Source organism: Passer montanus, unplaced genomic scaffold (genome assembly GCF_014805655.1).
Source record: "Passer montanus isolate IOZ18808 unplaced genomic scaffold, ASM1480565v1 scaffold93, whole genome shotgun sequence".
NCBI classification, from domain to species: domain Eukaryota; kingdom Metazoa; phylum Chordata; class Aves; order Passeriformes; family Passeridae; genus Passer; species Passer montanus.
Genome location: NW_024374701.1, coordinates 447,389 through 582,008, shown reverse-complemented (window position 1 = coordinate 582,008; position 134,620 = coordinate 447,389). Strand labels below are relative to the sequence as shown.

The window sequence follows — 134,620 nt, the reverse complement described above, 5'->3', positions numbered from 1 at the left end:
GAAGTGGTGCCAGGAGCGAGGGGAAGGAGCCCGTGGTGTCCCCGGGGCTTGGGCACATGGAGAGGCCACTGTCCCCTCCCTGAGCAGTCCCCTGCTGCTGCTGCTCTGTGTGACAAGGTGACTGCTGGTGAAATAAACAGGGCAGGAGATCCTTCTCCTTTTTAACGCCTTTATTAAAGAGAATCAGCTCAGGTGGGGAGAAGCCGAGGGGTCCCGGAGGAGGAGGAGGAGGAGGAGGAGGAGGAGGAGGAGGGTGATGCAGCTTTGTCTGCAGCAGAACTGGGGATTCTGTCCTCACTAGAGATCAGGAAATTCCCCTTTTTCGGTCTAACATTCCAGGTCCTCTTTCTAGTTAAGATCTTTTAGGTTAGGGTGAGAAGTAAAAAGGATCTTAGCACATACTGGATTAAGTTTCTCACCTTTAGACATCACTTAGGTCTCTTAATTCCATGTTGGCTCGTTGTTTTTAGGGTTTTTTTTCCTGGAAAAGTGCAAAATCTGGTGAAATGCATTCTCATCTGCATACCAGCTCTGGTGTCACTCCCTTCCCCTGCTACCTGCAGGGTCTGGTGTCACTCCCTGGCAAGAATCAAGGGGGACAATGGCTGATCACCAACCATTGAAGAACTCCCCAAAATAGGTGACTGCAACACCAAGCTGACCTTCAATTCAACAGCAACTGCTCCAACCTGTTTTAAATCTGCAACCTTAAAAAAAGGATAACTTTTTCCTCATGAAGTGGCATCTCCTGTGGCCAGGGGACGTGTCCTGGCCTGGCTCAGAGCCCAATGTGCTCCGAGCTGCAGCCACAATTAGCAGGGACTCCTCACAAACCTCATCAAGGAGCTGCTCCTTCCTCCCCCACTCTCTTTTATTAGCTTTTTAATCTCCTAAAATCCTCGTTTCTCGCTCAGGAGTTGCCCACGGCTCCACGGCCCAGCAGCAGGCAGGGGGTTGGATGGTCCCTGTTAAATCAAGGACTGCCCAGGAGTTAAAAGGCATTTCTTGTGTTTGTTTTTTTTTTTTTTTTTTTTTTTTTTTTTTAATTTTTAATGGCTGTGCTTTGGGGATCTTTCAGAGCCAGGATTTTATTTTAGGCGTTACTTTGTCCCGGCTTGGACAGGCTGTAATTTAGAGATTCTGCATTAATAAGAGATCATCCCTCCTTCCTCTCTCACTTGTCCTTCCTTTGGTGGTAATCAAATAAATGGAGCGTGTCAGGAAGGGCCTGAGAGCTCCAGATCGTGCCTGGCACCCACCCTGGCACCGTGCCTGGCACCCACCCTGGCACCGTGCCTGGCACCCACCCTGGCACCGTGCCTGCCCTGTCTGGACCTGCATTCCCTTCTGCATCTTCAAAGCCCTTGGGTGTTTTTTTTTTCCCCCCAAAAATAAATTTTCCCTGCAGCATTCCCACTGCCCCAGGACAGAGATGGAGCGCTTGGCTTTGTGTTCTGCTCTGCCCCGCCTGGATTTTGGGGTTCATCCAGCGCGTTCCAAGCCCTGAGCGTGGGATGGGGATGATTTGGGGGCTGCGGAGTGGGGGAACAAACCTCGGGTGTCCTCGGGCTGCTGCGACCATCCCGAGCTGGCAAACCACCTCCCTTGGGAAGCCGAACTCACCCGAGCAGCTTCGGGGGGCTGGGGGAGAGCAGCGATTGACGCTGATTTTATTCGCATTTTAAATCACGCTCTCCTCTAAAGGAACGGACCCCCTATTTATAGCTGACTCCAGCCTAAAGTGACTGCTAATTACTACAATTAATACAGCGACGAGCCTCTGCAGCCAGCTCCACTGCCAAGCGAGTCGCCTACTCATTTTCAATTAAGGCGCATTGACAGCGAGAATACGCAGTCATTAACGGCGCGGGCCCGGGCTGTAATTACATTTTGCCAAGGTCATTAATCTCCTGCAGCCACCTGGCTGTGCCCCCGGAGTGGACAGGTGAATACAGGGCTGGGGTTTGCTGTTCCCTGGGGCTGGGGGGACCCCGCTGTACCTGTGCCCCGCATCCCCCTCCTCACCTTTCCCAGGATATTCCCCCTTCCCAGCCCAGCCTGGGTCCCAGCTCGTTTTTGGGGAGTTCCAGCTCAGTGCCTGGATTTTCTGCGGGGTGATTGTTTTTAAGGGTTAATCCTCTGTTAACCCGGACTTCTGTATCTCTTTGTCTTTATTGTCTCATATTGTCCTAATCTCAAATGTTCAAATTTTATTATTCTAATTATATTACTATTTTTATAACCATTTTATTACTATTAAATTTTACAATTTCAAAAACAAGTTATTGGCGTTTTTCACAGTGTGGGAAAGAGAAAAGAAGCAAACCCAGTCGCTGGCAGCAGATTTGTGGCTCTCTGGTGGTCCCCGAGGAGCCAGCACAGGCATCCAAGCAGCACAGGGATGAACCATGGATGGCTCCAAACGGCAGCTGAAATCCAAATTCTGGCGGTAATAAACTCATAAACTAGTTAGAAATGAATTGATTAGCCGAGGAGATCCTCTCAGAGCTCTTTAAACTCTAACATCTGCTTGCAATAAATTATTCAGCCGTGGGTATTAACGAGGGGAGGCTGGGCTGGGTGGGGAGGCTGCTTGGAGCTGGGGACTTCAGGAGTGTCCCCTGTCCCTCCCTGGGGACTTCTGGGGACTCCAGGTAAATTATTCAGCCGTGGGTATTAACGAGGGGAGGCTGGGCTGGGTGGGGAGGCTGCTCGGAGCTGGGGACTTCAGGAGTGTCCCTGTCCTTCCCTGGGGACTCCAGGAATCTCTCTGTCCTTCTCTGGGGACTCCAGGTGTGTCCATGTGCTCTTCTGGAGACTCTAGGAGTGTCCCTGTGCTCTTCTGGGGACTCCAGCAATGTCCCTGTGCTCCCTTGGGGACTCCAGGTGTGTCCATGTGCTCTTCTGGAGACTCCAGGAGTGTCCCTGTGCTCCCCTGGGGACTCCAGGAGTGTCCCTGTGCTCTTCTGGGGACTCCAGCAATGTCCCTGTGCTCCCTTGGGGACTCCAGGTGTGTCCCTGTGCTCTTCTGGAGACTCCAGGTGTGTCCCTGTGCCTCCCTGGGCTCTGTTGCAGTCACACGCGTGTCCAGGCGTGTCCCACCTGACAGAGACACGAGCACAAGGGTGGAGGAGCTGAGAGCCAGGCGCAGGCAGGGTGACACTCGTGTCCTCGGCGTGCCCCTGCTCCTGCCCTGTGGCACATCCAGCCAGGCCCATTTCCCTTTGGAATGTGGCTCTGTTTGATGGGATAAGAGGGAGAGAAGAGGACAGGAGGAAGGATGGAAGGATTTTAATCCCACCCATGAAGCCCTGGGGAGGACTCAGAGCGGGGAGATGGTCACAGGGACACTGTGGGCAGGCAGGACAGGGACCTTGTGAGTGGCTGTCACCTCCTGCCCGCTCTCAGTTCCCAGCCTGCCACCCCCACCCTCTGCCAAAATATCTCCCTGAGCTCCTGAGGCCACGGTGAGGTGCTGGGCTCATTAATCACCCCCTCCCATCGGCGTCTGCCCAGGAATTAAACTCATTTGTCACTGCTGCCCTGCTCCCAGCCCGCTCTCCTCGCAGGGCTCGTGGTGGCCCTGGGGCCGAAGTGTCCCCACGTTCTGGGGCACCATGGCCTTGCTCTGCCTCCACGTGCTGGGAAATGCCCTGGGGGCTGCCCAGAGCTGCTTTCTGTCCCCTCCCTGTGCCCCATCTCAGTCTGGGACCCCAGACCTGGCTGTGCTCAGAGGCAGCCCCGGGGGTTGATGCGCCAGGGCTGAACGAGGCTGGGGTGGCCCCAAAAACCCGGCTGGGAGACACCACCAAGCCTCTTCCCTGCTCCTTTCCCAGCCCCTTCCCTGCTCCTTTCCCAGCCTCTTCCCTGCTCCTTTCCCAGCCCCTTCCCTGCTCCTTTCCCAGTCCCTTCCCTGCTCCTTTCCCAGCCTCTTCCCTGCTCCTTTCCCAGCCTCTCCCCTGCTCCTTTCCCAGCCTCTTCCCTGCTCCTTTCCCAGCCCCTTCCCTGCTCCTTTTCCCAGCCTCTCCCCTGCTCCTTTTCCCAGGTTTTGGGTGCCATTTGTCCCCAGCCCATCCCCGTGCTGCTGCCTGCACACATCCCTGCATCCTGCACAGGCTGGGAATGCTCCTGGGAATGCTCCTGGAAATATTACTGGGAATGCCCCTGGGAATGTTCCTGGGAAAACTGGAATGTTCCTTGGAATGTTTCTGGGAATGTTCCTGGGAATATTCCCTGGGAATGCCCCTGGGAATGTTCCTGGGAAAATTGGAATGTTCCTTGGAATGTTCCTGGGAATGTTCCTGGGAATGTTCCTGGGAATGGTCCTGGGAATGTTACTGGGAATGCTCCTGGAATGCTCCTGGAATATTCCCAGGAATGGTCCCGGGAATGCCCCTGAGAATGTTCCTGGGAATGCCCACGGGAACATTCCCTGGGCTCCCGGCACCGCTGTGGGGCAGAGCTGTGCCGTGCCACCCCTGCCCGGGGCTCTGCAGCAGCTCAGAGGTGCCACTGTCCCCTCCTGTGGGCGGAGAGGGGGAAAGGAGCTGCTGGTGGGAGGAGAGAGCCAGGCAGGGATTGTTCCTAAAGCACCGAGGGGGGGTGAGGATGTAGATCACCAGAATTGGCGGGGGACAGGCCATAAAGCAAAAATAAAAAGGTATTATAATTTATGATGCACAGTAAAAATACCCTGGGAACTGGGTTATGAAGGAGAATTCATTCTCCCGCCGACTCCGCGTATCTTTAAAGATGACAAATGATGCTCTGCTTCTTCCCTGGATCCGAGAGCTGGGAAATGCTCTCCACCTCGGAGCTGCTGTCACAGCCCCTCTGTGCTGCTCCCCAAAACACGGGGTGAGCTCAGTCCTGCTGCTGGGGGCACAGGGAGGGTCCCTGGGCTGGGGACAGCAGTGCCTGGGGGCTGGGCACAGCCAGGGCCTGTCCCCTGTCCTTGCACGGAGCTGTGTGCGGGGCAGGGTGCAGCCAGCACCTCTGCCAGCACTTTTGGGGTGCTTTGTGTCCCCCATGGCCAGGCACAGCCCCTCCTGCCCATCCTGGCTGTCCCCAGCTGTCACAGCAGGGCCAGCAGAGGAACCCTGGGTCACATCTCGTGCACAGACGTGGAGGAGAGGGAGAGAAACTCCTTGATCCTTGATTCCTTATTCCTTCATTCCTTGATTCCTCCATTCCTTATTCCTCCATTCCTTATTCTTTCATTCCTTATTCCTTCATTCCTTAATTCCTTATTCCTCCATTCCTTATCCTCCATCCCTTATTCCTTCATTCCTTATCACTCAATTCCTTATTCCTCCATTCCTTATTCCTTCATTCCTTATTCCTCCCTTCCTTATCTTCCATTCCTTATTCCTTGATTCCTTATTCTTTCATTCCTTATTCCTCCATCTCTTATCCTCCATTCCTTATCCCCCATTCCTTATTCCTTCATCCCTTATTCCTCCATCCCTTATTCCTCTATTCCTTATTCCTCCATCCCTTATCCTCCATCCCTTATCCTCCATCCCTTGGCTCCGCGGGATCTCTGAGCCGGGATCCCGAGCCAGGGCAGGGCTGAGGATGAGGAGCAGAGCTGGGAATGGAGCTCAGCAGGGCTCAGCCCTGCCCAGCTCAGCCCCGGGGATTAGCTGCTCGCAGGGCGGGTGTGAGGGGCTGCGGGAGGAGGATGGAGCCCGAACTTTCTTGCAGGCAGCTTTGGCATCTCTCCCTCCCCTCTGCACGGAGCCGGCCCTGGCTTCTTTTGATAAGAGCTCCCGATGCCTCGGCGCCTCCAGGCAGGGAATAAAAGGTTTAATTACCCACTGCCAGCCCCGCAGCGCTGCTGACAGCCGGGAGAGGCCTCCTGCCCACACCTGGGGAGGAGAAACTTCCTCCAGCAAGAGCCAAGCCCAAATTCCCAATCCGTGAGCACCGGCTGGGGCTGGTGGGAGCCCGGCTCATCTCTCTGCTCCTCAGGCTCAGATCACCCTCCTGAGGGGTTCCTGGCCTTTCCTAAAGGACATGGCCATGGCCCAGAGGCTCCTGGCAGCCCCTGGCAGGGCTCTGCAGGGATCCTCATGGGGGATTCCAGCCCCATCCTCTAAAGGCATGGGGGCCCTGATGTCCCCAGCACGGTGACAGCCACGGCAGCTCTCCCAAGCTCTGCCCCTCTGGAGTGAGTTCAGCCCCTTTGGGGTGAGCTCAGCCCCTCTGGGGTGAGTTCAGCCCCTCTGGGGTGAGCTCACAGCCCCGGGATGGGTTCATCCCCCCAGGAGGAGCAGCCTGGGCCATCTGCCAGCAGAATCGGTGTTTCCCAAGCTGGATCAGAGATTCTGCTCCTTTCCCCGCAGTTCTCCTCTTTAAAAAAGTCTTTATTCCCAGGCCGGTGATGGATGTGACAGCCGGAATGGCCCCACCGCCTTCCCTGCCTCCAGCTCTTCCCGTGCCTTTGTCCATCTGCCACAACCAGGGGGCTGCGGCCGCTTTTCTGCCGGGAAAAGCTGAAAATTCTGATAATTCTGGGCAGTTCTGAGCCTTCTGACCAACAGGAATTGTGGCGGGGGGAGGGAGGACAGGAGATGTTTGGCAGCGAGCTCACACCCCTCTCCCACCTCCCACCAGCTTCTCAGGCACAAGATTGGAGGATTTGAGTTCATTTTGCTGCCACCAGTAAAACACACGTGGAGGGAGGAGACAGAGGGGTTTGGGAGCTGAGGATGAGGATGGGGAACAGCCCAAACCGCAACTAAAGAGGGAGTGAGCAATAAACAGGGGTGGGGATATTTGCCGAGATAAATGGCCCTCAGAAAATCTGCTCCTCGCAAACTTGGTGGGGATAAAAATGATTTAGGGAGACGCTGTCAAGATAAAAATCATATCTATTCAAGAACAACTCCTTACAAGTGTTATTAATAGCGCTGGGGGTGGTTAGGCTGGGAAGGACTTTAAAATATTGTGTTTGCTTTGGGCTGCCTGGTGTAATTCCTGCAGGGTGTAAAATTCCTGCAGGGTGTAAAATTCCTGCTGGACAGTGTGGGAGGTGGGAATAGCCGAGAGACAGAGGGGCCAGGAGAGCCCTGGGCTCCCTGAACCCGCCTCCTCAGCACCCGGGGATGGGGGTTTGGGGTGCAGGGGATCTCCCTGCCCCGTGTTCCACCCCAAACTGCCTCCGTGGGAATGCTGGGGCTGGGCAGAAGCAGCAGGGAATTGGGGAGTGGGGCAGGGAATTGGGGAGTGGAGAAAGAGAATTGGGGGGAGCGAGGCAGGGAATTTGAAAGTGGAGAGGGGAATTGGGGAGTGCAGAGAGGAATTGGGGAGTGGAGAGGGGAATTGGGGGGAGGCGCAGGGAATTGAGGAGTGGAGAGGGGAATTGGGGAGCAGGGCAGGGAATTGGGAGGAGGAGCTGCCCCAGCCCCACTTGGAGACCTTGTGCTCTGCCCCGGGGCCAGCTCAGGGCCAGCCAGACAGACGGACACACCACCGGAGCTCCCTGCTGCTCCTCCGAACAGGTTTCGGTGGAAATTCGGGAGCAGGGAGCCCCGGGCAGTGCCCAGCCCCTCCTGCTCCCCCAAGCTGGGGGGGAAGGGGTTGGCGAAGTCCCCAGCCCTGCTGGCAGGGACACGAAGCCTTTCCTGGGCACGGCAGCGGGCAGGGGGCCGGAGAGGGGAGGGATGCGATGAGGCTGAGCTTTGCCTGCTCCTCAAGCTGCCCTGTCTGCCCCCTCCCCTGCTGAACCCCCAGCCTGCCCGAGCCCCTCCATCCCTGACCCCAGGGACGGATTGTTCCTCTCCTCCCTCCCTCCAATCCCCCCCCTTTGCAGCCCCCGTCACTCCCGCCGCTCTCCCCGGGCTCATTCCCGGCACTTGACACCTCTCAGCTGGATGAAGATTCATTTTCCCTGCTGGGATGCCTGCGAAAGGAGGGGGAGGTCACTGCCGTGCTTGGGTTTGGAAGCTGTGAGAGCAGAGCTGAGGATTTAATGGCACCTTAAATATACGGCCGGTTGGTGGGTCCAATTCTGATTTGAAAGCAAATGCAGGCCTGGGAATTAAGGAGGAAGAAGAGTTTCACTAGAAGGTAAATAAAAATTAACTGCTGGTGATATAAACATACCTGGGTACAAATGCAAGCATGTGGGTTCTGAAATACACTCAATTAGAGAAACGAGAGTTTGGGGTTATTTTAAAGAAAAGGTTTCAAGGCAAAACTTCAAGGACTTACAGACAATAAAACCACCCCCAGCTCCACCATCCAGCTCGGGATGTTTATGGCTGTTTAGTGCTCTGAGCATAAATTAAAAGCAGCACCACAAATTAGCCGGTCGTTTGTCCCTGATCTCTGCAGGCGGCCCCAGACCCTGACTGGGAGTGAGGAGGGGACCAGGGCACCCCGGGATGTCCCTGGAGATGTGACAGGCTTGCTGCCCAAGCTGGGAAATGGGGGGGGAATGCAGTAATTAGAGTTATTAATTAGGCAGGGGCCCCTTGGCTGGCATTGCTGGGGTGTGGGAGAAATGAAGCATCACCCTGGCGATGCTCTCAAGGGTCTGTGGAATCCCGAGGGTGTCGGGGCAGCGCTGGGGCACGAATGTGGGAGGTGATAAATCGGGCTGAAGCAGTTTCGGAGCAGCTAAACTCGCATTTTGTGTGGGCAGCGCCGCTGGGAACCTGCTCTGCTTTGGAACCGAGCTGGGGTCAGTGAATCCCAGCACCCGGGGGCTCGTCCTGCAGCTCCCTTCAGCCAGAACATCCCCAAAATGAGGCGCGGGGAGAGAGAAAAGAGAAAACGGGGAAGGGAAAAGCTCCTGCTGGACGCCTGCGGTTGTTCCCAAACTTCTCGCAAACGGGGAACAACAAAGGAGTGAAACGCGGAGATAATTAAGGACATAATTGTACACACACAACTGCTTAATTAAGCTTCTCCTCTTTAAACCTGCCAGGATGTGCTTACAAGGTGCGAGCACGAGGGGAGGCTGCCCATATGCTGGGCCATCTGCACCGCAGGGGGAGGCGGAGAACCGGGAAAAGGAGGGAAAACAGGAAAAAAAACTGGAAAAGGAGGCTGTGGGCGAAAAAAGAGCATCACAGTCCTGCCCTGGCCGTGTGCCAGCGGCTCGTGGTGCCTCCCTGGATCTCTCCAGCCCCACTGCCCGGTGCTGGGAGCTGCCCCTGCTCGGGATCTCCAGGATTCAGGAGCCCCAGGACTCCCAGAGCTCAGGGCAGGGGCAGAATGAGACCCCTCCCTCACTTCTCTGCAGGTTTTTGGATGGGAATGAGGAAAAAAATCTCCTTTTTTTTGTTCCTTTAAACAAGCAGGGCTCAGTAAGGCTCAGGGGTTGTGCCCCAGCTCGGCCCCGAGGGTCTCTCTCCTCTCTGACACTTGGGTTTGGTTTGAACTAAACCCTGGGGAGTGTAAGAGCTCCAATCCAGCCCGAAATCCACGTGCCAGCCCCTCCTCAGCACAGCCTCGGCTCAGCCCCTGGGTCTGGGGTCCCTCCTGGTGCAGTCCCAGCTCCCCTTCCCCTGTGTTTCAGGACATTTTCAGTTATTTGATGTTCCCTGCCTCCTTTTTGAGGCTGGACAGCCGGGATCCATCCCAGCTCCAGCTCCTCTCCCTGGTTCACCCCCAGCCTCCATCACTGGTGTGTGGGGGACTGGGGCAAGGAGTGAGGATGAACAAAGGAGAGGAAGCAGGATGGGGGCACCTGGGCTGAGCTGCTCCTTCCTGAGATCCCAGCTAAAGCCCCAGAGCTGTTGGGCAGGGGATGTGGGGGTTATAAACATGGTTTTGATATCGATTCATCCCCACAGCCCTCCGGGCTTCTTGGAAATGATGAGGGGTGACATTGCCAGCGTTGGTATCATCCCATGGAAATCCTGTGTCCGTGCTGGAGCAAATTCCAGCACCCGGAGGCTGTCCCAGGATTGTGGCACCAGCAGGACACGTGGCCATGTCATGGGACATCTCTGAACCCGACCTGTGGCCCTGCTGTCCCCAGAGCCACTGGGGAGGGGTGTCCCAGAGCCTGCTGGACCCACCCTGGTCCATCCCACATTCCCACTGGGATGTGCAGCCTGTCCCTCTCACCTGACCCTGCCTGGCCCAGCAGCCTCGCTGCTCCTTTGCCGTGGAGCAGCTTCATTCCATTCATCCTCACACGGCTCCTGTGACAGCCAGGACCTGTCACATCCCGGCTGCCGCAAGGCTCTGCTGCCCTCTACCTCCGCCGGATCCGCGGGGCCGGGGGGGCTCTGGGGAGCCCAGAACATCCCGAGCCGGGGCTGGAAGGTGCTGGGAGCTCGCAGCAGGAGCGCTTGGACTCTCCAACTTCTGCTCCGTGCTCTCCCTCCAGCATCAGCCCAGGATTCCTCGCTGGGAATGCTGCCCTGATCGTGGGGAGGAGGTGGAAAATGCCCTTGGCACCACATTTCATGGAGGTTCTGCTGCCAAAGCTTTGTGTCCCTGCAGCCCGGCCCCCGAGGGCAGCATCAGCATCCTGAGGCCGTCCCTCCAGCATCAGCCCAGGATTCCTCGCTGGGAATGCTGCCCTGATCGTGGGGAGGAGGTGGAAAATGCCCTTGGCACCACATTTCATGGAGGTTCTGCTGCCAAAGCTTTGTGTCCCTGCAGCCCCCGAAGGCAGCATCAGCATCCTGAGGCCAGCCCGGGACACCTCCTGCTGGCACCTCCCTGCTTCCCTCCCTGCTCCGGGTCATCCTTCCCCTCGGAGGGGCGGGGCAGCCCTGCACATCTGCACGGCACAGCTGGCAGGGCACATCTGGACGGGATGTTCCCCCAAAACCGCTGGCTGTGCTGATCCCACGGCAGAAGGGCTGGCATGGCCTGGTCCTTCCCTCCTGGGACATCCCTGTCCTTCCTTCCTGGGACATCCCAGTCCTTCCCTTCCTGGGACATCCCTGTCCTTCCTTCCTGGGACATCCCAGTCCTTCTCTCTTGGGACATTCCTGTCCTTCCTTCCTGCCTCATCCCTGTCCATCCCTCCTGGGAAACCCTGTCCTTCCCTCCTGGGACATCCCTGTCCTTCCCTTCCCTTCCCAGGCCATCCCCTCCCACTTTTTGGGCTCAATTTGCAGTTTTGTGTCACTCCCCCTCCGAAATCCCCGCTCCCACTGATGTTCTCTAGCCCTTAGAGAATATTTAACCAGCTGGTGAATTATTTATCCCTCGGAGGTTCCGTGCGCTCGGGGCAGCTCGGGGCCCTCCTGGAGAATTAGCGAGAGCCATAAATCAAGGCGACTTCGGAGGAATTTCCCATTCCCGGGCCCCCAAATGCCCCTCGCCGGGAGGGAGCCGGGCGCTGCCACTTGCTGCTGCTGCTCGTTTAGGAGCTCCCTAAATGCAGAAGTTAAATCGACTCCAGGAAGAGGATGAGACACAGCAATCGCCGGCTAAGGGGGAAATTGGGTGGCTGCCACCTCCTAATGCTCCTTTTGAAGGTGTTTTGGTGTTTTTTTTTTCTTTTTTTTCCCCCCGGCTTTGCAAAGCACCGCATCAATCCGGCTCTTGGGGAGGAGGAGCCGAGGCTGCGGCGCTGTGCCCGGGGATGGGGACAGTGGCACTGGCAGGGCTGCATCAGGCTGTGCTGGGGTGCCAGAGGGGACACTGGTGCTCCAGGGGGTGTAAAAGGCCGGTGGCTTTTGCCTGTTGTCCTTCAGATGGGGTGGGCTGGGGATGGAGGGGGTCTCTCCATCCCACTGGGCTGGTCCTGCACTGCTCGGGGGTCTCCTGGCCAAGGGACAGTGACACGTCCTGTCCTGAGAGCCCCAGGCAGGGATTTGGATGAGAAGGAGGCCCAGGGAGGAGGAATCCAGCACAGATCCCAGCTGTGACAGCTTCTCCTCCACCACCAAACCCTTCTGCTCCCCCTGCACCCTCTGGCTGAGGTTTTAGCAGGGTTTGTCTTTCTTCCCACCCTTCAGGAACCCCCAGCTCACCCCGAGGTGTTTGGGACAAGCCCTGGGAATGGTGGGACCCCTCCTCCCCCTGGGACCAGGACAGGGTGTCCACAGAGGGGCCAGACAAACCCCAGCTCCCTTTTGGTCATAAATGAATTCATTTATCTCCCCGTGGGATGGTGTGAAGCTGCAGCCAGACCCCCGAGGTGGGAGCTTCACCCCTCCCATGCTGCTGCCAGCCTGCCTGAGCCCTGCTGCTGATTCCCCACAGAAATGTGAATTTTGGTTTATCACGTCTGCCTGGAGGGCAGCAGGAGCTGCACAGTGAGCCGGGGGAAAGCACAAGGTAATAGAGGCATTTATTAAAGCAGGGAGGAAATTTATATGCTATTCCTGCTTTTTCAGCTCTCAGTCATCGCCGAGGGGAGAGGAGGAGTGGGCAGCCTGTGCAGGAAATCACCAGGAGTCTGTTTTCTGCCCATTTGTCAGTCTGATGAACAAGAAAAATACGGGCAGGCTGGGTGAAGGAGAAATGGAGAGTGTGGAGCACGCTGCTGCACGGCCAGGAGCAGCCCCAGGCCTTGGGAAGCCCCCCTGGACCCCTCTGGAGCTGGGGGATTGTGGCACCAAGGGCCTGGGGGCCCTGAGGCTCCCTGGGTGGGGAGGGGGAGATGGGAGAGGGGGTGTGGGGAGGGGAAAAGGGCTCTGGAGAGGAGGGGATGGAGGGAAAAAGGGGGCTCAGGATGGGATGGGCTGGAGGGGAAAAGGGATTCTGGTCAGGACAGGCTGGAGGAGAAAAGGGGCTCTGGAAGGGAAAATCTGAGGAGAAAAGGGGTTCTGGAAGGGAAAGTCTGAGGAGAAAAGGGGTTCTGGAGAGGTTGGGATGGAGGAAAAAAGGAGTTCTGGTCAGGACAGGCTGGAGGAGAAAAGGGAAGGGAAAGTCTGAGGAGAAAAGGGGTTCTGGAGAAGATGGGATGGAGGAAAAAAGGAGTTCTGGAAAGGACAGGCTGGAGGAGAAAAGAGGGATGGGATGGGATGGAATGGAATGGAATGGAATGGAATGGAATGGAATGGAATGGAATGGAGGAGAAAAGGGCTCTGGAAGGGAAAGTCTGGAGGATAAAAGGGGTTCTGGAGAGGATGGATCAGAGGAGAAAGGGGCTGTGGAAAGGACAGGCTGGAGGAGACAAGGGGTTCTGGTGGGGCTGGGCTGGAGCAGGGCCCTGGCAGTGGGCTGAGGTCGATCCCAGTGCCCAAAGCCATCACCCCCATCCCTGCAGCCCCCCTTGGCAGGGCCCTCCCAGCTGCTGGAGCACTGGAGCATTTGGCATCTCCCGGAGAGGAGCACTGGGGAGTGCAAACCCACCGAGAATTAAGTGCTAATAATTCCCTCCTTTCATTTGCAGTTATCCACCTACATGTGAGAGGCTGGGATTTTGCTGACACTTTCTGGCTGGGAATTGAATGCTGCCTGAATCATCCAGCCAGGGCCATTTGTTCATAAAAGTAAGGAATTGCTGTTTGAATCCTTTTATTGCTGCTAACGTGACACAGGCAGCCGTGATGGATTCGGGCTGGCGATGTGACACAAAGTGACACAAACGTGGGGACTCCTGGAGCCTCCTGGGTGGGAGGCAAACACTGCCTGGGTCTGCCTGGGCTGCTGGGGCTGTGCAAGGTGCCCCTGGCGCTGTCAGGGGCAATTCTGGCTTCTCTCAAGGTCTAATTCCAGCAGTTTTTCCCTTAAGGAGCAGCTTTTCCCCCTGGTAGCAGGTCTGGGCACCCCAGAGAGGGATCTGGCCCCCCCAGCCCTGTGTGTGGTGGCACAGAGGGAAGGGGAGAGTGTTTGAGGGCTTTAATCTTCTTGTTCCCAGAGCTGCTGGAGTGGCTGGACAAGGAGATGTTGTTCCTTTGGCAGAGACAAATGAGCAGAGCCAGACCCTCTGGCATGGAGCTGCTCCTTCTGCACTGATGGGATAAAAACGTCCTGGGAGAAATCCAGGCAGTGCCATTCCCGCCTGGAGACATCAGCCCTGGGCAGGGTGAGGGTTGTGGGGAGCAGCACAGGGCCAGCAGCCTGGTTTGTCCCTTTTTTTGGGGTTCTGTCTGTGCCCAGAGCTGTGGGGCAAAGACCAAGAGCACCTCACTGAGATTCCCCCCTCATCCCTGTGGATGCTCCAAATCAGGACATTACTAACTCCACGCTGCTTTTCCCTGAGTGCTCCTTGCACAAACGAGAACTGATTTAAAATGAATTGAGCCAATTACTGCTGTTTTCCTAAACCAGCTGACAGCAGTGCTGGGATGAGGAGGAGCAGTCCCAGCTGCAGAAGGATGGGAGTCAGGCACTGAAATGCCCTTTGGGCCCGAGATTCCAGCTGTCTGCATTCCCTGGATGAGGCTGGCTGCTCTCCTCAGTTTGCATCTGAATTTAGGTGGCAGCAGTGCCAGGCCAGCAGCGCTGGAGCAGCTGGTGGTGCCTGCTCTGAGTGGGTGATGCCACGATGGTCCCTGCTGGTTGCAAATGCAGTGCCTGGATAAATCCATGTATTTATGGAAAAGTGGAAGGAGACAACTCCTGGGTGATTTTTCAAGGGGAACCTTTGAATGAGATGTTTTCTGCCAGGGAAGGGCTGGGTCTGTTGGGCTGGGTGAGGTTTGGGGTTTTGGTTGTCTGGTGCCTGCTCCTCCCCTGCCCTCATGGTTTGAAGAAATCAGTTCTGAGTTGGGTACGGGGCTTTGTAGGGAAGGAAAAAAAGGCTCCTGGGATGGGCAGAGTGGCCGTGAATCATTCAGCACAGCAGGAGTGCTGTGGGAGCTGCTCCAGGGCCACCCTGGCCAGGAGCCCCGAATTTGGGTGGGTGCAGAGACAGGAGGGTGCCTGGAGAGCTGGGGCTCATCCTTCCCCTCCCAGGCCTGGTGTTTTGGGGCAAAAAGTGCCTCCTACCCCTTCCTTCCCACGGCAGGGATGAGTCTGGGACTTCCTGCTGGTTTTGATGGCTTTGGACCCAAACAGGAGGAAAAACCAGAGAGGGGAGGTGTGAGCTGAGCAGGGAGGGGAGGAGGGCGAGGTTCTGCCCCTGGGATCGCTCTCCGGCCGCTCCTGAATGAATTCACTGACACAGGGAACAATTTTTCCCTGATTCTGCCAATTCTGGCACCACGCTGCCTGGAAGGGCCCCGCAGGAAGGGGAACTTGAACTCCGTGAGAAGCTCTCAGCTGAAGCTTTATTTAAGGCTACATGGGGAAATATTAAAGCACAAAAACCCTGGGGCTGGGCAGCGAGGGCTGTGCCCTGTGTGTCTCTTTTTGCCTCTAAACACCTTTGGTGCTCCAGCTAATGGGGCTGTCACCTCGTGGGGATGGTGTCACCCACAGATCTCCCTTCCCATGGCTTTTGGGACAGCTGCAGGCTTGTGTCTCCAAGAGCAGCATGGTGTTCCCCCAGCTGGCCACCAGCATCTTGTCCCCACAGCCCAAGAGAAAGGACAAGCACTGAGCATCTGTATTTTCTCTGTGCTGCTTCTGTTTATTTCTTATTTTTTTTAAATCCCTACTCCTTGACTGCAGACGTCCTTGTGCTGCCATGAGATTATTTATTTATAAAATATGTACAGGAAAGCACTCGGGTCCCGGCCCCACCCTCCAAGGGTGGCCGTGCCTGTCCAGCCAGAGCAGAGGTGGAAGGGGAATTTCCCTGCTTCAGAGTGGGGAAGAGGAGGAGAAAGGAAAGAGCCGAGAGGGATAGAGATTTCAAAGGACGTGAGCAAATATTTACAGGTTCCAAGACAAAAAAAAATGTATCTACAGTGTTGTCTTGGGGAGAGAGGGAGCTGGGCTGGAAGCGGAGCCCGCTCGTGGCTCCGTTTGTTATATTGATTTATAGAGGCTGCAGGAATCGATTCCTGGTGGGAATCCCAGTGGGAGCATGGCTCCAGAGAGCCCCAGGCTCAGGCCGTGGGGAGGGGCAGGTGGGGCCACCCCAGCCACGGGTCCTGCTCCTGGGGCTTTGCCAGAATATTTAGATTTTTGCAAATGAGCCTGGATGCTCCTGGATGCTCCCGGGAGCCCAGGGAAGGGCGATGCTGGCGGGGAGCGGGATTCAGGCAGGAAAAGGTTTGGGGTCCCCATCAACTGCAGCTGTTTGAACTCGATGGGGACAGGTGGGGACAGTCCCCCAGAGGTGACGTGCTCCTGGGAGCTGGGCCACAGCTCTGGGCTCCCCAGGCTCGGAGTGGCAGAGCTCAGAGCGCCACGTGTGGGTCCCCGTGGATGTGTGGGGTGGGGTCTGCACAGCTACAGCAGGACGGGCACAGCTAAATTCCCCTGCAGGGGAGGGGGCCGGGGCACGAGGGAACGGCTGTGGGGCGTCTGTCTGGGTCCCCGAGCTCGGCTGGTCACCCCAGTTCAAACTGTCCATGCTCTATGCAGGTGATACTTGGCTGGAGGAGACGGAGGAGACCTCGGTCTTGCTCTGGGATACGGTGGAGGAGGTTTCTTCATCCCCAAAGGGGTTCTTGCCGCAGCAGATTGTGGTGATCATGCAGTTACGGAACTGGGGAGGGGACAGAAATGACAATGGTGGCACTGGGGGATAGCAGGGACGTGCTACAGGATCAGGAGACCCTGGATGAACTGAGGTCCAACCCCTTCTGGGAAGGAGCAACGTGCCCGTGGAGCCCCCAGCCCCAGGGTGTCTCACCTGTTTGTTCATGAGCACGTAGATGATGGGGTTGTAGAGGGAGGAGCTCTTGGAGAAGAAGGCAGGCACTGCCATCAGCGTGGCCGTGAAGTCGGCGCCCTTGTTGGTGAAGATCCAGAACGCCACCACGGCGTAGGGCGTCCAGGCCAGCATGAAGCCCAGCACCATGAGGATCACCATCCGCGTCACCTCCTTCTCCGCCTTCTGCGTGGTGGCCGATTCCTGCTGCTGGGCAGCTGCCTGTGCACACAGAGGGTGGTGAGGGGCAGCTTTCCACCCCCAGCCCACGTCCCCCGTCCTGCCCAAGCCACCCCCTGTCCCCGTCAGTCCCCGCCGGCCGTTACCTCGCGGACTTTGCAAACGAGGCGCCCGTAGGAGAAGAAGATGATGACGACGGGGATGATGAAGTGGATGACGAACATGTAGAGCACGTAGGACTCGTTGTGGAAGTCGGGGTTGTGGGTGTAGTAGTCAGGCCCGCAGGAGCACTGCATCCCCTCTGGGATGTACCTGGCAGGGAGAAAGGTCGGAATCTGCTCCGGGACCCTCCTTGGGGGCAACAGGGATGGAATTCCCTGAGGATGGGGGATGCTGGAAGGGTGGTACACGTGGTTTGGGTGCACTCAAGCATGCAGTGTCACCTTATTGTGACACTCCCTCCCTCCCATGGGAACGAGACATTCATTTCCCTCCTCCGAGGCCAAGCACTTCCCTGCCGGGAGCCACCTGCTCTCCCTGCAGGGATGGAGGGATCCGGGGGCTGCTGGGGATCCCGGGGCTCACCTGGACCAGCCGAAGAGCGGCGGGGCGGCGCAGGAAATGGCCATGACCCAGGTGAAGGCGATGCCCATCATGGCGTGGCTGGCGGAGAAGCGGAAGTTGCCCATGGGCTTGCAGATGACGATGTAGCGCTCGATGGCCAGGACAACCAGGGACCACAGGGCGACCTGGCCTGCAGAGAGCAGAGGGAGAGCCCACGGAGTGGTCAGGGCCCCTCTGGGCTCCACCTTCCCTTGGTGCTTCCAGAGGAGAGCAGAGGGAGGTGGGGATCAGCGTGGGATAAGCAGCATCTTGCTAGAAAACTGGGAATCCTCCATCTGTAATGTGCAGAAGCTCTAGGAGCTGAGGGGATGCTGGGAGTGGAAGGGTTTAATAAATTAAAAACCAAGGGAGTGAATCCCACCTGGGCGTGGGGAAGCACAATTCCTGGCAGTGCTGCCAGATGCCTCCAAACCTGTTGATTCCTTTAAATGTGCATTTCACGAGCCTTCTGCTGGCGCTGGATCAGGGGAGCTGCGGGGAGGGGGGGACTGTGTGGGTGGGAAACGTGCACATGTATTTATGAGGGATAATTAAACTTCAGGGGATTTGGGAGCGTTTAGTCGGTGCTGTAAGCCTGCTAATGCCCCCAGCTGTGATAAGCTGCTGATAACGACACCCTGTGCTGGGATTCGCTGGGGACCTGCTGCTCACACAGCCGCTGCTTCCCAGCCAACTTCCTTCCCTGGGAACAGGAGCCTCCTCCTCCTCCTCTGGGAGGCACAAACATTGGAAAGGCAAAATAATGCTGCCCAAGGCTCACTGAGCAGACTTTGGGATCTTCTGACCCCAAAACCAAGCCTTTCCTCGTTCCTTGGCTTGGATCAGGGCATTCAGCTGTGCCTTTGGCAGAATATCCGTATTTTTAAAATGTGTATTTCCAGAGCAGCATCACTGTGGGAAACGGCACCGTTTAGGAGAAGGAAAGCAAAGCCCCTGTGGCGGCTCTGGGTCTCTCCAACAAGGCCTGGTGGCTGTCAGATCCATCACGAGGTGTGGCGTGGGCAGGGCTGGCTGTGTGGGCTCCGGCTGCTGTGTGAATTCTCCCTGTTTTTCTGCAGGGCAAAGTGTTGGCAGCACTCGTGTGTGTCCCTGAGAAATGCCTCAAGGAAAATCCCAAGGGCACCCAAATCTAGTGCAGCTGGGACAGAGCTGAGCCACCCTTGAGGAACCTGGGAAGCAGCCTAGGTCCTCCTCACCTTCCTTTTGCCCCTGGGTAAGCTCTGAGCCCTCTCATCTCTCCACACCTCTAGCTCTTCTGTGGAGTTCCCTTCCTGAGGGATTTCTCTTCCCCTTCTAAACCCTCAATTTCCCCAAAAAGGGAAGCCCTTGGGCAAAGGAATAATCATGGAATCGTGAAGGTTGGGAAAAGACCTCTATGGTGGTCAAGTCCAAGCCTGTTCTTGGTCCGAGCTGCTTGGCGTTGATTTGGGAACACGCTGTGGTCATCTCTGGTAACCACCTTGGCATCACACCCCCAGTGACCAGCAGGGCCAGGTGGCCCCAGCCTGGATCCTGCAAACAAGGATCCCTTCCCAGGCTTCCTTTCCCTCCCACCATGCCATGGAGGCTCCTTGCTATCGAAGTCAAACACGCAGAAATCTCTTTTCCTCCCCCAATTTAAGCACAGGTCAGGGGAACAAGGCTGCACACCCCAACAGTGCCATGAAGGGAAGGAACCGGACTCCCAAAGCCCTGGAGAAGGAAGCCCCAAGCCCCCACTGCCATCCCTTACCTCCCAGGGTGGCAAAGAATCCCTCCACGGCGCAGCCGATGGGGCCGAACACGAAGTAGCCGTTCCAGGCGGTGTAGAAGGTGACGGTGAAACCAAAGCAGGCCATGCACAGGTCAGCCACCGCCAGGTTGACCAGGATGTAGTTGAGGGGCTGCCGCAGCTTCTTGTGCTTGAAGGTGACCAGGAGGGTGAGGAAGTTGATGGGGAAGCCGGTGGAGATGAGGAAGAAGATGTAGCAGCACACGAGGCGGTATTTCCAGGGCTCGGCCAGGTAGTACTGCGGGTACTCGAAGGGGCTCCGCACCACCCCCGTCTTGTTGGACATAGGCACGTAAAAATTGATCCCCTCCGTCCCGTTCATGCTGCCCTCGCTACGGGAGCTGCTCTGCCGGAGGGGTTTTCTGCAAGGAATTGCGTTCCCACCCTGATAAATTAAAAAAAGGGAAGTCCCACCCCCTCCCAACGCGGAAAGTGCGCGGTGAGAGGGTTCCCCTCCAACCTAAAAGATGAATGAATTACAAGGAGCAGCAGAAGTTGAGGGGATGGAGGTGCTGCCCTGGCCTGCGCCGCGCCGGGGGCTGGCGGTGCCGCGCCCCGGGGTGGTTTTATACCCTCCGGCCTCCTCGAGGGAGGGGGGAGGCTGACGAGGGGCTCGGCTAACTTTGTGTGACAAGGGCAACGGGATTGAGAGGGGTTGATGGTTTAAGCACCCTCTAAGCAGCCAGTTGGCCCCAAAACCTGCATTAAAGCGTATTAATTGCCATTAAGTGTTTAATGTTGTTTAAGGTGTTGGGGGCAGGAAGGGATGGGGTGGGGAGCGCTTGGGAAGAGGGGCAAAGGTGGGAGGAGCAGGGGGAGTTTGGGAGTGGCCGATGTGAAAATGGGCTGTTCTGGGGTCCACAGTGTGTCACAGGTTTGGGGTGTCCCTGGGTGGCTGAAGGACCCCGTGAGACCACTTGGGGAGTGGGGAGTGGCCAGCTCTGCCCCACTGACCTTGGGGAGGTCACTGGGGGAAGACTGGGCTGAGCTTTGCGGGTCTGAGCTGTTGGCTGGGCTCTGTTTCAGGTGCTTGGCTCTGTGTGGGGACTGCTGGGGTCTGCATCCCAAATCCAGGCTCTGCTGGCACAGCCAAGGGCCTGGAGCTGGGCAAAGTAGGAGGGGAAGCCACTTCCTGTCCCAAAGGTAATGAAGTTGGTAATTTTTTGGTAAATGTAGCATTTTGGGGCAGGGCTCTTGGCTGCGTGACCCTGATCACACCCCTGGTTGTGCCACAGGGCAAAGGAGAGCAAAGATGTCCTGAATTCCCTGCAGAGAGTGTGGAGAGACCAGCACAGCCTGGAAAAGGGAAAAGCTCCCTTCCATCTCTCCCCCTCTCTCTATGGGAGAGCCAGAGGGATGGAAGGGAGCTTCTCCCAGGCTCCCAGCACGGAGTGTGGGATCTCCATCCCAGCACACACGAGCCTGGGAAACCATTCCCAGCAGGGCCAGTGCCGACGCTCCATCTCATCCAAGTTCTGCTTCCCCATTTCTTCCTTCTGGGTCATGGGTGCTCCTTCTCCAGGGGACCTGCCTAAGGCGCCTTAGGGAAGCTCTGCCATTAATCCTGGGGATGTGGGGCGTTAAGGGAGCTGATCGGATAACGAGGTAAGCTGGGCCTCCTCAAGGCAGGGCCCATGGAAAAATCACCGTTGTCCCGTGGGATGAATGAGGGCTCCTGCACGCCCGGAGCGTCCCGAGCTGGAGGCTGGGAGCGGAAGGCTAAAGGGGTGTTGGCATGGATGGTGTCCTAATTCCTGAGCCAGTGGGTGCAGAAGTAGGACGTGGTGCAGGGAAGTGGGTCAGGCCAGCCTCAGGTGCCCTGGGAGGAGGGCTCCCCACGGGAGGGATGTGCCTCTTGGAATTGTCACACCATGAAACCATCAGGCACCAAATTCCTGGTCCAGGTCTTGCTTGAGGGGATGAGGGGCAGGTGGAGGAGTCCCATGGCCCTGCTTCTCACAGAGCTTTCCCTGGAGGAATTTCCTGCCTCTCCTGGCCACAGTCAGGCTCCAGATATACAATTTGGCACATTGTTGCAGAGTGAGGTGAATATCAAAGGAGATCGCAGAAATTCTAATCCACAAAACCAGCTGTGCATCCATCTCAATTCCAGTGTGCACCTCCCAGCTCCCATGGGGGAAAGCAACTCCCTCCAGCTCCAGTATTTCACTGTGGTTGCCCACCTTCAAAAGAGAAAGCAAATCTTCAGCTCCAAGATTTCACTTCAAAAACATTCAGGCCTCGCTGCCAGTGCCAGCAGCATCCCAGAGTTCTGGTTCTTCTCCAAGGCTTTGCATGTGGACACAGGTACCCCAAGGGAAAGTTAATTGTCACCTCCCATCCCTTCCTGGCACCCCTCTGGAGTGTCCTGCCCTCTTCTAAAGCAAAGAGTGGTGCAAAGGAAGCTGTGAGGGAAGAGGGACACTGAGTCTGGGCGCTGGGGGAACACTCAGCTGCACTTTTTTGGGAGAGGGACCTTTCCTGGCGCAGCAGACCCTCTCCACTCACCCTGGCAGCTGAACGTGGAGATTTGGCTCCAGGGGTGGTCCCCAGACCCCTTTCAAAGGGACAACTGGACTGAGAGGGTTTCAATCGACCTGGACCAGGCCCTTCCCCTTTTTTTGGGAGCTGCCTGTGGAGCAGGTAAGCCTGAGCCACCTGTGCTTTGGAAGAGGGCTGTCCCCTCCCAGCTGTCCTCATGGACCTGTCCCCTGGGGTCACTGCCTCGGGGCTGGTGGATTTAGAGCTCTGGGCAGGTCAGCACAGCCGGAGCAATGGCCAAGGCCTCGAGTCAACCCAGAGCAGGGAAATGACACCGCTGAGGGTGGCTGGTCCCTCCAGGACGTGTCCTGAATGCAACCTCAGCTCCTGCTGCAGCCCTGTCACTGAGATGGCTTTCGTTTGCTGTCTCTTAGCAGGGAAAGTTTATGAGCTGCTCTCTCTCCAGGAGAGCTCCTGGTTGTTTTCTGTGCTGACTCTACAACAGCAGCAAATTCCAGACCCTGCCTAATGCGGGAGGAGAGCTTTGCTGCTCTGTGTTTGTCCCCAAGAAAAGGCTTTTCTTGCCCCTTGCAGGTTTTCCTGCTTTGAGCTGGGATTGTCTCTCGCTCATTGTTTGTTGGCGCGCGGCGTGACGGGGCCCTGAGCTGCTCTGGGCTTTCATGTCCTGTGTAAAGCAAGGGATGATAATTATAATCAAATAACCGGCTTGCACAGAGCCGACACGCCTGGTTCGCAGGGATCAGCGACAGGCAGAGCTCACACGGGGAGGGGGCTCCTGGAGCCCTTTGTGGTGCCCATCCCCTGCCCTGCTGGGCATAGAAACCACAGGCAAGGGGTACCCAGGGAACACCTGGCAGAGCAAGGTGGAGGGAAATGCAGGAGCACAACAAATCAGTCATGAAGGGAACATCTGTGCTGAGCTCCTGGTGCTGGGCTGACGCAGGGCCCCGTGAACCCCGGCTGTGAGCACAGCTCTGCACGGCTGAGCTCACTCCTGTGCCTCTGGCTGGTTTTATAACCAGTGCTGCCCTGAATCTCCCTCCCGTGGGGGCTCCTTCTTCCCCAGCGGGCAGGGAAAGAGGGAGGAATGTGATACAGGGTCTTCCTGGGTGCCCTGGGAAGACCCTGTATCACATAGCAGCCACCCAGGGCCGCGGCGCTGAGCCACTTAGGCCGGGCTTGTGAGCTCCCTCACCAGGAAAGGGGTTAAGGCAAGATAAAGCCACGGCGTTATAGAGACCATATGGAGGGGAAGAAAACCCTTTATCCTGTAATTGGATTCGCTCTGCGCTGGAGGTGAGGCTGAGTGGAGCTGACAGGCCGTGATGGGCGAGGCGCTGCCAGCCGCCCGTCCAAAGCAGGATGTGTGTGCACAAACTTGTAGATCAATCCATTAGAGTGGATCAAATAGATTTAAACGGGTGGCAGGGAGAAGGAGGACACTGATGTATTTACAATTGGGTTTGCTAGGCCGGTCCTCCCCCAGCAGGGATTACCTGGCCATGGCTGGTGGCTCTGTGGCTCTGTGGCCATGCCCTGGGCACCCACCCAGGGCAGGGGCTGGGGGTGCACGGGGAGGTGAGTTTGCTTTTGTCTCAAAAAATAAGAGTGCACAGCAGGCTGTCTTTTGTCTTTCATGAACAAAATTTGAGCAGGAGGGACCTCAGCTCCCATTTTCCAGGCAGGTTCTCCATCTCCATCCTGCTCAGGCTCTTCCCCCAAGCCATAAAGCAGCTGGGATGTGGGGAGAGCTCCCCCACATATCTTCCCCTGATATTTGCACGCTCTGTCAGCTCCCAGCCTTTTCCTCCCGCTGCTGATCCAGGTAACGTCTCTCCAAGCTCTGCAGGATTTCCTTGCAGAGACAGGCACTCTTTGGGCCCTGTCATTTCCCTGCCAAGGAGCTGAGCAATCCCGGCTCAGCTGCGAGCCTGCTCCGCTCCGTGTGGTGCTGTCAACGCTTCTCCCTCGGTGACAACCCGGGGCTGTGGCAGAGTGGGCAGGTGTGCAAGACATTCCCCCGGCCCCAGGCGAGGAGCAGCTGGCACAGCCAGCAGAACCCAGCAAAGCCAGCAGATCCCAAAAGCTCTGGCAGATCCCAGCACAGCCAGCAGATCTCATCAGCTCCATCAGATCCTGGCACAGCTGGCAGATCCCAACAGCTCTGGAAGATCGCGGCAGCTCCAGCAGATCCCAGCAAATCCAGCAGATCCCATCAGCTCCAGTAGATCCCATCAGCTCCAGAAGATCCTGGCAGCTCCAGCAGATCCCAGCAGCTCTGGCAGAGCTCCCATGGCTGTGCCCATAGCAAGTCGAGCTCTGCCAGGGGTGACAGCAAAAACACCACTCTGATCTCCCTGCCTGGCAAACTGGAACCAGTCAGGATTTTGGTCTGGTTTCTGGGCTCTCTGAGGGGCTGGACAGGAGTTACCACGGGAGTTACCAGGGATCTGTGTCCAGCTCTCCTCCTTTGCCTGACATGGGGCAGGTGCCTGACTGCAAACTCAGAGAGGCAAAGGAAAGGCTTTTCCCAAATTCCCGAGGGATGCACAGGCACAGCACCCCCCGCCCTGCAGTGTCCAGTGTCCACTTGGGGCTGGCTGAGCAGCCAGGAAAGGGGGTTCAGGCACTCAGAAATAATCCAGCTATTTTATTTTTAATTTGTAAATCTCATTTGAAGTGGAATCCTGTTACTCCCGAGGGCCTTGTTGTGACTGCTCATGGGCTTCCACAGCGATGCTGTGAACGTGCTGCTTCGTTTTGTCATAACTGGGTCAATTTATTTTATTTTTTTTTTCTTTCTAATACAAACCCTTAGTTTTCTCAGTGGAAGTCTGGAGCCTGCTGTGACACGGGCAGCTGGGTTATAATCTTATGGGAATCAGCACGGAGGAAATTTGGGGGTTGCGTGCTTGTTTCCTCTTTCCAGCAGGGCTGCTCCCTGCTGCCTGGCTGGGCTGGCTCCTCACTCCAACACCCCCAGGAGCAGCCAAGCTGGTGTCCCAGCTCCCAGAAGAGCCTCATCCTGGCAGTGTTTCTCCCTCAGCCAGGTGCAGAGCCCCATTCCTGCCTCCTGCCCCATTCCAAGGCCCCAGCTCCTCTCGGTGGTGGCCGCGTGTCCTGCACCATGATTCATTCTTGCTGTCCCTGCTTTAAAGCCTTTTAGGGATTTGCTCCAGACCAAATGTGCCCTTCATCCTGTAATTGGATTCATTTCCTCCATCCAGCCCAGGCCTGGCTGCTCCCCATCCCTTTATGTAACAGCTCTGGCTGTGCCACTCTGGGCTTGACCCACAGCCACTGACAGCAGTGCAGGGTTTGCTGCATCCCATGAATGTTGAATCCCATGCTGGCCCTTTTTTGGGCAATCTGCTCCCTTTTCCCTCTCCTATGGGATGTGGGCTCTGTGTGGCTGGTGCTGCAGCTCCATCCCAGCACGTGCAGCTCCTGCTCCAGGGAGCAAAAACCCAACAGCCCCGTGCAGGGGAGCAGGGTTGTCTGGAGAAATGATGCATTTCCCCACCCCTTTCATTAATATTTATTCTCCTTAATTCCCAGTCTTTACTGTTTAGCCCTCTAAAGCCTTTGTGGTTGAGAGGCTTTCGCTGAGGTTGCTGTTCCACGCCTAAGCAAAATATCCACGGATTAAACGGGCATTTTATCAAAAGTGAGCCCTGTGCTGGGATCAGGCCTGGCTGCACAGGCCCCGAGGCTCTGCAGATCTTTCTGCTGCTGTCACAATTTTCTGTTCTGTTTTTGCCATATCCCAGCTGGGATGGATGTGCTGCAGTTCCTGGGATTCCTCGCCCAGGAGCTCATTGACCTGCCACATGAGTCTCTTTTTCACCCTGAAGCCATCCAGCTCTGCCTCCTTGTTCCTCCCAGGATGAATTGGTGCCTTGAGAGCCAGAACCCTTCTCCTCTGTGGCAGATAAATGGCCACTGATTGCTGAGAGGTGCTGGGATGAACAGGGAGACTCCAGTGAGAGCACCAATAAATCCTGGGAATCTGGCATCATCCAGTCTTGGGAAATCTGCTGGCAGCTGGCACTGCTGAGCACAACGATGCTGGACCCCTTCTGTCTCCTTTCTTCTTTCTTTCCCTCCTTTTATTCTCCCCATAATTATTTTCCCTGCTCTTCTTTCCCTCTCTTTTTTTCCCTCCTCTTCTTCCTCCACAATTGTTTTCCCCGCCCTTCTTTCCCTGCTCTTTTCTTTCTTTTCTTCTTCCTTCTGCTTGTTTTCCCTGCTCTTCTTTCCTCCCTTCTTCTTTTTTCTTTCCCTCCTTTTATCCTCCCCCTACTTGTTTTCCCTGCCCTTCTTTCCCTCTCTTTTTTCCCCTCATTTTCTTTCCCCCCAGTTGTTTTTCCTGCCCTTCTTTGTGCTCCTCTTCTTTCTTTCCCTCCTTTTCTTCCCCTCCACTTGTTTTCCCTTCTCTTCTTCCCCTCCAATTATTTTTCCTGCCCTTATTTCCCTCCTTTTCTTCCCCTCCAATTATTTTTCCTGCCTTTCTTTCCCTCCTCTTCTTTTTTTCCCTCCTTTTCTCCCCCCAGCTGCTTTCCCTGCCCCTCTTTCCCTCGATGTGCCCAGGAGTGGCCGCTGTCCGTGGTGAGCACGGGCAGATCCCGGTGCTTGGATCTCTCTCCCTCCTCCCCTTTCCCACCTGCCTGCAGCGAGCCCGGCCTTACCTGAGCCCTCCACCTGCCCCAGGCTGGATTTTCATCCTGGGAGCAGGGCAGGGATGTCTTTAGCTGAAATCTGAGTGATTTCCCTGCCTCTGAGCTTGGCTGGGCTCTCCCATCCCCTGCCTGGGGTCACAGCACCCCAAAAGGACAGTGGGGTGCCCAGGGATGTCACCCAGCCCCACGGGACAAACCAGTCACCTCCCCTCCCTGGGTGTGAGGCTGCATTTTGTACCATTCCTAAAAATATTCCTGATCCCTCAAATGAAAACCGGGTGGCTCGGATTTGAAAAGCAAAATGGGAACAGCTGAGCTGCATCCCATCGTGTTTTCTCACCTCCTCTCCTTTCTCTCTTCGCTTCTTCCAGATCGGGGAGAGGGTGGCAAAGGAGTGACCAAAAATGTAGAGAAACCAGGCAATGAAACATTTTCCTCCTGTTTATTTCTTTCCTTATTTGAGAGAAGAGAAAGTTCTTATAAGCCCAGACATTTATTTTATTAGAAAAAGGGATTTTTAAAAATGTTTTGGTATTTTTTTAATCCCAGTGAAAGAGGATTGTTATGGGATAGGATGTTTTGGTCAGTGCCTGTCCTTGTAGAGAAGCCAAATCTATCCAGGCTCTGTCCAGAAAACCATTTTCCCTCTCTTTTATTCTTCATGGAAAACTGAGGCAACAGGCAGAATTTCCCCAGTTTTGGGGTGCACAGGTCACCTCAGAGCTGGTTTCCAGAGAGGCTCTGGTGTGCTGCTGGCACAGGCAGCTCATTCTGCCCCTTGTTCCTTGGCACTGCCAGGCCCAATGGACTGCACTCCACTGCCAGTTTCCTGGGAAAATGACTCCCAGTTATGCCAAACATTTCACTTTCAGAACAAGCAGAACTGCACTCAAACCTGTCTTGAACATTGTGTTTCTGTTGAGCCTCCAACCTCTGCTGCCACTTGGCACCGCAGCCCAAAGGGGAGTTCTGGGGGCTGCAGGTTGCAAACGGTGCCAGGGATGCAGCAGGATGGAATTTTGGAATTACAGCGCTGGCAGGGAGACCTCCAGCTGGGATTTTTTATTTTCATTTATCCTTGTTTTGCAGCCAGGATGTGCCAAAAGCTGCTTTTATGGACTGGGCCAAGCCAGAGGCAGGAGGTGCCTGTTGCTCCCACCTGCCCTGGCACTTCCAGACCTGGAGTCACATCCTTTATTTTCAGCTCCACGATTCCTTCCTGTCGGAGCAGTCTCGCATAATTAAGAGGTGAAGCTGGCAGGCTGCATGCAGCTAATACAGATATGATTAATTTTCATCCCTCTCTTTGATTTGGAAGGTTGTCCTTCCCCAGGCAGAAGGCTCCATCCCAGCTGGATGGAAAGCTGCCAGCCTGACGCGTCTTGGAGGGACAGTGGGACAAGACACGGGGAAGTTTAGTGCTTTGGAAAAGTGACCTTTCTTGGTAACTAATTTGTCACTTCCCAGCACCATCTGCTGACTCGTCAGCTGCATCCATCATAACCATGCGAAGAAAAGGACTGGAAAAGTCAATTAAAATGGCAATTGGATGGGGTTTGTGCTAATTGTTTAGGGAAGGGAGGGGTCACCCCACGCCGTGTGGGTGACATCCTTTCCATCACCCCCAGCCGCATTCCCAGGGAGGTTTCCAGGGAGCAAAGCTGTGCTGGAGTCTCTGGGAGCTTTCCACTGCCCAGGGGGTGATAAGCTGGGGAGGATGCCCAGGGATCCGGGAAACACCTGAGTGTTGGACACGAGGTTTTTCAGGAGGGCTCTGTCCCAAATCGAGCGTTATTGACAGCTGTGACAGCAGCAGGTCCCTGGTGACACTGCTGTGCCCGTGTCCTATTGACTGGCTGCGATGGGGCCAGGTGAAAACGGCATTCCCAGGTGACAAATGCCATTCCCAGGTGACAAATGCCATTCCCAGGTGACATTCCCAGGTGACAAATGGCATTCCAGGGCTGGGCAATCGCTGTTCCCGATATCCCTCCAGGGCAGGCAGGAATGCTCCCCTCTCTCCCAGCCCATGGAGCCCGTGGATGCAGGAGGGTTTCATGGATTCCCAGCTCGTTTTTGCCTCCTGCTCCTCGCCTGGCTGCTCCCAGACTCCCTCAGGAGCAGCACCAGGATGTGCCTGGCCTGATCCCAAATCCTCTGGCATCAGCTCCTGGCTGATGGTCCCGGGAGGGCACAGATGAGTTCTTGCACAATTCCCTCCCCTCTCAGCACCTCGTTTGTCTGGAGAGGGATGACAGTGCAGGGTTTGTGTTCCCAAGGGGATCAGTGCCAGGCTCAGTGAGGATGGGAGAAGGAGCCACTTGAAGACTCAAAGTGGCAATTTTGATATTATTGTGATTTGCAATTACAGTAGAAATAGAATTGACACAGGTGTCGTAGTGCTGGGACATTCACATCCTAAAAAACGAATTCTGCAGGCTCGGTGTCTAGAAACACAAGCCAGGAGGGAGGAATTTCTCTTAGATGGAGAAACTGAGGCAGCAACTGATCTGCCTCAGCTGTGGGACCAGCAGGAACAGCTGAAGGACCTGGGGAGGGAGCAGAGGGGATCTGCCTGGAAACGAGAAACTCGGAAAACTCCAGTGCAGACAACATTCCCTGCCTGGGAAAGCCGTTTCCATGCAGGCCAGGCAGCTGGACAGGGTCACAGGTGAGTGGCTGCCGTGCCTGGATGGGTTTATAAAGGGAGGAGAAGCAGCAGGAGCATCCAGGTGTGACAGGAGGGAGAAGAGCTCCGACCTCCAGCGTCCTGTGGCTGCACTCCCAGGTAGGTCTTGGCACAGCAGAGCCAGCTCAGAGGAAGAGGAGGGAACAAAATCGATGCTGAAACAAGGGGGAAGGTGCTTTTCCTTCATCCCCATCACAGGAACACCGATTCCAGCAGCTTCTGCCTCCTGTGGGCACCTGGCAGACACTGGGCACTGCCACAGAGCGGTGGGGAGCCCTGGTGCCCTCTGAGCCGGCAGAAAATGACCCTCAGACAGGTCCCAGTGCCAGGAATAGATTTTCCTGGATTGGAAAAGGATTTTCCTGTCCTGTCACTGTGCCAGCTGCCCACCCCTCTGCCCCCACGCTGGCACTTGACTGGGTTTTGGGGGGTGAGCAGAGCTGTCCCAGCCCTGTGTGCCCACAGTGCTGATGCTGAACTCGGGATCCTTCTGCTTTTTTTCTTTTCCCTTTGGAGCTGGGAAGCAAATCCACCAAGTGCTCTCTGCCTGGAGAGGTGCTGAGCTGGAGATCTGGGGGTCCTGCTTGCCAAGCAAGGGAGGCTTTCAGCAGGGCTGTTTCTGAGAGGAGAGGTCTGTGTGGGTGTTTTTCTGGGAGAAGAAGGAGAGAATCAATTCCCCAAAGGGATTAGCCAAGAAGAGATGAAGGAAGTGACTGGGTAAATTTTCTTTGTATTCAGCAGTATTTTATTTATTTATATATTTACTGCAGTGATAGAACAAATGAAAAAGCACCAAAGATTGATGCTGCTGAGGTTGCATTGCAAGGGCAGAGCCTGAGAATTCCTGCCTGGATCCCTGCAGGAAACAGGGCTGGGACACGCTGGGATGTCCCAGGGCAGGAGGTGGCTCTGGTGGCCCAGTCTGGGTGGGCAGGGGGAGATGGCACCAGTCCAGTGCCCAGGGAAGGGAGAGGGGAGGACGTGACTGACAGGTGCTATGGAAAGGGAATATTTATTAACTTCCACTGGCCCTCGGTTCAATACCAGCTAATATTTATGGGAAATCTAATTCAGGAGTCAAATCTAACTTAACAATGTCTTCTCAATAATGTCCAAACCAAGAGGTTGCTGAAACTAATTAAGGATCAGGCTCCAATCAGGTGGAGAAGTTAAGCTGTAGGACCAGACTTCATTAAGTCTGTCCAGAGAGAATATTTTAATATTTAAAGAGAACATTCAATGTTTACATAAGTCCTTTCCTGACGTGAAGTCACAGTTAGATCACTTCAGAGGTGGTTTTTAAAGCCCTTTATTGCAGGCTCAGACAGAGCTGGGCTGGAAAATGCTTTCCCCATTTCCCTTGGACTCAATGAGGCTTCTTAAGAGATCCACTCCACTCAGGAAGGTTTCCAGTGGTGAGGAAAATCAAAACAAAAATTAAAAAACCAGCTGTTTGAAGGGTTTTCTCTTTGCAGCATCTCTGTCTGCCGTGCTGGCACTGGGATTGATGGGTTTGCTCTGGATGTGTTCAGGTCTTAAACCAACACAGCTGCAGGGCTGAGGCTCGAGGACTCAGGGAGGCTTGAGCAGTCCTGAAGGGCTGGGCTTGAAATCCCTGGAGATGTTGCTCAAGAACAAATCTGTTTACACAAACAGCTTTGAGAAGAGAATTGTCAGTCAAGGCACTTCTATTCTCAGGCAAGGCACTTCTATTCTCAGCTCAGGAGCAACTGGAAGAGGAAATATCCCTCAGGTGGGCTGGGGCCGAGCTGGGCTGCAGCTGGTGCAGAGCCAAGAGCGTTTCTGGTCACACGTCCCCTCCATTGCTGCCCCGGTGTCTCCTTCCCTGTGTTGTGCAGGCTCTCAGGATGGTTTCGAGGAAGGTGGTGGCCACTTTGCTGCTGGTGTCCCTGCTGTCCGTGCTGGCTGAGCAGACCCAAGGCTTCATGCCCTTTTTCACCCAGAGTGACTTCCAGAAAATGCAGGTAACCCCTCTGGAATGAATAAACCAGGAAAGGTTTATTCCTGCCCTCACTCTCCAAACTGCAGGGCACGCCATCAACAGGAGACACCCTGATCTCCTTCTCCCAAAATCCACGGCGCTGGGGGGAGGCAGAGGGAATTTTTAAGTTGTGATTTAGAAAGGACGAGCCTGGACCCCCCTACCAAAGGTGTGCCACACCTGTGGGGGTGTCACCTGCAGTCCCTGCGGGTCCTTTCCCTTTCCTGGTGCTGGAATTCTTCCAGAGCAGCTGCAGCCTCCCATCAGCTCAGTGATGGCTCTTTTGTTGCAACAAATAATTAACCATCCCCCGGCTGGTTGTCACCTCTGGGACGTGCCGAGAGAACGTTTTTCCTTTTGAAGTGAAACAAATACCGTTGAAAGGTGTCAGGCAGGCTCAGAGACGGCAGCTTCTGAAACGCAGCCCCAGCGAGCTTCCCCCGCGCTGCCGAGCCCCTGGATTCCGGGAGAAATCCCATTTCCAACACCTACCCCTGGATAACAATTGCTTTTTGTGGGGAGCACAGACATTCTGCAAAGTCCTCGAGGAGGACGGGGACCCACATGGGCTGTGTTTGTACCCCACAGCCCTTGTAGCACCATGTCTGCCACAGCAGGGATTGGGAGTTTCTGGATGAACAAAGGGGAAATCTGTCCCTGTTCCTCACCTGCTGGACACTGAGCATGGCCGGTGACATATTTGATGTGTCCTGATGTGTCTGTCATATTCCAAAGCACCTTGGCTTTTTCCAGAGGGTCCTGAAGGCACCTAAATAAATGGGGATGGGCTGACATGACAAACCTGCAGAAAGGCTGGGAAAACGTGACCTCGGCTCAATTTCCTTGCGGTGCTCCAGCACCGACCCAGGCCAGGCTCTGTGGGACAGCTGGGGAAGGTCCCAGTGCTGTCAGCTCCTGTGGGAAGGTCCCAGTGCTGCCAGCTCCCGTGTCCTGACAGGGTTCCCCCACCACACGTGGCTCCTGTTTACTGCAGACCTTCACACCCTGCCCCGTAACCTGACCTCGCCCCCAGCACTGCTGGATTTCAGTCCCCAAAGGCCACCCAGGGCACAGCAGATGGGCCCTTCCCGGGAGGATTCCACCTCCTCACTGGTTCTGTGCCCAGCACCGTGGGTTCCTGGCTGTTGGGACAGCACGGAGTGGGTTTGCTGCTGATCCCAGCATCACCGACTGCCCCCTCTGCTCTCTGCCCCGAAGCTGCAGGAAAAGGAGAGGAACAAGGCAGGGCAGAAGAAATCCCTGAGCTCGCTGCAGCAGCTGGAGGAGGAAGGTTTCTCTGAGCAATCTGGTGTGGATGTCAATGCAGCCAAGACCCTCCAGGTATGTGGAGCCATTTGACTCTGAGGAGCCCAAGAGGACGTGCAGGGGACAAGGAGTCCAAGAGATGTCCTCTGCCAGCCTGCCTGCTTACATCAGAGAGAAGTTTTAGCTCCACTCAAAGTTATCTTGGTCGTTCAGCAGCCAGGTCACCCCTGAGACCCAACAGCTTTTCCCTGAGGAAGATGGGAACAGCCTGAGGTCTCTGCCAGGCAGTGAAGCCCAGCAAGGTGCAGGGCAGAACTCCCAGTTCTGCTTCAGCTCCTGCTCGGTGTCACCTCTGACCCCACAGTTCTCTGCACTGGAGAGGCCTTATTTAAAAACTTGGGCTCCAAGTCTGTACACAGAGCAGAAAATGGGCAATTTTAGGGATTGAAGTGCCAGGCTAAACCCTCAAAGGCAGACTCACCTGGCGAGTCAAGTCTGAAAATTGTACTTTGCCACTTGAGCACAGGAAACTCAGCTACTGTGTGGGCAGCCACTCCTGCAGGGAGCTGGGCCATTCTCTGCCAGCAAAAGGAGGGTGCAGATCCCCCTAAACAGGGACAGACCCCATGGGACAGACAGCAGGACCAGCCAGGCTGGAATTTGGCCAAGGCACAGCTAAATGTGCAACTCCTCCCGCACTCGTGATGCACCAGCACTCGGTAACAGGATTTAAACAGCAAAATGCCCAGTTCAAAGTGTGAAATTGCCAGCACATCCCCTCAGCTGGCAGCACCAGCACAGAGCTCTTTGCTTCAGGCACAGCTGGCTCCAAGTGCAGCAGGCTGGAGCAGGACCACAGCTCGGCCTCAGCTGTTGCTAGGGCAGGAGCTCTGCAGCTCAGGCTGGAAGGGTCGATGTGCCACACAGTGGAGGATTAGAGGGTTCAGAAATTATTTTCTTTGCATCCCTGCTGCCAGGAGGTGCCTTTATCTGGATTTCTGAGCCAGCCCACGGGTTATGCAACAGCATTCTGAACGACTCAAGAGTGTGTTGCCTTCAAAATGTTGCTTTTCCCCATGTGAGGCTTGTCCTCTTCCCTCCAAATCCTAAACCCTTCACTAACTCAGTCCAAGCGGGGTCAAAGCAAACCTCCCTCCCTCTGCTCCCCTCACCTTTTTGTTCTGACTTCTCTGGTTTCCTCCACAGCAAGCCCTTCCTGTCAGAGCTTGGCTCACCCCAAGGCAGCTGGAAAAATACCAAGATGTCCTGGAGAAACTGCTGGCAGAGCTGTTACAGGACACCCCAGATGGTACTGTCAGAGGGTTGATTTCTGCCTTGGGAATTCTGCCTTTCCTTCTTCTCACCAGCTCATCAGCACAGAGATATTTATATTCCCCAGAAGGGTTTTTGTGTCATGTTTGCTCACTTTGTGGAGCCCTCAGATCCCAACTGTTCCCGTGTGCACCTTTCTGGGAAGGTTATTCCCTCGTAAGGTGCTGCCCAGAGCTGATATTGACTGGAAGCAACAGAACAGCCCTTCCCAGCAACTCTGTTTGCCACTTCCCTGCTCCTCCTCCTCCCAAAAAGTCCTCAGTCTCCAGGGAACAATTTCCAGCAGAGCTTATAACAGCAACTGTACCTGTGAGGCAGCTCAGCATGTGCAGCCAGCTTGGAACACCTCGCTGCCTGCACGGGGGCTTAACACTGCCACTTAATTACACCGCAATTTGCTGCAAATCCTCCTTTTCCTTTGGGAAATGGTGTGTGGGAATTGCAGCAGCAAAGATCCAGGGGCAGGTTGTTGTGCAGCTCTTCCTGCCTGCAGGTTGAGGGATGGTGGGATGGTGCTGTCCCTGTGCCTTGGCCTTTTCTGGGATGTTTAAGCCCAGGAAAGGGGGTCCTGCTCTCCCTTGGGATTACTCTGCTCTGCCTGTGCTCATCCCAGTTTGCCTCCGAGCTTTCAGCTGGGGAGCTGAGGAGGAGGAAACAACACATAAAGCTCTGGAAAGACTGAATGCCAGATTTAAGGACACTTGTGCTTTTCTCTCTTTTCTATTTAGCTGACTGATATCTGCAGGATCAGAAGAGAAAGTGCTGGAGCTGCTCAAGCTGAAAGACTCCACTTATGTAAACGAAATTTGTGAGAGAGATTAACAAAATCTGAGGTGAGACAATAAATGTGCAACGTAATTAAAAGGAGGATTTGTGTCTTCCGTCCTGCAAGCCTCTCAAACAGATGGGGAGTGCCCAATGTGGGAAAGAAGAGAGAGGAAAGGCTCCAGGTTTTGGAGAACACCCCTGTTTTCCTGAGCACTGCTCTGAGAGTCCTGTGAGGAGCTGAGGGAGCTGGGAAGGGGCTCAGCCTGGAGCAAAGGAGGCTCAGGGGGAATTTGTGGCTCTGCACAACTCCCTGCCAGGAGGGGACAGCCGGGGGGGATTTGGGATCTTGTCCCAGGGAACAGGGACAGGAGGAGAGGGAACGGCCTCAGGCTGGGCTGGGGAGGCTCAGGGTGGACATCAGCAGGAATTTCCTCCTGGAAAGGGCTGGAAGGGGCTGCCCAGGGGGGTTTGCAGTGCCCGTCCCTGGAGGTGGCACTGAGTGCTCAGGGTGGGCATTGGGCACAGGTTGGACTTGATGATCCTGGAAGGATTTTCCAACCTCAAGGGTTCTGAGATTCTGTGAAAGTGTCTGGCAAAGCCTGAGGAATCAATCTTTGAGGAATATTAAATCTTAGCCCTTCCTTTCAGCAATAAAGGAAACTGAGGCAAACCTTTACCCGATCTCCTGGTCAAACTGGTGACACAAGGGGGGACCTGGGTGTCCCTAACTCAGTTCCCTGCTCCAGGAGGGTGCTCTGGCACATTCCCACACTGCTGGGGAACGCAGGAGCCCTGATGGGCAGCCTCTCCCTGTGCCCAAAATCCACCAGCACAGTGAGGAGCAGCTGTGCCAGGCACAGTGTGAGGGAATGCACTCTGCCCTTTCTCCTGCCTCTCAAACACACCCCAAGGTGAAATCCTAATTCCACTTGAACATCCTGCTCTCCATTTCCATACCTTTGGCTTATCTGAGAGCTACTCCTCTCTGCTGGCAGCAGGAAATCCAACATATGTAAAGTACGGATGGATGACATCAATGGCATGTACGTGAATATATCCAATTCCAATCCAATTTTATCCTCCCAACCTAACAGGAGTTCTGTTCTCGCTGAGCTCATTCCAAGAGCTCTGTTTGTGCTGGAACAACACCCCTCGGAGCACTGTGCCGTAAGCAGCCCTGGGGAGAGGAGAAGGCTCCCAATGGGTAATGGAACAGGCAGCATGCAGTGGATTCCAGCTCTAATGTTTGATCCAGAGGCACGCTCCTTGTCCAGGGACTGAGCAGCTCCAGGAAGCTCCCAGTAATGCTGAGGCTGTGTGAGCTGTGGAAGCTCTGTAATGACTCTGAGTGGGAGGGAGATGGGAAATAACACATTCCATTAGGCTGGGAGTGAGAGCAGTCTGGGCTGCAGGAGCTCCATCTGCAGAGGGGTGATATCCATGGAAGAGCTGGCATGGCAATCACAGGAGGAGCTGTGCCACATTTACGCCAGTGTGCAGCAAGGTCAGAGTCTTGTTCACTTCAGGGGGCACCTCTTGCCTTGTTACTTCACAGACATCCAAATCTTTATTCCAGGTTTGATTTTGCCACATGAAAACAAAGGAGAATTCCCCCTCGAAGGGTAAAATGCCCCCAGACCCCCTCCATAATCTCCACTGTGGATCAGAGCTGTCCCTTCAGGGTGTCCTTTCCCAGCTCCTTCCCTCCCATCATTTTTCAGGCCAACACCTCCCCTGTGCCATCCAGGAAGGAAAGTTTTCCAGTGATGGAAACAAAGTGAACATGAGCCTCTTGGATTTGCTCCCTGGACCATTTCCCACTGGGGTGATGGGGGGGCTGACGCTGTGGAAAATTCCAGAGGGAGATCCATCAGTAGGACTCTGCTCTTACCCTTGGACCCACACAAGCTGCATCAGCAAGGACCAGCTGTGACCCCCACCATGGATTTTCCAGTGGCTCATCCCAGTTATAAATGAGCTCAGGATGTAATGGCTGATTGTGACAGAGACCACAGGAACCCTTGTCCTGTCTTGCAGCACCAACTGTGGTGTCCAAACAAGCACCAAAGTATATCTTCAACTTTTGGGAGTAAATTCCTTCCACCCTCAGCGGCCTGAGAAGGAGAAGCAGAAACATTTCCACTGGAAAGAGATGGAGGGACCCCAACCAGCGCCCTCCAGGCTGTCAGGGCTCTGGTTTTGGGTAAGAAAGAAGTGTTCTCCAGGTTTCAGGACAGATCTCCATTTTCCCCTGCCCTGGAAGGTGCTTTGGCAGCCAGCAGCACCCAGGTCACACCTGCAGACAGGCAGGAAGAAACCAAACAAGAATTTCATGGTGGGATGAGCAGCCCAATAGTTGGGGCAAGGAGGAGGGAAGGGAATGGAGTCACCTCTGACTTCCTCAGGACGGGCAGGCGGGTGAGGGCTCCTGGGTCACACCTGTGCTGTGGCTGTGAGTGACAGGGTGACAAACGGGCACAGTCGGCTCCCAAGACAGCCCTGGCACTTCCCTGGGTGCCATGTGCAGGGCAGTCACCCAACAGCCACGGACAAGGAGGAGGGGGGGACTCGGGGTTTCAGCAGCCCATCAGTCAGCGGTGGAAGGGCTCAGCTGCGGGTTTGGGGCGCAGCCATTCCCTGCTCCGGCACGGATCCGTTCCCAGGGCTCTGCTCACACCAGCCCTGTCCCCAGGCTGCCAGAACCGGAGCAGCCGGCGCGGCGCGTCTGCTCCTCTGGCATCAGAGCTGCTGCCAGCAGCTCTGAGGCAGCTTCTGGGCTCGCAGGGAAGGTGGAGGCTGTCCCTCCGTGCTCTCCCAGCTTCCCACAGCCAGCTCCGGCGGTTTCCAGCCAAGAAACGCTTTTTGCCGAGCCCATCTGCAGCCTCGGCACCGCTTGGTGCTCCCAGAGCTACGAGGATGATGGAGGGGCTGCAAAAATAGAAAATCCACTGTCAAATTCAGCATTGGCACTGTGGGCAGGGGATGGGAACAAAGATTGCCCATGGGGATATAGGGTCTGACACTTCTGTTCCTGCTGCCTTCCTTGTTGGGGCCAAATGCCTTCCAGGGAAGGCAGGGATTCTCCCACAGGGAGGAAGGGAAAGGGGTCGTGGATTTCTCGCCACAAAGAATAGGCACCTGATCCTGCTGAGCTTTGGTGCTGCCAACCTCCTTCTGAGGAGGAATCACAGGTTTTCCCCATCCTCCAGTTGTCCAACACCAATCCCATGTCTTCCCCTCCAAAGATTGTGCAATGGGGCTGTTGGGCCTGGGGTAATTTCCATAATGGGCAGAATCAAAAGTTGAAAGGATGGGTTTGGGCTTTCGTTGCTGTTTTCTCCAGAAAAAGGTGAGTTCATTTAATTCCCAGATTTGCACCGGCTCAGCCAGCGTGCAGCTGCGTGCCCAGGCAGAGCTTCTGCAAAATGAGAGCTGTGCGCTCACAGGATCTGTGTGATAGGAGCAAATTGGAATTTTTTATTTACATTAGACCCCTCTCCACATCATGAGCTGGCAGAGGAGCACCGAGGAAGCTCAGCTTAGCGCCTTCACACTCCCCAGCACAGCTGAGTTTGCTCTTTTAATGGGCTCCCTGGCCTCTGCTGAGGATGCATTTGCTGTTGCCAACCTGACAAACAAATCTCAGCATCTTGTTGCTGCTTTCTTGGATAAATTGGGAAGAGTGAAGTGAGCTTTGGGGACCTGCTAAGGAAGAGGGTTCCTGAAAGAAGGATTAGTGACAGGACAAGAGACAGGCGAGGCTCAGGTTGGACATCAGGAGGAATTTCTCCATGGAAAGGGTTGTTAGTATCGCAAGGGGCTGCTCAGGGAGGTTTGGAGTCCCCATCCCTGGGGTGTCCAAGGAAGACCGGACATGGCACTCGGGTGGGGATTGGTCACAGCTTGGGCTCGATGGTGTTGCAGGGATTTCCCAGCCTCACTGACTCTGGGATTCTGTGATTTATGTCGGGAAGGCACAGCTCAGCTCTTTCAGCTTCGTGCTCCTCTGGAGCCTCCCTCTCCCCACAGGTGCCATTCCTGAGGGAGCACGGCATGTCCCCACCCCAGTGTCACACATCCATCACCACACCGTGGCACGCAGCCAGCCCTCAGCACCTTCAGCACCACCGCTCCATTACCTTTAATTAAATTCCGACATGACGCCACCGTATTTCAGCCGCTTTCATCGCTTTCTTTAGCGGCGGCAGCAAGAAAAAGCAATTACTGTTCATCACAGCTGTGCCAAAATAAATTTACAAGTCAACGCTTGGGTTTGCTGTTTTAGGTGTGGGGTGTGGACGGACCCCCCTTCCCAGGAAATATTTCACGGATCTGGATCCTGGTCCTGCCTGAGGTTCTGGCAGAGCTCAGCAAGTGGGCAGCGATGATGGAAACGCGTGCGGGGGTGGCAGGTGGCTGGGAAAGGGACGTTTTTTGGGAGAATGGCCCTAAAAATGTCAGAACATCAGGGTGGGTGAGGCAGGAGCTGCGCCAGGAGCAGCCCCACACAGCGATGGGGGACAACCCATCATCGACAGCGGCTCGTCGCGCACATGAGGCAGCTTTCGCCTTTTGCTTTCCGCGTTTCTCCCGCTTTTCGCCGGTCCTGAGCGAGCAGCGGAGCGGGAGCTGCCGCTCCCTCAGGGCACCGAGCCCGCACCCCTCGACCTTCCCAACATGGCGCCCGCCCCCCGCGCCCTTTCTCCACACGCCCCGCGCCCTTCCCAACATGGCGGCGCCAGGGGCGCGCGGGGCCCCTCCCAAGATGGCGGCGTCGCTTCCCGCCCGCGGGGCGCTTCCGGCGGGGCCTGGCGCGGCCATGGCGGAGCTGACGGACGCGGAGCTCCGCAAGGAGCTGCTGGCGCTCGGCTACCGCCCGGGGCCCATCACCGCCACCACCCGCAAGGTCTACATCAAGAAGCTGGGCTGCCTGCGGGCCGAGGTGGCGGCGGCGCGGCGCAGCGGCCGCACCGCGCCGCCCAGCCCGGGCCGCTCCGCCGCCGGGCCGCCGCAGGCCTCGCCCTCGCGGCAGCGCTCCGGCTTCACCGGCGGGGCCGCCCGCGAGAGTGAGGAGGAGGACGAGGAGGAGGAAGAGGAGGAGGAAGTGGGGCGGCCGCCCGCGTCCCGCTGGGGGACGTCGGGGGAAAGCGGCGGGCAGGCCTGGGGGGACCCCCGGGGGTCCCCGCCGGGCCGGGGCGGAGGCGTCAGGGTTGAGGGCGGCCCTTCCCGGGACAGCCTCGGGAGGCTGAGCCCTTCGGAGCAGTGGGGGACCACTGTGGAGAGAGGCGGCGGTGGGCTGGGGGCGCCCCTGGGCGGGCACGGGGCGCTGAGCTCCCCCTCGCAGTGGGACACGTCCATAGAGAGGAGCGGGGGCCTTGGGGCGGACAGGGCCGGGGCGCTGAGCTCCGCGTCCCGCTGGGAGACATCCAGAGATGTGCCAGAGCACGGCCGGGGCCTCAGTGCCACCCTGGATGGCTTCCGGGGCTCCTCACTGCAGTGGGGCGCCTCAGAGAGGAGTGGGGGGCTCAGCAGCGGCCTGGGACCCACCCTGGACAGGGTCCGGGGCTCGAACTCCACGTCCCAGTGGAGCCCCTCAGCAGAGAGGAGCGGGGGGCTCGGCAGCCGGGCGGGCTCGGGCTTGGATGGGGTTGGGGGGCTGAGCTCCACACCCTACTGGGGCTCCTCGGCGGGCTCCAAACCCCTTCCCAGCGAGGAGAAATCCAGGAGCCTCTGGGGGACAGCGGGAGTTGGGGCACAGAGCTCCCGGGCTGCCTGGGACACGGCGGGGGACAGGAGGGGGCTCTCCTCCAACAGCTGGTGGAGACGGGAGAGCGAGGTGACCCCCAGCACCCAGTGGGGCTCCTCGGCCGCCCCCGGCAGGTTCAGCAGCCTGTTCAGGAGAGGGAAGGAGGAGCTGGCTTCCAGCGGTGGGAAGGAGGCGGAGCGGGGTGCGGGCAGCAGGGCTGGGGGGCTGATCCGGCGCTTCCCGTGGCGGGCGGCCAGCGATGGGGGGCACGGGGTGACCCCCCGCTCCGCCCTGCTGCGCTCGGCGCCCCGGCAGCAGCCGGAGGGCAAGGGGAAGGGCCTGGAGTATTACCTGTCCCAGTTCCTGTGCCTCGCCAGCTTGGTGCTGCTGCTGATTTTTCTGGGCATCCTGGCGGTGAAGATGGCTGGGTCAGGCTGGCTGGACGGCAGAGAGGAGAGCTGTACGTGCGCTGGTTTAATTCTCGCTTAAAATTCGTTCCTCACCTGTCTTCCTGCTTTCCCTTTATTGCTTCCATCCCCATCACGTTTATCATTCTCATTGCCATGACCTGACATCTTTCTGTCCTTTTTCCCATCTCCCCTTTCCTATGGGGAACCTTGTTAGTCATGGGAAGCAAATCAAAAGTTTGCTTTTTCCAAACGAGTTTGGCCTTCAGTCCCTGAGAACCATGGGGTTTATGTGGAGTGCCATTCCTGCTGGGCCAAGGATGGATTTTATGGTGTGACACGATGTCTGTGTAGTACCTGGGGTGTGTTTTTGATGTTCCCTCTGCCAGCACTGCCCTTCCCAGCCTTTATTCTGTCCGAGGGGGGAATGCAGCAGGTCCATTCAGCACTTCAGGTGTGGCAGAGTGTGTGACACTCTCTTCCATGAGAATTGAAAAGGGGTTTCTCCAGCAACTGGTTTTTAAGGCAGAGTTCCCCAGCTGGAACAGTTGGAAATGGGGATTTTTCAGGCATTGAGCAGAACAAAGAAGGGTTTGGGGGCTGTTTTGGGAGGGTGCTGGTCCTGGGCATGCTGTGCCCTTGGTGTGGGCTGGGAAAGCTGCTGCATTCCCAAAGCCAGGCTAAAAGTGCCCATTGTCACTGGACTGTCCTGTTTCAGCTGTGACAGGAGCTCTGGAGGCAGGAATGCTGCCCAGGTTTGAGCTGTGCCAGCCCTGGGGCTGGGCTGTGCCACAAGTGCCAGGAGCTGTCCAAGCCCTGCAGGGCCCAGAGCTGCAATCATCCCTCCAGGAGCTTCATTTCCCTCCTGGCTGTGCTGGGATATTTCAGGTGACCCTGGTGGGCAGCAAGAGTGTAAAGATCAGCGTGAAGCTTCTCCTCAAAGAGGAGCTGTTCAAACATCCAGCCCCAGTTTCCAGTCCCCAGCTGAACACATGAATCAGCTCCATCACTGCTGTGGTTTTCCTCAGGGCTGCTCCCAAATCACCTCCTGGAGGGGCTCTTTGCATCTCCAGTTGCTGCCAGGGGGAGATGAACAACAGCAGAACCAGGCTTTAAGTTGAGCCTGCTTTTAAAAAGATAATTATTTTCTTGATCAAAGCTCTTGTTTGCAGCCAGCTAACTCACCCTCTTCTCTCTCCTAGTTAATCTCTTGCCTGTGGATTGTGACAAAAGAACGGATGATGTAAGCATTTATTTATTTATCCTCGATCTTGTGAGCTCTCACAGAACAGTGATTATTCCAGGTAGTCTATTCCACCCATAACACTCTATCACTGTAAAATGATTAGTTCTATCGTTTTACAGAAAAATTGGGACTTGATGAGTTGAAATTAATGGGCCAGATGAAGTTAGGAGTGTGTATGAGACTCTGAAAGATAAAAATTTAAATTCCCAATTATGCGAATCAATTTCTTTTTTAACAGTTGTACCAGCAGAGGTATTGGTTTGCAATAAAACTGTTTTCAGCTTTAACAGTGTAAGATTTAATCCAGCTAATTCCCTGAGCTCCACTGTGGAGTGCCTGCACAGCCCTGCTCCCTCTGTCAGGATGGATTTTTGGAAAAGCTGGGGCTGCCCCATCCCTGGAAGTGCCCAGGGCCAGGTTGGATGGTGGATAAAGTGGCACCCTGGGATAGTGGCACATGTCCCTGCCCATGAGATTGGATAATCCTTTCCACCCCAATCCATCCCAGGATTCCATGTGCTGCTTTGGATGGGATATTGGGAATAAATCCTTCCCTGGGAGGGCGGGGAGGGGCTGGGATGGAATTCCCAGAGCAGCTGTGGCTGCCCCATCCCTGGAAGTGCCCAAGGCCAGGCTGGACAGGGCGTGGAGCAACCTGGGATAGGGGAAGCTGTCAGGGATGGAACTGGGTGAGCTTTAAAGGTCCCTTCCAACCAAACATTCCATGATTAGGAGGGAGAAGGTTTTGTGTTGGATTCTGAAGTCCTGGTGTGCTGGGAAGTTCTGGAGGTGATGGATCCATCTCTGGTGGGTCCAAGGCTGGGCTCTGGTTTGGTGGCACTTCATAGAACCCCAGAATCTCAGGTTTGGGATGGTTTGGGCTGGAAGGGACCTTAAAACTCACCCAGTTCCTCTGGGCAGAAGATGCTCAGGGTCACTTGTGCCTGGAACATTCCCCTGCTCAGGAGATGTGGCTGGAGCTGGTGGTGCAGGACTGAGCCAGGCTCCAGTGCTGTGGTTCTGGAGGCTGGAGCTGCACTCCCACTGTCCCCGTGCCATGCTGATGTGTGTCCCTGTCCCTGTCTGTGCCCTGCAGTTCTGCCAGGCCAAGCACAAGGACGTGATCATGGCCATGCTGCACGAGCTCTACAGTTACCTGTCCGTGCAGGCAGGTGAGTGCCAGCACATCCCCTCCCTGCTGGGCCTGCAGGAGCTGCCTCTCCCAGCTCCTGCTCACTTCTATCCCACTCTGCAGGGGCTTATGGAACAGGCAGTTCCCTTTGAGGACTTCTGAGGCAGGCAGGGAATAGGAAAACAGAGAAAGTTGGGTTTATTTTTATTCTGAGTGGTGCTTGGCTAATGCACTCCTGTCACCCTGCCTGGGTGAGTGAGCCTTGTTTGTACTTGAAGTGTTGGGAGTTTCAGGTAGGATTGGTTGGGTTTGTTATTCTTTTCTACCAACAGCTTGAAATTGTCTTCAGGATAGAGGCAGGAGTGTAAACTGATGTGTTCTTACACATGAAGTGCTCTAAGAAATTGTCATTTCTGCTGAAATGTGACGACAGATGTGTGAGTGCCTCTCCGTTTCCTCACCACAGAGTGGGACAGGCTCTCTGAGATGAGGAGCTGACCCAGCACAGTCCCTACTCCAGGAGTAAATGCAGCCCATCACTGGTATTTTGGGATGAGTAGGCTGCTAGAAATCCACTGTATGAGCAGGGACTTGTTCAGCAAGATTCACTGCAGTGGTAATCAGTAAAAGGGTTTCAGTTCCATTTTCTGCATTTCAGACCTCAAGGCTGAAACCTTTGGATACTGAAGCTGCACAGAATTCCTAAATCTTTTCAAATCTGACTTCGGATTTCACCAGATTTACTTAGCACATTTGTTTAGTCAACTTGGTGAGGCAAGATTTAGAGGATTTAGTGCCTTGCCAGCATTTCTCTGCCTGGGTTGGAGGCAGAGCTGCGGTTTCAGCTCCTTGGAGGCTTTTTGAACACTGATCATTAGCTCCACACCTGATACCTGTTGGCAGCTGTGGCTCTGTGCTCTGCAAGGGGCAGGAGCAATACTTTCCCCCTCATTGTGTGTTCAGCAGCTCTGAAGTGTCAGCTTTGATTGCCCTTATCCAGCAGCAGCTCTGAAGTGAGAGGTTTGATTGCCCTTATCCAACCTCTGTGCAGTGGCTGAGCATTTTATTAATAGTCATCTGATCTGCCTGCAATATAAATCTCACCCTGGAATCATTTTGCTCAGGGCTGGGGCTGATTGGAAAGGAGAGCATTTCTTGGTGTACATTCAGAGCCTGGTTCTGAGCTGTTCAAAGGCTATTTTCACAAACATGATTTTTCTATTTGACTTCTCTTACCAGGTAATTTTGAATGTGGAAACCCTGAGAACCTAAAAAGCAAATGCATTTGGGTTAGTGAGGTGAAGGATCACGTGCTGGTGAGTGGGCTCTGAGCAGTTTTGTTACAACCCAGTGCTTAAGTCTCTTATAAAGCAATAAATAATAGACACTAAAACAATTCACCATCCATTTTGCTTCCTCATCCTGCTTTGATTCTCTCCCATATCTCTCACTTCCCCTTTGGCCAGTCCTGTTCTCAGCAGTTCTTTTGAAAATCATTTTCTCCTCCATCTCTGATTTCACCCCCTGTAAATCTTAATGGTTTGTTGTTTCACTGGAGCCATCAGTCTTGTGCAACCAGAAATTTCCCTGGATTGAGGGCTGGGCAGAAGAAGGATTTTTCTCTGCTGCAGAGTGTCAGGAGACAGACTGCTCTGATCCAGCATTCCATTTCTTTCCTGGTAACCTGTCAGTAAGATTATGTTGTATTTAGTGGTTAGCCCTAACAGTCTGGGATGGTGTTATTTCACACAGTGCTTCATGCATCATCTCCCCAGCCAGAAGACTTCAGGCCAGCCAGACCTTCAGGCTTAGTTCTCCCCCTTCCAGTTTGCAGAATCCTGATAAGAATTAACCTGGGGACAGCCCCTGTGGAATGAATTCTCCCACTGCTGTAATGAAATCATGTTGGTCAGTATCTTAAATGAATGGAGGGCTAATCTTCTTATGGCTTCCTTTGCACAGAATGTAACTGGCAGTTCCTCACAGAAGTTTGAAGCTGCCCTGCACTGGATACTGAACAGCAACAAGGATTTGGGAATTTGGTGAGCAGAAACCCCCCCGTGTCAAAGTTAGGGATCTGCTGAGAGTGAACAACAACAGGGATTTGGGAATTGGGTGGGCAGGAGCCCACTGTGTCAAAGTTGGGGATCTGCTGATACCCAGCAGCCACAAGGATTTGGGAATTGGGTGGGCAGGAGCCCACTGTGTCAAAGTTGGGCATCTGGGTGTTGGCTGGGGTGGAATTTGACAGGGTCAGTGGTGCCCTTCAGCTCCCAGAGCTCGTTGGGCTGCAGCAGGTGGGCTGGGATGGGCTGTGGCTGAGCTTGCTGGGCAAACTTCCAAAGGAAAAGCACAGCCTGCAGCAGGGTGGGAGCTGGGCTCCCTCCAGGAGTCTCATTCCAGCCCAGGCTGTGGGACACTGTGTCCAGGGATGTGTTGCAGTGAGATGGAGCTGCTTGTGGCCATCAGTGGTTGTGTTGTGCCTCCTGTGGAGTGGTCCTGGGTCCTGCCCATAGTCCTGTGCCTACAGCTCTTCCTTAACTTGCCCACGAGGTCACTTTTCCCAGAGTCAGCAGCCATCATCACCTTCCTCTGGGAAGCGTGGGCTGCCTCCAGCCTGCTCTGACTCCAAAGCCTTAACAGTTGTTTGCATTTTCACGTTGCTAAATGTGTCTCTGATTAAGTGAATTGCAGCAGTCGTGGTGCTGGGGTTGGTGGGCAAGCTTGTTGGAATTCCCACTGCTCCATTTGCTCTTAAATATTCCTGCAGCTGCTGCTGTGATCCACGGATCAGACGGCGTCTGCTGCTTTGATTCCTGGGCTCTGCAAATTCCCAGGACGGGGCACGGCTTCCTCAGGGGCAGGGCTGCATTTGTGGGTGGGCTGGGATGCAGAGTTTTCAAATGTTGTGTTTTTATACTCCAGCACATTGCCAGTCAGAAGCTGTGGGATACAATATCCTCCCACTTTTTATTTTGTTAATTAGCTGCTCTGCTGGCTGGTCCCCAAACAGCTCTGCTTCCCCGGAGCTGGTGTGGCAGCATCCCCAAATCCCTGCCCCTGGCATTTTTAGCTACATGAGATTATTTTTTAGTTGCTAGTCTGAGAGGCAGGACTGAAAATGAGCTTTCTGCTGCATGTTTTAAATGTTTCTGTGGAATTTGGGTTGTAAATAAGACAAGGGGTGGGGAACAACAAAACAAGGTGTGCTGCAGCTCCTGCAGAACCCAGAACAGGCCCAGCTCTCTGCAGTTCATGAGCTGAACACCTGTAAATTGAGCAAACCTCTTTGTCTAATGGGCTGTTCATAATTAGGAGCTTAAAAAATGTTTTTTAACACCCCTTTGTTCCAGATCCCCTGGATCTGCTGGCTGTGCCTTGGACCCCTCAGTGGCTGTGTGCTCTGGGAATGGCTCAGTGAGGAGTGAGCTGGGCTTGGGAGCAGCAGAGCTGCAGGGAGGGGAGCTGAGGGCTCTGTGCTGGTGCTCTGCCACTCTTTGAGCTGCTGCTGCTCCCAGGCTGGGTCCCCCAGCTCCCACTGCTGGGGCTGAGCAGTGACTCTGACTCAGGGAACGTTTCCATCTCCGTGCTGGGAGGTGGGAATCCAATTCTGAGTTCAATCTTGTGCACGCTGAGAGGGGCTGTCAGAGAGGCAGTGCAGGGATGCTCAGCGTGCCAGTGGGAGCTGCAGCCCCACTGCCTTCCTGGAGCCACATCCAGCCCTGCCTAAGCAGTCAATCCCAAATGTTCTGGCAGGAGGAATGCCTGGCTGTGGGGGCATTTCCTGCGAGCAGCTGCATCCGCAGTCTGCTTGTTCTCCCGGCCTTGATTAAAGACTGCAGTTGCAGCCTGCTCTCTTCAGTGAGATTTTCTTCCTCTTGCCATCAGGTTGAAAGGCAGGGACCTGTCAGAGCCTGTTTCCAGCGTGGAGGAAGTGTTCTGCCTGGAATCTGCCCACCCCCAGATGGGGCTGGGCTGCCGCTTCCGCCGGGCCGTGGTCACGGCCATCATGAACCTGTTCCTGTTCTTCTGGAGTAAGTGGCTCTGGGGGCCCTGTGATCACACATTGCTCAGCCATAGGAAACACCTAACAGAGGTGAAATAAATCTGCTGACGAGTTAATGTCTAATTAACCTTTGTTCTGGCAGCACAGGAGACCCACAGCCCTCCTCTTGTGCTGTGAGTGCTTAAAAGTTGCTTTAAATCAGGCAGCTGATGAGCTCTCTGGGTATTCCTCAAGTGCCCGTTATTATGGGCTGCAGAATAAGTGTGTTAACTTACCTTAAGGAGTCAGTTTTTCTTGCTCTGAGCTCCCAAGTCCTCCAGCCTCTTTAATAATGACTTGTAGCATTTCAGGGTTGGAGGTTTTATTGGAATAGTCTGTCACGCCTCAGCTGAGACAGGGGTTTTACCCAGCGAGGTGATAACGAGAGCTGTGTGACTGCAGGAGTTTCTAATCCAGCCTGACAGGGAGGGGGTGACAAGGGACACTTCTGTTTATTGCAGACACTGAAGTCCTACTGGGGGCATTGTAAGTGCTAAACCTTCCATACACATCTCCTGCATTTTGGGCTGCCTCTGGAGCCCTAGGCTTTATTTCCCTGTCCAGCAGCTCTCCATGGAGCACTGAAACCTGACAGTCTTGCAGAGTGATCCTTGTAGGGGAGGCCTCTGGCAAAGCCTCCTCTGGGATTTGCAGACCTGGGGCCATGTGGTTGTGCTGAGGTTTCTTTCCTGAGGGCAGCTCCATGCTGAGGCTTTCCCACCTCATTCCACATCCACAGGAGCTCCTGTGCTGCAGCAGGGGCAGCACCAAGGGGATTTTGGGGTGCAGCTGCTCCGGGGAACAAAAGGAATCACTGGGATTCAGTTCCAAGCAGCCTGGGTCACAGTGTGAGACCTAAAACAGCATCCATGAAGCACACAGCTGCCAGTTCCTGAACCCCCTTTGTTTTCATTCTCCCAGGTCTGATAACCCTTTGGGGCATCCTGCTCTACCTCCGCTATCGCTGGCGCAAGATGGAGGAGGAGGAACAGGCCATGTATGACATGGTGAAGAAGATCATAGGTAGGAGCTGTGGGAGCACAGGGAGCCCTGCTCTGCTCCTGCAGGGTTGAGCCCTCACTGCAGTGTCCTTCTGTCCTCCAGCTGTTGTCCAGGACCACTACAAGGAATGGGAGCGGAATTTGGAGCGTTACCCCTACGTCGGCATCTTCCACGTCCGGGACAGCCTGATCCCTCCTCAGAGCAGGTGAGCTGCTCTGGCACTCAGCGGGGCTGGAAGCAGCAGGATGGGATTCAGCACAGCTCCAGAATCAATCCCTGGAGCTGCTCTGCAGGACGAGGCTGGAGCCTTTGGGTTGGGAAAGGCTTGGGCAGAGCTCAGGCTGTGCCTGCGCCTGGTACAGATCAGTGTGCCAGCCCCAGGGCTGGTACTTGGTGCAGTGCCACAGGTGTGTGGTCACTTGTGCAGTGCCACAGGTGTGTTGTCCTTGTTCTGTCCAGCAGTACCTGGGTTTGGTTTGCCTGGATCTGGAGCCTCAGGTGTCCTCTGCTCCATCTGCTGGGTGTCTGGTGCTGTCTCCTTTCCCAGCCACCTTACCTGGCTCTCCAGACCAGAGCAGTTCCCATGAACTGAGCAGGATATTGGGGCTCTTCTGCAGTGATTGTGTGCCTGGAAAAGGGCCAGTTTGATTTGTGGAGCTGGGAAGGGAACTGGAGTCAAATGATTGGGTTTGGGGCATTCTCGGATTGGATTTGGGGCATTCTTGGGTTGGGTTTGGTGTTTTCTCAGTTGGGTTTGGGCTTTTCTCAAATAGATATTATGGTTGAGGTCATTGCTTTGTGGGTGGTGGGGCTGGAGGGCTGGATCCTTGTGCTTTGCTCCATTTCTGCAGGGTTATTTCTTGTGTTTTGGTTAAATGGAGCTGCTTTGTCCTCCTGTGAAGTGTTAAACATCCTCCCTCTGTACCAGAAACAGGGTTCCTTTTCCTACAAGGGATGACTGCAGCTGTTTGAGCCTCACTGGGTGTGAGATGCTCAGGACAGCTGGATCCAAAGCTGGGGTGAACATCAGGGTGTCCCCCTGGCTGAGATCTCTGTGTGCAGGACAGGAGAGGGCGATTTGCTCATCGAGTCCCTTTGCAGCACAAATTGATGGCAGAAATTCAGGGCACTGACAGAACCTCTCATCTTCCCCCCAGGCAGGATTTGTGTGGCCGTGCCCTGGTCTGAAATCTCTAAACCAGGCTTTGTTTGATGCCCTTTTCTGCCTGCACAGGGAGCAGCAGGCAGCCACATCCACAGGCACACTTGCTGTAGGCACGGAAGCACAACGAGCTTGGGATTCTCATTTATTTTTCTTGCTGTTCCTTGCAGAAAAAAGATGAAGAGGGTGTGGGAGAGAGCCGTGGATTTCCTGGCCTCCAACGAGTCCCGGATCCAGACAGAATCCCACAGGGTGGCAGGGGAGGACATGCTGGTGTGGAGATGGACTCAGCCCTCGTACCTGTCGGACTCGGAGCACTGAGGGCAGCAGGAGGAGCAGCAGGGTGGGACGTGGACCCTGTGCAGCCCTCGGGGCCCTCTCTGCTGGTGGGAGGAGCAGGGCCTGGCCCAGGGTTGGGGGTTGCACGGCTCTGTTTGCTCTCAACTGCTGAAACTCTCCAAACACACACGTTCAGGGCAATACTGGCTTGGAAAGAAGATGGGCTTGAGCTGGTGGGAAGCTGGGATTGCACCAAAGTGAGCCTTCCACAGAGACCTGGCTCCCGTGGCAAGCAAACAACAAAGAATAACTGCACACCCCTCTCGAGGGCTGCCAGAGCCTGGGGGTGCAAAATTTGACCTCAATTCTGCAAAGGCCAACTGGTGGCAGAGTCCATCAGGGAATGTACTGAAAGATAACATTTCCCATGGAAACATTAGGGTGGCAGTTGCAGGCGTGTCTTTGTTTGCATTTGTTTTTATCAGTGCAAAGACAGCGAGGAAGCACTTGCTGCTTCCCAGCAAAGAAAATGTTTTGTGTTGGCTTCATCCATCCAAAATTGGGAGAGGGGGGAATTGGGTGAAGGTGGGCCTGGAGAGAGGGGGGAGCCTGACGTGCCTTGGTGGTTTGGGCTGGGCTGGGGTGGTGGAGGAGAGTTTGTGATCCTGTTACACTTTTAAGTCTGCAGTCTGTGTGCTTTTTTATTTTTGGGGGGGCTTGGTGGGGAATTTGGGTGGAAAATAAAGGATATAGGAATCTTCTAAAGGCGCTTTGCTGTGGCTGCAGCCCAGCTCTGCTCCGTGGCTGTTCAGAGCAGCTTTGGGAGGGCTCAGTGCTCGTGTTGGAGCTGGGCAGCTGCAGTGTCTGTGTTTGTGTCAGAGCAGGGAGGTGCCAGCTCTGGGACTGTCGCTGTTCCTGCAGCCCCTGACGGGTCCCAGGAGCAGCCTGGCTCTGTCCCAGCCCTGCTGCATCGTATCTCGTGTCTGTAATCACTTGGTTACTTCAGCTTCTCTTTCTGTCCAGTGAAGGAGTGTTTGTTTCCCAGGAAATGGCACCAGTGTGTGGCAGTTCAGGCTCAGCAGAGGAGCTGCTGCTCTGCTCTTGCCAGGGCTCTGCAGCAGCTCCTGAGGCTGCAGGACCCAAATCCTTTGCTGGCCTCGGGCAGGAGGAGCTGCAGAGTGAAGCCAGCAGTGATTTGAGCCCTGCAGCCCCTGGGTGTTGCTCTCCTTGAGGACATCTGGGGCTGGATGCTCTGATTGCCCCTGTCCTGGGCTCTGGGCTGGCTGAGGGCACAGCCCTGGGCAGGGGATGCCACTCCAGGTGTGCTCCTTGTGCCTGCTCACCTGGCAGAGCCTGCACCTCTCCCCACGGGGGTGGAGCAGAGCTCTCCAGGAGCAAAACCAGGAGACTCCCATGAAATGGGGAATATCCTGCATGGAGGGGGCTCTTACCCCAAATTTTTGGGTGTGGGTGTTTGGGCAGGAGACTCAACAGCTCTAGGCAAGGACCAGCCCCTTGCACTGCAATAAATTGGGAATAAAGGCAAATTTGATTCTTCCACATGTATCAAGATCACCACTGCTGCCAGAGAAATCCTCTCAAACACCGGTGCCTCTGTTCTTAAACCTTTTTAAACTCTTGGTGGGGTTTGGGTGAGCTTTTTTAACCGTCCAGAAGCGCAGAGTCAGGCATTGCTGTCATCCTTTTGTATTAAACCCAGTTTTGTAGAACAAACTTCAATGGCTTGGTGCTGTTTCTATGTTCCATTTAGCTCTGTAAAAAAAAAATCAATATCAAAAATAAATTTATTACCAATAATTTACTACTTTTATTTGTGCTGAGACATCACAGACTGTCCCAAGTGCTTTTGCTTGATGAGGTCGAGTTGCAGCTCCTCCCAAGCTCTGGGGTGTGGCAGGAGTTGTTCCCCACCACTGTGGGACTTCTGTGGAAAGGGGTGACTCACGTTTGGATGAATTCATCTCATCTGTGGCTCTGGGTGACAAAGGGGATTTCCAGTGCCTCGGGAAGGGGGTGGCTCCGTGGCCAGCAGGAGCTGCAGTTGCTGCTGAGATTTGGGAACAAAGGGAGGGGATCAGTGCAGGGCTGGTTCTCCTCAGGCCCCACGATCCTGGCGGGATGCTCTCACCCAGGTGAGGTTGCTAAGTTACAGCTGGAATTGTTCAGGTTAGGAAATGGTGCTGCTTGGAGCCATTCCACGTGCCAGGGGCTGTCTGATGGTGGCTGTGACTGTCACCCCCCATGTCCCCTGTTCCATCTCCTCTCCAGGCTGGAGCAGCCCCATTCCATGCCAGACTGGGCTGGGAATTCTGGCAGTTTTCCTGGGAGAAGCAGGTTCTGCCCCCTGCCCTGCTCCCCTCCCAGCCCCCACTGCCCAGCAGAGCTGCTGAGGGCCCTTTCCCACTTTGTTGCAAAATAAATTTCTGTAATGAACCACATTTCTATAAATAACTCAGCCAGTGGAGCTGCTGCATCCCCTCCCTGTCAGGGAGGCAAACGTGGCCCAGCGAGGGCTCTGAAATGAGCCCAGCTCTTCATCTTTTCCTTTCCTGCTTCCATTTAAAGCCCTTCCCATGGGATGTTTTTCCTGCTGCTGACACGACAGCTGATTCTGCACCTTATTGATGGGCACGGAGTCAGGGCACGGGGCCAGTTCTCCTGGAAAGATCCAGGGGAGCTGGGAAGCCAGGCCTTGGCAATCTGGGTCTTTCTTTCATCCTTGTCTTTCATCTCAGGCTGGTGAGGCCCCTGCCCTCACCATGAGTTTGATCCCTCTGCTCCTCTCAAACCTGATTTCTCCCTTCCAGTCAGTGGGAATTTCCACATCCACCACTCCCTATCCCAGCTGTGAGGTTTTCTTCCCCAGCATTTTCCCCACAGCATCCCTGGGGGCCCAGGCCTGGGATGGCTGTGCTGAAGTCCCCAAGTTCCTGCTGGGGCCTGGGGGTGAGAGTGGGCACCGTCCCCTCCTTGTCCCGGCTGCTGCCCAGGCCCAGTGCTCCTTGTGATTCCCTAAAAACCACGTGGATCCCCTTTCTTTGGGGTGCAGGGCTGCCAGGAGCCCTTGGCACTCTCTGTACAGCACAGCAAGGCCTGGGGGACACGCTGTCCTTGAGGATGGCTGCAGGGGACAGCGTGGCCCTGGCAGGAAGCTCCCTGGGACTTTTCCATTCCCATCACAGCTCCCAGCTCTGACGTGTCTCTTTTCCCCTTGGCAGGGCTGGAGCTCTGGATGCACTCATCTCCTTGCCCAGCTTTGGGCAAGCTCTAACCTTCCCCTGCTTTGCCCACACCCTTCCTTTGCCACAAAGGGGATTTGGTGTCCCCCAGCCCTGTCACCTCCCCGTGCCTCTCCTCCCGCATCTCCCTGGGCTGTTCTTCCCGGTGGTTTAGGAGCTCCATCCCTCTCCCAGTGTCACTCTGCAGGGAGGTGACAAACCCGAGCTGAGGGGGGAGTTCCGTGGAAAACAGATGGACAAATCCCCAGTTGTTTTCCTGGAGAGCCGATTTCCCAAGGCAGCCGGGGCGCGCGGCCGGCTCCTCTCGTTCCGTTCCCAGCCCTCGCACGCGGCTCTTTCCCTGTCCCAGCCAGGCTGTCCCTGCCCAGCACAGCCCCCTGGAATGTCAGCTGGACATTCCGGGCTCCTGCCAGCGCCGACGCAGTCGGGCCATGCCCAAACGTTCCCTCATTCCTCGCTCTGGAGCTGCAGCGAGAAGCAGCGAGAAGGCCGGCCCAGGCAGCCCCCGGCGCACACCTGCAGCCCCAGGTGAGCTCGGGGCTGGATCCCCGGCCAGGAGGGACGGGGCAGGACGGGCACGGCCTTGGGTGTTGGCAGGGAATGGGAGCAGCAGGGACAGGCGGCTCTTGGGGCTGGTGGGAGTCTCTGCAGGGACCCTGCAGCTGGTGGCTCTCGGTTCTCCATCGGGGGATGGAATGGCTGGGAAGCGTTGGGCTGGAGGAGGGGAGGGAGGTGCTGTGGAAGGCGGAAAGTGGGCAGGGGGGTGAGGGAAGCTGTGCCCTTTGCTGCAGAGTGTGGTGGCACTGCGTCTGTGCTGGCACCGGGTCCATGGTGGCACTGTGTCCCTGGTGGCACTGGGTCCCTGGTGGCACTGGGTCCTGGTGGCATTGTGTCTGTGCTGGCACCAGGTCCATGGTGGCACTGTATCCCTGGTAGCATTGTGTCCGTGCTGGCACTGGGTCGGTGGTGGCACCGGGTCCATGGTGGCACTGTGTCCCTGGTGGCACTGGGTCCTGGTAGCACTGTGTCCCTGGTGGCACTGGGTCCTCTGGTGTTACTGGGTTTGTGGTGGCACTGGGTCCTGGTGGCATTGTGCCTATGGTGGCACTGTGTCTGTGGTGGCACTGGGTCCCTGGTGGCACTGGGTCCTGGTGGCACTGTGTCTGTGCTGGCACCGGCTCCTGTGGTGTTACTGTGTCTGTGGTGGCACTGGGTCCCTGGTGGCACTGGGTCCCTGGTGGCACTGGGTCCCTGGTGGCACTGTGTCTGTGCTGGCACCATGTCCATGGTGGGGCTGGTGTGACTCCAGGTGAGCTCCAGCACCGTGAGCTGTGCACGCACAGATCTCAGCCATGAGCTTTTCTTGCCTTTAATGAAGCAAAGAATCTGCAGTGCAGTGCTTGGAGCCCAGCTCTGGAGTTCTGGGAGAGCAGGGAGGTGGCCACGAGGGGTGACACTGAGAGCACAGAGCTCTTGTGTTTAGACAGATTTTGCATTTTAATATTCCTGGGGGTTTCTGCCACCAGGACCCAGCTTGGCCTGGATGTGCATTCCCCTGGGGCCACAGGAGTCCTGGTTGGGATGGGATGGGATGGGATGGGATGGGATGGGATGGGATGGGATGGGATGGGATGGGATGGGATGGGATGGGATGGAGTAGGTGCCACTCAAAGATTAGAGAATTGAACCTGCCCAGTTCCTTTTGGCTCGGTTTGGATTTGGGATAAACAATCTGTTTCACTGAGACTCCTTTGACATTTGGCCCTGTCTGGGAGCAGGGGGGGAGGTGACAGTGCCAGGGGAGCAGTGCTGTCCCCAGCACTGGGGCAGACTCACCCAGCTCCAGCCCTGCCAGGAGCAGGGACACCTTCCATGGCTTCTCCAAAGCCCCATTCCTTTCCTGGAGAATGGAATATTTCTCTTCTATGCAGAGGAATGTTCTCCATATCCTCCTTCCCCGATATTTCCTGGCTCACTTCCACCTGCAGCACCTGAGCTGCTTTTGCTTTAGCTGGGGGAAAAACACTGACAGATTCTGGTTTTTCTTGGAGGGTCTTGATTTATCTGTAATTCCGTGTATTTTTAGTGACGTGAATATCTCCTGGCATTTGCGATACCTTGAGCCACTGGAAGTGATTTATTTCCAGTGTCTTGTTTCAGGGGAGCTCAGTGTTCACAGGAACATTTATCTGCTCCGAATGGATGAGCTGCTTCCCGGCAGAAACTCCCAGAAAAGAACCTCCTTCTCCTACTGCAAATCCCGCTCCGAGTTTTGCTTGGGAGAAAACATTCGGGAGCTTTAGCAAATTGTGGATGTTTTTTCCCCAATGTTAAGGTTGCCAGAGCTGTCAGGGGGTTGTGGCAGCTGAGTCTGAGCCTTGGACTGTCTCAGAAGCAGGAAAGGATTTAAGTCGTGTTGTTCCCTGCTCCAAAGAGGTGTTATGACAAATCCGCTTGCTTTTGGCTTTTCTCCTTCTTTTTAAGGATGAGAGGAAGGGGGGGCAAAGCCACACAAAACAAACTACAACAAACCCGCGGCTCCCGAGGCAGAAAATCCTCTTTAAAAATTGCCACAACTTAACAAAATGCTTTTATTAACGGCCAGGAAAGCTCCGAGGAGCCGCTTTCTTCCCGGCTGGAAAGCGCTCGGCTCGGGGGCCTGCCTTTGTTCCTCCGGGAAAGGTAATTGTAGAGCAGGAATTCCTCTCCGAGGAGGAATAATGGGAGGGGAAAAACCCCACCCTGGGGGAGATAAAGGAGCGTTCGGAGGTGGGAGCGGCTCTTCAGCCCGCTCCATCCCACTGCTCCAGGCGGGGAGCAGAGCAGGCACCTGCGCCAGGTGCTTTTCCCTCGGGGGTTAAACCCAGCAGGGGAGATTTGAGCATCCTGAGTTGGAAGGGACCCAGAAGGATCCAGCTCCGGAGCTCTGGATGCTTCCTGCAGGATGAAAGCCCTCCCAGCAGAGCTCTGCCCGCCACGGAAGCTGCAGGTGCCTCCCGGAGGTGCCAGCACCCCTCTGCTGTGCCCTGCTCCTGCACAGGGAGGGGTGACAGCGCTGCCCGGGTCACACCTGTCCCGTGGGGCTGGCAGGGGTGGAGCTGCTCACCTGGCAGCACATCCTGGGGGCTTTCCTGGCAGACCTGGGGCTTGGAAAGGCATCCTTGTCCCTGCACTGGGGCTCTGCTGGCAAAAATGGGGTGCAAAGCTCCCCCCTCCAGGTTGTGCTGAAGCTGGAGCAATCAGGAGAAAGGGGCTGTGCTGCCATGGGCCCATCCTCAAATGACGATTTGAATAATTTTTTTCCCATCCCTGTGAGTCTGGGATGTGGAGTGTCCACCTCTGGTCCTTTTTGTCATCCTTGGTGCCTGTGGGATTCAATCCCTGATGTCCACGAGGCGTCCAGGGTGTCCTGTGAGGGATGGAGAAGGAGCAGGTGCTGCTGGGTGCTGCTGCTGGGGATGCAGCACAGATGTGCTCCGTGATTTTCCACATTGCTGCTTTAGAGCTGAGACGTGTTGCTGTCAGAACCAAGAGGAATTTCTGGAATCAGGGGGAGTCCCTGGGGATTTGCAGGGGCTTTGCAGCAATGCTGCTGTGCAGGGAATGTCCAAGGGAAGGCCTGGGACCACCCTAGCATGGCCTGTGGGGCAAACTGGGGGTGTTCCACAGCACCAATGGTGTTAATCCCTGATCCTGCTGCCTTGATGAGGTCACTGCTTTAATTCACAGCTCTTCTGATCGCTGTCTCTTGTTCCCAGCAGATCAAAACTGGGACTCTCTGTGCCAGGCTGGGGCTCCCTGCCAGCCCCTGGGCACTGACACACCTCATCCCACCCAGCTGCTGGGTGACCCTTCTCCTCTAACTCCTTGATTCTCTCTGTTTTGCAGATCCCATTAGTGAAAGGAGGAAAACCCAGCGTGGGGGAAACACCAGAGTGGGTGAAAACCAGCCCAGCCCTGCCCGTGCCAGCCCGTGTCTGCCAGCTCCGTGTGCTGCTGCTGCTGCAGGGTCTGCAGCCCCCTGGGCTGTGCCTGGCACCATGGTGGGGCAGAGCCCTGCCGAGCCCAGGGCTGCTGTGCTCCTGCAGCCCTTCGTGCACCAGGTGGGCGGCCACACCAGCATGCTGACCTACGACGAGCACACCGTCTGCAAGCCCCTGGTGTCGCAGGAGCTCAGCTTCTACGAGTCCCTGCCCCTGGCCATGAGGCAGTTCACGCCTCAGTACAAAGGTAAGGGGAGTGCAGAGCTCTCAGCTCCCTAAAAAGCACCCCCAGCTGCTGCAGGTGAGGCCTTTCCAGGCTCAGAGGGTTTTCCTGCCTGTCCCTCTGCTTGCTGCCCCATCCCTGAATATCTCAGCCCCTGGAAAGCAGCACTGTGAGAGCATTTTTTAAAGACATCCTCCCTCCCTTCTCTTCCTTATTCCTTCAGTACTTTCTGCTTTTACTGCCAGACTTGTGCTGCTCATAAAGCTCCTGACCCTGGCTTTTGGGGGAGGCGAGAAGCTCGCTTGTCACGTAAAAACTTAAAATATCTCTTGGTCCTTCGGCATTACAGCAAAGAGCTCAGTCAGCCACGGCTCCAATGTGCTTCCAGCCCAATCTCTCCCTTTCCCAGAAAGTCAGGGGCCCTGCAGATTTATTGGACAATATTAAAAAGATACTTAAAGGAGAAAAGTTTCCTCTGAGCAGTTTCCTCTGGCAGGAGCCGGGCACTGCAGCACTGGGGCCTCGCTGATAAAGCTGTTAAACAGTCCCAGTTTAACCAGTCCAGGGGTGCCCTGGTTATTCAAACCTTTGTGTCTTTTCTTCTCCTATTTCAAATCCCAGAGAATTTTATGATGAGGGGTAATTAAAAAGCAATTCTCCACTCTGGCATTGGGCTCAGAGGTTTGTTCCTCTCCTGGCTGTCCCAGCCCTGCTGCCAGGCAATCAAAGAGGTGGAAGGCTTTCCTGTGAGGATGATGAGGGAGATGATCCTGGTGGCTCCATCCCCCACCCACACGTATCCATGTACCTCATCTCTATTTCTGGGCTGTGGGAACGGCCCTGGGACCATTATGTAATGGTGACATTCTGTGCAATGGTGACATTCTGTATAACGATGACATTCTCCACAATGGGGATCAAATATCACCCAAGCCTCACCCCGAGCCCGTGGCTTTTCCTGCTCACCTCACCCAAATCAGGCACTTTGGTGACCTTGGGACCAACTTTTACTCCCTTTGAAGGCTCTGCCTGTCCCAGTTGAGCTCGCAGGGGGATGCTGGGCTTGTTTTCCAGCCCAGTTCTGCTCAGGTTCCCAGCGCCCTGGGCCGTAGATGAATGTGCTTGTAAACACAAAAATAAACCCACGAGGGCAGAGTTACAGAATGAAACCTCCTGAGAGCCTCTGGCATGCCACCAGCGTGGTGACAGCACCCAGAAATACCCTCTGGCTCCTGGCTGGTGGCGGCAGGAGGGGCACTGGGCTGTCAGTGACACCAGAGGCCAGCACAGACAGGCACCCAAAGGCTTTGCAGAGATGTTTGCCCCCGCAGCAAAGGAGGAGCTCTGGGGGATGTCTGCCACACACAGGTCATGGCAGGACACCTGCAAACCCCCGTGGAATCCCCCCAGAAGACAAAAAACACTTTCCAGACTGAGCTGTAGGTTTTTTGAGGGCTGAATTTCCAGCTGGGAGGAGGGAGAGGATCGCATTTCCCTTCCAATTTAACGCTTGGTTCTCGCCTTTGAAAATCTCCCCATTAATTTTCATATTAATGGCTGATATTTAACAACTCTTACTTTCATGCTATATAGAAGTTTTTTGGGGCCAGCCCGTCAGCACTATGCAAATGAGCACAGCCCTGCTGACTGTAGGCAGGAACTGGGACAGTTTTTAAGGTTATGGTGTTTGCAATCGAAGGCTCTGGTCGCCTCCCCGTGACTTTTTAAAATGAAAAAGGCTTTGATTTAGGCAAAAGAGACACTGGCTTTTTTTTTTTTTTCTATGCCTACATCCCCTGAAAATGTGAAGCAGTCATCCAGGCTCAGAGGAGATTTGTTTGCTCTCAGAAATATGGATTTTTTAAGAATAGGACTCAGGGAAAATGTAATGCTGGAGCCTGAGCAAGGTGGAACTCCCTGAGCTCACCACAGAGGGCTGGGAGGGCTAAAAATATTCCTTTTCCCCCTAATGAAGGTTTGCAGCCCCTCAGCTCCCTTGGCAGAGCAGCCTGGGTAGATTTTCCCCCCATTTCTGTGTAATGTCAGCCCGTTTAACCCAGCCTGTTCACAACAATGCTGATTGTGCAGCAGAAGGGACCAGGAATGGCTGAGCCGAGGGAAGAGCACCCAAACCCAAGTTTTGGGGTGCAGGGATGGGCACCCCAGTCCAGCAGGGTGGCTGAGGGACAGTTCAGGTGGGGAAAGCCCTGCGGCACAGAGCCCAGCAGGCACAGGAGGCAGAGCCTCTGCTCGGGGTTTGCTCACTGCAGTCACACTCGGAATGGAGAGAAGGGGCTTTGCACCTCTATTTGCGTTGGCACCTTTGCTTGGGAGAGCAGAACTGTTTGTTAAGCTGCTGAGATCATCTCCCCACACGCCCGGCAGACCCGGTGAGGATGCCCTGGGCACAGCTGGATCCAGCCCAGCTCTCCCTGTCCCCAGCTGGGCTCTTTCCAGCACTGCCTTTGCCCTGTCCCTGGTCCCTGCCCTCTCTGGGAGCTGGCAGCTTCCTGAGCCCCAAATCACAGAATGAACCAGCTTGGAAAAGCCCTTTGAGCCCACCAAATCCAACCCATGACCTAACCTAACACCTCCTCATCAACTAAACCACGGCACCGAGTGCCACATCCAGCCTTTTTCAAACACATCCAGGCACAGTGACTCCACCCTGGGCAGTGCCTAATCACTGTTTCAGTGAATAATTTAATTTTTTTTAAACATTTAAGCTAAACTTCCCGTGATGCAGCTTAAGGCTGTGCTCTGAGAAGGCCCCCGGAGCGTGGGGAGGCTCGGGGAGCCGTGGCGGAGCTGCGGGAGCGGGCTGGCGTTATCAGCCTTTCCCAGAAAGGTCAGAGCCGGCGGCAGTGCCACCCGTGGCCATTCCTGCGCTGTCACTTGAGACGCGCAGACAGCCGGCCCCGTGCCAGGCATGGGCTAAATCCGTGCTGGCATTTGAGCCCTGTGATTCCTGTCAGAGTCAGGGAAAATTGCAATGTTCAAATGCAGAATGGTGTTTTAAGCACTCAGGGTGGGAAAAAATAACCTCCGGTCGCAGTCATGGTCCCTGCGGGGCGCAAGCACGGGACGTGTGACACTCCAGCCCCCCATGGGATGTCTGGGTGCTGGCCTTGGCGCTGGGGGAAGGACACGGCCGTGACAATGTGTGGGCAGCACTGCCAGCCCACGGCCACATCCCTGCCCTGCTCCTGGGGCTCTCCAGCTAAAAGGAGCCGTTGGCACGCTGGGTGTCCTTGGAAAATGCCTTGTCCCCAACCCTCCCTCTGCTTCCTGCCAATGAAAAGTGTTTCCAGCCTTGTGGTGTCTTTAAAAAGCACTTAAATCTTGTGATAAATGAGCTGGGAGTTCCTGATCCGAAGCAGGGGGCTTTTCTGGGTCACCTGGGGCACAGCAGGGCTCAGAGGGGTGGGAACAAACGAATGTGGGGTCAGAGGAGGCAGGTTTCAAACTGAGCCTTAAGAGGGGGAACCCTTGAAAATCCTGAGAGTATTTTCCAGGGTCTCAGCCTAATGATGCTTTATTGGGCTTGAAATCAGAGTGGGATCAGTGAAAGGCCACCAAAACACGAGGTGGTGGCCAGGCCTCCGTGATACCCCACGGGTTCATCTGTCTCCTTTGTTTTCCCCTCTGTCCAGGCATTGTGTCCGTGCACCTCAAGAAGGACAGCCTGGGCAACCTGACCCTGATTGCCAGCCCTGGCCTGGGCCAGCCGGACAGCTGCGGCCGCCTGGACAGCGCCGGAGGGGACCCCGCGGTCACCCTGTGGCACAAGCGCAAGTGGAGCCACACCCAGGTCACCAAGACCTTCAAAGACAGGTGAGGGTCCGTCACCCCCTGCAGTCCTCCTGGCTGGCATCTGCAACTTGGGTGGGATGGGTTTGGGATGGGTTTGGGATGGGTTTGGGAGGGGTTTGGGATGGGTTTGGGATGGGTTTGAGATGGGTTTGGGATGAGTTTGAGATGGGTTTGGGATGGGTTTGAGATGGGTTTGGTGGTCCATCTGTGGGTTTAAGGCAAAAGGACCCAGCCAAGGTGAAGAGCAGCAGAGCCGTGCCCTGTGTGTGTGATTCTGCTCTTCCCTGGTATGGGGACAGAGTGAGGTGGATCTGGGATGTTGTTGTTCAAATATCTGCCTCAAATTCTGCTCTAAACCCCATTCCTTGGAGCACAGCAGGCTCCAGGAGAGGAGAGGCCATAGGAGAACAGTCACTGAGCATGGAATGTCCCTTTGCTGGCAGCAGAGGGGCTTCAGTCCATCCCATCCCATCCCATCCCATCCCATCCCATCCCATCCCATCCCATCCCATCCCATCCCAGGGGAGAGCTCTCCCAGGAAGGCACCCAGTGCTCCCAGCACCTCTGCCTTCATCCCAAACTGGTTCAGAGCAGCCCTGGGCCACCCAGGACTGGAGGAGGAAGACCCCTGCTACCTTTGGAGTGATGGGAGTGGTAGAGTTGGGATGAGCAAGACCAAGGAATGGCCCCCCAAGAAGAACAAATCTTCTCATCACTCCCTTCCTTGGAGGCAGCCCTTCCAAATTGGGAATCATTCCCATTGTTGGACCATTTTCCTGTGCTGTGCCCATTAGGTGGATAAATAAAGCCCCTGGCAGCTGGGGCTGTGAACGGCTTTTCAAGGGAGCCAGCACACTTTAAATTATAATGAAAAAAAAGTATTGGCAGGGAGCAATAGCTGGCTTTCTGAAAATTACTGTTATGGAGTAACAAAGGATCTCTGCAGGTTGGATATGATCAATATGGTTCCTTTGAGAGTCCCTGAAAATCCACCTTATCAAGTTTGAGGCTCTACAGGAAAAGGAAAAAAATAGGGAAGAGCATATTCTCCTCTGGAGCTTATAAACCTGACATGTCCCTTTGTGTGCTTTGTCTAGCTGCCCTGGCAAGATGCTTTTGAGGACAGACCTTCAGTACCACACAGATTCCCTTTTGGAGGATGCAAATGGGAAGCAGCCAGAAAGGAAGAGCTACAACCCCTGGGGACTGCACTGTCACCGGCAGCACCTGAACCGCATGTCCTCCAAGCACAACGAGAACAAACTGCATCGTATCCTTTCTCCTCTCTCCCCTCCAGCACAGTCCTGGCTACAGACAACAGCTGGGAACCAGTGTAGGGTTTATTGCATCCCCTCCTCTGCACAGACTCTGGGAAAATAAGGAATATTGTCTGTTATCTTCTAAAAAAAAAAAAAAAAAAGAGAAAGAAGAAAAAAAACCATTTCCCATAAAGAGTTCTCAGCAGAAGTCAAAGATCCCCTTGGCATACATTTAAAAACACAACTATACAGGAATTAGCAGCTGCCTCGCCTTTTATTTTCCTATTACACTTCATTACCCAGCAGTCATGTGAGTAATAGAGTTTAACAACTTCCCCCACCCACCGGAGCGAGCTCAGCACCTAGGGAAGGTGTCAGAGTGACAGCCCAGGGCTACGGTGTCACTGGAGAATGGAGCTGTTGGGGCTTTAATTGGTAGGGCTGTAGTACAGTAAATTAACTGGAATTGGCAGCGAGAGGCCCATAGCAATGACACGTCAGAGAAATTGGCTGAGAAAGTCTCATTACAGTTGTGAGCTGTTATGGAGAGTGTCAGCAGTTGCTTTGATTTAAGGCCTCTTTCAATTAGAATTTAAAAGTATTGGGTTTCCCTTAACTCACGCTCAGAGTTTCTCCTGCTGGAAAACGTGGTGTCCAAGTACAGCTATCCCTGCATCCTGGACCTGAAGATGGGCACGAGGCAGCACGGGGATGACGCCTCAGAGGAGAAGAAAGCCCGGCACATCAAGAAGTGTGAGCAGAGCACCTCGGCGTCGCTGGGCGTGCGCATCTGCGGGATGCAGGTAACGCCTCCAGCTCCTCAGGGTCTTGGTTCCCCCCTTGGCTCCTCGCTTGGAACCAAGCTGGATTCTCCAGGAGTTCTTGGCTGGTGTGAATTGAAGCGGTTTTATTTTTTCCCTCTCAAACAAGGGTTGTAAAAAGTGGCCACTTGTGGGAATCTTTAAAATCAGAGGGTTTTGGGAAAGCTGTAAAAGGCAGGCCTCAGAAACAGCAGAACTGAGAAGCAGCCTTAAGATTTGTCAGCAGAAAAGTTATATAAGAAGTAGGAATTAAGGACAAATAGAACAATGGTCTGTGTATTAATACTTGGATAGAACAACTCCCTAAGAAACAGAAAAGTATATCTAGCAAGGTATTAGGAAGAAACCCTCTGATTTTAAGGATTCCCACAGCCACTCAGCTCTGTGTCCTCTCAGAGAGGGTGTCAAATATGGCACATTTAGGGTGACCTTTCTCTGTGCCACGGCCACCAGTGCGAGCAGCTGGAACCTTTCACCCCATCTGAGAAGCTGCTTTTACACACAGCTTCCTGCTCAGCTCTTGGCTGCTGCATGAAAATACCCCAAAAACACCACATTGCCCCACGTGTGCTTTCACTGAGCTGTGAGAGCCAGGGGTTCATTTTGAATTAAATTTTTCCTGCTGGAAATCCCCATCCTTCCTCCTGGAAACCCAAACCACACGTTTCTCTCACTCACTGTTCTCAAGCAGGTTTCAAAACACTGCCTGAAGGATAATGAGAATAGAATATAAAGCAAAATATATAAAGTCAAAACCCATGTCCTTTTCAGGCATCTTTGTATGGGCAGAGTTGAACTTCAGCAGTCATATTGATCCTTGGAGTGGCTACCTAGAACAGAGGCTAGACAGAGATAAGAGAATAAAGTAGGTATTTATTAAAATTAATAGATACACCTTGAGCAGTCAAAAGCCTCCCAGAGGCTACACCCGAGATGGAAGATGGTCACAAGTTTTTCAGACAGATATAAGTTTGGTCTATTTGCATATTAGGGGTTAATTCTCCAATTACAGCTTCAGGTAATGAAGTCATATACCCCCAGTTCGCTCATCCTCGACTCACTTTTGTTTACACTTTGCTTTGTTTATACTTTGTTTATCCTTTGCTGAGGGCCTGTAGGGTGTCCATGGGTTCCAGGCCCAGAGGAATTGTTTTGTCTGACCAAAGTGTGTCAGTGCCAAGTGTTAACTACCAAAGTTAGTTACATGAACTATATGAAGTTATATGAAGTTTAGAGTTAGGCACTAATGCAGCACAGGATTTGAAAAATACAAAGGCTAAAATCTTTATCTCTAAAGCATCATTCGTGAATCCCTCACAACTCAGGACGATTTGATGGATTATTCCTCTGTTCCCTCCCAGGTTTACCAGGCAGACACCGGCCATTTCCTGTGCAAAGACAAATACTACGGGAGGAAGCTGTCCCCGGAGGGATTCCGGCAGACCCTGCGGCAGTTCCTGTGCAACGGGAATCAGCTGAGGAGCGACCTGCTGGAGCCCATCATCCTGCGGCTCAAGGCGCTGCTGGCGGTCATCAGGAAGCAAAGCTCCTACAGGTTCTACTCCAGCTCCCTCCTCATCATTTACGACGGGCAGGAGCACAAGGAGAGCGTGGATCAACACCTCTCCTTCCCAAAAACTCACGGCACGAACCCCTCCAGGGTGGATGTGAGGATGATAGACTTTGCCCACACCACCTTCAAAGGCTCCAAGAGCAACCCCAATCCCACCCCGTACGATGGGCCGGACCACGGCTACATTTTTGGCTTGGAGAACCTCATCAAAATCCTTCAGAGCCTGTTGGAAGGGAAGTGAGAATTTCTGTGATTTCCTAATGACTGATAGCCCTGAAAATCCCACCTGGGGTCGGCTGTGTGGGACCCTCCAGCTGCTGGATGTGGCAGGGAACGAGCACGGATCAGTCGGGAAGTGCTGAAAATTTTCCGTGTGCCGTCACTGAACTGAAGCGTGGAAAGCAGAGAGCTGGAAGAATCTGCTCTCTCTGCCATCCATCAGAAGATTTATTTTCCTTTCTGGTTTTACTGCTGTCCTTGATTTATTTGTGAGCCAAAGAAAGCATTACTTGGGAAGAGTCTTAATGATAAACCAGGAGATGCTCGCCCCGCAGCCGAGCGGGAGGAGCGGGTTTGAGGCAGGAATGAACAGATGGAGCTTCCATTTGGAGCTTCCCTTCCTGCTCCTGCTCAGGTGGGAGGGAAAAACACCCTCCAACATTCCCAGTGCCCCTAGTTGGGATTCTCTGTACACGTCTTCAGACCAAGAGTTGCACCTCACCAAGCTTTAACATCCCTGTGGGGTTATAACAGGGAATTTTCCACGGATTTTCTAGGAAAGAGGCTCCACTGGGGCTGGAAGTGTGGGAGTGTGATGACTCCGTCAGGTATCAGCCACAAAAAACATTCACATCAAGGGATTTTTGCTTAAAAAAAAAAAAAAAAAAAAGGAAAAACAGTGTGAGATTGGGTCAGGGACTGGACGTCAAAGGTCACCCAGAAATTCTTTGATACAAATACTCTGTGTGTGTGTGTGCGTGTGTGTGCGCATGTGTGTTTGAAGGAGACAGTAACAAAAGACTCTAAAAATAATGTTTACAGCTTTTGTGGACAGATTTTATTATGATGATGGAACAAACACAATTCCTTCCTGCATGGTGTGGGAAATCTGAAGGAGAAGTCCTTGCACAAGGAATAGAGCTACAGAACTCCACTACTGGGGAGAGGGGATAGAAATAAAATTGTGGAAGTAACTCCCACCGTTGTCCATCTCTTTTTCCCCTCCTGCAGCATCCTTGAGGTACATTTATCCTTTGTTTAAGCCCATCATTTTTTAAGAGAGCTGTTATTGCCACGGGTTTAAACACCAGATCCCAAGGGAGACGCTTCACTTGGATTTACAGCAGAAAGCTGGGGGAGCTGCTGCAATTTATAGCAGGAAAATTTAAGACATCTGGCCCAGTTGTGTGTTTTGCTTGGCCCGGAGTCCACCTGGGAAGACTCTTGTTCACAGTGTTGGGTTATTGCTTGACCACAAACTGTAAAAAAAAAAGCCACAAACACTCCACTTCAGTAGAGGTTGAGCCACAGATTGTCCTGGCTCACAGCAGAAGTCTGTGATAAGACTTTGTGGCTTTGTGGACGAGTTTGTACAGAGCCACCTGAGCATTCTCAGGGTGCAGGGATGGATGAGAAGAGTCTGGGTGTGACACCACAGCCAGAGCGCTTCCTTGGGCAGCCCCTCACTCTTCATTGCTGCACAGAAAACAACTCGTTGGCTGAATAATTAGAAAAATCTCCATGCGCTCTCTCTTTTCACCCCTCATACACCTGCACAGTGTGGCCGGCAGTGTCCTAGGGAAGTTGGATGGGGTTTGGAGCAGCCTGGGATAGTGGGAGGCGTCCCTGCCATGGCAGGGGGTGGGATGAGATGGGATTTCAACTCAAACCATCGTAAATCCTGTGAGGAGTGGCTGAGGGAGCTGGGAAGGGAATGGAGACCCAGGACGGGCTGAGGGAGACGGGAAGGGTCTGGAACATCACGATGGGCTGAGAGAGCTGGGGAGGGTCTGGAGACCCAGGACGGGCTGAGGGAGCCGGGAAGGGTCTGGAACATCACGATGGGCTGAGAGAGCTGGGGAGGGTCTGGGGCATCAGGAGAGGCTGAGGGAGAAGGGAAGGGTCTGGAGACCCAGGAGAGGCTGAGGGAGCCGGGAAAGAGGCTCAGCCTGGAAAAAAGGGGTATCAGGGCGGACTTTCTGGCTCTGCACAAGTCCCTGACAGAGGAGGGCAGCCAAGGGGGGTCGTGCTCTGCTCCCAAGGGACATAACAAGGGGAAACACCCTCAAGCTGAGGCAGGGGAGGTTCCGGTTGGAATTTCCTCACGGAAAGGGCGGTCAGGCTTTGGAGGGCGGTGTTGGCGTGCCCATGGCTGGAGGTGCGGCTCTGGGCAGCCCACAAGGCGGGCACCGGGCACGCTTTTGCGATAAACTGGGACACGCCTTAATGGTACAATCAAATAGGGATTTATTGATTACAGCAAGCAAGGCATAAACAAAAACAAGCCGTGTTCTATCACACTTTGGCTCCCCCCACCATCACTCTCCCCCCTCAGGCGTTCCCGCCCTGCCGCGCCCGCACGTGACCCGGCGCCGCTGCCGCCACGTGAGGCGGCGCACGTGACCCGGCGCCATGGCCGCCAGCCGCTACCGGCGCTTCCTGCGGCTCTGCGAGGAATGGCCGGTGGAGGAGACCAAGCAGCAGCGGGACCTGGGCTCCTTCCTGCGCCAGAGGGTGGCACAGGCCTTCCGCGAGGGCGAGAACACGCCGGTGAGGGGCGGGAGGGCGGCACCCGCGCGGCGCCGGCCTGGGAGGGCGCGGAGAGCGGCGCTGAGGGCGCGCTGAGGGCGCTCTGGGGGGCTCTGAGGGCGCTCTGAGGGGGCTCTGAGGGGACTCTGAGGGCGCTCTGGGGGGCTCTGGGGGGCTCTGAGGGGGCGCTGAGGGCGCTCTGAGGGGGCTCTGAGGGGGCTCTGGGGGCTCGGCGCTCACACGCGGCTCTGCCCCGGGGCTCGCTGGGCTGCCTGCCGGCAGCAGGCTGTGCTTGGGGAGTATTAGATCCTGAGCTGGGAGGGAACGGGGAATGCAGGGGTGATGGAGTCCTGCTGCTCCCGGGCCTTTGGGACACGCATCCCGGGAAGGCTTTGGAGTACCGGCCATGGGCTTGTGCCTCCACGGGGCAAACTGTGCCCCGGCCACCTGGGCTGTACGTGGGACAAATGATTGGCAGCCAGGACGCTGGGTTTGTACCTGGGACCACCTGGTTTGTACCCTCGGCGTTGGGTTTGTGACCAGGATAAATGGTTTGTGCACAGGACACTGGGATTGTATCCACGATAAATGGTTTGTGCCCAGGACACTGGGTTTTGTAACCAGGATAAATGATTTGTGTCCAGGACACTGGGATTGTACCCAGGATAAATGGTTTGTACCCAGGACACTGGGTTTTGTACCCAGGATAAATGATTTATGTCCAGGACACTGGGTTTTGTGCCCAGGACACTAGGATTGTACCCAGGATAAATGGTTTGTACCCAGGATAAATGGGTTTTGTGCCCAGGACACTGGATTTTGTACCCAGAATAAATGGTTTGTGCCCTGGCACCTGAATGGTGCCCAGGACAGTTTTCACCCAGGACACCTGCTTGGTGCCCTGCACACATGGTTCATGCTCAGCCCCAGGACAGCTGTTTTATCCCCAGGATAACTGCTTTGTACCCAGCTCTTGCGCCCTTTACACCGTGTTCTTTGCAGACCCCGTTGCTGTGGTTGTGGCAGTGGGGCGCAGGGCTTGGGCAGTTTGTCAGCCGTGCTGGGGTCCAGTGAATTCCTGAGCTGTCCCTGCCTCGAGGGTGGCACGATGGGATGCTGCAGCACTGCCTGACACTGATGGAATGCAGCGCTTGTACAATCGAATTCCGCCTCCAGCTGTAATTCTGTTGGAGTTTAGGCTTTGCTGCTGAAATAAATTAGGGAATCTGCTGCCTGACTTGGCTGCAGACCTTCCCGGGAGCGGAGGTGTTGCTGCAGAATGCAAATGTGCCCTTTCTTAGCATAAAAACATTGTTCCAGAGATGCCTTTGCCACCTCAAGGGGCCATTAGAGGCTCCTAATCCGGTACTGGTGACCAGAATAGTCTGCAGCAGGCATTTTGGGAAGGCTTTTATTGCTTTTCCATATGCTCAGGACAGCTTAATGTGTTGCACCAGTTGGCTCCAAGATCCCAAAGCTGCCACTGATCCTGGAAATCTGAATTGATGCCTGCAGCAGTGGTGGCAATTTGTGTGTGGAGAGGCTGAATGTGCAGGCAGGAGGAGCTTCTGAGAGGGGAATTAGAGCCACAGGGCTTCTTTAGCCATCTAATGGAATGAGATTTGCTGGATTTCCAGGGGAGGAATGCTGTTTGTGCCACTATTTTAATGTCTGGATCTGCTGGAGCATTGGCAGGGGGTGTTTGGGCTGCAGGGCACAGGTGGGGATCACCTGCAGGGAAATGTGGCTGTCCCTGTATCCTCTCTCCTGCAGAGACCTTTTCCTTTTCATCCTGACACCTTTCTCTTGGTGTTATTTTTACTCTTGACCTGTTTTAACCATTCATGGACCAGCAGTGAGTTCTGGGGTGAGCTGGGATCATTGCACTACAATAAAAACCAACAGGGAAAACGTTGTAGACTGGGAAGGCAGCTGAGCAGGGGCTGTGCCAGGCAGAGACACCGAGCTGAGCCGGATCTCCCAGCTGAAATAGAAATCCAGTTACCCTTCAAGCTGTTCCTTGTCGTTTGTGCTGATTTCCCTAATCAATTACAGGCTATTTTTAGCCCCCTACAGGGAGCCCTGGCACCTTGTCCTGGTGATTCCCTACAGTGAGGCAGGTGACAGAAGTGGCCTTGCAGCAGGAAGGGCCACAGGTTTCACAGCACCAGCCCATAACCTTCTCTGGGGCTGTGCATTCACTGTCACATCCTGTTGGTGCAGAGCTTCAGATCCATTCTGGAAATCCCAGGTGTTGTTATTCCTGTTGGCCGGGCTGGTGGGAGATGGAGGGGAAAAACCTGGAGCAGCAGAGCAGATGGACAATATCCAGCAGTGCACTGGGAATTCTGAGCTGCTCCTTCATGGCTGTTGTCCCTTGGAACGAGGAGGGTTTTTGCTGTGGGAGTGTAAAACCAGACCTGTGTGACACTTGTGTCCCCTGCAGATCTCTGACCCCGAGGCCTGTGACCAAATGTACGAGAGCTTGGTCAGGATCCACACCAACTTCTACAAAAACAAGGTGAGAGCTGAGGCACTGGCCTCTGCCCCTCTCTTTGGGGGGAGCCACCCCCTGCTGCAGGATTCCTGGGAATGGCAGCGTGCCTGGGAATGCCTGAGGGACAGCTGAGGGGTGGGTGCAGCCGTGCCTGTGGTCACCCAGGGCAGCTGCTGGGTGAGCAGGGCAGGCCTGGTTCTTGGTGTGGATGAGCAGAATCCCAGCTGAAAAGGCACTCACACTGTGCCAGCTGGAGACACGTGCACCTTTTTCATGCACTACCAGTGACTGCTTTGTGTCCTTCCCTCCCTTTCCTGCTCTCCTGGGAAGTACCCACGCCTGAAAGACACCACCTTCACCGGGGTGACACTGGAGGATTGCAGGACAATCCTGGCCACAGGTACTGCTGCTGGGCTTGGTCTGAGGGGCAGGGGAAAGGGACAGTCTGGGTTTTGGGGTGCTCCCTTGCATCCCTCCTCACCCCTGGGGCTGGAGGGCAGCAAGGGGCTGCCTGCAATTCTGTGGACGTGTTGGATGAGGAGTAAGTTCAAGAATAATTCAGTTGAGGAGTAACTCAGTATTCTGGGGTGAAGAATCAATGGGATTTTGCACTGTCAGCAACCATAGAGGGTTTGCAAAGGCTCTGTGGGGTCAGACAGCAGGATCTGTGTGGAAGGAACACTTCTGCTACGTCAGCCCAACACTGAGCTCAGCTTCTGTTTCACCATCTTCCAATTCCCCTCGCATTCCTCCTGTGTCAGACCCTGGGAAGGAGCAGGTGCCCCACTCAGAAATGCTCTCACCACATCCCTTATGAAGGGCAGAGCTGGGAGCCAGGGCAGTTTTGTTCTGCTCCAGTTCCTAACTTTGATTGCAGTGTGTGGAAACTGAGTATCAGTTGTTGGTGATAAGAGACTCCCTGCATTGATTGGAAGGGAAACCAACCTCGCCTCGGGCCTGGAATGAAAATTCATTAAGAGGAAAAGTCAGGAAAGGAAATTAGATGGAAGGCAGAGCTCTTTTAAGAGGGTTTCATTCCTCTGCTTGCCTGCTTATCTTCCTCTGGCCCCATCTCTGTCTCCCTTCTCCTTTTGCAGACATTCTGAAACAGATGGAAGACAGGAAAAAAGGGACGTGGAAAAGACTGCGGGAAAAGTTCTCTGCCAAGAAACCCGAGGAGGACTTGAAGTGAGGGCTCAGCTCTCAGCTTCTCCACTGTACATATCCCTGAAGCTCTGTGTGTTGCCATGATGAATAAAACCACTTATTCCTCTTAGCAACAGCATTTTTGTTCAGCCCTACCCTTTACATTCTTCATATTTAGTGCCTCCTTTTTTCTGCTGAGAATCTGGTGCAGAGCTTAACACATCCATGCTGGTGCAATGTAGGGAAGGGAACTTTGTGGTGTCAAACCTGGCCCTTTGTATCTCAGAAAATGGAACGAGCAGGAGCTGCCCAGAGGGAGGAGGTGCAGCTTTAAATGTTCTTGTGAAGAGAACAGAGAGGATGTGAAACCCTCTCTGTGCCTGTGTTTGTGTGTTAGCCCAGGGACCAGGGCAGTGCAGGGAGGGAGAACTTTAATCACCACATTTATTTTCCTTCGGAGAAGACAGAGAGGACAGAGGGTGACTTTGCCATGGTGACAGTGGAGCACTGCACGAGTTTAATTGAGATTTTAATCAGCTGCTGCTGCTGGAGGAGCCAGCTCTGTGCAGATTCCCCCCAGCCTGAGGAGAGGGATGTGTGGGTTAGTGCAGAGCTGAAGGTGAAGGCAGGATTAAATGACATGCTGCTAGATGGAGCCATAAACACATTTCAAGTGTTCTGCAACTTCACTGTTACGGGCTTTTTTATTCCTTTTTAGAGCTTTTCTGCTTTCATCAGTGTCTGTTCTTGGGCTTGGTGCTGGGGCTGGCTTGGGAAGGATGCGTGTCTGGAGCAGAGCTGTGCCAGGGCTCCACAGCACCAACAGCTGCTCCTTTTTATGGGTTTCAGCAGTGATTTCCTGGCAGGCACTGAAAGAATTTGAAACTGCAGCAGGCTCTGGTCCAGAGCTCCAGGAACCAGGGCTGGTGCTGGTGGTGGCTCTTCATGGCAGCGTTTGGCAGGGGATGTGCAACACCTGGAGCTGGGAGCACCCTGGGTGCCACCCCTGCTTTGGGTTCTGTCCCAAAGCCCTATCACACACCAGAGGGCACAGGGAGGGGACTTTCTTTACCACGTTGAAGGTTTTATTATAACATGATTCTGTATTTAATTTAGTTAAGGCAATTTACACTTCAGTTCTTAAGTAACAATGATAACAACTAAAAAAAACCAAAACAAAAAAAAGGTAAAACATGACACCAGAGATGAAACTAAAACACAGGACACCCCTTCACAGTGAACTCCTGTAAACCTGCAGGCTCCTACTACTGCTTCCCAAAGATCCTTGGTCCACAGAAGGCAAAAGACTTTTAGTTCCCACTAGGACAAGCTCAGCTCCTCATCTGGCAAGTTAATTAAATTAAATCCACCTCCTTGAGTTCAGCTGCTCTTTGCTGCACCACAGGATGGAGAGAATTCTGTAAATGGAGAGGGGTCAGCGTGGAGCAGGCACAGCAGATAACGAGGGCTGCTTGGCAGATACCCACAGGGACAAGTGGCACTCAGAATAAGTTAAATAGTGCGGCCCTACAGCTACTTACCCCACAGCCAAGGGGCTGGAGCACATGGAGATAAAGATACAACCCTCCACAGTTGCAAAATAAAAGAGTTATTGCAATGAGGAATGAAAGTCCTGTATGGTTTATCTTCCTACGAGGGTGTAAAACACCTGGGCCCAGGTGTGGGGTGGACTCTGGCCAGTCCCTGCTCCTGGGATTGCTTACAAGCTCTAAGGGAGATGCTGCCTGGGAAGCCCTTTCCACGTGGTCCATTTTCCCCAGACAGTGACAATCCACGCCTGGAGCCCGGGGAGGAGCAGCCTCCTCAGCTGGCAGCGGTGCAGTCCCTCGGTGGCTGGAGCTGCCTCAGTGGTTCATGGTGTTCTGGACATCCACAAACCCCATCCTCTGCCGGCGCTTCCGCTGCTCCGTCATCTGCCATTCAACAAGGACACGCTGAGGCAATCCCAGGCCCTCCTGCTCTTGGATGTGCTTCACAAGTGTCTGACTGTGCTGCTTTGAGCCTCTGCCAGCAAACTCTGAGCTGGTGAGGCACTTCCCAAACCCACGTGTCCCCAGTGTCCCCAATTCCCCCAAAAAAGAGCTGCAGGAGCCCTGTGCTTGCCTTTGTGCTGCCTTGGGCAGGTCCTTTCTCCCATTCCTTGCTCTCAGTGGCTATTTTGGGAAGGACAGGGGATTTCCCATTTCCCATACCTGTTCCTTCAGCTCGTTCAGCTGGGAGGTGAGGTGGGACACAAGCTTCATGGTGGTGTTGAGTTTGTCCTGCAGATTGCGGATCTCGTTCTGCTCCCCTTCCCCTTCATTGCTGACCAGAGACATGGCTCGCATCCGGGGGAACCAGTCCAGGTTCTTGTTCTGGGAACGTGACCATGGACAAGGGCAGTTGGGGTGAGGGGTCAGAGAGGAGGAGGGGAGATAGATTTGAACAGGCAGCCTCTCTATGCTTTGGGATTAAAGAAATTTTCTTTGCAAAAATCTGCAATTTTTCCGTGCATGGTCCATTTCTAGGTTGGTTCATGGGCTCAAGTGCAGAAGTTTTTCTTTCCTTGCTTTCCTTTTCCTCCCTTGCCTAGAAACCTCACTGAAGCCCCACTCTGTGCTTGGTTCAACCCTTCAACCCATGGGACAAACTCTCAAACACCACGTGGGAAAAACCAGCAATGAACGAACTCAGGCACTGCACCATTAGCCAATATTTTCCAAAAGGACTTCCCAGAGCTGTTTTTCCTTGGCCAGCCCCTTGTTCCCGGGGCAGGCAGGTTGGGATAGCCCAGGAGCTGCCCTGAGGGCACCTGTACCTTGATCATCTGTGCCACGTAGCTCTCGGGGCCGGTGTAGTCAGTCTTGTTCTTCACCCTCACCAGCACGATGAAGTACAGGTAGTTCCACATGTTGTGCTCGTATTTGATGTGCTCCTCAAAGGACACGGTCTTGTTGTCAAACTTGTCCCTTTCCAGCCCTGGGAAAGGCAGGGAAGGGTGGAGGAGGACAGGGAGCAGATGGAGAAGGGAGATGAGCAGAATCGAGGAAATTCAGCCCAGTGCATCCCTTCCCAAAGGTGACATTTAAGTGCTTTTAATAATTAGTTGGCATTTAGCACACAAACATCCAAACCAGGGGCAACAACCCAGCTGGGGGCTCAGGAGACTTCTGTTTAACATCCCAGAATCAGAGAAGCATGGAATGGTTTGGGTTGGAAGGGATCTTCCACCCTCTTCCCCTATCCCAGGGTGCTCCAAGCCCTGTCCAAGCTGGCCTTTGACACTTCCAGGGATGGGGCAGCCACAGCTTCTCTGGGCACCCTGTGCCTGCACCATTAGCCAATATTTTCCAAAAGGACTTCCCAGAGCTGTTTTTCCTTGGCCAGCCCCTTGTTCCCGGGGCAGGCAGGTTGGGATAGCCCAGGAGCTGCCCTGAGGGCACCTGTACCTTGATCATCTGTGCCACGTAGCTCTCGGGGCCGGTGTAGTCAGTCTTGTTCTTCACCCTCACCAGCACGATGAAGTACAGGTAGTTCCACATGTTGTGCTCGTATTTGATGTGCTCCTCAAAGGACACGGTCTTGTTGTCAAACTTGTCCCTTTCCAGCCCTGGGAAAGGCAGGGAAGGGTGGAGGAGGACAGGGAGCAGATGGAGAAGGGAGGAGGTGAGTGAGGAGGAAATTCAGCCCAAAGGTGACATTTAAGTGCTTTTAATAATTAGTTGGCATTTAGCACACAAACATCCAAACCAGGGGCAACAACCCAGCTGGGGGCTCAGGAGACTTCTGTTTAACATCCCAGAATCAGAGAATCATGGAATGGTTTGGGTTGGAAGGGATCTTCCACCCTCTTCCCCTATCCCAGGGTGCTCCAAGCCCTGTCCAAGCTGGCCTTTGACACTTCCAGGGATGGGGCAGCCACAGCTTCTCTGGGCACCCTGTGCCAGGGCCCCACCACCCTCACAGGGAACAATTTCTTCCCATGTTCTGTTGGCTCTGCCTCTGCCCAGTAAAATAAACCCAGAAGATCTTTAGAGGAAAAAAGCAGAGAGATTTACTGGCGTTTTCTTGTTTGTTTTTTTTTTTAATGCCTATTGCTGACTGAAAGGATTCCAGAGCATTTTTTCTATTCTATTTCTCCAGTGATATGCTGCTTTTTTTCCCCCACTGGCCAAGGGAAGGTCTCAGCAGTGAAATGCACAGCGACAACAATCCCACAATGTGGTTTTAGTTTAACACCTCATTAGCAGGGTGAGGAAGAACTCTGAGAATTTCCCTCCAGCTGTGTCCTTGTTTGAACCCCTCCCAGTGCAGTGACCCCTCAATGAACAGATTCAAGTTTTGCAGGGATACATAAAAACCAGAATCCAGCTGAAATTTTTTTCCTTCCCCCAGCCTGGGAGGGGAGGAAGAGCTTTGGGGCAATTCCTGTGTTCCCAGTGCTCACCACAAATAAAACAGGTGGTCTTCAGGATCTCTTCCTTCTTCTGTTTCTCGCTCCTCAGATCAGCAAAGGTGTCAATAATGACCCCAAAGATGAGGTTGAGGACAATGATAATGACAATGAAGAAGAAGAGGAGGTCGTAGACAACTCGGGCAGGGAACAGGGACTCCTGCAATGGATGAGAGGGAGAATTGGGTGTCTTGCACAGCTCTGCTCCAGCCCTGTGACACAGCTGTGGCTGAGGCACAGGGGAGGAGGAGAACGTGAGAGATGGAGCTGGATGTGTTGCAGCTCCCAGGGAGAGGGGCCAGCAGTGACTGCAGCAGGGTTTGGCAGAAGAAGGAAGTCCCGGGTGCTGTCCCCACTCACATCCTTGGAGGGTTTCCTCAGGATGTCCCCCACGCCGCCGCCGTTGCGCAGGCCGTGGTTGAGGACGGTGACAATGCACATCAGCAGCGTGTCACAGGCACGTTCCCACTGCTCCGGGTCAGCTTCTGGGGAGGAGAGCAGGGCAGGGACTCAGAGCACAGGCAGGGCACCAGACCCTGGCAGTGGCATGGTTCCAGTTGCAGTGGCAGTGACACAGCAGCAGCTGCCTGTTGTGATGTCCCAGCCAGCAGCTCCTCCAGCAGCCAAATGCTGCTGCAGCTCCCACCTCCTTTCTGATTAAATCAATCCACCCCAACATTTTTTATGCCAGGGTCAGTGCAAAATTCACAGCCTCTTGCCCAATACGTCCCAGGAAGCAGATTGAGTTTCTGCCTTGGAAAAGCTGGGATTTTCCTCAGCTGGCTGGCAAATCCACGCTGCCACACACAGCTGGCATTTCCACAGGGCTCTCTTACCTTCCAAGGCAGTGGGTGCAGCAGAGCAGCTGATTTTGTCACTGCTGCACGACTCCACGAAGGTTTCCACATTCTTTTGCATCCCCAAGGGATCATCTGCAAGGAAGAGACCCCAGCGCTGTGAGAGCAGCACCTCTCCCCAGCAAACCACTGCCATGGGCTACCAGGAAGATGCCAACCTTCCTGGGAAAAACTTGCCTCATATCCTCCTACTTTTTCTAGGCCCTGAAGCTTTTTCTCAGAGTTGAGACCTCACAGAGCTGACCCTTCATAGCTCTGTGCCTCCTTCTCTGCCACCACTAACCCCAAACCCTGCTCTGTGCAGCACGGGCACAGAGCTGTCCTGTCTGCGACCCCAAAACCAGTGCTCCCAGTGTAGAATCCCACACAGCACACCCTGAGACGTGTGTGGAGTGTCCCACGACCCCGAGCACTGCCCAACCTTTGGCTTTGCTGTCCGGCAGCCGGTCCACCTCGAGGATGAAGTCATCCTTCAGGAAGAGGAAGCCCACGATGGAGAAGAGGTAGACGAGGATGAGGGCCAGCAGGGCTGTCAGCAGGATGGAGCGCCCGTTCCGCGTCACGCTTTTGATGACATTAAACAAGGTCTCCTCACGGTAGATCAAGTCAAACAGCTGAAAGGACCCAGGAGCAAAGAAATGCTGCAGGGTGCTTCTCTTGATAATGCCTGGCCTATCTAGATCCCCTTTTATCCTGAGATCTTGGATCGCTCAGCAGACCTTGACTAACTTTTCTCACAAAGCCTTTAAGTTTCCCAGCTTACTGAAGGGAAGAATGGAGTGACTTATACACAGCAGGAGAGCCAAGAATAGGCCACATGTACCCTGGCTCTGCCCTCGCCAGCTCACGTTGCCTCCCAGCTGACCCAGATAAAGCACACAGCAGATTAGAGGAAGAGATACAGCCCAGGACCAAGAAAGAGACAGCAATAGATACTGTCAGGAGGCAGAAAGCTCAGCCCATGCACAGATTAGAGCACAGGGAATTGTTCTCTCCGCTATCAATCAGCCCCTGGGAGGTGTCACAGGAACCTTCCAGCTCCTCAAGCAGCAGCCGGGCTGCCTGTGCCCCCTGGCACCTGAATTTATCATACCAGGATGCTGTAGAAGAGCTCGTGCACGAAGAGCCCCAGGACACTGGTCACGATGTAGCCCACGTGGTACAGGAATTCCACATCCATGATCATGGCCTTGTAGCCACGGATGAAGGTGCCTCGGTTGCCCACGAAGCTCACCACGAACACGATCTTGTTGGTCAGCTGGGGACAGCCAGAAACGGGAGGGAGAGGGGTTTGCTGTGCTCTGGGAACAGGGGACAGCTTCCTGATCCCCAGCAGGTGGAGAACTCACATTGAGAGCCCCCAGGATGTTGAGGGTGAGCCCGATGCCCAGGTAGTAGATGGAGCGCAGGATCAGCGCCACCAGCAGCGGCCGCACCCCGTAGCGCTTGGTGAACAGGGCCATGATGGAGAAGCAGATCAGGATCCAGAAGAGCAGCGAGATCAGTGGGGAATCCAGCACTCCTGGCAGGAGGAACACACGGATGCTAAAGGCAGGGGCACTGCTGCAGCCACACGAATGAGCTCTTGATCAGAAATGGTGATGCTGCACTGCAGGGTTTGTGTTGGTTCAGATGGTTTTTGCTGATACATTTTCTAACATCTTTTATCCAAGAGCTCAGAGCCACTGTAGGTGATGGAGGCTTTGCCTGACAAGAGGAATGTGTCCCATCCCTGCTCCCCACATTGTACAAACAGGGGAAGGGCAGCCCAGGAGAAGAGAGGTTTCCCTGAGAAGGAAGGGTTGGGAGGGCTGGAAACTGAAATCCTGATTAATCCTTTATCCAGCAGAAAGGCCCTGGGGTCGTAGGAGCCCAAGGATCTGCCTTTATCCAGCCCAAGGACCTGCTCCTTCCACCCCGAGGAGCAGCAAGTGCTTGGGCACTTACCCATGGAAGTGGCTTCCACGTAGGGGTAGAAGAAAGCAATGATGATGTTGATGAAGACAGCCAGGTTGAAGGAAATGCTTCCCCAGAGCGTCATTCTGCGGGAGAACCAGTACATCAGCGGCATGCCTGGGGGGAGAGGAGGCAACACACAAACCTCAGCCAGCCTCGTGCCAACCGGGTCCTCCTGGAGCCCCTGTGCCCTCCTGGAGCCCCTGTGCCATCCCAGAGCCTCTGTGCCATCCCAGAGCCCTGTGGGCTCTGCAGCTGCTGCCCCCAGACCAACCCAGCCTCCCACATTCTTCAAACCATTCATGAAGTGTTTTGAAAACATTCCTGCTTGTCTCTTAGAGGACTGCACCTTCTAAGTGGCTCTGCTCACATTCCTTGGTCTCCCAGCCCTCTGGAAACCCGCTCTGAGGCCCTGGGATCAGGTTGGCTCTGTCCTCCCTCACAGATCCTACACTGCTCCTCAGTTGCATCCCAGTATCCACAGTGTGACCCTCTCCTCAGTTCCCAGGATTTACAGCCAGGATTTCCACCCTGGATGCCCCTGGGGGGCAGAGAAACAGCTTTTATTTCCCATGTGCAGCTACAAGACCCTGGCTTAGGGGAAGGCAACTGGAAGGGCTTTCCAGGGAAAACAGCTCAGCTGGAATAGCAGGGAATGTGAGCAAGGTGCCCCTCAGGCTGTGGAGAAACCGCCCTGAGAGCACAGAGGAGCCCCACGGCTGGGATTTTAACCCTCCCTCCCTGCTCTCTGCCAGGTGTGTGGTGCTCTGCAGAGCTCGGGCAGCTCAGCCATGCCATTGCCAAGTGTGCAGCCCTTTCCCTGCAGGAATGTCCCCAGATTCCCAGCGGGGCAGCCCGGGGGAGGCTCTGCCTTGCTCTTACTGCGCAGCTTCTTCTGCCACTCCATCTCGTTGTGCAGGAAGGAGGACTGGTCGAAGAAGTCGCTGACTTTGCTGCCCTGCTCGTCCTGCTCCGTGGTGGTGAAGAGCCTGTACTTGGTCTCCTTGGTGAGGAACTCGCAGATGCCAGGCACAGGGAAGATGATCTGCTCCATGCTCCGGTCCAGCCGCACGATCTGCAGGATGCAGAGCCCTCAGATCCTGCCCTGCTGTGGTTTTTTTCCTCCTTCCCACATCCAGCTGTGCCTTCCCCTCCTCCCTCCCACTCCACAGGGTCCAAATATTGTCAGCCCCTCATTTAAAAGCTTCCAAAGTGCCCCTGAGCAGAGGCAGCCCTGGCTGGAGTAAGTGGGAGTGTGGGAATGGGGGATCCATGCCAAGGATGAGGCTGCTGGACCAGCTGCATCCCACTGCTGCTGGGAGAGAAGGGCAGGGTCCAGGGGGCTGCTCATCCCTCAGTCCCGGAGCTAATGGGGGTGGGAAGAGGGGGCAGCTCCTGGTGCAAAATAATCGGACATGAGGCATCTGGGGCCAGGGGGGATTCACGGGCCATGGGCAGGCTGGAGAGCCAACAGCCAGGAGGTCCTGCCTCGATTTGGGACGTGTGCTTCTCGTAGTAAGCCAGTGGATCCTCCTCTTCCTCCTGCACTGGAGCTGTGGACTTCAGCATCTGCGACAGCTGCTTGTTGTTAAGGCTGAGCTGGATGGGGAGAGGGAAAGGGAGAGGCTGAGGATCCAGCCAGAAGCTGGATCCGACTGTTCCCACAACGTGCCTCAACATCTCCCACAGCTGATGAGGTTTTCAGGGAAAAGCAAATGAATTAAAGCTTCCGTGAGAGGTGCGAGTGCTCCCCGCGGTGACAGACAATCGATTCCCTGCAATAATTACATCCAAGTGCTGCTAATCCACAAATTACAAACCAGTGCTCACAAAACCCCCGGGGAAATCACATTCCTGCTGAATCTTGTCGGGATCTGAGGTACCTGGGCAAGGAACAGCAGTAAAGGACTCGGCCCTTCCCTTCTGAAGAGAAGGGGGGAAGTGGGAAAGGGCAGGACCCCCCCAGGGCCACCAGCCCGTGTCACCCACAAGGTGACACACACTTTTGGGCTTCTACCTCTGGCTAAAAGGGTATTTAGTGTCTCTCCCTCTTTAATCCCCTGCGGAGCACCAAAATCCATCAAATCCTGAACAACAAAGCCCAAAGGTGAGCTCTCCATGATTTTTACATCCTCGGATCAGGGCGGCTTGTGGGGGCTGTGCCTCTCCATACCATGGATGAGATTCCCTCCTCCTCCTCCTCCTGGATTCGCTTCACCGGCTTCAGGAGCTGCTGCAGAGACTTGTTGTGTCGGGAGAGCTGGGAGGGGGACAGGGTGGTGACAGTGAGCACAGGATGGCAGGCAGCCACCAGCACACACGGGAGGGGACATGGGGCACAGGATGTGCCGTGGCTGCTCCCCACAGCCAAAGGCACATTTGGCTCCCCAGGGAGGCCAATGTGGCTGGAGGAAAATGTGCATAATTATGGAGGGAAAAGTACAACCTGCGAGCACAGCCTGGCAGGATGCTTTTACAGCTCCCTACCTGCAGTGCCAGGATATAAATGTTGTGTCCAACTTCCCGGGGGGACACCTCAGCATTCTCACACTCCTCCTCCTGCAGGTAGGCCTTCTTAATGACATCCACCTGCAAGGGGCCACAGGGACACTGGGCTCCTCCCTGCTTCCTTCTCCAGCCAGGATTTGGGCAGGGGAGGCAGAAACTGCAGCACAGCCCAGGGCAGAGGATGTCCAGCTGGGGGCTCAGAGCTCAGGGGGACATTCCCAGTTCCCTCACCAGTTCCTGGGGACGGAGGCTGATGAGGATCCGCTCGGCGTTTTCGCTGTCGTGCCTGCTCTCCATCAGGGCCAGGAGGAGCTTGGAGGCATTGTCCTGGTGAGGAGAAGCCCTTGGTGAGGGGAGCTGTGCCCTGCCACTGCCCAGGCCTTTGGGGTGGGCAGAATTATCCTGTGTCCCCGCCAACTCCCTTGTGCCAGGGGCATCTGAGCGTGGTGATGCCCCAGCCCTGCCCCACTGAGCCCATCTGGTCCCACACCCAGGCTCTGACACAGGCAGGGTCCCCTCTACAGTGCCAACCTCAGCCCACAGCACACCCCGTGACCCTGCCAGTGAGTCCTTGCAGTGACACACGCAGTGACACAGTGACACACGCAGTGACACACGCAGTGACACACAGACATGTCCCCACCACCCCAGGCCAGGCCTCTGTGCACCTTCAGCTGCAGCACCAGGTCCATCCGGTACTTGCAGAGGGGGCTGATGTCGTTTAGGATCAGGGCTGTGATGATGTCGATCCCGTTGGACTCGTGGGTCACGATGCAGCTCTGGGGGAGTAGAGCAGTGTGTTACCCCACAGATCCTGCCAATCCTCCCAGCTCCTGGGCTGAAACACTGCCCTGCCTGCAGCCCTGGGCCCCCAAACCTCCCCTTCCCTGCAAAGGACCCCGTGCACACCACTGAATTATTTACCCCCCATCTGCATCACCCCATTTTGCAGCCAAGCAGCAGCTGGTGACCTGTGCAGGAGCCCTGTGACCTGTGCTGCCCATGTTCTGCTCCTGCTCTCACTCTGAACCCAAAACCTGTCCCTGCTCCCCCCACATCCCCCCAAAAAGCTCCCCTGGCCTGTGATGAGGTTGGGGGCACCTGGTTCTCGTGGCAGGGCCCCTGGCAGTACTCGGTCAGGGTCTCCAGGGTCTGGGTGATCAGAGCCACGTTGTACTCGTTGATGTAGAGGCCGAGCAGCCCCAGCCCGCCCGTGGTGCTGCCACACATGATGTCCAGGAACTGCAGCGTCTCACACACCAGGTTGTAGTTGGTTTTGTTGTTCTGGCACCGCAGGAAGTTCTGTGGAGCAGAGCCCAGGTCCTGATCCCTCTCTCCCCACACCCCCCCAGCTGCAGTTTGAGGGACATTTGGGCTGGGACTGCCCCTGTAACCTCAAACCTCAGTCCCACATCCACTCCTGCTGTGAACTCCTCCCACAACCCCAAGCTGGATGTTGCACTGCACATGTGGAAACTGAGGCACAGAGCTGCAGGGTGCCACAGCATTTTGGGGCCAAACTGGGGCAGACCCCAACTTTCCCCCAGCCCAACCCCAGAGCTGACCCCCAGAACCCCAGAGCCCCAGCACCAACCTGCAGGTCGCGGTTGTGGTTCTCGCAGAGCAGCTGCAGGAAGCGCAGGATGGGCTCCATGATCAGCACCGTCACCCCCATCTCGTTGTTCTGGCCCTGCTCCCCGGGGTCGTGGCCCTTCCGGAACCCCACGGCCATCGGGTACCGCGTGGGGGTGCCGGGCATCAGGAAGGTGTCTCCTCGTCCTGGAGGGAAGTGTCCCCTCCTCAGCTCAGGCTGTCACCGAGCCAGTGCTGGCCGTCCTGAGGGGACAAGGGGACACCGCCCCTACCTTTGGTGCCAGGGTCTGGCTCGTCCTTGTCCTCGCGGGGTTTGTTCCCGATGTCGCTCATGTTCACCGACACCGTGGACTTGGTCTCCTGCTGGGCTTTCTTCATCCGGTCGTGCAGGACCTTGAAGAACTTCTCGGACTTCTTGTCGCTCGTCATGAGGTTGTAAAAGGATTTCTGGTGGAAGGACACTCGTTCAGGTCCCCACCACGGGGTCCAAAGTGTCCCTGCCTGTCCCTCTGGGCAGCAGCCTCAGCACTCCAGGCATTGCTCAGGATAACCTGGTTTTTTGCTGAAGCCTCAATGGGTTTTGCACACACCAATTTTCATCTTCTCAGTGACAAAGGGTTTGGGATAACCCTGGAGGTCCCCCACCAGCCCTGCAGCCCTGAGCCATTTTAGGAATTCCCAGCAGAGGGCATCAGCAGAACTCCAGAAACAACCTGGAACCACCTGCTCTTCCCACAGCCTCCAGCCTTTCCTCCAGCCATGGAGCTGGGAAACTCAAATCAGATTTCAGCACAAACAAACAAACAAACAGGTGTTTTAGCCAAACCCACTGCCCGGGGCTGAGCACTGGACCCTCACACTGCCCACATCAGCCCCTGGCTGCCTGACCCCCCTCAGCACCTGGATCTCGGTGTTGCCTCCATCCAGCAGGCGGATGGCCAGCAGGATGCTCTCCTGGAAGATCTTCTCGTTCTTGGTGTTCATGATGAGGTCAGCCACCAGCTTGGTGGCCCCTTCGCGGTCCAGCCGGCACTGGACAGCGGCGATGGCCGACCAGTCCTGGTCCTGGCCTGTGTGAGAGGGCAGGAGGGACGTGATGCTGTGGCAGCACAGCTCCACCACTGCCAGGGCATCTCATCCCTTCACCTCCCCAAATCCTCTGCTCCTGTGCAGCTGGGGACACAGCAATCAGCCACAGACCTGGTCCCATCAGTGTCTGGGAGCTGGGAATTGGAGGGGAAGGGGCAGGAGAGGGGCACTCACCTCCCCCAGCAGCATCCCCCATCTCCCCCTTGGAGCTGGACCTCTTGTTCTGCAGGTAGTTGTTCATGAGCATTTTCCGCAGCAGGTTGCCCTGCCAAGGCACACAAATGTCACCAGTGTCCCCATGCCACGGCTGGGGCCAGGGCAGGACCAGCTGAGCACCCCTGGGTGCCCAGGGTGGGCTCTGCCAGCTGGATGGACACAGATCATGGTGCTCACCCTCTCTCCATACTTGTTCCTCTTCACCAGCATCTGCTGCAGTGTCCTCAGCACCTTGATGCAGAGCTTCTCCTCTGTCTCCATGAGGTCCTTGGTGTGCTGCACCAGCCTGGCACGGCAAAGCCATTGTCACACAGCTGGGAGGGACCCAGGAATCCCAGGGGGAGCCACCACCCTCCAGGCTGCAGCCCAGCCAGGAAGAGGGTCCCAAACCCTTCCCAGGACCCCCAGGGCAGCCCCAAACCAGCCTCACTTGGACAGGAACCCGCCGCTCTCGCATCGCTGGAACGCCTCCGTGCCCTCCATGAAGAGCAGCTCGGGCCGGTGCAGGACATCCACCAGCACGGACAGCTCAGCCTCCACCAGCGGCTTCAGGCGATCCTCCAGGGCGTTGATGATGTCCTGCAAGGCACAGCACCCCTTTCAGAGCCAGGGGACACACGGGAGAGGGACCCTGCAACGCCAGCGTCCCCCTGCCACCTGAGCCCCGCCACGCCCTGCCCTGCACCTGCAGCTTCTCGATGATGTTCTTGTAGTCCCACTGGTTGGGGGTGGTGGACACGCGGGGGAAGGTGCGTGTGGCTGCCTTGTAGCTCGAGGTGTTCCTCTGCACCGTGCTGGTGGAGCTGCTGTTGAGCAGGGAGCTCACGTGGGCGTCCAGGTCCATGGGCAGAGCGATGGAGCGGCTCTTGGCTGCGGGACACGGGGATGGGGTTGGCACAGCCACCACCCAGATGGGTCCCACCACCCTGTCTGGGCATCCCTTCGCCAGCGTTCACCTCATTTGCAGCAGAGATTTTTTGTAAATACACCAGTAAACTCCTCCAGGCCAACATGGGTGGAGTGTTCCCACACATCCCAACACCCACAGCCCCACGCAGGGTGGAAACTGGCCCCAGCCCCAGTTTTTGGTTGGGAAAGCCCAGCGTGGGGAGGCTGCGAGCACCCTGCCTGGAATTCCAAAGGGAAATCCCCACCCAGAGCCCAGCCAGCAGCAATCCTTTCCACGGTGACTCAGTGCTAACAGCCCTCAGCCTGAGTCAGGCAGCTGCACACCGAGGGCAAAGTCCTGGCCAGGGAAAACCACTGTCAATGTTGGCTTTGTGTCCGGGCAGGGACACACAGGGAGCTCCCAGCCAAGCCCAGGCTCTGCTTATCCCCACATTACCTTGGGTGAGCTGAAGCTCAAAAAAAAGCCCATCCTGGAGCTGAATGTCCCCATCCCCAGCTGGCAGCCCCTCACTGAGGAGTCCTGCCACCCCCACAGAGTGTCCTGCTCGCTGCTGGGCAGAGACAGCCCAGGGTGGCCCTGTCCCCTGGGCACGGCAGTGGCTCCTTACCAACCATGGCCAGCGTGCGGATGCAGGACTCCACCGAGCTCTTGTGCTGCTGCTGCAGCCAGGGACACTCCAGCAGCCTCATGGTGGACTGGAGGAGCTGCACCACGATGGTCTGGTGGGTCTGGAGGAGACAGGAGCGTCAGCACACGCATCCACACCGTGCTCTGGGGGCCTGGCTGAGCCGCTGTGCTCCCCCTGGCACCCTGCCCACCCTTGTCACCTGCAGGGAGGTGCTGTTCTCCGAGAAGGGCGAGCTGAAGAACGCGTTGATGGTGTCCAGCACCACCGTCAGCACGTACTTCTCCAGCGTGGCGTCCGGCAGGCGCTTCTCCCTCTTCTTGCACATCTGTCAGGACAGGGAGGACGCTGATGGCACCAGGGCCAGCTCGTGTCTGCCCAGAGGCTGCTGGGACCACACTGAGCTGAGGGACGTGGCCGGTGACACAGCTTCTGTGGTCAGGGCAAAGAGCCTCACCACTCCCCAGCCCCAAGTATGGCAGCTATGTGGGGCCCCACATGTGTATCCATGCCCTGCAGGAGGCTTCAAGGGAGCCTTGGTGACACCACCCTGTCCCCATCCAAGCCACCACTGTTGTGTCCCTCCCATCCAACCCTCCCCACACACCTGGGCCATGTCCAGGGTGAAATTCTCAAAGAGGGTCCAGATGTGGTTGCTGGTGTAGATCTCCTTCATCTCCACCTCCGTGTCCACATAGCAGTGGTTGACAAAGTTCACATAGGCCATCTTCACCTGTCAGGGAGGGGGAAATGGCCAGGGACACCGTCAGGGGACAATCAGTGCAGAGCCCCAGTGTCCTCCTGGCTGCCACCCCGTACCTCCGTGATGCAGTCCTCGTGTGTCACCACCCGCACCACGTCCTCCAGGGGCAGCAGGGACGTGCACTTGATCTCGGTGTAGACGTTCTTGCCCTCGGCGCAGGCAGCCAGCAGGTCCACCAGGGAGATGTGGTACATCAGGGGGCTGTTCTCCTCCACCCCATCCCTGGCTGCTGTCATCATCTCCAGCAGGGTGGCCAGCGAAGCCTTGTCGTTGTAGAAAACCACCACGTCATCCCCGGCGTTGGTGAGCTGCAGGGAAGGGTCAGTGCTCAGTGCTCAGTGGTCACCACTCTGAAAGGGGAAGGTCAGAAGCCTCCAAGGCCAAAGGTGTCCCCTGTGCAGTGGGGATGAGCAGCAGTGGGTGAGAAGGGAGACAGGGATTTGTGCCTACAGAGAAAACCAGGCATTTGCAGTGCAATCAAAAATTGTGGGACTCCCAAACTGACTCTTGGGCCTTGCATTGAGCCCCTGGAGATGACTGATGGCCACTCAAGATGGCCACCAGCACTGGGGCTGGCTGGTTCCAGGGAGGATCCAGCACGGCTGGAAGGCTCTTCTCAAGAAAGAAGCCAACGGTGCAGGCTCCAAGAGCCTTGTCCTGCTTCCCCCCCACTCCTGCCCTGCAGGAGAGGTCCTCACCTCAGTCATGATCATGTCCTGGCACTTCTTGACGTACTTGCCCTCGGCCTTGATGATGGTGTGCAGGAAGTCGAGGTACTGGACGTGGCGGCCGTGGGTGGCCACGCAGTGGATGAAGTGCTGCGGCACCGTCTCGTTGATCTCCGAGCACAGCTGGTAGTTGTTGAGGAAGATGTGCTGCATGGTCTCTGCCTCCAGCAGCTGGGGACAAGGGGCAGAGTGAGGCCAGGGGGCTGCAGGAACTGTCCCCAACTCTTGTCCTGCCTGGTGTCTCCTCCTGGCTTTTCCATCTCGTGCTCTGAGTGCCAGGAGTGGTGCTGAATTCCCTCCCTGTGCTGCTGCCCCTCCGTGTCCTCTCCTTACCCCCGGGGTCAGGAACAGGTTGAGGTGTTTGTGCAGCAGGGCCTGGTTCTCCTGGTTGCCAGCACAAAACTTCTGCAGGAACTGGTGGGTGAACTTGAGGATCTCCATCATCTTGGCATCCCCCTGAGGAAGGAGCAGAGGAGAAACACACGGAGCTGAGAGGGATGGGAGTGGCAGGAGGCCACTCAGGGGGGTTCCTGTGTGCCCCCTTTGCCCTGGGCACTCAGGACCAGCTGGTTCCTGTCCACCCACCTTCTCATAGGGGATCTGCAGCAGGTCCAGCATCACCTTGTGGGCGTCCATGTTCTTCAGCAGGCGCTGCTGCTTCTTGCGCACCTGCTCCCCCACCCCACACATCTTGTTGAGCCGCTCCAGGATCTGGGGGCAGAGGGACCACGGTGGGCAGGGTGAGCCTGGAGCCACTCAGGATGGCCACCAGCACTGGGGCTGGTTTGCATTCCAGGTGTTCCCTCTGTAATCTTGGATGTTCCCTGCTTTGCTCACAAATCTCAGCCCCCCTCAGGGATCCTCCATGCACAGCCCTCACAGCTGTCACCCACCCAGTCCACTCCAGTCCCCCCAGTGCAAGGATGTGACAACTTTTCCCTGTGCCGAGCTGGCAAGAGCAAGCCAGGCTTGGACTTGTTTCTACTGAAGAACAGCAGAACTTGGAAATCCCCCCCTGGATTTTGCCCCTTTCCTTCCTGTCAGTGCCCAGGGGATTGATGTCACTCACCCCCTTCACTATCTGGTAGTTCTCACTGCTCTTCTCTCCTGGAGCAATGACCTCCTCGTCGGCACCGTGCTGAAGGGGACACGACAGCACTGGGGTCACACTGTGCCACTCCAGCCACACCCCACAGGACCCTCTGGAGCCTCCCCATTGAGCCCATCGAGAGGCATCAGGTGCTGGATTAAAGGTGAGCTGCCCCCCTGCCTCCCACTCCTTCCCCACCCTGGATCCCAGTGCCTTGCTCAGGGTTCTCACCTCCTTCTTCTCCTTCTTGTTCCCCTCCCCTGTGCTGTCCCCTTTGGTGCTGCCCTTCTTGTCCACCCAGAGCTCCGATTTCTCCACCATCGTGCGGAGCTTGTCCAGCTCTGACTTGATCACTTTGTAGTTCTCCACATCCTGGGCTGAGATCAGGAGCTGGACCTGCAGAGACATTCCCAGGGGTTTCCAGTTTGGGGCACAAATCCCACTCCCAGTTCTCCCTCCCAAGGAAAGGGCCAGGATCCACACCACGTCCCCACCCACAGCCAGGCGTGGGATCTCCAGGTCCCCTCAGCATCACCTGCTTGAAGGTGTGCAGGACCTCCTGCCTCTGGCTGAAGTGCTTGAAGAGGAGCTGCAGGGAGCCGGAGATGAGTGGGGGGTAGTCGTGCATGGTCAGGTGGATCAGCACCCTCAGGAACATCCTCCCTCCCTCGTCATCCACCTCCAACATGCTGCTCGATTTCCTGGAGCGGGATGGAAATTCTGGGCATTAACACGGAGCTCAGGGGCTGATGGGGACAGCTTCAGGGCCTTTAGAGCCTCATCCTGCTCATCACCTGCAGCTCCCGCCCTGGGCAGGATGGACAGAAGGGGAAGGGCCCTATGGCCAGGGGAGCTGTGAGGGGAGGGACTCACCCCACACCAAACATGGCTTCAGCGTGCTCCCCGATCCGGTCCAGGTTCATGGCTGCAGCTGCAGGGAGAGGAAGGGAGTGACAAGGGTGGACAATGCCAGCCCTGTGTCTTGGCAGGAACCCACAGGAACCAACCCAGCTCCCTGATCCTGTTCCCACCAAAACACGGACTCCATTCCTCCCTGCCCCCTGCCAGCAGCAGCTGCTGGAGATGTCACTTCGGCTGGAGATGTCACCTCTGCTGGAGATGTCACCTCTGCCACCTGTGTCCTCCCAGCCCCTGGGGTTTGCTGAGCTGGGGGTGTACCAGGAGCAAAGTGGGAGAGTTACTTGTGGAGTCAAAGGCTGGAGCTGTCCCATCAGCTGCACTGTCCTGCATGGGGTAAACCTCCACAAACTCCTTCTTGAAGACAGAGAGCAGGTAGGAGATCCTGTAGTCCAGCCGCACGTTCAGGATGAACTGGAAGCACCAGGGAGGGAGAAACCAGAAGTGACTGAGTGCCCTCTTCACGCCAGCTGTGCCCCTGCCTGAGAAAATCACATTACACACCCCCCTCCCACAGGTCCCACCACTCCTTCGGCTCCAACCTGCAAGATCTCCAGGATCTTCAGCTTGGTCTCCATCACCACGATGTTCTCGTTCTCAATGCTCCTCCCTCTGTCCACTTGCTCCGGGGCAGAGCCAGTGCTGAGGCTGGGGGGGCTGAAGATGGACTGTTTCCTGCTCAGCACCATGGTGGACATCATCTGCCCCACGCCCTGGATCGACCTCCGCACGTTCTTCCCTGCAGAGGCAGCCACAGTTAGAGTGGGTGGAGAGGGAGATGGCAGAGGACCAAGGAAAGACCCATTTGGATTGGAAAATTCTCTAGATTTAATCAGAGAATGAGCAGAAGGCAGCAAATATTTCTTTTGGCATAGCCAAGGGCTCACCACCCCACGTCCTGCTGCACACACAGCCACACCAGCAAGCCAGTGTCTGCTTTTCTTGTCACCAAAACTAGAAAGCACTGGGCAGACCATGGAAAACACCTCCCTGGCCATGAACAGGGACTCACCTGTCACCTCGTCGTTGTAGACAGCCTGCATCATCAGCTGAGGGTTCTGGACGCAGTCGATGATGCCCAGCAGGGTCCGTGTCAGGCGCAGCAGCTCGCTGAAGCTGTAGAAGCCGAAGTAGATGAGGTTGTGGGCAAGGCTGACGACCTGGGGAAGGACAAGGCAGCTCCAGACCTCGCCCTGCTCGGGGCTGAGCAGGAGAATCCCTGGTGGGGGACAGGGACATCGCAGGGACAGCGGCACCAGACTGTGTCACACCCTGCAAGGTGCCGCACCTCGAAGGTGAGCTTGTTCTTCTCCTCATTGGCGAAGGGCACGGCCTCGCTCACCACGTTGTTGAGATAGTCTTCCACAAACTCCATGGTGCTGGCAAACTTGTTCTTCTTGTCATCACGGGAGACGTTGAGGTTGGAGTCGTAGCTGCAAGGGGACACGTGGGGGTGAGCTGGGGACAGCGGGTGTACTCACACCCAGCTGGCAGGAGAGCTGTCCAGTCGGTGCCTGAGCCACCATGACCAGCAGTGATGCTGTGACACATGGAGCCCACTTCCTTCTGAGGGCTCAAACCCACCCAGGTCACTCCACAAACACTCCCCTTCCACGGCATCTGCCACCCCCTGTCCTGCCCTGGCCCTCAGAGCCATCCCAAGCCCTGGCGTGTCTCACTCTTTGATGGTGATGGCTGTGGGGATCTCCGTCCAGAGCCGTGCAAACTTCACGGGCATCACCAGCTCCTGGGGGTCCCTGTCCACGTGCACGTGCAGCATGAGGTGGCAGAAGGAGGCGCGCAGGTCGAAGGGCAGCATCTCATCTGCCATGCACAGGAAGATCAGGTCCACCCCCAGCTGCTGGGAGATCTCCTTGATGGCCAGGTACTGGCGGTCCAGGCACATGCGGGCAAAGAGCTTCAGCTGGTACCTGCCCAGGGGTGAGGGGGAGAGGGAGTGAGGCCGTGCATCCCTCACAGCCTCACCTGGAGAGGAGGTGCCACAGGAGCATCACCTGTAGTAGCTGAGGACGTTTTCATCGTGGGCATTGCCAGCCCGGGCCTCCTGTGCCAGCTGCCGGATGCTTTTCTCGTGGTGGTCGTTGTTCTTGTCCGTCCAGGTGAGCCAGACCTCCTCCTCTGAGTACTCAATGCTCAGGTACTCGTGGGTCTGGGACATCTCCTTCACTGGCCTCAGCCTGGGACAGGAAAGGGGAAATCTGGAGATGGATGGAGGGGCTGCACCTCAAGAGGTGATGGAGCTTCAGTGGGACCAGGCCCATCCTGTGGTGGGTTTCTTGTAGGGTGGGGAAAAGGTGTAAGGGTTTTATTTAACTTCTCATTATCCTGCTCTGATTTAGTTAAGAATAAACTTAATTCATACCCCTAACTAGAGCCTGTTTCACCTGTGATTGTATTTGATGAGAAATTTCTCCTGGTTCTTATCCCAACCAATGAACCCTTCAATAATTTTTCTCTCCTCTCTCCAGCTGCAGAGTGAGAGGCTTTGGTGGGTGCCTGACAACAACTCACAACAAACCCCTGACGTGGAAAACCTCTCCCTCAGCCACTCACTCAGTTTTGATGAGGATGTCGCTGTTCTTGGAGTCCAGCACGCACTTGCAGATCAGCTCCTGCGTGACGGGGATGGCGATGTGGTTGGACACGCAGAGATCCGAGAGATAATCCAAAAACCTGCCGGGGGAGAGGCAGCTCTGCCATCAGAGGGGGGCTCCCCGCGGCTCCCGTCGCCCTCTCACCCCGCGGAGCCCCCCACGCACCGTGGCTCGCGGTTCTTGCGCACCAGGCTGACGAAGGTCTCCACCTCGGTCTTGGTGATGTGCTTCTCCAGCAGCTTGCGGTTGTTGTGCAGCAGGGCCGTGATGGTGTCCTCGGCCAGGATGTCGTAGCCGATCTGGGACTGCATCATTCCGAACTGCTTGGCGATGTGCTCCTGCAGCGGGCAGATGGGGTGTGAGCGATGTCCCCCTGCCACCCCGAGGCTCCACGGGGAGGGGGAGTCACCCCCCAGTCACCCCCCAGGATTACCACCCACCTGGTTCTTGCGGTAATCCTCCTGGGAATGCCGGAGCACGCGGTAGCACAGGCGGAACATGTATTGGTAGGGAGCGTTCTTCTGGTCCGACAGCTCTTCCAGCCTCACCAGGGGCCCTTCCCCGCCCTTGTCCTTGAAAGGGGCCTTCAGGATCCCAAAGATCTGCCCAAAAGCAGAGATCAGGCTGAGTCCTGCTCCACACCAGCTCCCTGTGCACGGCTGGGCACCATGGCATGGGCTGGAGGCCAGACCCTCCCCCGTGGTGTTTTCCATCCCTCTGGCCCCCAGAGTGGCCCTGAGCAGGACAGGACATCTCCACGGGACACGTCCCAGCCTTGCTGGGATGCAGGGCCCCAGGGCCACCCACCTGCTTCAGGATGTTCTGCTCCCGCATCAGCTTCTGCCGCTCCCGGTTGGGCTTGGTCACCACGATGTCCAGCACGTTCTGGCCATTGTTGGGGACATCACTGACAAAAAACACCAAGTCCTCCAGCAGCTGGATCACGAACCTGCAAAGGGACATGGGGTGAGTGGGCTGGGGGCTGCTCACTGCCCAGACTCAGGTCCCTGCAGTGGTGCTGGTGGGTTTTGGGGACCAAAGAGCCTCAGAAACCTGCCAGGGGAGCTGCTGGCTGATCCTGCACTCCCTGAGGAGGTCAGTGGCTGGATCTGCAGCCCCTATGGCTCCCGTACGTGCCAGGGTGAGTGTCTGGGGGGCTTTGCTTGTGGCTAACACCAGGGATTCTGCATTTAACGCCTCTGCCCCTGTGGTCACCCCCGTGGGCCAGGCTGGCAGGGCGGAAGCCGCTCGCTCTGTCCCACAGGGATCTGTGTTTGCTCAGGAAGCACCAAGAACCCACCCACCTAAAAATAATACAGTGACTAAGGCGGCTGCCCCTATCGTGGGGCCATCTCCCAGCCCCTCGGATATTTTTCTAGGATATTTTTCTGGGATATTTTTCTAGGATATTTTTCTAGGAGGGGCCAGAGCGGGGCTGTGCCGTTATCTGGTTTCCTCGCCAGGCTTCTGGGAGAAGCAGGCGTGGATTGGGGTTGTGGGCAGGGAAGCAAGGGCAGCGCTGGCACCAGCATCAGGCAGGGGCCCCGTCCTGCTGGGGAGCCCTTGGAGGAGCCCAGCACGGCCCCATCTCCCAGGGGCCTTTTACCTCCGGTCGTTCTGGCTGAGGAAACCCTCGTTCATCTTCTCCACCACGTTGGCCAGCATGGAGCTGGCGTCGTTGGCAAAGTCCAGGTCCCGGATCTCGGACACGGGCACGGAGACGATGGCAAAAGCTTCTTTGTCCTCTTTGGTGGGGCACGTGCCCAGCTGGGAAGCAACAGAGAAGCAGCATCACACAGACAGGGCCATGCCAGGTGTGTCCCCACCATCTGCCACCAGCCCTGCTGACATCAGTGTCCCACTTTGTCCCCATCAGAGGGGCTGGAGTGGGCTTTGGCTGACTGGGGTGGGCTCCAGGCTGGTGTCCACCCACCCCTTTGGATCATCCCGGGTGTTTTATCCCTGGGTGCTGGGAGGGAAGGAGCAGCCTGAGAGCTCCCAGGGAGCAGGGAAGAAGCCCAGGGAGGGAGGAGGGAGGAGGGAGGAGGGAGCAGGGCCGCACCATGAGGCGGATGGGCCTCTCCTCATCGATGTCGATGGGCACGTTGGTGCTCTGGATCCAGGTGTTGGTGCAGAGGTGGCGCAGCCTCACATAGGAGTTCCTGCCAACAGCACAACGTCCTGCTGGGTGACCCCCACGGGGACACGCCAGCGCTGCCCTTCCCTCAGCACTCAGCCTCTCCCTCACCCTGAGCCTGCTGCCGTACCGTGGGACGAAGGAATCAGTCTTCTGCAGCGTGGTGGGGTCCAGCTCGAAGAGGGAGGCGATGTCGTTGCCGTGGGGCACGGCCACCAGCCTGTACTTGATCTTCTCCCCGGTGTTCCTGCGGCTGGCACGGCTGCTGCCGCCCTGCACGGTGGGGAGGGGGTCTCTGAGCCCGGCTCGGGGGTCTCCTGCCCCCCATGGCATCGAGGGGATGCAGCAGAAGCTTTGCTGGGGCCGAGCCTCGCACGAGCGGAGCGCAAGCGGCGTGGATGCACCTGAGCTACGAGGCTCCCCCGATCCAAACCTCACCAACAGCACAGAAAAACCCCCCTGAACATCCAGCTCCCTCATCTCCCAAGCATTTCCCTGTGGCCTGGGGAGCCAACATGCACTGGGACCCCTCTGGGAGGTTTTGGCAGGGCCCCCTCACAGGCAGGATGCTGCTCTGAGTGCAGGGCAGGGGGTGCTGGGCTGGCACAGTGGGACAAACTCGGCTGTAGTCCCCTCAGAGGGCTCTGTTTTGGGGCATTTCCCTGCTTTCAGGCCCTGGCTGAGAGCTGGCATGGTTGGGGCAGCAGCAGCAGCAGCTCTGCTCACCGTGGGCGCTGCTTTGGGCTCAGCCACGTCTCCTTTATAACTTGGGTTTTCCTGAAAAGTTAAAGAGGGAGATGAAAAGCAGCTGTCAGTCCTCCTGCTCGGTCCCTCCAAACCCCTGGGGATGGTGTGTGATCCCTATCCCTGCCTTCCCTGAACACATCAGAGGGAAAACCTGCCCGGGTGGGGCTGGAGGATGTGACCTGTGCCCAGTGCACGGTGTCCCAGCCCTGGGAGGAGGATGGGGGAGCTCAGGGGAGCCAACCTGGGCTCTGTGTGGCATCAAGAACTCCCTGGAGGCTCCAGGCTGAGCTCCCAGTGAGCAGCACCAGCCCAGGATGGGCTCAGCCTGAGATCTTTTGTCTTCAAGTGTTAACAGAGTGTCTTTGGGTTTGCAGCACCCATTTCAGAGCCCCAGTGTTTGCTGGTTTCCATCCTGCAGTGAGGGAAGGGTCCTGGGAGTTTGGGAGCATCCCCAGGAGGTCCCTGCTGCCCTGGCAGTGCCAGACACACCCCAGTACCCAAGTGCAGCAATCGTGCCTCTATCAGGAGGCCTTGAGCTGGCCTTAAAAAGGAGAAGAAAAACCTGGCAGATGGTGCCTCCAGACCCAGATTCTGCCCCCACCCTCTGCCAGGCAAGGACGGCAGGATGAGTCACATCCCACTTCCAGCACACCAGGCTGTGCCAGTCAGTCCCTTGGCATGGGCTGAGCACAGAAACACCCCAGACACCCCCTGCTGTTCCCCTGGGCCAGAAAAGGAACCAAACCCAGCCATCTGAGCAAGTAAACCCCTCCACTGGGGGATTTCAAGGGGGAAACTTTGGTCCTAAACCAGATAAATGATGATGGTCAGGTGCCAACACCTCCTGCCAGCAAGGAGGTGTCACAAGGGCTCCCAGAGCAAACCGGAGAGGACCAGAGGAAACGCTGGGCTGCCCGAGGTGGGCACTGCCTTTGCAAGGGGTGCCACAGCCCCAGGGCACGTTCCTGCACCCCTCTGCCACCCCCTTACCTCTGCTGCCAGGTAGTTGCCCGTGGCGAGGTGCTTGAAGCGGTACAAGCCATTCCAGTGCCCGGCTCCCCCGCGGCACGGGTCGTGGTGAACCACCTGGGAGAGGCAGGGGAGGGCTCAGCCCAGCGCAGCAGGGCCTGGGACAGCCCAAACACGCCCTGCATGCCCTCCCTGCTCACCTCCACCTCCCACAGGGCGTTGGAGCTGGTGGCCGAGGTGGCCGACTGGCGCAGGGTGGTGCGCAGGAAGACGTGCAGCTTGCCCTTGTACTCATCACAGGTGAGGAACTTCTCCTGCTCGGCGTGGAACAGCCTCACCACATCCCCCTGCACCAGGACACAGGCGTGAGGCCCAGGGTCAAAGAATCCTGGAGCCTTTCAGGTTGGAAAAGACCTCCAAGGTCATGAAATCCAATCTTTCACCACCATGCCCACCAAACTGTATTTTCAAGATCATGAAATCCAATCTTTCACCACCATGCCCACCAAACTGTGTCCTGAAGTGTTGGTTTACTCATTTTGGAACACTCCCAGGGAAGGTGACTGTCCTGGGGAGCCTGTTCCTATGTTTAAACACTCAGCCAGTGGAGAAATTTCTCCATGACTGTCCTGCAATGCATCTCCTCTTGTGACCCCTCATGCTGCAAAGGGGACAGGATTCCTCCTGGACACAGCTCCCACCTGCATGGCAGGATGGTGGGACCCTGGGGACCACAGGGCACTGTCACCTCTTCCCACTCAGCCTCCTGGAGCTCTGCTGAAACCTGCCCCAGGTAGTTCAAATGCTCCTGTGAGCCCAGGGGATGGGCACAGGCACCCTGCGTTGCCATCACTGCCTTTAACCCTGCAGTGACCCTCTGCTTCCACCCCCAGGGGATAAAGGGATGTGAATCCATCACTTTCCAGCCCTGGAGCAGGCAGAGGCTCCACTCCTGGATGTGTTTAAGGCATTAACACTCTGGGAAGGAGGATGTGGGAAGCTGGGACAAGCACAGTGCCTGGGGATGAAGGGCTGTAAGATCCTAACAATCCACATCCATCCAGCTGCTTCCTGGAGGACCTCAGCCCCGAACAATGGCTCAGCAGGGAAAGTTCCTTTCCCAGGCAACAGCCACCCTGCTGCACGGCTGAGCAGCTGGAATTGTCCCCACACAAGAAGCCACTGCTGGCACTGCGTGGGGTTGTCCCCAAAAGTCAATTTAACACCCTGAGGTTGGTAATTTGTGCCCTCAGCTCTCTGCTGCCAGCAGATCCTAAAATATCCCACTCCGCCTCACTGTGCTGTTCTCCAGGTGAGGAATTCAAGCCGGAATTACAGCCCTCAAGGCAGGAGCTCTTTTGTGCCCTTGTCACAGAGCCAGGTGGCTGCTCACACGTCCTGTCCCTCAGAGCCTGTCGGGTCCATGCAGCCAAAGCTCCTTCCTTACCCCCTTCAGCACTTCCTCCATGTGGTCGCAGAACTGCATGAACAGGTTGATTTTCCAGCTGGTGTTACAATTGACCGAGTTCACCTACAGAGCAAGAGAGCGCGGTCACGACCCCAGGACAGAGAAAAAAAAAGAAAAAAGAAGGAAAAAAGGCCCAGCCCCTCCTGTACCTCCTTGCAGCCAGCATTGTCAGCCAGCTCGTAGTTGCTGGCGTGCAGCGGCTGCCCGGCGTTCACGGGGTTCAGGATGACTTTGTCTCCCACGACTACCTGGGGAGCAAAATGGGAAAAGGGCAGCGAGGATGAGACCTCGGGGTGGAGCCCAGCCCAGGCACAGAGCTCTCTGCACACCCCTTCAGGGACTGCTGGGCCCCACGCTCACGTTGTCCCCGTTGCTCCTGAGCTTCCAGAAGGGCTGGATGAAGAGCCAGGAGCCCTCGTTGCCGGTGGCATCCAGGGTCACCCGCATGGCGTTCTTCTCCAGCAGCGCCGGCAGACGCTTGTTCACCGTCAGGTACTTGTTGCTCTTCATGTGCAGCAGCTGGAGGAGACAAGGGTGGGAGAGATGAGAAGTGCAGCCCTCAAGGCACCACCAGCCCCTTCCCAGATGTGCTGGACCCGTGCTGGATCTGTGCTGGATCTGTGCTGGACCCGTGCTGGATCTGTGCTGGGCCTGTGTTGAACTAACATTGGATCCACATTGGACCTGTGCTGGATCTGTGCTGGATCCATGCTGGATCTCTGTTGGACCTGTGCTGAACCTGTGCTGGACCTTTGCTGGATCCATGTTGGACCCGTGCTGGATTCATATTGGATCTGTGTTGGATTTGTGTTGGATATGTGATGGATTCATGTTGGATCCATGTTGGACCTGTGCTGGACCCGTGCTGGATCCGTGTTGGACCCGTGCTGGACCCGTGCTGGATCTGTGCTGGATTCCTGTTGGACCCATGCTGGACCCGTGTTGGACCCGTGCTGGACCCATGCTGGATCTGTGCTGGATCCATGCAGGATTCCCGTTGGATCCATGTCGGACTAGCATTGGATCCATGTTGGACCCTTGCTGGATCCATGCTGGATCTGTGCTGGACCTGTGCTGGATCCATGTTGGACCCATGTTGGACTAGCATTGGACCCGTGCTGGATCCCCGCTGCCCCCGTACCTGGATGACGCTCCCGTACTTCACCACGTCCCCGTGCACCTTCTTGTTCTCCGTCTCGTTCTGCTTCTGCTCCATCTGGGCCGCGTGCTGCTCCAAAGGGAGAAGGGCTGAGGGTGGAGCAGCAGCCTCCTCCCTCCCCAGGAGCAAATCCCAGCAGGGTCACTCACAGCCTTGGCTTTGGGAAGGGTGGGACGGGCTGGGAGCAGGGTCAGCCCCCCTCTGTCCCCCAGGCCACAGCAGGGAGCACCCACGAGCTCAGCCCAGGGCCAAGGTCTGACCTTGACCAACCCTAGGCAGGCCATGAGGGCTTTAAATCCAGGACTTTAAAAACTAGGACAGGGACAAAATGGCACCAAAATTCCCCTGGGACAGCAGCTTTTGGCATAACACCAAACAAGGGTGCTGGGTTCAGGCTGGGGATGGGGGTCAAACACCCAAAAGAGGGGATTTGTGCACTGGGGGCTGTTGGCAGCACCAAAGCCAAGCAGCCAAAGGCGGCGTGCCAGCGGTGCCGTGCCCAGAGATGGAGCAGGCCTGGACCTGCTGCTGCAGGATGTGTCCCCAGGAGTGAAGGCTCAGCAGCCCCTCTCCAAAACCACAGAGATTTTCCACTCGCTGGCTCTGGCAGTGGGAGCAGTGACGGGATGTTGACACATCCCCAGGAGAGAGGCAGGAACTTGCTCCCACAGCAAATCTGGGAATGGCAAGGGAGCGCCGACAGCCCCGGCGCCAGGCTGGGCATGGCCCGGGCAGCTCCAGCCCAGGGATCCCCCAAAATTGAGATGGGAAGGTGGAAAACAGCGAGGGATGGAGCTGGGAGAGCCTCTGCCCTTTCCCATCCTTCTCCCACCCCTTTCTCCTGAGGGCAGAGGAGTTGGGAAACATCTGGAATCACGGCTTGGCACTGGGAGGGAGGATGGGGCTGCAGGTCCTGAGTGCCCAAGGAGGTGAGGGCTCTGAATGTGCCCACAGAGCTCTGGGTGCCACCCAGGGTGACCCCTCCATGCCCACAGAGCTCTGGGTGCCACCCAGGGTCACCCTCACCACCCTGCAGTGGTGGCTGCTGCCATCAGGAGAACAAACCCGCTCCAAGAAATCCCGCACTGGTGCTGCTCTGGGAGTTTAACAACAACCCCAGGGAGCAACACGGCTCTGATGGGAGATCCAGCCCCCCAAATATCCTAAATCTCCCCCCAGATCCGAGCCAGCAGCCGGGGGGGTGGCACTGGCACTGGCTGCCCCAAGCTCTTGAGTTCCTGGGGCTGATGTCCCCTGCATAGGGAGGGTCTGTCCCCAAACCCAGGGATGGGGTGTCAGGGATGCCCACAAGGGATCGGGGGGCACTGGGGGACACCAGCAGAGGGGCTGGAAAGCTTCTCCAGCCTGTCTGAGCTGCTTTAGGCCAAGAAAACAGAGTTTAAACCCACTGAAGCACAGCAGTGAGGGGCATGAGGTCAGAAAGGCACTGCAGGCAGGGCTCCCCCAGCCCAGACCTGGCTGCTCTCCCCTCAGGAATCATCCCCGTGGGCTGGGGGATGTTCCCAGGCTGTTTCTCATCCTCCCTGCAGCCCGGTGCCTGCAGAGCTCGGCTGGGCTGGGCTGAGCCCCGGCCGCGAAGGGAAACACCAGGAGCAGCAGCAAGGAGCCAGGAAATGGCAGAATCTCTTTAAGACAAGCCCTAACCAAGGTGCAATCAATCAGGCTCAGAAATGAGCCTCTGGGGCCACTCGTGGCCAGGACAGCTGTGGCGTTACAAGGGCAGCAGGAAAATGGGGGCTCTGTGTGCCCGTGACCGCGCAGGGCTGGGCACGGGGCGGGCACTGACCCTGCCCTGGCACCTCCAGGGCAGGACAGCCCGTCCTGGCACTGCTCAGCCCCCCCTGCCCGAGGCAGAGCTGGGGATGGCGGGGCTGGGGCTGGGCTGGAGGCCCGATGAGATGATTTAGTGAAATCTCTCCCCAGCCTCGCTTTTATGAATCATCGGCGGGGCCTCGCCAGCTGCCTCAGGCCGTTGTGCAATGTTTGATGTGGGCCCTGGCCAAGGCTGGGGGAAGCCAACGGGAGCCTTTCCCTTCCCCAGCCCTCTGGAGCAAGTCCTGGAAGCAGGGCTCCCTCCTGCATGGGTGTCCCGGGGTGCTGAGGGGTGCCCTGGGGTGCTGAGGGGTGTCCTGAGGTGCTGAGGGGTGTCCTGGGGTGCTGAGGGGCGCCCTGGGGTGCTGAGGGGTGCCCTGGGGTGCTGAAGGGTGTCCTGAAGTGCCCTGGGGTGTCCTGGGGTGCTGAGGGGTGTCCTGGGGTGCTGAGGGGTGCCCTGGGGGGCCCTGGGGGGTCCTGGGTTGCTGAGGGGTGTCCTGAGGTGCTGAGGGGTGTCCTGGGGTGCTGAGGGGTGTCCTGGGGTGCCCTGGGGTGTCCTGGGTTGCTGAGGGGTGTCCTGAGGTGCTGAGGGGCGCCCTGGGGTGCTGAGGGGTGCCCTGGGGTGCTGAAGGGTGTCCTGAGGTGCTGAGGGGTGTCCTGGGGTACTGAAGGGTATCCTGGAGTGCCCTGGGGTGTCCTGAAGTGCTAAGGGGTGTCCTGGAGTGTTCTGGGGTGCTGAGGGGTGCCCTGAGGTGCTGAAAGGTGCTCTGGGGTGCCCTGGGTGTCCCGAAATGCTGAAGTGTGCTCTGGGGTGTTGAGGACTGTCCTGAGGTGGTGAGGGGTGCCCTGGGGTGCTGAAGGGTATCCTGGGGTGTCCTGGGGTGCCCCAGGGTGCAGGGCTGTGCTCACAGAGCTCCTCTGCCACATCACCTCTGCACAAGAAACATCAGGAGGGTGACACAGCAATGGCTGGGCAGGGGACAAAGGGGGAAAACACAGCTGGAAATCCCTTCTCATCCCAAACCAGCCTCACCGGAGGTCTGGATGCCATCACCCAGCCAGCTCGTGGGCACTGCCAGCTCTGGGCTCCTGGCTCCTGCTCACCTGGAGCTTCTGCAGCAGCACCACGTCGGCGATCTTGTCCTTGTCCTGCTTGGTTTGCTTGGCCTTCCAGTACTGCTTCTGGGCAGAGTAGCGGTTCATGGGACACACTTTGAACAGGCAATCTGGGAACAGAGCAGAGCCTGATGAGGCTGCAGCCGCCACCGGGGTGTCCCCAACAGGGCCAGTGTCACCGAGGGGCAGGGACAGTCCTGGAAGGGAGTGTGGTCCCCCCGTGAGCGAGGGAGCACGGCGGGGACTGGTGGAGGTCACGTCAGCGTGTGCTGGCGGCTGGGTCGGCTTTAAATCAGGATAAATAATGAGTCCAGGAATTACTGCACTTCTTGGACTCGTGATTAGAAGTGTTCCCATCGGAAATGGCTGTGCTGGTCGGGAAGGAAAGCTTCGGGGGGGAGAAGGAGCTCTGATGGAGCCCAGCTGCACCAAACGGGGAGAGGAACCCGGCAGGAGGGAGGCTGGGACACCAGCAGCCACCTCCACGTCCCTTGTCACCCAGGGGACACCCTGAGCCTGCAGAAGCTGTGGCAGGAGCCTGTGGTGGCCGTGCCACCGGGGCACACATGCCCGTCCCTCCGTGACCTGGATCACCAGTGCTGGATGCTGCGAGCGCCCGCTCCCGAAACCCCCGCGTCAGCAGCTCTATTTCAAGATCCTGAAGGATGCACAGGATGCATCCCAGCTCCTCCAAAGCCTCCCTGCACTGCAGATCGCCCCGATTTGCCTGTTTTCCCCCAGGATGGTGGGCGGGAAGCGCAGACATCCAGGGCCAGGCCTGGGGAGCTGAAGCAGGAGAGCAGATGTCTGGAGACAACGAGGCCCTCACATCTCCCAGCCCCCTTCCCGGGCTGGAGGCTGCGCAGGGCGAGGGCAGGAAGGGCTCTGCAGCCTCAATCGCCCTAATTATGCCTGAAATAGCAGCCCAGAAAGTTCAGAGACAAAAAATAAAATTTAAAAAACCCCAAAAAAACCAAAAACAAAAGTCCCTTCCCTGGCTGGCGGCGGGCCCAAGTGTGTATTTATTTACCTGGGAGTGCCGCTGGGGCCGCGCCGAGCGCGGTTCTCACCGGCCGGGGCTGCTGGGGCAGGGCCAGCTTTCACATCTCGTTTCCCAGCCCCGTTTGCCAGCGGCACATCCCGTGCCAGGCAGCCAGAGCAGCCCTCGGGGCCGGGGCAGCCTCCCCCGAGCACCTGCACGGGGCTCCGTGAATGGGGAATTAATGGGAGCTGCTGGGAAAGGTGATGCTGGGAAGGAGAAGCCAAGGGGAGGTAAAAAAAAAATAAAAAATCCCAGCTCAGCGACTCTGAAATGGCTGCAAATGCAAGGCCTGGCTCAGAGTGTGGCTCAGTGCTGAGCCCAGCTTTGTGAGGAGGGAAACTGAGGCACGGCGGGGGTTGTGTGCAGAAAATCTCCAGCACGGCTTGTGTTGGGAGCTGGAGGCTTTGGTACCGCCAGATTTCTGAAAATGGATTGGGGTGGAAAAGAGGGGAGGTGGAGGGAGCTCCTGCACCAGCAGGGCCCAGAGGGTAATGTGCGGCTGACCTGCCAGGACCCAGAGTCAGGGGGGCAAAACCTCCCACCAGAGAGGTAAAACTTCCCATCCAGAGAGATTTGGGGGGCAAAACTTCCTATTCAGAGGCTTTGGGGGCAAAACATCCCACCCAGAGAGGCCTGGGGGGCAAAACTTCCCATCCAGAGAGACTTGTGGGGCAAAACTTCCCATCCAGAGAGATCTGGGGGGTAAAACTTCCCATTCAGAGAGGCCCGGAGGGCAAAACTTCCTATTCAGAGGCTTTGGGGGCAAAACCTCCCACCCAGAGAGGTCTGGGGGGCCAAACTTCCTATCTAGAGCGGCTTTGGGGACAAAACTTTCCATCCAGAGAGACTTGCAGGGCAAAACTTCCCATCCAGAGAGGCCTGAGGGACAAAACTTCCCATCCAGAGAGGTCTGGGGGCCAAACTTCCTATCTAGAGTGGTTTTGGGGGCAAAACTTCCACCCAGAGAGGCTTTGGAGGGTAAAACCTCCAGGTGACCCCTTTGGGAACTAGGGACAGCAGTGACCCAGCTGAGGGTCCCGCTGTCCCCTTGCCTGGGAGGGTGGAAGTTTGTCCTGCCGTGCCTGAGCTGGGCTGGGAAGAGCCTCGGCAGGGGGAGAAACCACAAGGAATCAAAAGCAAATAACTGAGAGGCGTGCAGCGTCTCTGGGAGGCAGAGCCGGGCAGGAACAGCTCCCAGGTGGGTTCTGGCATTTCCAAAGAACCTTTCGGAGCTGACCCCGGCGGGAGGGCCCCGTTTTCCCAGCGGGAAGCCCCGGCACGACCCGTGTGTGGCTCAGGATAGGGCAGGGTCCGGCCACAGGATGTGGGGACGGCGACAGAGCTCGAAAATCTCCTGCAGCCTCCGGGCCAGGGAGCAGCCCCAGCCCGTTGTTTCCACCTCGCTGCAGGCGATGGCTATCGAGCAGGGAGAGCTCTACCTTTCCGGCCATTAAAACAAACAGCTGGATATCCTGATAGGGAGCAGGGCTGAGCCCAAAAGAATCCACGCCTGGAAAAGAGATTGGACCCACGTGCACGGGCAGGCAGAGGGATGGGGTGGATGCTGAGCATCCAGCCCTGGGTGGAATGTGGGGATGGAGCTGCTGGGGGGTGCTGGAGATGCTGGATGGGTTGTTAATTAGAGTCGTGGATAAATTAATGGTAATAACTCCCGTGGAGAGGCAGGTCATTGCTTGGTGGGATCCTGAGAGAGTGGAAGAATTGATGTCTTGAGACAATTTGGGGTGTGGGGGAAAGGAGGGTGGTCAGGGGGATGGGTGCTGTTAAAGCCACCCTGAGAAAAAGGTGGAGGCACAAGGCAGAGTGGGGAGCTGATATTTTAAAAAAGAGATAAAATGACAATGGGGGGATGAAAGGAGCAGCTGCCCTAAACCAACACCTCAGTCACGGGTTTGGGGACATCTCCCAGCTCTCGACTCCCTGGCCGTGTGATCCAGGCACTCCAGTCCTGCCAGGATAGGGCCCTTCCCTGAGTGTGGAGCACCCTGGGCGCTTGGGGCAGCAACTCCCAGGTGGGTGCAGCACAGGGCAGAGCTGTGCCCTGATCCCATCCCATGGATCCCATCCCATCCCATGGATCCCATCCCATCCCATCCCATCCCATCCCGTCCCATGGATCCCATCCCATCCCATGGATCCCATCCCATCCCATCCCATGGATCCCATCCCATCCCATCCCCTGGATCCCATCCCATGGATCCCATCCCATGGATCCCATCCCGTCCCTGCTGTGGATGCTCAGGGCTGGCCCCGACGCTGCTCCAGGAGTGATGGAGCTGCCCCAGCCTCACCTCGGAATTTCTTGGGGGGGTTGTCCAGGTCTCCGGCCGCCGGCTCCACCACGCACCGATCGTCCACCAGCCTGAGGGGACAAGAAGAGGGAGCAGGGTCAGGAACGGTGGGCTGGCAGCGGGGCTGAGTGGGCAGAGTGGTTCTGCCACCATCACCTGGCCCAGAGGGACAAATCCATGCTGCACCTCCTGTTTCCCACCCATAAACATTCCTCAGGAGCTGAACCCCCCTTCTGTGAGTTCCCACTGTGTGTTTTCCACTTCCCTGGGTGTTTTCCATGCCCTGTCCCGAGCACACAGGGCTGGCACAGCAGTGAAGGACCAGAGGAGGATCATGGCAGTCACTGCAGGCCCTTTGCAGGGTGAGCTGTGCCAGGGGGGACCCTGCCCTGCCCAGCTCTCCCCCCTGCACACAGAGCTCTGTTGTTGCACCCTCAATCCAGCAGAAACGGGAGGAGTTCAGCTCCATTCACCAGTTCTCCTTCCCTGGCTGGGAACTCTTCCCACGGGGACACGGAGGGTGCAGGTGCTGTGCATGGAGGTGGCAGGGCCCCCCAAACCCGGTTATTAATTATTATCTGATCAGAGCTGCAGGCTCTGCCCATCAGATCAAGGCTCCGTGTCTCCTCCCTGCCCACTTCTGTTTTCCCAGCGTTGAGCAAAAAATCCCTCAGGCTTGGCCTTGGCTGCTGGGGGCTGATTTTGGGGTGTGTGGGACGTTGCCTTTCGGAGTTAGGGAGAGCAGCAAAGCAGAGCCCGGCAGGGGGATCAGAGGGGCTGAGCATCGCCCGAGGGGCTCCCTGTGCTGGGAGCTGCGTGCTGGGCTCCGGAGGGAACCGGGAGCTCCAGCACGACAGGCTGTACCCGCTCGCCCGCTTTGCCCAGCCCCGGGGAGCCGCAGCAGCGGCAGCAGCTCTGCTCCTGCCCGGCAGAGCCAGCGGGAAGCGTGTCCCCATCTGCGGGAGGTGCGACAACGGCCTGCAGTGCCCCCCTGAAGGGACAATCCGTGGTGGGACAGCTCTGTCCCCGGGGCAGGAGGACGGGGACAGCCTGGAGCAGCGAGAGGTGGCAAAGGAAAGCGGAGCCCGCGCTGTCCCCGCCGCCCCCGAGGGACTCTCGGTGTCCCCGGCGCCCAAAAAACCCGAAAATCGCCGGGGATGGACGCGCTGCTCCACAAAGGGAAAAACCTGAGCAGATCCATCCCACCCGCAGCTCCAGCTCCCTTCCCTCAGCCCAGCCGCTCTCGGGAGGAGGGGAGAATTCCTTTCGCTCGCAGGGAGGAATTTGGCCTCGCTGCTGACGGATGGGGACCCCGGGGACCCCGAGCTGCCGCGTCCTTGGTGAGGAGGCGTGGGCTGGCACCGGGCTCTGACACCCCTGGGCTCCTCACGGCCTCACATTTCACACAAAGAGAGAAAAGCAATTTGCCTGGTGGCAGCAGGAGCTTCAAAACCATTAGCAAAGACCTGGAAGGTTGGAAAAACCCCAAAGCCACGAGTTGTGGCCAGACTGGGCTGCCTGGGCTTTGCAAACCAGGGGGTTTGGGGCCATCCAAACACCTTTTCCTTGGGTTCTGACAGCAGGGAAGCAGCCAGGGACATTCCCAGGTTGTTGCAGAGCCTTGGGTGGGCAGGGAAAGAGGGAAAGAGGAAAATCCAGAGCAGCTGCAGCACCACAGGGGACATGCAAAGCCCCAGCCCAGCCCTGGTGTCACTCGGGGGCAGTTTTGGTTTCTGTTCTGTTATTTTGAGGGGGGCCAGGGCAGAACAAACCCTTGGGATGTGCCTGGGAGCAAAAACCACCGAGGGCTGAGGACGCCAACCCACGGGTGGGGCTCAGGGGGCGAAGCCCTGACCCTCAGCACATCCCCAGCTCCCACGGAGGCAGAAAGGCTCCATTCTTCTGGGCACTTTAAACCCTCAAATCCTCCAGTTTTACTGCTGGAGGTCTCTGAGGAAACCCTGACCTGCCGGGTTTATTTTCAGCACTGAAGAAAACAGCACGGGAGCCTCTCCCTTCACTCGGCCCTGCTGCCCCTGCTCCACCGGGCACGATTAGAGACAGTGACCTGCCAGCCTGGAAGTCTTAATTAGTTAACGATCTCAAGGCACTTTCAGCATCTTTAATCCCAGGATTACACGCTCGGCAGGAACGCGGAGTGTTCTTTTTATTAAACTGATACTCTGGGCGAACATTCCTCCGTTAAAAATTTGCTGAAAATAAAAAAAAATAAATTAAAAAAAAAGGGATTCTGACAGAGTGGACATGAGTCACCTGGGAGGCTGCCGAGGCCGGGACACGCTCCCGCTAAGAACCGGCATTCCCGCGGTGGGATGGGCCAGGGAAGCTCCCCAAGGAGCAGCGGGGATGCGCGAGGGCACCTTTTAATGGGAAAACGGTGTCCAAGCACCGGGAGGAGGATCCTGAGCCAGGCAGGATGCGTCCAGGGAATGTCATTTTGCCATTCCGAATTCCCCCGCCGGGGTGCAGGAGGGGAGGGATCCGGCGCTGATGAGCCCCCCAAGGCTCGGGCGAGCATCTGGCCGGCTCTTAGCCCCGGGGCTTCCAGCGGGGCTTCCAAAAGCCGAGCACAAAGTGAGTCCCTGGCCCGGGGCCAGCGCGTTTGGCCCCGTGCGAGGCAGAGCCTTCCCCGGGGTCAGGGGGAAGGAGCTCGTCCAAAATCCGGGGCAGCCCGACCCTCCCGACCCCTCCCTGGGGTCAGCCCCCAGCTGGAGCCCGCTGGGATGGGTGAGACCCTCCCAGATGTGGCACAGATGATGCCAAGGGGGGCTCGGGCACGCAGGGTCCAGGGAGCTCTGAGAGAAGGGAAACCCCAACAGAGCCAGGAGAACCCCAAGAGTAAACCCAGCAACCCCTGAGGTGAGGAAAAGGAGGAGGAGGAGGAGGGAGAGGAGGGTGATGAGAGCTCGTTGCTGGCCGTGGAGCCGGGTCAGCCCCGCTGGCACCGCAGGGTGGGCGCTGCCCAGCGAGGAGAGAGTAAAGCGAGCGGGGCAGCCACAAAAATGCAGCTTTTTGGTGCTGTCCCGGTGCCAGGAGGGCTCGGACTCCTCCTCCTCTTCCTCCTCCTCCCCCCCGGCAGGGACGGGATCATCCTGACCCGGCGGAGCTGCAGTTACCCTTTAACCAACTGCATCTCCCCGAGCTGCTCCACCCCGAAATCCACCTGCAACCGCAGGGACAGGTGTTATTTCACCTGAAACAGCCACCCGGCACCCAGCTGGGTTTGTCACCCACCCGTCCCCTCTGCCAGCGCCCGTTCTGAGCCCCTGGAGGGTTGGGGCAGCACAAAATCCTGCAGGGCAAATCCCACATCCCCAAAACCTCTTCTGGCCACTCCAATCTGCCCATCCCATGCCCCAGCCCCACAAGGGTCACTGTGAGCAGCCCTGAGCCCCGTTCTGCCTTCCCAGGGCAGTGTTTTGGGCTGACCCGGGGGTTTGGGCTGGTTTGGGTATCTTGGCATTCCCCCCGAGCTCCACGCCCGGCCCGGGATGTTTTTCCTGCTCATGAGCAAACAGAGAGGGGGGGAAAGGGAGGGTTTGTGCCTGACAGAGAGATTCGGGGAGCAGAGCAGCCTCGGGTGGGCTCCCCTCACCTCCACCCCACACCCCGGAGACCCCCGGGGATGTCACAGCAGCCACCCTCAATGTGACACCGGTGATCAGCACCTCCGTGTCACCCCACACAGAGAGGATCCCGCTGCAGACCCCAGGCGATCCCACGGCCCCTCCACGAGGAAGGATGTCAGGAAGGTTTCCGCAGGGCGGCCGCGTGGGCCGGCAGAGCTGTTTGCCTTGCAAATGAGCTGAGGAAGGTCCCAGGGGCAGGAGGAGCCCTCTCGGTGAGTCACCTGCTCCCTTATCGCGGGAGTGATTTAAGGTGCGGTTGGGTCTCCCGTGTCGCAGGGCACCAGGGAAAACAATTTTAGGAGGGAAGGGGGGAAAGAACGTGCAGGAAGAGAAGCCTGGAAAGTGGGGCTGCCCAGCAGAGGATGTGCAGGGCTGAGAAGAGGCTCCCCAAGCAAGCCCTGCTCTTGTGCTGCTTCTGAGGGAGTCTGGAAAAACACCTGGCAAAAAGGGGGGTGTGAGGGCCAGAGCTGCAAAGGGATCAGAACTCTGAACAATGCACGCATTTCTAAATGAACCACTGGGACGTGTTTGGGGACAACGACCAGCGCTGGTCCCTGCAGAGCCTCCTGCAGAGCCCATTGCCAAGAGGCTGGAGGAGCGCTGGGGACAGCCCCGAGGCCACCTCTCCAAAAGCAGCCGTGGGGATGCAGGAAGGGCTGGCACAGACGGGCTGCACCTGCAGGACCTGCTGCCCAGCACTGTGCCTGCACACACGGCGATCCTGAGCACCCCTGCACCCCATTTCTGGGCAGCCAGGCGCAGGGAGCCTCGGTGGGCAGCAGCCCGGTGCCACGCGTGCCCAGGGGTGGGTGAGGAACGCGTGTGGGCGCAGGTATGCGCGGCTCCGCTTCGGCACAGGCATGTGGGAGCAAGTGCATTCAGCGCAGATTATAGAGCCGGGCAGCTCCTGCCCCAGGAATCCCATCCAAGTCAGCATTCCTGCCTGAGCTCAGCCTCTCCTACACGCAGCAGCGTGGGGCAGGAGCTGGCACGGCCCCACATCCCCCCTGCCCCGGGCTGCGGGCACGCTTTGGGCTCCTGAGTGTGTGGAAAAGGAAAAACCCACCCGTGCCCCAGGGCGGCCCTGTGGGAGCTCTCCTTGTCACCCACCCTGTCCCCGTGCCACCGGGCAAACATTCCCGCCGGGAGCAGAGTGGCATCGCTGGCCTGGCTGTGCCCAGGGGCGGCTCCAGCCGGGCACGGGAGTGACACGGGACAGAGGGTGGGCAGAGATGCCCCGGCCCGTCCTGCCACGTCCAGGCAGCTGCCTCAGCCCGGAGCTGGCACTGTCCTGTCCCCCTGGCAGCGCTTGGTGGCCACGGGCAGCCCGGCTTGGTGACCCTGCAGCGATTCCCGCTGCGTGTGCGACACCGAGGGGGACAGCGGGAGCCGCCACCGCCGTCCATGGCCGGGGGACAGGGCAGTGCCAGCCTCCCGCAATGACCCCGTGCCCAGGAGGGGTCCCGGCTGGCCGAGCTGTCACCCCACATGTCCCTGTCCTCACCCCACCGACCCCCGCGCTGCTCAAACCCATCTCACCCCCCCAGCCCCTGAATGGGGGGAAGCCGCTTCTGGCCGGGGGAAAGCGCGGCTGAGGGTCCCTGCAGGGCCACATGCCGCCCCTGACAGCAGCTGGAGCGCTGCTCAAACCCATCTCACCCCCCCAGCCCCTGAATGGGGGGAAGCAGCTTCTGGCCGGGGTCCCTGCAGGGTCACATCCCGCCCCTGACAGCAGCTGGAGTCCGGGACGACCCGGGGCAGGACAGCCTGTCCCCGGCCGGCTCCTCTGCCCGTCCCGCCGAGCGCCCGCAGCTCCCCGGCTCCTTCTCCCACCGCGCTCCCGTCCCGTCCGTCCCGGAATCACCGCGGGGCGGCCCCGGGAGCCCCTCGCTCACCCCAGGGTGCTGATGAAGCCATTGACGGAGCCCTCGGCGTACAGGGAGACGATGTCCCCGATGTGCAGGAAACTCGACATCTCATTCATGGTTACCCCGACCCGGCGCGGCGCCGCTTCCTCCTGCAGTCACCTTCCCGGGCCGAAATCCAGCATGGGCCAGCGGAGCCGGGGGGTCCCCGCTCCGGGGAGGGGTGAGGAGGGGTCTCTGCTCCGCGGGGGGACGATCCCAGCCCGGCTCCTGCCGCCAGCAGCACCGGGAGCGCGACGGGAGCGGAGCCCCACAAGTTTTACATGTGCCGGGCAGGAAGGGAGCCGGGCAGGGAGGGAGGAGGAAGACGAGGAGGAGGGGGGGGGGGGGGGGGGATGAAGCTCAGCTAAGGGTCCGCATGGGCTCTGTCCGTCTGTCCGTGCCCCGTCCCGCACGGCTGCGCTACCTGCGGCCAATGCGGCGGGATCAGGAAGTCCCGCCGGCAGCAGCGTGCGGGGAGGGGACCCGGGGCCGCCCGGGACGGGGGGGGCCACCGGAGGCCCCACCCCCGCTCCCGCCTCCCGTCGGGGGGGGGCTCGGGCTGCGCTCCCCGGTGCCCGCGGGCAGCCCCGGCTCCGCCGCCCCGGCTCTGCCCCGCCACCCCCGGCCCCCGGCACGGAGCCCCCCCGGGCCGCTCAGAGCCGGCACGGAGCCCCCAGCCCGGGGGTCTCAGCCCCGCTTGGGACGGCCCCGGGCGCTCGGGGGTCGCGGGGAGCCCCCCGCGCTCCGTGCGCTGCCACCGGCGATGGCGAGCGGGCACTGCCGCCGCTCCTTCCCCCGACAGTGCCGCCCCTCCTCAGGTGGCACCGCGGGAGCCGCAGGTCCCTGTCCCTGTTCCCATCCCTGTCCCCATCCCCGTCCCTGTCCCTTCATCCGCCGCGTTCCCGGGTCCCGCAGCAGGGACAGCCCCCGGTGAGGCTCTCGGAGGCTCTCGGGGGGTTTTCCTGCCCCAGGCCGTCACTTGTCCCCTCCTGAAGCCCAGGTGGCTCCTGCCAGCTCGCCGCTCCCAGCAGGGCCCGCTCGCACCTGCTCTGCCTCTCAGCAGCGCTGTCCCCTCCTGTCCCCGCAGCGCTGCCCGTCCCCCGCCGCGGTGCCAGCCCGGCCCTGAGAGTGGCTCCCCAACCCCTCCATCCCCGCCAGGAGCTGTGGGCAGGAAGGAGAGACCCCCACGCCCTCCTGCAGAGCCCACCCTGTCCCTGCAGCCCTTTAAGGAGCCTTCCCAGCACCCCCAGGCTGGGCCAGCTGCTCTGGGCTCCCAAATGAGCACTGGTGGGAAAGGAGCACGTCCTCAGAGCATCTTCTGGACAGCACAAGCGACCTAGTTCTTCACTTTAATTAAAACTTGCCTGCTGTAAAAACAATATCGGGAGAGGAGGAAAAAAAAAAAAAAGCAGCATGATGCTTTTCTCATTTATTTCCCTCCTGTCCTCTTTTCTCGCAAACAAACACAGGTTTCGGGAATATAAACCTTGCCCTAAATAGTGATTTTTTTTTTTCTTTCCACTAGGAAACGGACAGGTCCCCTGGCAGAACAAAGGGAAAAAAATTAGTGCAATTCCTCTGGGGGGGAGATGTGAATTCAGGTCCATCAGGATTAGCTGCGTTTTCAGCACAGGACAAATTTAGAAGCCTTTATCTCAGGCAACAGAGGGGGAAAAGAGAAGATCATGAGAAAAAAAAAACCACCAAAACCTCACTGCTTTTAGAAGCAAATGAAGGTTTCACAACAGGAGCTCAAGGAAAGCCCCAAGGAACCAAAGTCCCAAACTCCACACCTGGATCAGCTGCTGTGAGCACAGGTGCCTCACTGAGGGGCACTGTGGCTGTGCCACGCCAGTGCCACCAGCCTCACCGGGCACGGCTGGGCAAGGAAAACCCTCTGGGAAAGCAAAAAACCCCATGGCACTACACAAACAGGCACCTGGCCTGGTTCCTGCCACCCAGGAGGACTGGGGACAGCAGGATGGAGCCTCTGGAAGCTTCCATCCCAGCCATGGCACCACCGGGTGCTGCCAGTGCCCAGCCAGGCACTGAATGTCCCAGCTCAGCTGGGGAACCCAAAATATTGCAGGGGTGTCACCCTGCCCACTCTGAACCCTGGGAATGGCGACACAACATCCCAAATCCTCCCTGGATGGGGCTGGCATGGATGAAGCCCTCCCCATCCTCCAGCTCTGTCCTTGTAGGGGGCACAAAGAGAGACCCCACACCCTTGGAATGGTGACAGCTCTGTCCTTGTTGGGGGCACAAAGAGGGACCCCACACCCTTGGAATGGTGACAGCTCTGTCCTTGTTGGGGCACAAACAGGGACCCCAGAGTTGGTGACAGCTCTGTCCTTGTGAGGGGCACAAACAGGGACCCCCATGAGGTCACCAAGGTTTGTCCCCACACGAGCAGCCGCACGGGCAGGTGGCTTCAAGGAAAGAGAAATGAATTTTCCCTGGGGCTCAGTGGATCTCAGGTGCCCTCAGCGTGGCCGTGCCCACACCGAGCCATCCCCCTGCCCACCCTGGGTGTCCCCACTCTGCACAGGGCCCCTCGATGCTCCCAGCCTGCAGGGACACTCCGTGCACGGGCTCAGCCCATGGGGAGCTGCCAGCAGCAGGGCCCAGGTGAGGGGGATGCTCCTGGTGGCCACCTCGCCGTGCCAGCACTGGCCGAGGCCCCGGGGAGACAGAGGAGTTAAAAATAACAACATTTCCTTCCTTCACCCCTACTTTAAGGCATGTGATAAATAAAAACTGGGAGTTTCTGCCTCCCGGAGAGGAAGCGGCTGCGAGGAGGCCGCCAGTGAGTCAGGCCAGCAGAAATCATCCCTATTCCTGAGCCTCCATCCCATCCCTGGCAGGGCCGGGAGCCACATTCCTTTCTCATGCTGAAATTGCTCCTCTGAAGGAGCTGCAGGGTCCCCTCCCTGCCCCAGGCCCCCGCCCTGCCCGCGGGATGCTCCCTTGGCAAGGCTCCCCTTACCTGCCCACCCTTCCCACGCTGAGCCTGGCAGGGAGTGTTCCCTGCAGTGCCGTGGGGTTGGATTCCCAGAACAGATCACCCGGCCTTGGGTCCTCACCCCCAAAGCTCCACAGGGTCCCGCTTGGAGCTCAACTGTGTCCACATGCAGCTGGAGGGGATGGAGCAGCTGGGGAGGGCAGACGGGTGCTGGTGCCCAAAGAGCTTCCCAGCACCCTGCCAGGGCCCCCTCTGGCTTCTGGTGCCCTCAGGAATCCCAAATCAAGGCCGGCAACTCAAGGGTGAAACCACTTGGAAGAAGAAGAAGGAGAAACATGACTGTGGCTGCCTTTGTTTGAGAGGCAGGGAGGGAGACACTCGGTCCCTTGTGCCGGGCAGAGCAGGCAGTGAGAGGGCTCTGCTGAGGGTCAGGCAGAGGAGGGGGGTTCTCGGGCCAGGAGGGGAATTTGTCCCCTCGTCTGGTGGCTCTGGGGACAGCAGCGGGGTCAGGCAGCACAGAGCCTGTGTGGAGCCTTTCAGCTGCTGCCCCGTCCTCCCACCCCAGAGAGAAGCAGGGCTGGGATGGATGAAACCAGGGCTGACCCCAGGCCAGAAAAAAGGGCTGTTTCAATCCCATTTCTCCCTCTGAGCGAGGATTTCAGACCAGAGCAGCTACCACTGAACAAAATCTCTCCTTTGGCACAGAACATCCACCCACAGGGACGAGGGTGAGACCCCAAATCTGCTCAGAGCTGCAAACCCAAACCTCCCCCTGCAGCGGCCGCTTGAAAGGCGCCCCAAGGTCTGCGGGGGAAGGGCCGAGCCCCCTCGGGTGATTTCATTAACGGAGGAGGAGACGGGAGCAGCTCCCTCCTGCCTGTCCCACCCGTGCCCGGCCGGCTCCGGCGGCGGCTGTGCCGGCGCTCCCGCGGGAGCAGCCGCGCTCCCCCGAAATAGCTCTCAGACTGGATGACTTTGGCCCACATCCTCAAAGGTGCTGAGGCTCCGGGTTACCTCGGAGCACCCCAACCCCCCCACACACCCACAAGGGGGGCAGGAGGAGGCTGGGAAGGAGGAGATGCTCGGGGCGACCTCGTGGGTGTGGGAGAGGGAGAAGCAGAGGAATTGCCAGAGGAAAATAGGGTCAGATCCTCAAACCCCACTCTTCTCCTTGCCCACCTTGCTGTCCACGCATCCAAACCCATCCTGCTCCAAGCAGGAGCTGAAAAAAAGGGAAGAGCCCTCCCCCACACACTCCTTTCCTCCCACTCTCCCTCCTGGGAAGGGTTAAACGGCGCTGGCGTGGAAGACACTTTGTACTTGGATTTAAAAATACAGCCAAAGCCCCGGTGGCCCAGCGCCATGCGAGGCACAGGTATATTTCCACACTCGAGCCAATAACCTTCCCCGAGGGAAATTTAGGCTTTTTATGATTAAAAGGGGAAAAAATAATAGTGGGGAATTAAATATAGTACAGAGCGCGAGAACAATTAGCAGTTGCTGTTGGCGACACCGGGCCAAGTTTGGGACAAACGCCGCGGTTGTGTGGGAGCAGCGGGGTTGGGGACAGCCAGCGGGTGACACCGCGGCAGGGAGGGACACTCGGCCATGGCAGGTGGCCCTCAGCAGCCCCCCGGAGCCCCAGACCCCTGGGAGGAGCTGCAGGGCCCGGCCACACCTCACGGGCAGGGTTTTTTCCTCCCCTGGTTTTATCGAAAGCAAATGGAAGTGTTTGCACAGGCTTGTAACTCCCCTAATAAGCAAACACGGGTTAATTGGGGGGTGGAGCAGGGGCTGGGGCTGCCAGCTGTACCCTCAGCCCAGGCCAGGCTGGGTGAGGGAAGAGCCCTGTTCCTCATTCCCCTTCCCTCAGCTGCCCAAGAGGTTTTGCAGTGCCCAGCGCTCCTGGCTCATGGGCCACCCCTGCCCTGCACCTCAGGTGCCACCTCTGTGCAGCCACCTTCAAAATCCTCCTCAGCCGTGCCCCAAATCTGCTGCTCTTTTGCCCGTTACAGCTGTGCCTGTGTGGGAGCAGCACTGCCAGCCTCACTGGCTCAACCCCACACAATTTATACACCAGGAAAAGCCTCCCTGATTCACCCAAGGCCTTCTCCTGCACACCAGGGCCTGGCCAGACTGGTCCCACCAGCCTGGAAGAGTGGAAGGTGTCAATGGCAGGAGGCGGAATGGGATGAGCTTTGAGGTCCCTCCCACCCCAAACCAGTCTGGCATTCTGTGACAAACGGGCAGATTCCCCAAGGAGCTCTGGGATCAGATCCCACAGCGTGCCCAGCCCCTGAACAACCCCAAAGGGCTCCACCACGGCCGGGCACGGCCTCTCCTCCCAGCAGCTCCTTGCAGAGGGGTTTGCCAGGGCACGCCGCCTTTCCTCTGCTCCCAAGTGGGCCACGCCGGGCCTCTCATGTGGCCTGTGGTCAGCACACAGCCGTGAATGAAGGCACATCTTATCAGAGCCTGGCAGGAAACGTGCTCTGGGCACGCAGCCCACGGTGCCCTGCCAGCCCCAGGGCACGCTCAGCTCCATCCCAGCCCCAGCTGGGCCTTGGGGATGCTGTGCTAGGAGGATTTGAAGCAGGGGGTGCAAGAGTGAAGCTCGTCCTGGGGGTGGTCTGCTCTGAAAGGGCTCAGGGGAATGTCACAGAGAGAAGGGACAGAGCCAGCCCTGTGCTGGCTCCGTTTCTCCCAGTAAAATCCCACATAAAATGGCTGAGCTGTGGTTTCTCCCCTCCTCCCCGGAGTTTTGAGGCAAGTTAGTGCCAATCAGCCTAATTACAGCCTTCTCTGAGCAAACCACAGCCTTGCCTTCCTTCCTGCTGAGTGCTGGGCTGGGAAGCCCTGGCCCATGGCCTGTGCCTCCCTGTTGGCCAGGCCACCACCCCTGTCACTTTGGGCATGTCCCCAAGGGTGGGGGACAGGCAGAGGCTGCTCCCCTTGGTGCACACAGCCTGCCTGGGCTCCCCCAGGTGACAATGTCAGGAAAAGGGTGCCAGCTTGGAGCTGGATGGCACCAGAGGTGCTCAGGGTGAAGCTGGAAGGGGCCCTGTGCCCATCCCAGCATGGCCAGGAGTGCCCTGGGCACCCTGCACGTCCTGCTGGGATAGGATCATGGATGGGCTGGGTTGGGGGATCTTAAATCCCATCCCATCCCACCCCTGCCATGGGCAGGGACACATTTCACCATCCCAGGCTGCTCCAAGCCCCGTCCAACGTGGCCTTGGGCACTGCCAGGGGTCCAGGGGCAGCCACAGCTGCTCTGGGCGCCCTGTGCCAGGGCCTGCCCACCCTCAGAGGCAGGAATTCCTTCCATATTATTCCTTCTGTGCAGATATTCCATCACCTCAAACCGGGGACTGGCCGTGGGGGTAACAAAGCCTCATCAGACATGTTTCCACCCTCAGAGGGGTGGCTGTCCCTCCCAGGTGAGGGAAATCCTCACTCCCAAACCCAGGTGAGGGGAAATTCTCATTTCCAAACCCACGTGAGGGGAAATTCTCATTTCCAAACCCAGGGAGGGAAATCCTGACTCCCAAACTCAGGTAAGGGAAATCCTGACTCCCAAGCCCAGGGAATCCTGACTCCCAAACTCAGATGAGGGAAATCCTCACTCCCAAGCCCAGATGAGGAAAATCCTGACTCCCAAGCACACCCCATCATGCCAGAGGGTGAGGACAGGCTGTGTCCAAACCCCACCAGGGTGGATAAACCCTCCCAACATGTCCAAACCCCGCTGGGGAGGAAACAACCCAAGCAGCCCAGGGAGGACGGGCAATATCCAGCCTGGATATTAATCAGCAATAAACAGGCAATAATCAGCCTGGAATCTGATTTCAGGGCACGGGCACCGTGCAGCCCCCAGCACGGGGATGCGGGGTGGGATGGGGGGAGCGCAGGGGGGGCTGCCCGGCTCCAGCCCCGTTCCAGCCCCGTTCCAGCCCCGTTCCAGCCCCGTTCCAGCCGGACATCACCTCCTGGGGATGAGTCACTGTGCCAGGGCGGTTCTCGGCGGCTCCCAGCAGAGCTGCAGGGCGCTGAACAAAGCCGCCATCCCTGTTTGCCGGAGAGGGAAGAGTTAGTCATGTTGGGCTGAGTCACTTGCAGCCGGGACAAGGGACAGAGGGACAGCGCGGGGCGGGAGCGACTCTTCATGGGCTCCGCATGGAAATCAGTCCGGAGCTTGTGGTGGTGCCATAAACCGGGACAGGCACGGGTGGAGGGGGAAGAGGCAGAGCTGGGCAGGATTTACAGCTGGGAAGGAAAAAAGGGAGCCACACAAGCAGTTTGTTTTGTGGGGGTTTAAGAATTGTAGGTGACATTATAGTGTGTTTCACATGCCACCCGCAGACCCCAAAGCTGTTTGCTTTGAGCCCTGAGCAGGGCTGGATGTGTGGGTGAAGCAGCTGGGGATGGCCCATCCCTGGAAATATTCCAGGACAGGTTGGAAAGATCCCCCAGTTCCATCCTCTGCCATGGGCTGGGACACCTTCCACCAGTCCAGCTTGCTCCAAGCCCTGTCCAACCTCTCCTGGAACATTTCCAGGGATGAAATAGGTGCACCTGGAGTCTGCAAAGGGGTCCAAGTCATTCCCAAATGTAAAGCAGGAATGATATCTGCCTGGAAAAGCAGCCCCAGCTCTCACAGCAGCCACGGCAGAGCCCATGACAGGAGAATTTCCTACCCACAGCTCCTGGGCTGACTGCGCCAGAGCTTGAATCATTTCTGTCTTCGAGGCAGAAAGTCAGAGGATTTCCTTGAAAATAGAGCCTTTGTTTGGCAAATATTTCTCCCATCTGCTCCGGGGCTGTGAGTGCCCTTTGTTGGTTTGATGATGGTCCCTTTCTCAGCCAGGGCAGTGCCAGCAGCACAGAGGGGACCCCGTGGCCCCAGGGCAGTGCCAGTGGCACAGAGGGGACCCCGTGGCCCCAGGGCAGTGCCAGTGGCACAGAGGGGACCCTGTGGCCTGTCTGATCTGCCAGGGCAGGGAGGAACTGCTGCCTGTGTCAGAGCCCAGGTTTGGTGTGTCAGAAATACCAGGCTACATCCTTAGCGGTTTGGAATTTGGGGCACGGATCTTGGAGCTGTTCTGTGCTTCTAGAGCACCTGAAAAAATAAAATGGGATCTGAAGCTGGAGGCGACCGCCTGGAGCCTCCCGGCCCCATCATCCTACAAATGGGTCATAATAAAAAATAAATTAGTGTGAGTCCACAGAAGGCAGCAGAGCTCTATCACTTTCTCAGGCTGAGGATCCCCATGAATATTTAATTTAAAATATTCTCCTCTGCTGGCTCGGATCACTGGAATATCCGAGTGGCTCACATTTGTAATGCAACTTTACAGCAGCTTCGTGAGCCCCGTGGATCTCAGCCTGGACGTGATTCCAGGCCTTTCTTCCCCTCCGTGTTGGTGCAGCACCCTGCACGGAGGAGGCCACGAGCGGGGCTTTGTGGAGGTGCAGCAGGAGCAGGACGAGCCCGTGTGGCTCAGGACAAGGAGGAGCCGGGTGATGGAAATGGCATCGAGCCATCCCACCAGCCCATCCACCTCCGCAGCTGGAGGGTGATGGAAACAGGATCGAGCCATCCCACCAGCCCATCCACCTCCGCAGCTGGATCCCGGTTTTCCAGAAGCGCAGGGGAAGCCGGCGAGGCTGGCAGAGGCTTTTCCTCCCTCACAGTCCGTGAGCAGCTCCCCCTGCTCTCGCGCCACGGCGCTGTTTGTAAACAACCACCCTAAAATACCGCCAGCAGGACGTGGCAGCGTCACCGCAGGTGCGCCAGGGTGACAAGTGACCTCCGAGGGCACAGCAGCTCCCCAGCACAGCCCGGCCAGGCATCTCTGCTTCCCACGGGGACAAGGAGAACAGTGACACTGAGCAAAGGCCTGGTTGTCCCCTGCCAGGCTCCTCCCAGCAGATGACACCAGCTGTTCCCTCAGGAGCTGCCCTGCAGTGACTCAGCCGGGTCAAACCCTTCCTCCCGACACCTCCGTGGTGTCTGACACTTGGCCTGGCGCAGGCTGAGCGCTAATAATAAACCCCCACATTTTCTGCAGCTTCGGGAAATCTCGGGCGGTTTTGCACAGCCTGGAGTCTATTTGGAGCTCAAGGCTTCTAAGGATGTGTCAAGGACGGAGAGTTTTGGTACCCGGGGAGGCATCATGGGAAGGGGTTGTTGCCAGGACAGGAAAACAACGATGGCTGAGTGAATTTGGCACTGTCAGGGTCCAGATTAAACACCCTGGGGGTGACCAGGCTGTGCATTTCTCTCACAGCCCCGGTTTCAGGCTGGCCAGGGCAGTTTGGGTGCTACATCCCCATCCTGTGACGTTCCCCAGGGATGGGCAGGAGCACGAGGCGGCTGGGAAAGCATCCAGCAGCTCACGGCGTCCCCAAACTCTGTCCCCACACCTGGAGCAGGTGCCCAAGCCCCGGGCGAGGCCAGGGACGGCTCCGGAGCAGCCCCGGGGCGCTCAGGGGGAAGCCCGGGAGCGCTGGAGCGTGGAGCGCAGCCTTTGTCCCGGCTGGGTGTGCCCTTCCTGGCATACAATTCCCAGATTAGCCCCGGCCGAGCTGCCAGCAGCTCCTCCGGCCCGTGACCGAGCTGGGAATGCTCCGAGGACTGGGAATGCTCCGAGGGCTGGGAATGCTCTGAGGGCTGGGAATGTTCAGGGGGCTGGGAATGCTCCGAGGGCTGGGAATGCTCTCAGATCTGGGAATGCTCTGGGATCTGGGAATGCTCCAAGGGCTGGGAATGTTCTGGGGTCTGGGAATGTTCTGGGGTCTGGGAATGCTCTGAGAACTAGGAATGTTCTGAGGGCAGGGAATGTTCTGAGGGTTGGGAATGCTCTCAGATCTAGGAATGGTCTGAGGGCTGGGAATGCTCTGAGAGCTGGGGATGCTCTGGGGTTTGGGAATGCTCTGGGATCCAGGGACCCTTTCCCAAGGCTCTTTCAGGACCTTTCCTAAGGCTCTTTCGGGATATTTCCCAAGGATCCTTTCCCAAGAATCTTTCAGGACCTTTCCCAAGAATCTTTCAGGACCTTTCCCAAGGATCCTTTCCCAAGGCTCTTTCAGGATATTTCCCAAGGATCTGGGAGCCTTTCCAGGCTGCTGAGCCTCAGGACTCGCCCCCAGCACAGGATGCATTGGATTTCTTACCTGAGTGGATTTTTCAGCCCTCCCGCAGCCTCTCCCCCTTCCCGTGTTTGTACAGAAGATTATCAAAGGTGGATTTGTGAGGAATTTTGTCCTAAACAGCCCGGCAGCTCTTCCAATGCCTGGAAACACGAGCTGGCTGTGCTGGCTGCTCTGGGCTCCCAAACCCAGCGTGATTAACCAGCTCCAGGAGCTGTGCAGCAGCCAGGCCTGGAGCCGGTGGGGTTTTAATCAATTTGATAAATCTGCTGCGGGTGAGAAGCACTTTGCTTTGCCTGGAGCCTCACGTTCTGTGCTCCTGCAGAGCCCAGAGCCAGCACAGGGTGACACCCCGGTGTGGGGACAGGGGAAAGGTGCCCTGTCCCCCTCGGGACCCCCAGAGGGAACTTTGGGATAAACCTGACCAACAGCAGGGGTTTGCTGGGTGGGGTTTTTACCATTCTGGGATTTGCTGAGGGTGAGGGAGGTGAATCCACCCACCCAAAAAAAACCCAAAAAACCCCTTGAGCCGGTCCCTCGCTGTCCCATGGCGCTGTCCCCGCTGTCCCCTGGCCCGGGAGCCAGCGGTGTCTGCGTCTCCCAGCCGGGTTAGCCCGGCTCAGCTCGGCTCGCTGGGAAGTCGGACAGTGCCACCTGGTGCTCCGAGGAGATTCAGAACCACAGAATCCTCGGCTGGCTTGGAATGGACCTTAAAGCCCATCCAGTGACACCCCTGCCATGGCAGGGACACCTCTCACTGTGCCAGGCTGCTCCAGCCTGGCCTTGGGCACTGCCAGGGATCCAGGGCAGCCCCAGCTGCTCTGGGCACCCTGTGCCAGGGCCTCACGGGGAGGAATTCCTGCTGGAATCCTCTCCAGCCCTGCCCCTGGCAGTGGATTTCTGTCCTGGCTGACCTCGTGAGCAGCAGCAGACCCCAGGGCTCTCTGCAGCCCCACTCGGGAGCGATTCCTGCTCCCTTCCCACCCCGGGAGCCTGCAGGGGGAGCAGAGCCGGGCAGAGACGATGCCAGTGCTGACACCCAGCAGCTCCGTCCTGATGGAACTGACACCAGCAGCTGAGCTGGGAGAAAACCTTCCCTCTGCTCCACCCTTCCCCTGCCGCGGCCATTTCATCACCCAGAGCTCCTGGAATGCTCCGTGGCACGGGGCTGATGTCCCCAATGTCACCAATGGGCCAAGCAGTCCCAAAAGCCAAGGGCTGCTCACCAGCACATCCCAAGGGAATTCCCTCCTCAGCTGGGAAGGGCCACGGAGGGATGGAATCACCTCAGGGCAGCCCTGGGGGGCCAGGGCAGAGCTGGGATCAGTTTTGCTCGTGGTTCTCCAGTCTTACACCTTCTCCAAGGCCTGGGAGCCCTCCTCAGAGCATCCCCCCCCCCCCCAATGTCACCAATGGGCCAAGCAGTCCGAAAAGCCAGGGGCTGCTCACCAGCACATCCCAAGGGAATTCCCTCCTCAGCTGGGAAGGGCCACGGAGGGATGGAATCACCTCAGGACAGCCCTGGGTGGGGGGGGAGGGCAGAGCTGGGATCAGTTTTGCTCGTGGTTCTCCAGTCTTACACCTTCTCCAAGGCCTGGGAGCCTCCTCAGAGCATCCCCCCCCCCCATCCCCTCACCCAGCTCAGCCCTTCGCTGTCTGCTCGTGTGCCAGAGCCTCTTCCCGGGGACACCTCTGCTTTTGGGGGCCTGCACCTTCCCCTGCTGACCAAAACGAGCCCAAAACCAAGGACAGTGACCCCCCCGAGCTGTCACCTCCCGTGTGTCATGTGCATTGGGTGTCACCTCCCAGTTCCTGTGGGAATTGAACTCCCCTCAGGAGTGGCTGAGAGAGGATCCTCATATTCCAGCTCCAGATATTCCACAGCTAAGGGGCCCATTCCAGGCATGCTGGACACTGAATTTGGGGGGTGCCTCAGCCTTCCACGTCCACTCACTCCTCAGGACCCTCCCCCCAACACCAAGCAGCCCTCGAGTGAAGGGTGAGGGGGGTTTCCCTTCCCTCTGAGCCCTCCCCTCACCTCCAGGAGCTGCTGCTTCTCCCACCCAGCATCAGAGTGCACGGAGAGCTTTGGCTCAGGGCTGGCACCACCCTCCCCATGGGCACCCGGAGCTGCTGGGGCCCATCCCTGTGGGAACAGCACAGCCAGGGGGTCTGGATGAGGCCACAGGGAGACCAAACCTCCTCCATCCCTCCTGGCAGTGGTTCCTGCCACTCCTGTCACCCTGTGTCGCCCTGCAGGGGTGACACCAGGACCTGCTGCTCCCTGGGCCCCTCGGGGTGTTTTTCCAGAGCTGCAGCCTCGGGCAGGGCAGAGTTTCCCCCGCGGTGTCCAGGTGGCTGCAGTGACACGGGACAAAGCTGCTCGGGACCCCCCTGCTGCCAGCCTGGTGGGCACAGCCCCACGAGCTGATTCCTCACTCCGTGATCTTCCTCCTCTGAAGGACAGCCACGGTGGGAATCCTTTTTTTGTCCCTCCAGCAGCTGATTTCACACCTCAGCAGGGTGTCCAAGGCCGTATCCCCAAACCTCCGAGGGAGCCAGGGGCCGGTTTTCCCTGGAAAAGCTCAGCCAAAAACCCCAAAATATCTGGCTCAGGGGCAGAGGCGGTCCCGGGGGCCCTCGGAGCGCTGCTGCCATCGGGCAGGTAGGTGATGCGATAATCAGCGCTCAGGCTCTGCCAGCCCCCAAGCTCCGCTGCTTATCTGGCATTTTCCAGCCCCAGCAGCCGCCCTGGCAGTGGCCCAAGCAGCGAGGAGAGGAAAATCAGCCGGGGCAGATTGCTGAACCCTCCGGGGCTGAATCTCTCTCCCCGAGCTGCTGGGATTTCCCCCAAATCTCCGCGGATTTCGAATTATTTGAACACTTGGCTGGAGCCGCCTCTGCCACTGGTGACTTTTTTATTTCCTGCTGGATCGACACAAGTTCCCTCCCAGGGAAAAGAAACTCAAATCGTTACTTTAACCGGGCGCTCAGCCGGGGAACCCGGCAGAGGGAGAATTTAAGAAATTAAGAATTAAAGGCGCAGCCGCAAGGAAAAGCTCCAAAAACCTCTGGAAAAGCCAGGGAGGAGCCGAGGAGAGCCCGGCAAGGAGGGCACGGGGTGGCACGGTACCAACCCCGCACCCGGCACCCCCCGAGCCGCGCAGGGACCGGGAGATGCTTCAGCCTCCCCTGAACCCCCGAGGAGCGCCCAGAACCCCCCAAAAAAACCCCGGTTCTCGGCCCTGCCCCGCGCCGGGGTTGGTGCCTCTAGAGGGAGCTGAATCAAGCGCGGCTCCGCATAGACTCTATCTGGCTCTCTATGGTCACTGGGGTTGGGTTTCTACTTGATTTTTTTTTTTCCTCTTCTTCTTTTCCCTCTTCCTCCTCCCCGCGCGTTTCCTTTGCCCGCGGCGCGCTCCGGCAGGAAGGGAGCGGCCGCAGGGATGGAGCGGATCGCGGCAGGGATGCCGTAGCTCCCGGGATACCCCGGCCCGCTGCTCCCCGCCGGGACGCGGTGAGTGGCCAGGGCAGCCCCGGTTCCCCCTCCCCAGGCTCTCCCGGGATGGGTTATCCCGCTCCTCCGGGATGGGCAGGGATGGACGGGCAGCCGCGGGGTGCGGGGTGCGGCAGGGGTGACAAGGACAAAGTGGCTCTTCAGGGAACGCGCTGGCTGCGGGAAACTCCGGGGCAGGGCTGGAGGTCTCGCTCCGGGCGGGTCGCTGCCCAAAAGAGGGGATTTACCTGCCCCAAAAAGGGAATTTCCCCTCGTTTAACCGATTTTTTTTTTTTTACGCCGCGGTGGTGACAGTGCTCGCGGCATCAGAAGGGCTCAGGGAGGGGACATCGGGTGGGCAGAGCTGTCCCCGCCGGGGAACGGGTGACACCGGGGACACGGGCACGGCTTGGGGCGACCGTGGCTGGGTGGGTGCTGGGGGTCGTGTGCCCACCCTGGGTGGGCAAATCCCGAACTGGGCAACCCCAAAGCTGTGCAGCGCCCGAACTGGGCAGCCCCCTAACTGGGTAACCCCAAAACTGGGTAGCCCCCAAACTGGGTAACCCCAAAACTGGGCAGCCCCCAAACTGGGTAACCCCAAAACTGGGCAGCCCCCGAACTGGGTAACCCCAAAACTGGGCAGCCCCCGAACTGGGTAACCCCAAAACTGGCCAAATTTTGCTGCCCTGGGGGAGGAGCGGCCCTGGTCCCCCCGTCCGGGGGGGAGGGATGGGGTCAGGAATCCTGCGGGATCTCTGGCCCGGCAGGGATCGCTGCCAAAGACTCGTCCCAGGGGATGCTCCATCAATTTCCTGGCATTCATAACATGTCAGGGGGTGATTCCAGAGCCCCGCGGCTGGGCCTGGATATAGGGATTGCAGCTGCTTTTAACCCCTTGCAGCCTCGTAGGGTGGAGGAGACCGTGCAGCTCTCCTGACACCCTCCCTTGAGCCATGACTCAAGTCTTGGAGGGTTTTCATTTCCTGCAGCCCCAGGAAATGTCTCGGGGTGTTTGGGTGTCATCTCCCCCTTCACACCCTCCCCTGTTCTCCTGCATGGTTCTCCTAACAAAGAGGGAGCAGGAAGCTGGGAAGCAGGAGGAGCAGGGGCAGCAGCTCTGGAAGCTGGAGAGGATGGCCTGAGGCACTCCGAGCCCTGCAGAGAACTCTTTTGGGAGGGCACATGGACACTTGGGCCGGCAGAGGGTGGGGACAGCAGTGACAGGGCTGCAACATCATGTGTGACAGAAGAAACACTGCTGGCAGGGCCCAGAAGGAAAACGAAAGCACAAATTCCTGCAGGGCTTCGAAAACGAAATGCAAGTTGTATGTACATCATGAGTCATCTACATCTGGGTTATGTGGTGCTGCAGGAAGTCCTCACTCCTCACTCGCTCATGCCAGGCAGGAAAGTCCCTGTCAGCCCTGGGCAGCTGTGGGCACAGCCCCCTGCCCCACAGGCCGAGCTGGAAAAGCTCCAGAGGCTCCTGAGCTCTTTGCTGGGTGCCCCCACACCCTTGCCAGTGTCCTGTGCCACCCGAGCAGTGCCACTGTGGGGTACAGAGGAGATCCCCACAGCTCCAAGGGGCTGCTCCCAGCTTGGGAACAGCTCTGAGTCCTCCCAGTGCAGGTGGGCTCAGCCATGGCTTGGGATGGCAGAGGGTGAAGCTCAGGAGGCTCCTGAGTGGAGGGGGAGATGGACACCATCCAAGGGATGGACACCATCCCAGGGAATGATCACCATCCAAGGGATGGACACCGTCCCAGGGGATGGACACCATCCGAGGGATCTGCACATCCCAGGGGATGGACACCATCCCAGGACAAGGAATTCTGTGACTCTGAGGGCCAGGAGAGGCAGCGCTGGAGCTGATCTGGCCGAGTGGCCAGCAGCTCTCCCCAGGGATTTACCCTGGTCCCAGCTGATGATCCTCACTGCATTCTCAGCTCCGTCTTGGGTGGGGATGTTGGAGTTTGGGGAGGAAGTGGGAAATCCTGTCCTCCCATCCTCGGAGTGTAGGAAAAACCAGCATTTCCATGCTGGTCGCCAGGCTCAGGCCCCTCTGCAGCCGTGCAGGGCCTCGTGGTTTTTTAAGCTCTGCACTTCCAGGCCCCATCCCACAGGGATGGGCTGTCTTCCTGTCTCACGTTTCTTTTTCCTTCTGAACCATCTCCAGTGTGATGCCATGAGCTTGAACCACGTTGTGCACTTCTCCCATACCCATGGGTGGTTATTTGCCCCTACCCAGCACTTCTTCATTTTTGTCCAGGGTGCAGTTTAAATTCTGGGGTGTCAGGAACTGTGTTTCATCCGTGAGTTCAGGCTTGGTGGAAATTCAGGAAAGCCCCCAGCTCAGCCCTGTGGACGTGTGGGCTGGGAATATGCTCTGGAATGTCAGGCAGCAGCCAGGAGCTGCCCTGATCCCGTTAATCCTGACAGGAACTTTGTGGCCTCAAGGAGCTCTGATGAGCCCTGAACTGCAGGTTTGGGTTACAAACTTCAGGGAAGTTTGTGTTTAGCTCTCATTTAATTTTTTTATTTTCTGAGAGGGTAAATGTAAAGAACAAGGGGAGTTAGAGGCAGTTGGAGTCCTGGAGGAAATCAGGGCTCATCTTGTGAAGGTGTTATCAGGGCAACTCAGAGTGGGCACAGCCAGGGAGCCTCAGAGGTGCTGGAATTATTCTTCAAGCCTTTTATGAAGCTCGGGGATCTGAGCTACCACACGCGTCTCTTGAAGGAGGAAGGAAGTCCATTAGAAGTGGAAAGTCACTTTTTGTGGCAAAAAAATCACTTCACCATAGGGGAAGTCCAGGGAGGTGGAAGTGGAGTGAGTTTTCAGAATTTCTAGGAGCACAGAATGAGTGTGCTGAGGGAGGAGCCACCCAGCCCTGGAACAGATAAAAGCAGTGAGCTCTGATCCTTGGGCTGTGAAGGACCACAGGGCTCCGGCCACTCACCATCTCCATCACCCTTCCAGGTGAAGCTGCCATTCCCAAACCTCTCTGCAATGGCCTCAGGGAATGAGGGGGACCCTCCGCAGGCGCGGGGACGCCGGGGAAGCCACAGGCTCAGCTCAGGTAAAGGGTTCTGGGGTGCTCAGGGGAGCTCCCCTCTTCAAACCTTTATTTTTTTATTAATTTCCCTGCTGTGTTCCTTTGGCGAGGTGGGATTTCCTGTCTCCAGGGCTTTTCGCAAGGCTGGGGTAACAGATCAGCTCTGTGAGGAACTGGATTGAACTGGGAGGTGCTCAGCGCTTTTGGGAGGAGCAGTGCTGGGGGCTCGGAGCATCCTGGTCCCCTGGGTGGAACGGGGCGAGGTTTGAGGTTCTTTTCCATCCAAAATAACCAAGGATTGTGTGCTTGGCATTGGATGGTCAGGGTGGGCAGCAAGGTGGGATTGGAGGCATGGAGAGAACAAAGTGCTGCCTGGTGTTGTGTATTTACTTCCCTGAGCACGAGAGAGTGGGAGGGGTTTGGGGCTTGAATCATGGAGGAAAACACAGATCTCAGTCAGTCCAGGTGGCCTTGGGGTGACATCAGGTCCTGTGTGCCCGGGCAGGGCCGTGGTGACAAGCTGGGAGCAGGGCCACTGTCCCCATGTGAGCCCAGCCCAGCCCAGCCCTGGTTAATGGGTGAAACTGGGAATGGGGCTGACAGGAAAAACCCTGAGCTCATCCCAGCAGGATGAAGGGTGGGACACGGTGACTCCTGGTGCTGCTGGGCAGGTGAGGAGGGTAAATCACCTGGGCAGACACGGAGCAGTTCCTTCCTTCCTTCCTTCCTTCCAGAGATCCCTGAGCAGCTCCAAACCTGCCCTTGGCACTGGGAACCCACCAGGCAAACCCTGACCCAGATCCCTTGAGTGGGAGAGATCCCAAGACAACCCCAGTGGGGGTAGCACCTGTGGGAAGGGGGAATCATCCTGTCCTGGTGTTACTAAAAATTGCTCCAGGGATTATTTTTTTTTGGTGCAGAGATTTCCTCTTGTGTCTGGCTGTGTGTTTGCACTCCTCTCCCTGAAACTCTGACTCAGTTACTTTCATTTTCTGGTTCTCCCTGGAATATCACAGACTCCAGTTCCCAAAAGTTGAAGGAGAGGGGAAATCTGGAGGTCTGTTTGCCCCCAAACCCGTGTCTAAAAACAGAAAATAACCCCTGGGAAGTGACAGGAGCTGTCCTTTCCCTTCAGCTCTGCTGGTGCAACCTGAGCACGGCAGGTCCAGCCGGGACAGGGAGGTGGAAAAGCCTGTGAGGAGGATTTGGAGTAATTTGGGGATGGGGTCTGGGGGGCAGCACTGCCAGCACAGCTGTGCCCTCACTTCCCAGCCCTGGGCAAGAACATCTCAGCTTGGAATACAGATTCTGGAGAGCTGGATGGCCAGTCTGGAATTCTGGGATGGTGGGACAGAGTTTGGTGTTCCTGGTCCCTGTGGGGTCACTCAGTGGGGCTGTGGGAGCCACTGTCCCTCTCCAGGTGCTTCTGGAGCAGCTCAGACCGAGCTCGATCCAGGAGATCCCGTGGGGACTTTTCCTGGAGCCATGGAATGTGTGTGATGAGGGATCTGTCACCGTGGGGCTGAAATGCTCCCGTGTCCCTGAGCAGTGTGGGGACAGGGACACGTGTTTGGGTCTGGAGAAGGTTTTGTGGGGACACATATGGGTCTGGAGAAAGTTCTATGGGGCCACGTGTGGGTCTGGAGAAGGTTTATGTGGGGACAGGGCCACATGTGGGTCTGGAGAGGGTTGTGAGGGGACATGTGTGGGTCTGGAGATGGTTCTGTGGGTGTAGGGACACCTGAGTGGGTCTGGAGAGGGTTGTGTGGGTCTGGAGATGTTTATGAGGGGCCGGGGTCATGTGTGGGTCTGGAGAGGGTTGTGAGGGTGCAGAGACATGTGTGTGGGCCTGGAGAAGGTTCTGTGGGTGTAGAGACACCGGAGTGGGCCTGGAGAGAGTTGTGTGGGGACAGGGATACATGTGTTGGTCTGGAGAAGGTTGTGTAGAGACAAGAACAAATGTGTGGGTCTGGAGAAGGTTCTGCGAGGACATGCATGGGTCTGGAGTTGGTTCTGTGGGTGTAGGGACACCTGAGTGGGCCTGGAGATGGTTGTATGGGCCTGGAGATATTTATGTGGGGACAGGACCACGTGTGGGTCTGGAGAAGGTTCTGTGAGGACATGTGTGGGCCTGGAGAAGGTTCTATGGGTGTAGGGACACTGGAGTGGGCCTCGAGATGGTTGAGTGGGGACAGGGATACGTGTTGGTCTGGAGAATGTTGTGTAGAGACAAGAACAAATGTGTGGGTCTGGAGAAGGTTCTGTGGGGACATGTGTCGGTCTGGAGAAGATTCTGTGGGTGTAGAACAACTATGTGGTCTGGAGAGGGTTGTGTGGGGACAGGCATACATGTGTGGGTCTGGAGAAGGTTCTGTGGGGACATGTGTGGGTCTGGAGTGGGTCCTGTGTGAATAACCTCTTCCACATTTGAGGCCGGAGGGGCATGCGCGTGCCCTGAGCGCTGTCCCGTGTCCCCGCAGAAGGCCGCGTGGCGGAGGAGGCCGAGGAGGTGTTCCGCAGCTACGCCTTCTACCGCTACCAGCAGGAGCGCCAGGAGCGCGGCGCCGAGCTGCCGCCCGACCCCGAGATCGAGCAAATCCAGCAGGACCTGGAGAGGTAAAGCCCCGCTGCCACCCTGAGCCCGAGCCAGGCCGTGGCCCGAGCCCGGCCTGACTCTCCCGGGCCCGCAGCACCGGCAGCCAGGTGGGGCAGCGCCTGGCCATCATCGGGGACGACATCTACAGGCGCTACGACGCCGAGTTCCGCACCATGCTGGAGAGCCTGCAGCCCAGCCGCGACAACGCCTACGAGCACTTCACCAAAATTGCCTCCAGGTAAAGCTCCTGCCTGGGGCGGGGGCTCTCCCTGGAGAAGGGAAGGGGAGGTTGTTTGGATAAACCCACGCTCTGCCCGTTTGAGCTTCACCCTCCAGCCCTGGCTGAGATCCCAGCGAGCTTCCCAGAGTGATTCCTGTGATTTCTGCCTGTCTGCTCCTCCTCCTGTGCACTGCTCCTGTCATTGTCCCCTCCCAGCTGCCTGGGGTCCCTCAGGGGGTGTCCCTGGGGTACCTGGCCCTGCCCGTCCCAGATCAACCTGCAGGGCACAACCAGCTCCTGCTGTCCCCTGCTCCAGGCTGGGACATCCCAGGGAACAGCCCCAGCCACAACTCCACATCTGCAGGTGGGATGGTCACAGAAATCATGGAATTGTGGAATGGTTGGGTCAGGAGGGACCATCTCAGCCCTACCCCTGCCATGGGCAGGATGCCACACACGAGATGAGGTGGCTCAGAGTCCCCACCCAACCCGGTCCTCATGGACACCTCGGAATGGGGGCTGCTCCACGGGCTGGCAGAGCCTGCAGGTGACACCCAGAGCCTGCAGGTGACACCCAGAGCCTGCAGGTGACACACAGAGCATGCAGGTGACACCCAGAGCCTGCAGGTGACACCCAGAGGCTCCTGCAGGTGACAGCCACCCAAAGCACAGCCACAGGTGAGGAGTGAGGGCACAGAGCTGCAAAACTTCCTGCCAGGACTTCCCAGGGAAGCTTGGATCGAGGTGGCACCGTGGGGTTCTGTCTGCAGGGAAATGTCACCCTGGTCAGGCACGGGCAGGACGGGTCTCTGGGCTCCTGTCACTCCTCCAAACACCTCTGGCTGTGACAGCCCTGTCCCTGTGCCCTCTGCTCGGTGTTTGTGTCTAATTCCTTCTTTTCTCCAGTGTTTAACTCCTTCCTTTCTGTCCTTTTCCTGCTCCCCTGTCCGGGCAGCCACGCTGGCTGAGGCGGCAACGCACGCAGGTAAACTAACCCTGTCCCTGTCACACTCAGGTAAATTAAATTAACCTCTGTCCCTTCCCTGTCACACTCAGGTAAATTAAATTAACCCCTGTCCCTGTCACACTCAGGTAAACTAAATTAACCCCTGTCCCTGTTACACTCAGGTAAATTAAATTAACCCCTGTCCCTGTCCCTGTCACACTCATGTAAATTAACCTTTGTCACACTCAGGTAAATTTGCAAATTGCTGGGGAGCTGCATTTTTCCCAGGAATGTTTGGATTCCCATGGAAAATTCTGAGTGCAGCCCCATTTCTGAGTCACTTTTCTCAACTCGCATAGAAAGATTTTCTATAATATCCAAGCTAAGCTTTTCCTGGTACAATTTGGGGCTATTTCCTCAATGCTGACCTGTCACTATGGAATGTGAAACAACACAAAGCAAACACGCTGCTGTTCTCAAGGTAGAAAAGGGGAAGTTTATTATCTGTCTCCAACATTTATAGACTTCCAAAGGTGACAGTGGACTGGAGGGTGACAGTGCCACCTCTCCAATGACACTGGCCAAACCAACAGCCCATCAAATTTCTCTCCTTCTATAAAATAATGCAAAACACTGAGTTGTTTACAGAAAGTGGTGAAAAATTTGCTACAAGAACATAAACATCAGAAGGCTTAGAAAATCTTAACAAAATCAGAGCGACATTCTTGTCTAAGTTGAGACCCCTTGTGTGAGGACACGAGGCTTGACTCTATTTTCATCAGAAGGCTGATTTATTATGTTATACATTATATTAAAATACTACATTAAAACTATACAAAAAGAACAGAGAGAAAAGAAGATTAGAAGGCTACAAAGACAAGAATAGAATAGAAATCAATAGCAAAATCCTGTGCCTGCTCACAGCCTTGGCACAGGTGGCTGTGATTGGTTATCAATTAAAAACAATCCACATGGACTAATGAAAGATACACCTGTTGCATTCCACAGCAGCACACAGTTATTGTTTACATTTATTTCCTGAGGCTCTCAGCATCTCAGGACAGGAAAAATCCTAGCAGAAGATTTTTCACTAAAATATCATGGCTACATGACACTGACCAGGATTTTTCACTAAAATATCACGGCTACATGGCCTGGGCAGCTGCGGGCAGGGATTCAGGGCTCTGCTGGCCTTTGTTGCAGCCTGTTCGAGAGTGGCATCAACTGGGGCCGGGTGATCGCCCTGCTGGCCTTCGGCTACCGCCTGGCCATGCACGTGTGGCAGCGCGGCGGCGGCGGCTTCCTGCGCCGCATCGCGCGCTACGTGGGCGACTTCATGCTGCAGAACCGCATCGCGCGCTGGATCGCCCAGCAGGGAGGATGGGTGAGCGGGCGCAAATTTGGGGGCAGCTTTGGGGACAAGGGGCAGCGTTTGGGGGCAGTTTTGGGGTCAGGGGGGTTATAGTTTTTTGGGCAAGGGGCAGGGTTTGGGGTTAGGGGGGGCAGGGCATCTGGGGGAGTCAGGGATTGGGGTCTGAGGGTCAGGGTTTGGGGGCAGGGAGATTATAGTTCGGGGGTCAGGAGGGTAGATTTGGGTTTAGGGAGGTTTGGCAGCTGGGGGAGTCAGGGGTTGGGGGTCCGGGGCTCAGGTTTGGGGGTCGAGGACACTGGCAGGACTGACCCCACGGTGTCCCCTCGCTGGCAGGAGGCCGTGCAGCACCTGGACAATGTTTACGTGAAGTACGTGCTGGTGGCAGCCGTGGTGGTGGTGGTGCACCTGGTGCTGCGGCGCTTCTTCACCTCCTGAGGGCCACGGGCACGGGGCCGGGGGGCACCGAGCACCCCCTGCTCTGCTCCACGCCCCCGGGACTGGGGGGACCCCAGGAACCTCCAGGAGACAGCACAGCTCGGGGCTGGGACCCTCCTGCTGCAGGGCCTGGGGTCTGCACCCCCAGGACAGGACTGGGGACAGGGGGGGCTCTGCTTGTTGTGGTTGGTGCTTCAAAAAGCTGCTGAGGGGGGACAACTCTGGGAGGGGACATCCCTGGGATGGAGCATCCCTGGGAGGGGACATCTCTGGGAGGGGACATCTCTGGGATAGGGCATTTCTGGGATGGGGTGTCCTTGGGAGGGGACATCTCTAGGAGGGGACATCTCTGGGATAGGGCATTTCTGGGATGGGGTGTCCTTGGGAGGGGACATCTCTGGCCCCCCTGGCTGCTCTGGAGGAGCAGAGGGGAGTGACAACGCCCCAGTGACAATGACAATGTGGCACACAGTGCCCCAGTGGCAGTGTGTGACCACGACACAGTGGCAGTGTGTGACAATGCCCGTGGTGCCCCTGGGGCAGCAGCAGAGCCCCCTCCCCATCCCTGACAGCTCCATCCCCGTGTCCCAGAGTGATCCCAGCCCTGGCTGCTCCAGCTGCTGGAAACCCCAGCAGGGACAAACCCGGGGGGCTGCTCCCCCTCCTGCTGCTCCTGAGCCCAGAACTGACCCTTTCCCAACCCTTGACCCTTTCCCAGTCCCTGAGCCTTTCCCAGCCCCTGAGCCTTTCCCAAACCTTGACCCTTTCCCAGCCCCTGAGCCTTTCCCAGCCCTTGACCCTTTCCCAGCCCCTGAGCCTTTCCCAGCCCCTGAGCCTTTCCCAGCCCTTGAGCTTTCCCAGCCCCTGAGCCTTTCCCAGCCCCTGAGCCTTTCCCAGCCCTTGAGCCTTTCCCAGCCCTTGAGCCTTTCCCAGCCCTTGAGCCTTTCCCAACCCCTGAGCCTTTCCCAGCCCCTGAGCCTTTCCCAACCCTTGAGCCTTTCCCAGCCCTTGAGCTTTCCCAGCTCTCCATGGACAATCCCAACCCTTTCCATGAAAACCCTCCTGCCTGGAGCCCTCCCTGGGAAGCACCAGCAGCTCCCCCAGCACTAAAACCTGTGAGTTCCTGGTCTGGCAGTGGCCCCGTGCCCCTCCTGCCCCAGCTGGGCTCTTACTGGGAGCCACTGGAGCTGCAGCCCCTCCCTGGAGCAGCTCCCTGCAGGCACCAGGCTCCTCTGGGCAGGGATTGTTCCTGGTTCTGTTCCTGGCTGATGCTTGAGTGATTTGGGGGTGAGGAAGGGAGGGAACAGGCTCCTGTCTGCCATCCCAAACCTTCCTGATCTCTGCAAACCAGGGGATTCAAGCTGGGTGTTCCCTGTCCTCCCCTCGCCCTCCTCCCCTTGCAGCTGCCCAGGCTTAGCAGGACCAGCCTGGATTTTTTTTAACTCTCACATTTCTCCTGTCCCTGCCTCTTTTATTTTATTTATTTTAACAGAATAACCAATTTTTCAGCCTGCTTCCCATCTGAGCTTGACATTTTGCTCCTGGCTGTTCCTGCAGGTTCCCTTTTCCCTGATGGGAATGCTCTGGGCTGTGCTCAGGAGAAAAGCATTAAAATATTTGCTGTATTGTTCCCCCTCCTGCAGGGCAGCACGGCTTGGCCGTGCTCAGCTTTTGTGGCCACAGTTCAGGTTTTGTGGCCACAATTCAGCTTTTGTGGCTCACCTGAGCCCCCCTGGCTGCTTTGTCCCCTTGCAGGTCCCTTTTTCCACACAAAATTCCCATTCCCATCGTGCCACCTCTTCTCCCAGCTTGGGAGAAGTTTCATCTCGAGTTTTAGCTCGAGTTTAAAGCCATTTCTCTGCTGTGAACCAGTTTAACCAGTGCGATCCGTGCTTTCCCCTCCTCCCCAGCTCCTTTTTGGGTGCAAACGCCACCAGATGGAGCCTTTTGGCCACGATGGGTGCGAGCCACCGGTCGTTATTTCCCTTTTTTTCTCCTAATCAGCCCCTTAATTGACAAATCATCGTCGGTTCTCTGCTTGGATTGGGTACAGCTTCCCCTCCTCCCCAGCTCCTTTTTGGGTGCAAACGCCACCAGATGGAGCCTTTTGGCCACGATGGGTGCGAGCCACCGGTCGTTATTTCCCTTTTTTCACCTAATCAGCCCCTGAATTGGCAAATCATCGTCGGTTCTCTGTTTGGATTGTGTCCAGGAGGACTTGGAAAAAATAAAAATTATCTTTAATTCGCTGCTTCACACACACTCCTGGAACTGCAGGGGATCAGGGAGAGCTCTTGCTGCTCATTTAATTCTCACTTCCCAGCCAAAGCTTCCCCTTGCAGCTGTGAGGCCATAAAGGATATTTTTCCGATTTTTGGGAAACGACTGAGCCTTAGTGGAGCCCAGGACAGAGGGGAGAACTTTGCAAGAGGTGCTGTTCAAAGGAGAAATTCCATTTTAGCCGTTTTTCTCAGGGGATTTGCAGAGGGAGGAGCCTCTCAGGATGTCAGTGCCTCTCCTCCCTCTGCCCTCAGCCCTCCCAACCTGCCTGGGTGGAAGAAGCTTGAACTGGGGCTGGGAATGCTGGACTGGGACTGGGAGTGCTGAACTGGGGCTGGGAGTGCTGAACTGGGAGTGCTGAACTGGGACTGGGACTGGGAGTGCTGAACTGGGATTGGGAGTGCTGGACTGGGACTGGGAGTGCTGGACTGGGACTGGGAGTGCTGGACTGGGAGTGCTGAACTGGGATTGGGAGTGCTGAACTGGGACTGGGAGTGCTGAACTGGGGCTGTGCCCCACTGCCCCTGCCAGCCCACACCAGGCAGGAAAAGGGGCCTGGGGGATTTCCTGGTGCTGCCCAGGAGGGGAATCAGGGCACAGAGAGAGGAAATTCCTGGGCTGGCAGGAGGAATTCCCCCAGGAGAATTCATCCAGGA

At 56.9% G+C, this 134,620-nt stretch overlaps 7 protein-coding genes and 1 long non-coding RNA gene across 11 annotated transcripts; 5 read left to right on the top strand and 3 right to left on the bottom strand.

Annotated features, from left to right (window-relative positions):
- Positions 1-16,036: 16,036 nt before the first annotated feature.
- Positions 16,037-19,552, bottom strand: LOC120495872 (green-sensitive opsin). The gene is made up of 5 exons (XM_039695797.1): positions 19,170-19,552; positions 17,399-17,567; positions 16,960-17,125; positions 16,616-16,855; positions 16,037-16,468 (listed from the first exon to the last, which is right to left on the bottom strand). Exons 1-5 carry the CDS (start codon positions 19,528-19,530, stop codon positions 16,337-16,339), a joined length of 1,068 nt encoding a protein of 355 aa, XP_039551731.1. The 5' UTR covers positions 19,531-19,552; the 3' UTR covers positions 16,037-16,336.
- Positions 19,553-29,043: 9,491 nt separating this feature from the next.
- LOC120495893 (promotilin-like) lies at positions 29,044-34,542 on the top strand. Its single transcript, XM_039695831.1, has 5 exons — positions 29,044-29,177; positions 30,938-31,063; positions 32,299-32,421; positions 33,553-33,655; positions 34,407-34,542. The coding sequence occupies exons 2-5, from the start codon at positions 30,947-30,949 to the stop codon at positions 34,412-34,414; spliced, it is 351 nt and encodes a 116-aa protein (XP_039551765.1). The 5' UTR covers positions 29,044-29,177; positions 30,938-30,946; the 3' UTR covers positions 34,415-34,542.
- LOC120495894 lies at positions 30,941-33,597 on the bottom strand. The gene is made up of 3 exons (XR_005626173.1): positions 33,519-33,597; positions 31,749-31,849; positions 30,941-31,072 (listed from the first exon to the last, which is right to left on the bottom strand). It is a non-coding gene; the product is annotated as an uncharacterized LOC120495894 (long non-coding RNA).
- A 4,688-nt stretch (positions 34,543-39,230) lies between the features above and the next one.
- LEMD2 (LEM domain nuclear envelope protein 2) lies at positions 39,231-51,283 on the top strand. Its single transcript, XM_039695805.1, has 9 exons — positions 39,231-40,652; positions 41,802-41,842; positions 42,942-43,017; positions 44,217-44,293; positions 44,940-45,019; positions 46,866-47,011; positions 47,944-48,045; positions 48,127-48,229; positions 49,357-51,283. The coding sequence occupies exons 1-9, from the start codon at positions 39,266-39,268 to the stop codon at positions 49,505-49,507; spliced, it is 2,163 nt and encodes a 720-aa protein (XP_039551739.1). The 5' UTR covers positions 39,231-39,265; the 3' UTR covers positions 49,508-51,283.
- A 1,531-nt stretch (positions 51,284-52,814) lies between these two features.
- On the top strand, positions 52,815-65,596 carry IP6K3 (inositol hexakisphosphate kinase 3). 2 transcript variants are annotated; one of them, XM_039695826.1, is made up of 6 exons: positions 52,815-53,253; positions 56,614-56,955; positions 60,585-60,765; positions 61,842-62,014; positions 62,631-62,806; positions 64,186-65,596. In XM_039695826.1, exons 1-6 carry the CDS (start codon positions 53,157-53,159, stop codon positions 64,636-64,638), a joined length of 1,422 nt encoding a protein of 473 aa, XP_039551760.1. In that variant the 5' UTR covers positions 52,815-53,156; the 3' UTR covers positions 64,639-65,596. The 2 variants fall into 2 exon arrangements, with proteins under 2 accessions (XP_039551760.1, XP_039551761.1); XM_039695827.1 differs by lacking the exon at positions 52,815-53,253 and adding an exon at positions 54,504-55,407.
- A 1,400-nt stretch (positions 65,597-66,996) lies between these two features.
- LOC120495875 (ubiquinol-cytochrome-c reductase complex assembly factor 2) lies at positions 66,997-70,924 on the top strand. Its single transcript, XM_039695801.1, has 4 exons — positions 66,997-67,166; positions 69,592-69,666; positions 69,973-70,042; positions 70,740-70,924. Exons 1-4 carry the CDS (start codon positions 67,029-67,031, stop codon positions 70,832-70,834), a joined length of 378 nt encoding a protein of 125 aa, XP_039551735.1. The 5' UTR covers positions 66,997-67,028; the 3' UTR covers positions 70,835-70,924.
- Positions 70,925-71,078: 154 nt separating this feature from the next.
- ITPR3 (inositol 1,4,5-trisphosphate receptor type 3) lies at positions 71,079-110,026 on the bottom strand. Of its 2 annotated transcripts, XM_039695800.1 has the most exons (58): positions 109,438-110,024; positions 103,893-103,963; positions 100,527-100,648; positions 97,572-97,658; positions 96,791-96,949; positions 96,580-96,678; positions 96,410-96,493; positions 95,163-95,309; positions 94,984-95,079; positions 93,973-94,023; positions 93,377-93,519; positions 93,172-93,271; positions 92,716-92,876; positions 91,917-92,058; positions 91,550-91,711; positions 91,275-91,447; positions 91,069-91,188; positions 90,510-90,692; positions 90,174-90,425; positions 89,783-89,927; positions 89,507-89,654; positions 89,037-89,233; positions 88,779-88,908; positions 88,450-88,507; positions 88,112-88,277; positions 87,808-87,972; positions 87,556-87,624; positions 87,072-87,197; positions 86,820-86,942; positions 86,457-86,657; positions 85,815-86,066; positions 85,603-85,728; positions 85,198-85,323; positions 84,978-85,098; positions 84,146-84,330; positions 83,891-84,039; positions 83,638-83,746; positions 83,419-83,509; positions 83,056-83,225; positions 82,428-82,602; positions 82,157-82,341; positions 81,664-81,864; positions 81,231-81,341; positions 80,794-80,889; positions 80,542-80,643; positions 80,228-80,314; positions 79,543-79,653; positions 78,937-79,129; positions 78,046-78,171; positions 77,448-77,620; positions 77,192-77,356; positions 76,520-76,712; positions 76,078-76,173; positions 75,602-75,726; positions 75,236-75,401; positions 74,238-74,398; positions 73,002-73,163; positions 71,079-72,722 (listed from the first exon to the last, which is right to left on the bottom strand). In XM_039695800.1, exons 1-58 carry the CDS (start codon positions 109,524-109,526, stop codon positions 72,654-72,656), a joined length of 7,995 nt encoding a protein of 2,664 aa, XP_039551734.1. In that variant the 5' UTR covers positions 109,527-110,024; the 3' UTR covers positions 71,079-72,653. The 2 variants fall into 2 exon arrangements, 1 of the variants encoding a protein (XP_039551734.1); XR_005626172.1 differs by lacking the exons at positions 71,079-72,722; positions 73,002-73,163; positions 74,238-74,398; ... (3 more) ...; positions 76,520-76,712; positions 77,192-77,356 and having other exon boundaries at positions 77,586-77,620; positions 78,046-78,140; positions 109,438-110,026.
- A 12,913-nt stretch (positions 110,027-122,939) lies between these two features.
- BAK1 (BCL2 antagonist/killer 1) lies at positions 122,940-131,725 on the top strand. Of its 2 annotated transcripts, none has more exons than XM_039695876.1 (6): positions 122,940-123,083; positions 126,040-126,139; positions 128,596-128,731; positions 128,860-128,949; positions 131,081-131,261; positions 131,583-131,725. In XM_039695876.1, the coding sequence occupies exons 2-6, from the start codon at positions 126,070-126,072 to the stop codon at positions 131,682-131,684; spliced, it is 579 nt and encodes a 192-aa protein (XP_039551810.1). In that variant the 5' UTR covers positions 122,940-123,083; positions 126,040-126,069; the 3' UTR covers positions 131,685-131,725. The 2 variants fall into 2 exon arrangements, with proteins under 2 accessions (XP_039551810.1, XP_039551809.1); XM_039695875.1 differs by having other exon boundaries at positions 128,806-128,949.
- The last annotated feature ends 2,895 nt before the right edge of the window (positions 131,726-134,620 follow it).

Excerpts from the sequence above, each read along its gene's own strand:
- LOC120495872 (XM_039695797.1), bottom strand. The coding sequence starts at position 19,530 with ATGAACGGGACGGAGGGGATCAATTTTTACGTGCCTATGTCCAACAAG. Across the intron at positions 17,126-17,398 it reads CCGCTCTTCGGCTGGTCCAG|GTACATCCCAGAGGGGATGC; the intron begins GTGAGCCCCGGG and ends TCTCCCTGCCAG. Across the intron at positions 16,469-16,615 it reads ACGTGCTCATGAACAAACAG|TTCCGTAACTGCATGATCAC; the intron begins GTGAGACACCCT and ends TCCCCTCCCCAG.
- LOC120495893 (XM_039695831.1), top strand. The coding sequence starts at position 30,947 with ATGGTTTCGAGGAAGGTGGTGGCCACTTTGCTGCTGGTGTCCCTGCTG. Across the intron at positions 31,064-32,298 it reads GTGACTTCCAGAAAATGCAG|CTGCAGGAAAAGGAGAGGAA; the intron begins GTAACCCCTCTG and ends TCTGCCCCGAAG. Across the intron at positions 32,422-33,552 it reads ATGCAGCCAAGACCCTCCAG|CAAGCCCTTCCTGTCAGAGC; the intron begins GTATGTGGAGCC and ends TTTCCTCCACAG.
- LEMD2 (XM_039695805.1), top strand. The coding sequence starts at position 39,266 with ATGGCGGAGCTGACGGACGCGGAGCTCCGCAAGGAGCTGCTGGCGCTC. Across the intron at positions 41,843-42,941 it reads GTGACAAAAGAACGGATGAT|TTCTGCCAGGCCAAGCACAA; the intron begins GTAAGCATTTAT and ends TGTGCCCTGCAG. Across the intron at positions 47,012-47,943 it reads CCTGTTCCTGTTCTTCTGGA|GTCTGATAACCCTTTGGGGC; the intron begins GTAAGTGGCTCT and ends TCATTCTCCCAG.
- IP6K3 (XM_039695826.1), top strand. The coding sequence starts at position 53,157 with ATGCCCAAACGTTCCCTCATTCCTCGCTCTGGAGCTGCAGCGAGAAGC. Across the intron at positions 62,015-62,630 it reads CAACGAGAACAAACTGCATC|AGTTTCTCCTGCTGGAAAAC; the intron begins GTATCCTTTCTC and ends ACTCACGCTCAG. Across the intron at positions 62,807-64,185 it reads TGCGCATCTGCGGGATGCAG|GTTTACCAGGCAGACACCGG; the intron begins GTAACGCCTCCA and ends GTTCCCTCCCAG.
- LOC120495875 (XM_039695801.1), top strand. The coding sequence starts at position 67,029 with ATGGCCGCCAGCCGCTACCGGCGCTTCCTGCGGCTCTGCGAGGAATGG. Across the intron at positions 67,167-69,591 it reads GCGAGGGCGAGAACACGCCG|ATCTCTGACCCCGAGGCCTG; the intron begins GTGAGGGGCGGG and ends TGTCCCCTGCAG. Across the intron at positions 70,043-70,739 it reads CAGGACAATCCTGGCCACAG|ACATTCTGAAACAGATGGAA; the intron begins GTACTGCTGCTG and ends CTCCTTTTGCAG.
- ITPR3 (XM_039695800.1), bottom strand. The coding sequence starts at position 109,526 with ATGAATGAGATGTCGAGTTTCCTGCACATCGGGGACATCGTCTCCCTG. Across the intron at positions 86,658-86,819 it reads ACCTGTTCCTGACCCCGGGG|CTGCTGGAGGCAGAGACCAT; the intron begins GTAAGGAGAGGA and ends CCTTGTCCCCAG. Across the intron at positions 72,723-73,001 it reads TGAACGAGCTGAAGGAACAG|ATGACGGAGCAGCGGAAGCG; the intron begins GTATGGGAAATG and ends GTTGAATGGCAG.
- BAK1 (XM_039695875.1), top strand. The coding sequence starts at position 126,070 with ATGGCCTCAGGGAATGAGGGGGACCCTCCGCAGGCGCGGGGACGCCGG. Across the intron at positions 128,732-128,805 it reads ATCCAGCAGGACCTGGAGAG|CACCGGCAGCCAGGTGGGGC; the intron begins GTAAAGCCCCGC and ends CCGGGCCCGCAG. Across the intron at positions 128,950-131,080 it reads TTCACCAAAATTGCCTCCAG|CCTGTTCGAGAGTGGCATCA; the intron begins GTAAAGCTCCTG and ends CCTTTGTTGCAG.